This window comes from Hypanus sabinus, chromosome 3 (genome assembly GCF_030144855.1).
Source record: "Hypanus sabinus isolate sHypSab1 chromosome 3, sHypSab1.hap1, whole genome shotgun sequence".
In the NCBI taxonomy this organism is placed as follows: Eukaryota; Metazoa; Chordata; class Chondrichthyes; order Myliobatiformes; family Dasyatidae; genus Hypanus; species Hypanus sabinus.
This window is the reverse complement of record NC_082708.1, coordinates 91,735,934-91,880,112: the sequence shown is the minus strand read 5'-3', so window position 1 is coordinate 91,880,112 and position 144,179 is coordinate 91,735,934. Positions and strand designations below refer to the sequence as shown.

At 41.4% G+C, this 144,179-nt stretch overlaps 3 protein-coding genes across 8 annotated transcripts; 2 read left to right on the top strand and 1 right to left on the bottom strand.

Annotated features, from left to right (window-relative positions):
* Nucleotides 1–42,391: 42,391 nt before the first annotated feature.
* On the bottom strand, nt 42,392–113,298 carry LOC132391501 (palmitoyl-protein thioesterase ABHD10, mitochondrial-like). 2 transcript variants are annotated; one of them, XM_059964777.1, is made up of 5 exons: nt 113,076–113,287; nt 89,890–90,070; nt 78,764–78,875; nt 46,118–46,255; nt 42,392–43,916 (listed from the first exon to the last, which is right to left on the bottom strand). In XM_059964777.1, the coding sequence occupies exons 1-5, from the start codon at nt 113,197–113,199 to the stop codon at nt 43,575–43,577; spliced, it is 897 nt and encodes a 298-aa protein (XP_059820760.1). In that variant the 5' UTR covers nt 113,200–113,287; the 3' UTR covers nt 42,392–43,574. The 2 variants fall into 2 exon arrangements, with proteins under 2 accessions (XP_059820760.1, XP_059820761.1); XM_059964778.1 differs by lacking the exons at nt 42,392–43,916; nt 46,118–46,255 and adding an exon at nt 70,513–71,850 and having other exon boundaries at nt 113,076–113,298.
* On the top strand, nt 99,921–105,171 carry LOC132390792 (uncharacterized). The gene is made up of 2 exons (XM_059963338.1): nt 99,921–100,100; nt 100,186–105,171. The coding sequence occupies exon 2, from the start codon at nt 101,397–101,399 to the stop codon at nt 102,411–102,413; it is 1,017 nt and encodes a 338-aa protein (XP_059819321.1). The 5' UTR covers nt 99,921–100,100; nt 100,186–101,396; the 3' UTR covers nt 102,414–105,171.
* Nucleotides 113,299–113,305: 7 nt separating the features above from the next.
* LOC132391500 (uncharacterized) lies at nt 113,306–130,232 on the top strand. Of its 5 annotated transcripts, XM_059964772.1 has the most exons (4): nt 113,313–113,543; nt 114,921–115,119; nt 123,921–124,180; nt 127,379–130,232. In XM_059964772.1, exon 4 carries the CDS (start codon nt 128,323–128,325, stop codon nt 129,571–129,573), a length of 1,251 nt encoding a protein of 416 aa, XP_059820755.1. In that variant the 5' UTR covers nt 113,313–113,543; nt 114,921–115,119; nt 123,921–124,180; nt 127,379–128,322; the 3' UTR covers nt 129,574–130,232. The 5 variants fall into 5 exon arrangements, with proteins under 5 accessions (XP_059820758.1, XP_059820757.1, XP_059820755.1 ...); XM_059964775.1 differs by lacking the exon at nt 114,921–115,119 and having other exon boundaries at nt 113,306–113,543; XM_059964773.1 differs by lacking the exon at nt 114,921–115,119.
* The last annotated feature ends 13,947 nt before the right edge of the window (nt 130,233–144,179 follow it).

Below are 144,179 nucleotides of genomic sequence, written 5' to 3'. Positions count from 1 at the left end.
TGGTGATAGGCAGGTGAGGAGTATGGAGGTGGGAATAGAAGAAGAGGAAAAGAGAAGGGGGAAAAATTACTGGAAGTTAGAGAAATTGTTGTTCATGGCATCAGGTTGGAGGCTACCCAGACAGAATATGAAATGCTGCTCCTCTAACCCAAGAGTGGCCTCATCATGGCAGTAGGGAAGCCCATGGACTGATATGTCAGAATGAGAATGGGGATTGGGATTCAAATGATTTGCCACCAGGAAATCCTACTTTCTTGCCCTTGGAGTGAAAACGCTCAACAAAATGGTCTCCCAATATACACTGGGTCTCAACAATGCAGAGAAGGCTATAGCTGCTTGTAGCATTGTTTGGCGAGCAACTTCTAATCCCTTTCAGTATGATTTCAGTGTCTTTAGTGATGAATCATTTGGTCAGGGTCAGCAAATACAGTAGTTTGGGACAAAGCTGAATGTGAATAAATACAACAGAATGGAAAATAAATTTTTAAATGCAGTGAAATAAAATGGTTGAATCTTTGAATCCAGAACAACCTTGAACTATTTTTTCCTGATTTGTTTTCTGCTAGTGTAGAAGACAAATTACTGGACCATGAGAAAGGAAGTCACTTTAAACTTATCCTTATTGCCTGGCCAAGGTTTCAGCTCAATGCTTAAAGCTTCAGAGCTAACAAGGTACTTACTGGCAAAGCAAGCAACTGACAATTTGCACTTTATAACCTCCAGTTGAAACAGACACAAGGATTAGTTTTATTATCTTTGTTTTATATATGGAGAATTTGTTTGTTTTGTGGCAGTAATACAATGCAATGATATAAAATTACAGTAAACTCTGAAATAAATAAATGGTGCCCTGAATAAGAACAAAAGGCAGCATTCATCATCAGGGATCTCCACCACCCAGGACATATTCTCTTCTTGCAGCCACCATCTGGAAGAAGGCATAGGAGCCTTAGGATACACACACCAGGCTCAGGACAGGTTAGCACCCCTCAACCACCAGGCTCTTGAACCAAAGGGGATAATTTCACATAAATTCAATTGCTCCATCACTGAATACTATAAGATCATAAGACATGGGAGCAGAATTAGGCCATTCACCCATTGAGTCTGCTCTGCCATTCCATCATGGCTGATCCTGAATGACATTCAACTCCATACCCCTGTCGTCTCACCATATCTTCTGACGACCTGATCAATCAGGAAGTGATCAACTTCCACTGTAAGTATACGCATGGACTTGGCCTCCACTGCAGACCGTGGCAGAACATTCATTGATTCACCACTCTCTGGCTTAAAATATTCCTCCTTACCTCTGTTCTAAAAAGCTACCTCTCAATTTTGAGGCTGTGTCTTCTAGTTCTGGATAGCCTCACCACCATACCTAGTCCTTAAACATACGGCAGGTTCCAAAAAGATCCCATGCATTCTTCTAAATTCTAGTGAGTACAGGCCCAAAGCTGCAAACCACTCCTCAAATGTTAACCCCTTCATTCTGGGAATTATCCCCGTGAAACTCCTTTGGAGTCTCTCCAATGACAACACATCCTTTCTCAGATATGAGGCCCAAAACTGTTGACAATTCTCCAAGTGTGTCTGAATATATCTTATAAAGTCTCAGCATTATCTCCTTGCCTTTATATTCTATTCCCCTTGAAATAAATGCCAACATTTTATTTGTTTTCTTTACCACAGACTCGTCCTCTAAACTAACCTTCTGGGAGTCTTGCACAAGGACCTCAGTCCCTCTGCACCTTTGATATTTGAACCTTTTCCCCATTTAGATATGAGTCCACACTATTGTTCCTTTTACCAAAACACATTATCATATATTTCCCAACACTATATTCCATCTGCCACTTTTTTGCCCATTCTTCCAATTTGTCTAAGTCTTGCTACAATCACATTGCTTCCTCAGCACTACCTACCCCTCCACCTATCTTTGTATCAACCAGAAACTTTGCCACAAAGCCATCAATTCCATTATCTAACTCACTGACAAATAATGTGGAAAAAGTAGCTGTCCCAATACTGACCCCAAAGAAACACCACTAGTCACTGGCAGCCAAACAGAAAAGGACCCCCTTTATTCCCACTCACTACCTCCTGCCTATCAGCCATTCCCCTATCCATGCTAGTATCTTTCCTGTAATGCCATAGGATTTTATCTTGTTAAGCAACCTCATGTGTGGCACCTTATCAAATGCCTTCTGAAAATTCAAGTAAATGACATCCACTGCCTCTCCTTTGTCCACCCTGCTTGTTAATTTCTCAAAGAACTCAAGCAGATTTGTCAGGAAAGATGTCCTTTCACAGAAACTATGCTGTCTTTGACTTACAGTGCCTATAAGAAGTATTCACCTCACCTTGGAAGTTTTCATGTTTTCTTGTTTTACAACATTGAATCACAGCAGATTTAATTTGGCTTTGACACTGATCAACAGAAAAACTCTTCTTGTCAAAGTGATAATAGTTCTCTACAACGTGATCTAAACTATTTATAACCATATAACCATATAATAATCACAGCACGGAAACAGGCCATCTCGGCCCTCCTAGTCCGTGCCGAACTCTTAATCTCGCCTAGTCCCTAGTCCCACCTACCCGCACTCAGCCATAACCCATAACCCTCCACTCCTTTCCTGTCCTATCCAATTTTACCTTAAATGACACAACTGAACTGGCCTCTACTACTTCTATAGGAAGCTCATTCCACACAGCTATCACTCTCTGAGTAAAGAAATACCCCCTCCTGTTTCCCTTAAACTTCTGCCCCCTAACTCTTAAATCATGTCCTCTCTTTTGAATCTCCCCTACTCTCAATGGAAACAGTCTATTCCTCGCTCCCATTCATTCTTTATTTTCTCAGATATACCTGAAGGGATTTTCATGATCAAATCATAGATAGTTGCTATTACTCTCTTTTGTAAGGGATTTAAACTTGAAAATTTTTTCCGTAGTTTCCGCTTGATATGACATCAGAAAGGTAGGCAAAATAACATTCAAAAAATTTCTAATCTGCAGTTATCTAAAAAAGTGCGATCTAGGCAAATTGTATTTATTAGATAACTGTTCAAAAGACATAAAACAGTTATCGGTAAATAAATCATGAAAACAGTTTATTCCTTTCATTTTCCAAGGAAGAAAGGCTTAATCAGTTCTGGATGGTTGAAAAGAAATTAAATAAAGTAGGGCTGGAAAGGGTAAATTTATTCAAATCAAAAAAGATTATGAAATTAGAACCATATTTGTATTGTATATTTAATTATTGGGTTAGTAATTTGTTTATTCAATTTAGTAAATGCAAAGGGGAGCGAAGCCCCCTAAAATAGACGCCAATGAAAATCCTTGCACAGACTCACGTCAAGATTCAACCACCTTGGACTCTGGGTTTTATCTAACTCTTGGGTCCAAAAGGTTAAATTTTGGATATTAATTGCCCAATAGTAAAATCTAAAGTTCAGCATTGCCAAACCACCATCCTTTTTGATTTCTGTAAATATTTCTTACTCAACCTTTGATTTTCACCCTGCAATATATATGAAGAAACTTTGGAATCAATAATATCAAAAAAGGATTTAGGAATAAAAATTGGTACTACCTGAAGTAAGTAAAGAAACTTAGGTAAAACTATCATCTTAATAGCATTGATTCGGCTAACTGATGATAAGGACATAGGAGACCATTTAGTTACTAATTGTTTAATAGGATCAATTAAAGATAAGAAATTAGCCTTAAATAGGTCCTGATGTTTCTTTGTAATTTTAACCCCTAAGCACATAAAGTAATCTGTAGCCAATCTAAACGGAAAGCTTCTGTAAATTAAGGTTTGCGTATTTAATGGGAATTATTCACTCTCATCAAAATTTAATTTATAACCTGAAAAGCTATTAAATTGAGCAAGTAATGATATTACTGAAGGAAGGGATCTCTCTGGATTATAAATATATAATAACAAGTCATCTGCATATAATGATACCTTATGTGTTTCATTGCTCCGAATAATGCCAAATATATTTGGTGAATCTCGAAAAGCAATTGCCAGGGGTTCTAAAGCAATGTCAAATAGTAAAGGACTTAAAGGACAGCCCTGCCTAGTACCACAAAAAAGCCTAAAAAAGGGAGATCTTGTAGCGATCTGCTACACACAGCGCTGAAATAATGACACGCAGTCGGTAAGTCATTTTGAGACTAGTTTATTCAAACTTTGCGGCGCTGGCATTTAAATCCCTAGTGCCCACCCTCTCCAGGCGGAAATGATGTCAGAGGTGCATTACCAAAGTCTCCTCCGCGCACTGGCTATTTGTGAGCCGGTTCGCCTGCGCAGAAAGTGGGTCACCACATAACCCCTGCCCCCCCAGAACCGGCGATACACCCCCCAATGTCCACAGTCTGGATCAGCCTCTGTTTGGGAGGTCTGCCTCTGTGCCACGGTGCCTGAACCTCGACCGGCTGCGCCGTCCACATGGGCTCATTTGAGTCAGTCCACCGTGAAAACATCCTCTTTCCCCCCAATGTCCAGAACGTACATGGACCCGTTGTTGTTGATCACCTTGAATGGCTCCTCGTACGGCCGCTGTAGCGGTGCCCGGTGTCCGCTCCTTCGTACAAACACAAACTTACAGTTCCGCAGTTTTATGGGTACATGGGTCGGGGTCCGTCCATGCTGTGAAGTTGGTAAGGGGGCCAGGTTGCCGAGCCTTTCGCATAGCCTGTCCAGGACTGCTGCGGGTTCTTCCTCTTGCCCCCTTGGGGCTGGTATGAACTCTTCCGGGATGGCCAGGGACGTGCCGTACACCAACTTGGCCGACGAGGCGTGCAGATCCTCTTTGGGCGCTGTGCCAATTCAAAGCAGGACCCAGGGAAGCTCGTCCACCCAGGTAGGTCCTCTCAGGCGGGCCATGAGAGCCGACTTCAAGTGACGGTGGAAGTGTTCCACCAGTCCGTTCAACTGTGGGTGGTAGGCAGTTGTGTGGTGCAACTGCGTTCCCAACAGGCTGGCCACAGCCGTCCACAGGCTGGAGGTGAACTGGGCGCCTCTGTCGGAGGTAATGTGGGCCAGTACCCCGAAGCGTGCTACCCAGGTTGCGATCAGTGCTTGGGCGCAGGAATCGGCAGATGTATCGGTGAACGGGACTGCCTCTGGCCACCTCGTGAACCAGTCTACCATAGGTAGGAGGTACCACGCTCCTCAGGACACTGGTAGGGGGCCCAGGATATCCACATGAATGTGCGCGAACTTCTGGTGGGTGGGTTCGAACTGCAGCCGTGGGGCTTTAGTGTGCCACTGCACCATGGCTGTTTGGCACTGCGCACACGTTCTGGCCCATTCACTGATCTGCTTGTGAAGTCCGTGCCACACGAACTTGCTGGAGACCAGCCAGACGGTTGTCCTGATAGATGGGTGCACCAAACTGTGCATGGAGTCAAAAACTCACCGCCTCCAGGCTGTCAGGACGATGGGGCGAGGTTGGCCAGTTGCCACGTCGCACAGGGGGGTCCTCTTACCTGGGCCTACGAGAAAATCCTGTAGCTGCAAAACCGAGACTGCGGTCCTGTAGCTGGGCATCTCGTCGTCTGCCTGCTGCGCCTTCACCAGTGCTGCATAGTCCACCCCCAGGGACAGGGCCTGGACAGCTGGTCTGGAGAGTGCGTCCGCCATGACGTTGTCCCTTCCCGAGACATGCTGGATGTCCGTCGTGTACTCGGAGATGTAGGACAGATGTCGCTGCTGGCGAGCCGACCAGGGATTGGACACTTTCGTGAACGCGAAGGTCAATGGTTTGTGGTCCGTGAATGCGGTGAATGTTCTGCCTTCTAAGAAGTACCTGAAATGCCGGACTGCCAGATACGGTGCCAACAGCTCCCGGTTGAAAGCACTGTACTTGAGTTCGGGTGGTCGGAGGTGCTTGCTGAAGAATGCCAGGGGTTGCCAGCGCTCCTCGATGAGTTGCTCCAGTACCCCACCGACTGCTATGTTGGATGCGTCCACCTTGAGTGCGGTTGGAACATCAGTTCTGGGGTGCACCAGCATCGTGGCATCTGCCAAGGCCTCCTTGGCTTTAACGAAAGTGGCCGCGGCCTCCTCGTCCCAAGTAATGTCCTTGCCTTTACCCGACATCAGGGTGTACAAAGAGTGCATGATACGGGCTGCTGAGGGGAGGAAACGGTGGTAGAAGTTCACCATACCAACAAACTCCTGTTGGCCTTTGACTGTGTTGGGCTGGGCAAAGTGGCGGATCGCGTCTACCTTGGCGGGCAGAGGTGTTGCCCCATCTTTGGTAATCCTGTGGCCCAGGATTATTGATGGTATGGAGACTGAACTGGCATTTGGCCGGGTTGATTGTGAGGCCGAAATCACTCAGGCGGGAGTAGAGCTGGCGGAGGTGGGACAGATGCTCCTGACGACAACTGCTGGCTATAAGGATGTCGTCCAAATAGATGAACGCAAAGTCCAGGTCACGTCCCACTGTGTCCATTAGCCGCTAGAACGTCTGTGCGGCATTCTTCAGGCTGAACGGCATTCGGAGGAACTCGAACAGGCCGAACGGGGTGATGAGTGCTGTTTTGGGGATGTCTTCAGGGTGCACTGGGATTTGATGGTATCCCCGAACGAGGTCTACTTTGGAAAATATTCTTGCCTCATGCAGGTTTGCTGCAAAGTCCTGTATGTGCGGCATGGGGTAGCGGTCTGGAGTTGTAGCCACATTCAGTCTGTGGTAGTCGCCGACCCCCAGCTGCTTTGGGCACCATGTGCAGGGGGGAGGCCCATGTGCTGTCAGACCTCCGTACGATCCCCAATTCCTCCATCCTCTTGAACTCCTCCTTCGCCGGGCAGAGCTTTTCCAGGGGGAGCCTTCATGCGCAGGCATGGAGGGGTGGTCCCTGGGTCAGAATGTGGTGCTGTACCCCATGTCTGGGCATGGCTGCTGTGAACTGTGGTGCCAGAATCGATGGAAAGTCCACCAGGATTCTGGTGAATTCGTTGTCCGACAGTGTGATGGAGTCCAGGTGTGGGGCCGGCAAATTGGCTTCACCCAGGGAGAATGTCTGGAAAGTCTCGGCATGTACTAGTCTTTTCCCTTGTAAGTCGATCAGCAGGCTGTGAGCTCACAAGAAGTCCACCCCCAGGAGTGGTTGGGCCACCGCGGCCAGTGTGAAGTCCCACGTGAACCGGCTGGCACCGAACTGCATCTGCACTGTGCGGGTGCCGTAGGTCCGTATCGTGCTGCCGTTTGCGGCCCTCAGGGTGGGTCCTGGTTTCCTGTTGTGGGTGTCGTACCCCGTCGGGGGCAAGATGCTGATCTCCGCTCTGGTGTTGATCAAGAAGCGGCATCCCGACTGTTTGTCCCAGACGTACAAGAAATCTCCATATAAGAAAAAAATATGTATGGGGATGGGAAGTACCCGCTCCTCAATGTTTTTCCATTGAGTGTCATATGGTGGGTTGCACCAACATATCACAGCTCTCAACTGTGCTGCAAAATAATAATCTCTAAGAGAAGGTAGGCCCCATCCTCCCTTTTCCTTTGCTAACTGCAAAGTTTTGAGATAAACTCTAAGCCTTTTATCCAGCCAAATATACCTTGATAACATGTTGTTTTTGATGTTGATTAATCTCTGTTGGTAGGGTCTGAAAGCGATATAACAGTCTGGGCAGTATATTCATTTTAATAGACTCAATCCTTGAACTGAGACTGAAAAAATGAATCAGGTTCCATCATGCCATATCTTCCTTAATTTTTTTATATGAAGGCTGATAATTACAATCTGATAATTTTGCCAAATCTTTTGGCATAATGATGCCCAAATATTTGAAAGATTCTGTGTAACATGCCCAGGGATATCTACCTTCAATTTCTCTTGGTGGGCTATAGTAATATGAAAGTAATTGGGTTTTATCTATGTTGATCTTGTATCCAGATAATTGACCATATTGTTCAAAGGATTGTATCAATATAGGTAAAGAGTACGTTGGTTGCCCTAGATAGATCAAAATGTCATCCACATAACAAGCCAATTTATGTTCTGTCCCTTTAATAGTAATTCCCCTGATATCTTCATTTTGTCTGATGTATTGAGCTAATGGTTCCAAATATAACGCAAAGAGTAGCGGTGACCATGCACAACCCTGTCTCGTGCCCCTTTCTAGGGTAAGTCTATTTGATAAATACCCATTGATTTTAATCCTAGCAGTAGGATTGTCATATAATGTCTATATAGTTTTAATAATTGTGCCTTGGAAACCAAATCTATGTAAAACTCTGTAAAAAAAAATTCCAGTTAACTGAATCAAATGCCTTTTCAGCATCCACACTTATCACTATTGCTTTGATTTTATTTTTTTGCATATGATCAATAATGTGAAGTGTCCTTCGTATATTGTCTTGTGTCTGGCATTGTCGTATAAAACCTGTCTGATCGTTACGTATCAGTATGGATAAAAACTCTTCTAATCATTTGGCCATGATGGAGGTAAATAATCTATAATCTACATTAAGAACGGATATTGGTCTAAATGACCCGCATTCCATTTTATCCTTACCTTCTTTCAGTATAGCTGAGATTATTGCTTCCTTCCAACTGGGTGGCATTTGTGCCTTTTTTAGAGACCAGTTCAGTGTGGGGAGTAAAACAGGAATTTACTCATTTTTAAACTCTTTGTACCACTTTGCCATATACCCATCTGATCCTAGTGACTTGCTTAATTTAAGCCTACTAATTGCAGCTTTTAATTCAACTTCAGTTACGTCAACGGTCATCATTATATTTTGCTTTTCACTTAAAGTGGGTAACTCCAGAGAATTCAAGAAGGTGTTATGCTTAAATTATTCAATTTGGGTTATGCTTCTTTCTGGAACTTTGGAATATAGAGATTTGTAAAACACTTCAAAAGTTTCTTGAATTTCACTTAGCTTATTTTTTTTATCATTTTCGTTCTTGGGTCCCTAATTCTATGAATTGTATTTTCTGCTATCTTTTTTTTTCAGATTCCACACCAGTATTTTCATAGATTTTGATCCACTTTCATAATGTCTCAGTTTCAGAAACATTAAATTTTTCCTGATTTCTTGCGTAGCCAGACTATTAATTTCATTCCCATTTCTTATAATTTCCCCAATGTATCCTGTGCCAAATTCAATTTGTGTTTTTTTCTCTAGTTCCTTCAGCCTATTTTGTAATTCCTCTAATGTTTTATTCCTTTTTTTTTCTTATAAGAAAATATCACTATAATTTTCCCTCTTAAGACTGCCTTCAGAGTATCCCATATAATGGGAGATGAAACCTCTCCATTATCATTAAATTCTAAGTAGAGACAAATTTCTTTTTTAATTTGTTCCTTAAAGTACGGATCATTGAGTAGACTTGAATTTAATTTCCAAAATAGTATTCTTTGGTTGTAGGTCAAAATCAACAGATAAATATATAGGTGTATGGTCATTTACATCTATTGTCCCAATTCCACAGGTGTTTATTTTGTCTTTGTCTTTGGCTGATAACAACCTGCAAAGGTACATAAATACTATTGATAACCCATGGGTGAAATTGACTCTTAAAATATGGAAAACTACTATAAAAGAATATAATCTAGAGGGAGATACTGCAAATCTTAAATGGTGTGGATATGACTGGGATTTTACACCGAATAAACTGGATGCTAGATTTAAGGACTGGACAGCTAAAGGAATAACAGTTCTTTGCAACATAATGAAAGAAGGAACACTGTTCAGTTTTGAAATGCTTGAAGAGAAACACTTATTAGAAAAACAAGATTTTTATAGGTATTTACAGATGCGACAATATGTTAATAAGACACTTAAAAATGTAACCAAGGCAAGTACATGCTTGATAGAGCTATTTAGAAAAGCATATAATTCAGATAATGGTAGTAGAACCATTTCAAGCATGTGTAAAGGGTTGTCAAATCTTAAAACACATTCGACTTCATACATTAAAACAAAATGGGAGAAGGAAGGAGGGATAATTATATCTGAGGAAGAATGGACAACAATATGGATGTATCAATGGAAGTGTACCAGTTCACAGAAATGGAGGGAGTTTGGATGGAAAAACTTGATAAGATATTTTATTATACCCTCTCAGAAATCCCATTATCAAGTCAAGTCAAGTCAACTTTTATTGTCATTTTGACCATAACTGCTGATACAGTGCATAGTAAAAATGAGACAATGTTTTTCAGGTCCATCGTTTACATGACACGGTACAAAAAACTAGACTGAACTGCGTAATTAAAAAAACACAGAGAAAGCTACACTAGACTACAGACCTACACTGGACTGCATAAAGTGCACAAAAATAGTACCGGCATTACAATAAATAGTAAACAGGACAGTAGGGCAAGGTGTCAGTCCAGGCTTCAGGTATTGAGGAGTCTGATAGCTTGGGGAAAGAAACTGTTATATAGTCTGGTCGTAAGAGCCCGAATGCTTCGGAGCCTTTTCCCAGACAGCAGGAGGGAGAAGAGATTGTATGAGGGGTACGTGGGGTCCTTCATAATGCTGTTTCCTTTGCAGATGCAGAGTGTAGTATAAATATCCATGATGGCGGGAAGAGAGACCCTGATGATCTTCTTGGCTGACCTCACTATCCGCTGCAGGGTCTTGCGATCCGAGATGGTGCAATTTCCAAGTCAGGCAGTTATGCATTTGCTCAGGAAGCTCTCAATACAATGTGATGAGGATGGGGGGTGGGAGATGGACTTTCCTCAGCCTTCGCAAAAAGTAGAGATGCTGCTGGGCTTTCTTTGCTATGGAGCTGGTGTTGAAGGACCAGGTGAGATTCTCCATCAGGTGAACACCAAGAAATTTGGTGCTCTTTACGATCTCTACTGAGGAACCGTCGATGTTCAGCAGGGAGTGGTCACTCCGTGCCCTCCTGAAGTCAACAACCATCTCTTTTGTTTTGTTCACATTAAGAGACAGGTTGTTGGCTGTGCACCGGTCCATTAGCCACTGCACCTCCTCTCTGTAAGCTGACTCGTCGTTCTTGCTCATGAGACCCACCACAGTCGTGTCATCGGCAAACTTGATGATATGGTTCGAGCTGTGTGTTGCAGCACAGTCGTGGATCAGCAGAGTGAACAGCAGTGGACTGAGCATGCAACCCTGGGGAGACCCTGTGCTCAGTGTGATGGTGTTGGAGATGCTGCTCCCGATCTGGACTGACTGAGATTTCCCAGTCAGGAAGTCTAGGATCCAGTTGCAAAGGGAGGTGTTCAGGCCCAATAGGCTCAGCTTTCCAATCAGTTTCTGAGGGATGATTATAATAGTAACCTCCCTGTTTGCTGGAGAAATTGTGGAAATCAAACTGCAAATCATTACTATATTTTTTGTGACTGCCTTGTTATCAAAAATTATCAAAAACTATTGGAGGGGAATACACAATGCCATACAAAACATCTTTAAATGTGAAATACCCTTAGAGAGTAAGACCATATATTTTGGATATATACCTCAAGGATGGTTGAAAACAGATAAATATTTAATGAATATACTGTTGGTGGCTGGTAAAAAGACTCTTACTAGGAAATGGTTATCACAAGAGAGCCCAACTTTAAATACATGGATGGAAATTACAATGGACATTTACAAAATGGAGAAGATAACAGTATCTGTTAATCATAAGCTGGAACAATTTGATTCATACTGGGAAAAATGGTTTAACTACATAACACCTCATAGGCCTGATTTTATTCTCACAAATCAATGAATATGTTGTTAAAAAAAAGATCACTCCCTACTTGTACATAGATTTTTCTTTCCACTCTTTTCTATAAGTGTATTGCTCAGATAAATACTTTGTGGAGATTTGTGATATATATGATATATATGTACAATGTCTGAAATACATCTTATGGAAATGTTTGTTTGATGATGAACTTCAATAAAGAACTACAAAACAAAATAAACATGAGGAAATCTGCAGATGCTGGAAATTCAAACAACACACACAAAATGCTGGTGGAACACAGCAGGCCAGGCATCAAATATAAGGAGAAGCACTGTTGATGTTTTGGGCCGAGACCCTTCGTCAGGACTAACTGAAAGGAAAGATAGTAAGAGATTTGAAAGTATTGGGGGGAGGGGAAAATGTAAAATGATAGGAGAAGACGGAGGGGGTGGGATGAAGCTAAGAGCTGGAAAGGTGATTGGCAAAAGTGATACAGAGCTGGAGAAAGGAAAGGATCATGGGACAGGAGGCCTTGGGAGAAAGAAAGGGGGGGTGAAGCACCAGAGGGAGATGGAGAACAGGCAAGCAACAAAATATGTCAGGGATGGGGTAAGAAGGGGAGGAGGGGCATTAACGGAAGTTAGAGAAGTCAATATTCATGCCATCAGGTTGGAGGCTACCCATCCGATATATAAGGTGTTGTTCCTCCAACCTGAGTGTGGCTTCATCTTGACAGTAGAGGAGGCCATGGATAGACATATCAGAATGGGAATGGGACGTGGAATTAAAATGTGTGGCCAGTGGGAGATCCTGCTTTCTCTGGCGGGCTGAGCGTAGGTGTTCAGTGAAACAGTCTCCCAGTCTGTGTTGGGTCTCACCGATATATAAAAGGCCGCAACCGGACGCAGTATACCATACCAGCCGACTCACAGGTGAAGTGTCGCCTCACCTGGAAGGACTGTCTGGGGTCCTGAATGGTGGTGAGGGAGGAAGCGTAAGGGCAGGTGTAGTGCTTGTTCCACTTACAAGGTTAAGTGCCACGAGGGAGATCGGTGGGAAGGGATGGGGGAGACAAGTGGACAAGGGAGTTGTGTAGGGAGCGATCCCTGCAGAAAGCAGAAAGAAGGGGGAGGTAAAGATGTGCTTGGTAGTGGGTTCCCATTGGAAATAGTAAAATAACACAAAAAAAATCCTGTCTGATCTTCTGAAACAATTTCGGGCAATAAATTGTCCAATTTAATTGCCATTATTTTAGAAAGAATTTGAAAATCAACATTCAACAACGATATTGGTTTGTATGAAGCACATGTAGTAGAGTCTTTATCTTTTTTAAGAATTAAGGAAATAGATGCTTCATAAAAGGATTGTGGTAGTTTACCTATCAATAAGGCATCTTTAAAAGTTCTACTTAAGCAAGGAGAGAGTAACTCAGAAAACCATTTAAAAAATTCTACTGTCAATCCATCGGTACCAGGGGCTTTACTGGTGTTTATTAAAGAAATTGCTTTCTGTATTTCTTCCTCCATATCTAATAGTAAACATTCATCAGATGATAGTTTGGGGATATTCAATTTCCCTAAGAATTCATACATTGTAGTAGTATCGTCAGGGAATTCTGATTGATATAAAAAGGTGTAGAACTCTTGAAAGGATTTACTAATCTCATCATGGTCAACCGTAAAATTGCCTTCCCATTTACAAAATTTAATAATCTGATGTTTAACTGAAACAGTTTTCAATTGATTGGCCAATAATTTCTCCGATTTATCACCATGTATGTCAAAATTGAGATGTAGTTTTAAGTAGCTGGTTTTCAATGGGAGATGTTAATAACAAACTATGTTGCATCTGAAGTTCAACTCTCTTTTTATAAAGCTCAAAATTGGGAGTAACTGAATATTTTATCAATTTCTTTAATCTTATTAACCCATATACACATTTCATTATTGGTTCACATTTTTAATCCAGCGGTGTATGAAATAATTTGTCCATGAATATATGCTTTAAAAGTTTCCCATAATATCCCGATGGAAATTCCTTCAGTAGTGTTAGTTGAAAAGAGAAATGCGATTTGTTCTTTAATGAAACTAATGAAATTTAAGTCTTGAAGTAAGGATGAGTAAAGGTCAAGTTGCTTCAGATAATTTAATTGATAATTCCAGAGGTGCATGATCAGAAATAGCAATTGCATCATAATCACAAGCAATGACAGATGGTACTAATCAGGAGTCAATAAAAAAGTAATCAATTCTAGAATAATTATGATATACATTAGAGAAAAAAGTAAACTCTATATCATTAGGGTGTAAAAGCCACCAAATGTCTGATATTCCAGAGTCCACTGAAAAAGAATTAATAAAAAATGCAGATTTATTTGGTAGGATTTATTTAACTGAAGACCTATCCATCAAAGGAGTCAAACAACAAACTCTCTCGGTGGCAACTGCTGGAGTGAGTTGAGTTGAAACTTGCTCCTAAACTTTTCAATCTTTTACCACTCTTCTATTACTTATTTATACTAAAGCATATAACATTATTATATGCTTGAAATTTGATCCTTATTTAGTGAAAATGAGTACCAGAGGACCAAAGAAACTAATTGAAAGCAGTGGAGAGGGGGAGCTTACCTTGGATGCAGTATCGAAATTACTGGATGAAAAAATAGACCAAAAAAATTTGAAACTGGAAATGAAAATTTCAAAATTATCGAATGAGAAAATCAAGCAGAGAGATTCGAAATTGGAAGAGAAAATTGACGCCGTGGATTTGACATTAAGGATTATTAATAATGCAATGGAAACATTTAAACTGGAGACTAAGGAGCTACAAGGATGTGTTTTTGAACTTGAGGAAGCCGACAAGAAGATAGAAGGTAGAGTCGAGATACTGGAAAGGAAACTGTATTCAGCTATTCAAATATTGGAGCAACAGAAAATTAAGATGATTATTCTGGAAGGCCGAAGTCACAGACAAAATATTAGAATAATTGGCCTGCCTGAAGATCTTGAAAAAGGAGAAGATCCCACTGATATTTTTTCTCAATTTTTAAGGAAGGTGTTTGGCTCAGAAATGTTCTCAAAGTCACTGATTCTGGACCATGCGCATAGAATGACATTGACGTTGGATCCTAAAGCTTGGCATATTATATTATGATTTCATTATGCACATATTAAGGAACAGTTCATTCATCTTGTCCGTCAGAAAAGAATTATGGTATATAGTCCCAAAATAATGTGTCAGTGTTTAAATCGATGATGAGTGATTTGTATCGTGCTAAGTTCAGACCTGCGTTATTATTTCCTGCTCACCTCAGAATAATCTTATCTGATAGATCCCTCAAATGGTTCACTTCAGTCGAAAAGGCTCAAAAGATTTTCAAGGATCTAAATGCAAATTCGATAGTTTTGATATAGTCTAACGGTTATGTGGATTAAAAATTGTCTTTGACAGCTTGAATCAAAATGACAGTATTCCATAGCTTAATGATAGATTTTATTTGCCTGGTGAATAAAGTCGACAGTTTGTTACAGTCTAACAGTTTTGATGATTAAAAACTATCTTTGATAGTTTAAACTAAAATGATAATTTGTTACAGTCTACAGCTTAATGGTAGATCTTATATGTTTTATTTACTTATGATCCGGTAAAGTGGGTATCCTGGATTGAATTATAAGTATTTGCCATATTTTTGAGATAATTATTTTTTATCTTTTAAAATGGCTTTCTGAAATGTTTTTTAGAAGTTTATAATGGCTGATCATCTATTTTAATGTGTTCTACGCACTTGTTTTTATTTTGTTTAGACTACTTGAGACTGGTGTAAATTTAAAACATGGCAGTCCCCTACAGCTTAAAGATTATCTTTGTTAATTATTATGTATTAACATTGTTATGAAGGTACCACAGCTCTGAGGGGCCGAAGGAGCGGGAGCAGCCCCCTCCTTCCGGAGAATCGCAAGATCGTTATTAATTCGGGTCTCGGGAGAGACAATGCAACAGTTCTGACCATTGTTCTTAGAGGCACCTGTGTGTCCCTACTACGTGACAGCAAGCATGGACATGAACACCCTTGGGCAAAGTGGGGGAGGGAGATTGCATCCCCCTACTTTGATGGACAGCTACAACTCTGCAAGTAAAGATAAAAGCGGACTGCAGGAGGCAGTATCCTAGCGATGCACCAGAGGAATTTGTTCGTTCAATGCTCCTGGGAGAGCTGGAAGCCACTCAACGCCACGTGTGCTCCTAACTCCTTTGCCTGGGGAGCGGGTGGCTGATACTACCGAGAAGGACTTCGAACTAAAAATGGGAAAAACCAACGCTCCCCTGATTTTAACGGAGTGATCATAAAGATATGGGCGAGTCTTTTTCGTTCTCACCGATCCCTCTAAAACACGTGAAACCCAGCCAGAGGGCAAAAGTCTGCAGACTTCTGAGTGACTTTTATATTTCCAACGGACAATATATTATCCCCTAGACAACAGTCGAGATTATTTCATAATGATGATTATTCCTATACCCGCGTTTTAGATTGAGTTTTACTAACATATACGATCTGAATGTTTGTATTACCCTGCTTTTTGTGCTCCCCTTTTGAATAAAACGTTTGAAAATAGTGCCATCAGACTCCAACGGACCTCTCTATCTTTGCTGGTGAGTTATCCAGTTACGGGATACGTAACAACTTGGGGGCTCGTCCGGGATTTGACACCATATTGGGAGGCCAGTGAATCGGGCTTGTAGTCCAAAACTTAAATCTGGTTACGCGGGTAGCCAGACGGGAAACCAGCAAAGATGGACGTGGGTGAATTTATGGAAAACCCGAAGGCTAGAAGCGGCCACCAAATCAGACTTGTTAAATTTAGTGAAGGGGTTGAACCTCACAGAAGTGAGGTTGTCCATGAAAAAGCGGGAGGTACGAAGGGCCATAATCCAGTATTTCATTGGGAAGAAGGTGTTTGAAGCTGAGGTATTGGGAGATATCCCTGAAAAGGTACCATCAAGTGGGACGGTTCAGTTAGAAGTGGAGAAATTGAAGTTGGAACGTGAAATTAAGTTAAAAGAGCTGGAAGTGGCTGAGAGAAAGAGAGAGAGTTGAGAGAGAGAGGGAAAAGCAAGAGAGAGAGAGGGAAAGGCAAAGATAGCATGAAATTCACCTAAAGAAGATAGAAGCAGAAGAGAAAGAGAGGGAACAGGCCGAAAAAGAGAAGGAACGGGCCGAGAAAGAGAAACAGAGGCAACATGGCCGGTAAATTGAGAAGATGAAGAACGAGCGAAGAGATCAAGGGTTAGACCAAGCAGAGCGGTTTAATGTTAGTAGGGAGTTGAGATTGGTGCCCCCGTTCAAGGAGACAGATGTTGATAGTTATTTCTTGCTTTTTGAAAAGGTGACAGTAAATCAGAAGTGGCCAAAAGAGCAGTGGGTGGCGTTGTTACAAAGTGTGTTAAAGGGGAAGGCCCAACGAGCATATGCGGCCTTGTCCCTGGAGGAGGGAAGAGCGGAGAATTATGATGAGGTAAAAAAGGTCATTCTCCGGACTTACGAATTGGTACCTGAGGCCTATAGACAAAAGTTTAGAAATTTAAGGAAAGGGTGGAATCAAACGTATACCGAGCTAGCCCATGAGAAGGGGGTGCTCTTGGACCATTGGTGCACCGCAGAAAGAGTGGGCGAGGATTTTGGGTGTATCAGAGAGTTATTTTTGATTGAGGAATTTAAAAGTTGTGTTCCGGAGGAGATCCGGGTGTATTTGAATGAGAAGCCGGATAAGTCCATTTCAGAATTTGCCAGGTTGGCGGACGAATATGTCCTAACCCACAAGACAAAGACTCCCTCGAATAAAGGTCCCCAGAGAGACCGTGGGAACGATCGAGAAAGTCCGACGAGTGAGGCAGAGGTCCCACCGGGAGCTAGCGGTAAGGTTGAGGGGGAAAGGCAAGACGGCCAGAGGGTTCCGGGTTTGACCTGTTTTAATTGTGGAATGGAGGGGCACATTGCATCTCGATGCTTTGCTCCGAGAAAGGAGATAGGAAGAGGGAAAGCTGCAGTCCCTATCGGGTGTGCCATGGTAATCAGCAAATCGACCAGGGAGCCGAGGATAGACAGAGTACGAGAGGGCTCTGGGAGTTGTCTGTCACACGGAACCGTGTCTGTGATGGAAGGAGACACACCAGCTCCCGTACGAATCTGGAGGGATACGGGCGCTGAACTATCCCTGGTTAGCCGTAAGGTATTAGAATTTGGTCAGGAAACGAGCATGGTAAAGGTGGAAGGAATAAATAAAAGGATAGAAATGGTGCCCTTATATAAGGTCATTCTGGATTGTGAGCTGGTGTATGGATCAGTTGAAATAGGGGTGCCCTCAGAGTTCCCGAGAGCTGACGTGGACATCCTGCTGGGAAACGACTTAGCAGGGGGTAAGGTTTGGTCAGCCATGCTGCCGACCTGGCGACCGGCGAGTATGGTGGCCCCGTCCCTAGCGCCCAAGGACCATCTCGCCGGCGCGGTCGCTCGCAGCATGTCGAGAGAGAGAGCTGTGAACGAGAGCAGTTTGAATCTGGCCAGTTTTGATTTGGCCGAGACGTCTTTGCTGACCCTGTGCCATGAGGGTTTCGAGGGTGGTAAGACGAAGAGTAGTAAAGTGAAAGGGCGTAAGGGAAAGGAGATAGATTTGCCTTTAGCGAAGAGAAAGGTCCTAAAGGTAGGAAATAAAGATGAGAAACAGATAAAGCTGTTAAAAGGTCCGGAGTTGGACATGGATGATCTGTCTGGTTTGGCAGAATTGTTTGAAGAACTTGAGAGTTCTAAAGGTGTTCCCGATAATGAGAGGAGGGCAGTCCTAGATGGAAAGGATACCCTTGCCTCGAAGGGGTCTGCTGAAAGGGCCGAGGAGGTTGTTTCAGCTCGCAGGGTTGCGCCTTCCCTGGGTGGGAGCTGCCCAGAGAGTAACTGGGAGGAACGGGGGAAGTTAGAATTTGAAAAAGGTACGAGTATTGAAAGCCTGGAAGAGGCCAATGTCCCGTTTGAGTGTGTCCGAGATGGGGATGTACGAGGTGCTGAACCTGGTAACGGAGCTCAGAAGTATCTGAGGTATCTGATTCAGTGGCCATCCTTGTGGGTCAGATGGACTCGGTTCAGTGGGAAAAGGGTTAACCTTGGTAACCGGGGGAAGTGTGAGTTCCCCGGTGTTTGTACTCGAAGGTGGGTTCAAAGTTAACGCCAAATTTAAGAATGGGGGGGGTGAGGATTGTTAGCGAAGGAAACGAAAAGTCTGTAGTTTCCAAATCGAAGGAAGAAATCTTAAACCTGGCAGATCGCTCACAGAGTGAGCCGAGGAATAGCGGGGCCCCCCACTCTATTGTTATGCCAGGATGGGGTGTGAAAAGGCTGCCTTCGACATGCTACTTGAGCGAAGGGTACGAATCAAACTCCAATAGCCTGAAGGGGTCTGATAAAAGGGCCAGCCACCTGGGTAAAATCGAAGAATTGGGTGGAAAGGGTCTAAGTTTGGGGCATGGTGTTGCAAAAATAACCCCGATGAACGAGGCTGGCAGGAGTTCACCAGAAAAAATTACTCAAGTTCCCCACGGGGGAGGCTCGCCGAAAAAGAGGCGACGGTTAATGGAGATGACATTGTTAAACAGCCAAGCAGGGTGAACGGGTTCGCGCCAAAGCCTGTGAATAATAAAGACAACCCCTTTTGGAGACCTGCTGGTTACGTAAAACGACTGAAATGATCAGTGTTTGCATAAACTTTTGTAAATGCACCTAAGCTAATGCTCCTTAGTTTTGTTGTGAAAAAAAATAATAAATAGATGATTATTGAATTGAAGTCTGATGCTACAAGTCTTTAGTACGGTATGCGATTTTAAGATATTAAAGAAAGGGGCACTGTAATCGTTAACTATTTAGATACTGACTTGGATGTATAACGGTAGTATTCTGTGAAGACAAAAAGCTTGGGTATTGTGTTAGAGTAAAAATCCTGTAAGACACTGTACAACTCCGTTTTTAACCGCTGGTAAAAAACGGGGTTTTAGAGGGGAGGTGTTATGAAGGTACCACAGCTCTGAGGGGCTGAAGGAGCGGGAGCAGCCCCCTCCTTCCGGAGAATAGCAAGATCGCTATTAATTCGGGTCTCGGAAGTGAGAGACAATGCAATGGTTCTGACCATTGTTCTTAGAGGCACCTGTGTGTCCCTACTACGTGACAGCAAGCATGGACATGAACATCCTTGGGCAAAGTGGGGGAGGGAGATTGCATCCCTCTACTTTGATGGACAGCTACAACTCTGCAAGTAAAGATAAAAGCGGACTGCAGGAGGCAGTACCCTAGTGATGCACCAGAGGAACTTGCTCGCTCAATGCTTCTGGGAGAGCTGGAAGCCACTCAATGCCACGTGTGCTCCTAACCCCTTTGCCTGGGGAGCGGGTGGCTGATACTACCGAGAAGGACTTCGAACTAACAACGGGAAAAACCAACGCTCCCCTGATTTTAACGGAGTGATCATAAAGACACAGCCAAGTCTTCTTTTTCGTTCTCACCGATCCCTCTAAAACACGTGAAACCCAGCCGGAGGGCAAATGTCTGCAGACTTCTGAGTGACTTTTATATTTCCAACGGACAATATATTATCCCCTAGACACCAGTCGAGATTATTTCATAATGATGATTATTGCTATACCCGCGTTTTAGATTGAGTTTTACTAACATATAAGATCTGAATGTTTGTATTACCCCTGCTTTTTGTTCTCCCCTTTTGAATAAAACATTTGAAAATAGTGCCATCAGACTCCAACGGACCTCTCTATCTTTGCTGGTGAGTTATCCAGTTACGGGATACGTAACAACTTGGGGGCTCGTCCGGGATTTGACACCATATTGGGAGGCCAGTGAATCGGGCTTGTAGTCCAAAACTTGAATCTGGTTATGCAGGTAGCCAGACGGGAAACCAGCAAAGATGGACGTGGGTGAATTTATGGAAAACCCGATGGTTTTTTTAGAGGCGGCCACCAAATCAGACTTGTTAAATTTAGTGAAGGGGTTGAACCTCACAGAAGTGAGGTCGTCCATGAAAAAGCGGGACATAACCCAGTATTTCATTGGGAAGAAGGTGCTTGAAGCTGAGGTATTGGGAGATATCCCTGTTACATATACTCGGTTTAAGTTTTAAAAAAATTATAAAGTGGACTTTCGTCATTTGAAATTTTTTTCTCCTAGCTTTAGTAAAAGGTATATTCAGTTTTGAATTAAGTGTATTCATTATATGTATATGATAAAGCCATTCTTTATTGATTTTTTTCCTTTGTGACTATTTAAAATAACTATGTTTGATTTGAGATCTAATGGACTGTTTGCCCTTTTATGAATTTGTGAATCTATTAACATTTTTTCTTTTTTTTCTGAAATTGGCTTTTTGTGATTCTTTAGTAAAATGATGGATGCTCAAAATGTGAGTGGTATGAATCCCTTTTTTTTAAATTTTGTAACTTCGTCACTAGTTTGATGGGGTTAGAATCTGGGGTAGTTTGTTTTCTAGCTGTCTATTGGCTAGTTTCCGTGCTTTATGGGGTGGGGGGGGACTGTTTTCTTTTTTCTTTCTGTTTTCTCTGGGCTGACCTGAAACTACACATATGTCTGACTGTCATGACTTCTGGTTCCTCTTGAATTGTTTTCCTTTTGTTTGGGAACATGATTTCCCTGCAATAGGATTAATCCTTTACACATTATATGGTTTACCTATTGAAAATGGATAAGACTATTAATTTTATTTCAGGGAATACTAATGGTTTGAACCATCCGATTGAATGGAATTTTTTAAAAAATATTTAATAGACTGAAAGCTCATATTATTTTTGCACAAGAGACTCATGTGAGGAAGGAGGATAATCAACATTTTTTTAGATTTTGGAGGGACATGCAGTCTCATTCTAATTCATCTGCAAAGGTGAAAGATGTTTCTATATTTATTGATTCTTTGATTTCATTTGTTCATTATGAGACAATTTCAGACCCAGCTGGTAGATTTTTGTTAATCACTGGTTTACTTTAATCAAAAAGTTGTTATGGTTAATATTTATGCTCCAAATCTCAATTATCCTGAATTTTTAACGAAATTATTTGCATTATTTCCTAACTTAAATGAATATAAGTTGATAATGGGTGGAGACTTTAATTGCTGCTTGAACCCTTTGTTTTGCTTCACTTCTATAGACTCTGTATCCATCTCCTGAGTAAATACAGATGCAAAGAAAGCATTTAAGATCTCCCCCATCTGCTTTGGCTCCACACAATTTTGTTGCTTACAAACATTTTGGTCTTAGCATTCCTGTAGAATCCCTTACGATTTTCTTTCACCTTGTCTGCTAGAGCAATTTCATGCCATTTTTTACACTTCCTGATTTCTTTCTTACATTTCTTGTACTCCTTACACCTCATTTGTTCCTGCTTGCCTACACCTACTATGCACTTCCTTTTTTCTCTTAGCCAGGGCCTCCATAGCTCTTGAAAACCAAGGTTCCCTACATTTGTTATCTTTACCTTTGATCCTGACGGGCACACAAAAGCTTTATACTCCCTAAACACAAACAAGAGAAAATATGCAGATGCTGGAAATCCAAGAAACACACACAAATTACTGGAGGAACTCAGCAGGCCAGGCAGTATCTATGGAAAAAAGTAAACAGTTAATGTTTCAGCCCAAGACCTTCAGCGGGACTGGAGAAAAAAAGATGGAGTCAAAGTTAAAAGGTGGGTGGAGGGGAGAGTGAAACACTAGGTGAAGGAGTGAAGTAAAAAGCTGAGAAGTTGATTGGTGAAAGAGGGCTGGAGAAGGGAGAATCTAATAGGATGCCTTGGAAGAAAGAAATGCTGGAGGAGATGGGCAGGGAAGGAGATAAAGTGAGAGAGGGAAAGTGGGATGGGGAATAGTGAAGTGGGGGACATTACCAGAAGTTCGAGAGATCAATGTTCATGCCATCATGTTAGAGTCTAACCCACGCATGGGCAAACTACGGCCCGCGGGCCATATGCGGCCCATTAAGCTTTTTAATCCGTCCCGCAGAACTTGATGAAATTATATTAATAAACCTTGTTAACGTTTTTCCCCCGCAATTCTGGCGTTTTCCCAATAGATGACGCACTCTATATACATTTGTGGCGACTCATTTCTTGGCACATCCGAACCAGCTCACAATTAGCCAGCATTCCGGCTAAGGGAGATAGCCTGCGGGGATTTGCGAGCACAGAGCTTTGGAGCCTCTGCGCCACGGGGGGCAGGTTGAGGGAGGCTTAAAAGTGAGGCTGGGGATTTCGAATAAAGTTTTTTTCTTCGACTGCAGTCACAGACTCCGTGTCGTAATTTTAGCGCTGCATGTAGCACACTGCTACGCATTGACCTTTATTGAGGTGCAGCGTATTACTCCACATTTGCGCTTTACTCTTTGTTCGGCTCGACCTATTTGTGCGAACAGGCGTTCAGCATCATGAACATCAACAAAGCCAGCCACAGATCCAATTTAACTGACCAACACCTCAGATCCACCCTGAAAATCGCCACAACAAAACTAAATCCAGTCTTTGATGTGCTGGCTAAAAAGGGACAACACTGTTCCCACTGAAATTAAAAATAAGTTTCTTCGTTGTGTTATGTAAAAAATGTATTTGAAAATATTTTTTTCAATAAGCCTTACATGTTACATGTCATTTCTATTAAGTGATTGGCATGAGTAGTGCGCAGTTGCACGTACGTTCTCAAAATAAAAAATGCGCTCCAGGTCAAATAACGGGCTCCGCATACTGGCGCGCTGCACTGTTCTGTCTTTGTGCTGGTCGTTGTTGAGTTTTGGCACAGGGGACAATTGAATAAGAAGGAGCAGGACAAGTAGACCTGCATCTCCTACCGTTTTTGAAATAAAGACAGTCAGGAGGAGAGTGATGATGATAATATCTTGAAGGATAACAGAATTTTCAGTGCTTTAAAATAATAACTGTTACTATTAAAAAAAGCTGTATTTTATTCATTTAATTTACAGTGTTTTAAAAGTCATTTCAATAAATAGCTAAATACCATGGGACTTCAAAGACAGATATTTTGTTGTAATGCATTTGTTCATTTTCAATTGAAATTAAAGCACATGTTTTCTACATATCCCATGATATTTTATTTTCTCTTATGAGGTGTATTACCAAAACACTCCGTCCATCTGCTCCTGGTCCGGCCCCCCTGTCAAATTTTAGAACCCTTTGAGGCGCACAAGTCAAAAAGTTTGCCCACCCCTGGTCTAACCAGACAGAGTATAAGGTGTGGGTTCCTTCAACCTGAGTGTGGCCTCATTGTGACAGTGGAGGTGGCCATGAATTGACATATCAGAATGGGAATGGGAAGTGGAATTAAAATGGATGACCCCTGAGAGATCCCGCTTGTTCTGGTGGACAGACCATAGATACTCGGTGAAGCGGTCCCCCAATCTACATTGGGTCTCACCGATATACAGGAGGCCACACCAGGAGCACCAAACACTGTATATGACTCAAAAGACTCACAACTGAAGTGTCACCTCACCTGGAAGGACTGTTTAGGGCCCAGAATGGTAGTGAGGGAGATGGTGTAGGGGCAGGTGTAGCACTTGTTCTGCCAGCTAGGACATGTGCCAGGAGGGAGATCAGTGGGGAGGGACAAATAGACAAGGAAGACACAAAGGGAACGATCTTTGCAGAATGCAGAAAGTGGAGGGAGGGGAGGGAAAGATGAGCTTGGTGGTGGGATCCCACTGAAGATGCTGGAAGTTGCAGAAAATTGTGTGAAGGTTGATAGGGTGGTAGGTGAGGACAAGAGCAACCCTATCCCTGGTAGTGTGGCAGGAGGATGGGGTGACAGCAGATGTGCGTGAAATGGAAGAGATGCAGTTGAGGTCAACCTTGATGGTGGAGGAAGGAAGCCTGTTTCGATGAAAAAGGAGGACATCTTCTTCATTCTGGAATGAAAATCTTCATCCCAAGAGCAGATGCAGCAGAGATGGAGGAATTGAGAGGAGAGGATGGCGTTTTTACAAGTAACAGGGTGGGACAAGGTATAGACCAGGTAGCTGTGAGAGTCCATGGGTTTACAATACACATCAATAGATAAGCTGTCTCCAGAGAGAGAGACAAAGAAATTGAGAAAGAGGAAGCAAGTGTCAGAAATGGACCAGGTAAATTTGCAAGCAGGGTGGTGGAAGGTGGCCTCTATTGTCACGATGAGGCCACACTCGCGTTGGAGGAACAACACCTTATATTCAGTCTGGGTAGCCTCCAACCTGATGGCATGAATATTGATATCTCGATCTTCCAGTAATGGCCCTCCCCCCACCACTCCCCATCCCCTTTTCCCTCTGTCACCTTATCTCCCTGCCTGCCCATTGCCTCCTTTTGGTGCTCTTCCCCCCCCCACCCTCCTTTCTTCCATGGCCTTCTGTCTTCTAATAGATTCCCCCTTCTCCAGCCCTGTATCTCTTTCACCTATCAACTTTCCAGCTCTTTATTTCACCCCTCCCCCATCCCAGTTTCACTTTTCACCTTGTATTTCACTCTCCCCTCCCCCTACCTTTTACCTCCAACTCTTCAACCTTTCTTTCTCCAGCCCTGCCAAAGGGTTTCGGCCCGAAACGTCGACTGTATTCTTTTCCATCAATGCTGCCTGGCCTGCTGAGTTCCTCCAGCATTTTTTGTGTGTTGCTTGTACTCTCAAAATTTCATATTTGAAGGCCTCCCACTTTCCAAGTACACCTTTGCCAGAAAACAACCAATCCACACTCGTCAAGATTATTTCTGATACTTTGAAAATTGGCCTTTCTCCAATTTAGAATCTCAACCCACAGACCAGATCTATCTCTCTGCATGTTTACTTTGAAACTAATGGCATTATGGTCACTGGATGCAAAGTGTTCCCCTATACAAATGTCTGTCACTTGCCCTGTCTCATTCCCTATAAGCAGATCCAGTATCACACATACTCTCATTGTGACTTCTACGTACCGATGAAGGAAACTTTCCTGAACACATCTGACAAATTCTATTCCACCTAGTCCTTTTACAGCATGGCATTCCCAGTCAATATGTGGAAATTACCTTCTTCTTGCAAAATCTGCGATCTCTCTACAAATTTGTTCCTCTAAATCCCTGGGAATGTTGGTGGTTTGTAATATAGCCCCATTTTCGTGATTATACCTTTCTTAGTTCTCAGTTCCACCCATAATGCATCACTGGATGAGTTCTTCAGTTTGTCCTGACAGAGCAGTGTTGTGACATTACGGAAAAGATGTAGAGACTATGGGAATGGTACAGAGGTTTACCAGCACAGCACCTGGATTAGAAGATAAAAGTTTTAAGACTTCATTGAACAAACTTGGGTTCTCTTGACAGCTTCAGATGCTGAGTGGAGACCTAATAGAGGTGTTTTAAATTATGAGAGGCATACGTAGATAGTCAACTGTCCAAATCTATCCCCCAGGGTAGAAATGTCAAACACCCTTTAAAGTTAGAGAGGAAAGTTTAAAGGTGACGCAAGAGGCAAGTGTTTTATGGTGGGTTATCAGGGGTAGTAGTGGAAGCAGGCCATTTGATGGAATTAAAGAGGCTTTTAGATAGACCGATGAATATGAAGTGAATGGAGAGATATGGATTATAAATACACAAGAGGACATTTAGAATGACCGGCATCAAGATCAGCATAGCATCATGGCTGAATCTCTTTTAATCCAGAAAGCTATCCCTTAGCTCAATGTGTGGTTAGTCACTCCATCTAGTGGCACAGTATAAAAAGATGTGCTTCCATAATCATTTTCATATTTAGTAAAACAGCCTCAGAGTGACTGACGTATGACACAGAAAAAACGCCATTCAACTCACAACATCCCCGCAAGCGGTAAAAGTGCGACACCTGTCCATTCACCTCCTCCTTCATCTTCATTCAAGGCCCAACACAGTCCTTCCAGGTGAGGCAACACCTCACCTGCAAGCTTCTTGGAGTAGTCTACTGCATCTGCTGCTCCCAATACAGAGACTGAGTGAGGCCCTATGTAGGTTAGGAGACCATTTAGTGGCGCACCTTCACTCCATCCTCGGCAAGCAGGATTTCCCAGTGGCCAACCATTTTAAATCCAATCAAAGCATCGCTTCTTCCACTTTCTTAGGTCCTGCAAGGATCAGAAGATCGCCCGTCCACAGACTACAGGACCTGCCGTCTTCATCGCCAGCAGGCACAGACGTCTCCAGACTGCAACCTCTGCAGCCAACCTCAACGGCTGTAACAATCCAAACAGATTCCAAACCAGCCTCCGTTGCCATCAATGGGGGTTCTAACAACCTCAGACATCGCCAAAGTGCCAATTGCACAAACCTCCAACTCTGACTCTGGCCCTGACCCTCTGTATCTCCGCTGGAACCACCGCCTCCCCTTTCACCACCACCATTCTGCAATCCCATGTCCCTCAGGTCCCACCATCAGCTCGTGGGTCATCAGAGACTCCATCTTCTTCTCACCCCCGAACATCCCAAACCTCCCTTCTCTTCAGATACTACCAACCCCCTTCCACCCTCTGATCCTCGCTCCCATCCCATCCATACTGAGTCTTTACCATGCCCTCTCTGAGACAAAACGTTCTGTCCTCAGTCTGGGCCTCACCTTTGTCAACCATTCCCTCCAACCTTCCCCTCTCAGAGGCAGAAGGGCCTCAGTACGGGTCTCACTTTTGTCCCCCTGTGCCTATACCTCAGTGAGTTCCGTGCCTGGCATTACATCGAGCTCTTATTCTGCCGCCTCCGTCTCCGAGCCTATTTCTTTGGCAAAGATTTTCCACACACACCCATGACCCCCATCTCTTGTCTTCAACTCTCCTTCTCTTCCTGCATAATCCACCCTGGTCTTCTGCCTGCTCTGGACCTTTTCATTGCCTATGGGGCATTAACCGTCTAGACTTTAACACTCCTCTCTCCTATTCCAACCTCACTCCTTCCGAACGCTCGGCTCTCCACTCCCTCTGCACTAATCCTAACCTCACCATCAAACCTGCAGATAAGGGAGGAGCTGTAGAAATCTGGCAAACTGACCTCTACCTTGCTGAAACCCAGTGACAACTCTCAGACACCTCCTCTTACTTACCCCTTGAAGAAGACCCCACTAAGAAATACCAGGCCACTGTCTCCGCACTATCACCGACCTTATTAGCTCTGGGGATTTTCCATCTACTGCCACCAACATCATAGCTCCCTCACAATGCACCTCACATTTCTACCTCCTACCCAAGATCAATTAAACTGTCTGTCCAGGTAGACCCATTGTTTCAGCTTGTTCCTGCCCCACTAAACTCATATCTACATACCTTGACACAGTTTTATCCCCCCTGGTTCAGTCCCTCCCTACTTAAATCCATGACACTTCACACACTCTTGATGTTTTCAAGGATTTCAAGTTCCCTGGCCCTGACCTTTTAACAATGCATGTCTGTCCCTATACACCAGGAAGGTCTCAAAGCTCTCCATTTCTTTCTGGACAATAAACCCAACCAGTTCCCCTCCACCACCACTCTCCTCCTTCTAGTAGTAGAGATAAATGTGCAGACTATTGTCTAAATGGGGAGAAAATCCAAAAATCTGAGATGCAAAGGGACTTGGGAGTCCTTGTGCAGAACACCCTAAAAGTTAACTTGCAGGTCAAGTCGGTGGTGAGGAAGGCAAATGCCATGTCAGCATTCATTTCAAGAGGTCTAGAACACAAGAGCAGAGATGCAATGCTGAAGCTTTATAAAGCACTGGTGCGGCCTCACCTTGAGTATTGTGAACAGTTTAGGGCTCTTCACCTTAGAAAAGATGTGCTGGCATTGGAGAGGATCCAGAGGAGGTTTACAAGGATGATTCCAGGAATGAAAGGGTTATTATACAAAGAACATTTGATGTCTCTGGGTCTGTCCATGCTGGAATTCAGAAGGATGAGGGAGGATCTCATTGAAACCTTTTGAATATTGAAAGGCCTAGATGGAGAAGATGTGGAAAGGATGTTTCCCATGGTGGGAAAGTCTAGGACAATAGGGCACAGCCTCAGGATAGAAGGTGCCCTTTCAAAACAGATGCGGAGAAATTTCTTAAGGGTTGTGAATATGTGGAACTTGTTGCTATGTGCAGCTCTGGAGGCCAGGCCGTTGGGTGTCTTTAAGGCAGAGCTTGACCGGTTCTTGATTGGACATGGCATCAAAGGTTATGGGGAGAAGGCCGGGAACTGGGGTTGAGGAGCAGAAGAAAAAGGGATCAGCCATGATTGAAAGGCAGAGCAGACTCGATGGGCCAGATGGCCTAATTCTGCTCCTGTGCCTTATGGTCTTATAGCAGAACTTGTTTCAACAATTTCTCCTTCAGCTCCTCCCACTTCCTTCAAACAAAAGGTGTAGCTATGAGCACTCGCATGGGTCCCAACTATGCCTGCCTATTTGTCGGCTACATGGAACAGTCTATGTTCCAAGCCTACACTAGTGACTGTCCCGCACTTTTCCTATGCGACATTGACGACTGCATTGGTGCTGCTTCCTGCACCCGTGTGGATCTCATTGACCTCATCAAATTTGTCTCCAAATTCCACCCCCCCCCCTCAAATTTACCTGGTCCATTTCCAACACCTCCTTTCCCTTTCTCAATCTCTTAGTCTCTGTCTCTGGAGACAGCTTATCTACTGATGTCTATTATAAACCCACTGACTCTCACAGCTACATGGACTATATCTCTTCCCAACTTGTAAAAACACCATCACTTTCTCTCAGTTCCTCCATTTCTGCTGCATCTTCTCTCAGGATGAGGCTTTTCATTCTAGAACAAAGGAGATGTCCTCCTTCTTCAAAGAAAGGGGCTTCCTTCCTCCAACGTCAATGTTGCCCTCAACCATATCTCTTCCGTTTCACGAACAGCTGCCCTCATCCTATCAACCTGCCACTCCACCAGGGATAGGGTTACTCTTGTCCTCACCTACCACCTCACCAGCCGCTGCATCCAGCACATAATTCTCTGAAACTTCTGCCTCCCCCAATGGTGGGATCCCACCACCAAACACATCTTTTCCTCCCCCCCCCCCACTTTCTGCTTTCTGCAGGGATTGCTCCCTATGCGACACTCTTGCCAATTCATCACTCCCCATTGATCTCTCTCCTGGCACTTAGCCTTGCACGTGGAACAAGTACAACACCTACCCCTACACTACCATTCAGAGCTCCAAACAGTCCTTCCAGGTGAGGCAACACTTCACCTGTGAGTCTGTGGAGGTCATTTACTGTGTCTGGTGCTCCTGATGAGGCATGTTGTAGATTGGGTCGAAGGAATATAAGGTGTTGCTCCTCCAATCTGAGTGTGGCCTCATCGTTATAGTAGAGGAGACCATGGACTGACATGTTGGAATGGGGATTGGGAGTGGATTTAAAATGTGTGGCCGTTGGGTAATCCCGCTTCTTCTGGACGAAAACCTTATAATCCATCTGGGTAGCCTCCAATCTGATGGCAAGATCATTGATTTGTCAAACTTCTGGTAATACCCCCCACCTCTCCTTCATCACTCCTCATTTCCATTTCCCTCTCTCACCTTATCTCCTTGCTTGCCCATCACCTCTCCCTTTTCTTTCTTCCATGGCCTTCTGACTTCTCCTATCAGATTCCCCCTTCTTCAACCCTGGATCTCTTTCACCAATCAGCACTCCTCCCCTCCTCCTGGTTTTGCCTATCACCTGTGTTTCTTCCTCCCTCCACCTTCCTACTCTGACTCCTCATCTTCTTTCTCCAGTCCTGCTGAAGGGTCTCAGTCCGAATTTTTAATCTACTCTTTTCCATAGATGCTGCCTGGCCTGTTGAGTTCCTCCAGCATTTTGTGTGCATTGCTTGAATTTCCAGCAGCTACAGATTTTCTCCTGTTTGTGATAAAAACAGGAGAAAATATGAATGATTTGCATGAAGGCAGAGTTATGACTTTGGATGAAATAGAACAATGTGATTGTGAAGTGGACTTTGTAGGAATGTATACTGCAGATAGATCTGGATGGTTTGCACCCTCTGCAACTTTGGCAATAAACACTTTCATAATACACATTTTCAAGTTTAATATTGTGATCTTTTGGTATAATATCTTGATCTTGAAAATTTCGCATGTTGCCTAATGATAGGGTTCAACGCATCTGGGAAGTAGAACTTCAACATTCACTTTCAGACAATCATTGGAGTAAAATTTATTATTTAGTCAATAATTCATCTATCTGCACATGCCATATCTTAATTCAGGTCAAGATAGTACACAGGGCCCATATGTCCAAAGATAAATTGGTGCACATTTTTCCTAATATAAGCCCTATTTGTGACAGATGTAACGCGGAAGTGGCTACTCTAACTCATATGTTTTGGTCATATGTAAGTTTAAACAATTTTTGGAGGTACATGTTTGGAATATTATCTGAAGTTATAGATGGGATGTTCAACCTAATTCACTTACAGCAATTTTTGGGATTATTCCAGAGGAAGCAAACAAGGAGTCTGCTTCTGCTCAACATGTGATAGCTTTTTCAACTTTACTGGCTGGGAGAGCTATTTTGCTACATTGGAAAGAATCTAATCTACCTACTGTTTTTTATTGGCTCTCCTCCATTATATCGTGTCTAAGCTTGGAGAAAATTAGAAGCCGGACATTTGATACATCCTTTAATTTTGAACAAGTCTGGCGACCCTTTATTCAATATCTTCACATGATTTAAAGATACCTCAAAGAGTCTAACAGGAGGGGGGGGATTATCCCTTCCCCAGCTATAGGTTGATTCATTATAGATCCTAATGGCCGAGGGTAAGAATGACCACATACAGTGCTCTTTGGAGCAGCTCAGTTGTATTAGTCTATTACTAAAAGTGCTCTTCTGTTCAGCCAAGTTTCCATGCAGAGAGTGAGAAACATTGCCCAGAACTGCCAGGATTTTATGTAGGGTCCTTTCTTCTATCACAGCCTCCTGGCTGTCCAGTTTGACTCTAATAACAAATCCAGCCTTTCTAATGATTTACAAGGATGTTGCCTGGATTGGAGAACATGCCTTATGAGAATAGGTTGAGTGAACTCAGCCTTTTCTCTTTGGAGTGACGGAGGATGAGAGGTGACCTGATAGAGGTGTTCAAGATAATGAGAGGCATTGATTGTGTGGATAGTCAGAGGCTTTTCCCCAAGGCTGAAATGGCTAGCACAAGAGGGCACAGTTTTAAGGTGCTTGGAAGCAGGTACACAGGAGATGTCAGAGGTAAATTTTTTATGATAGTGTGGAATGGACTGCCAGTGGTGGTGTTGGAGGCAGAAACGATAGGGTCTTTTAAGAGACTGCTGGATGGCTACATGGAGCTTAGAAAAATAGAGGGCTATGGCTAAAGCCTATGTAGTTCTAAGGTAGGGACATGTTCGGCACAGCTTTGTGGGCCAAATAATCTGTATTGTGCTGTAGGTTTACTATGTTTCTATGTTTCTAATCAGTTTATTGAGCCTGTTGGCATCATCTGTGTTGATGCCATTGCCCCAGCACACAACCGCATAGAAGATTGTACTGGTAACAACAGACTGGTAGAACATATGAAGGAGAGGGCTTCATACCCCAAAAGACCTCGGTCTCCTCAGGAAGTAGGGGTGACTCTTTCCCTTCTTGTACACAGCCTCTGTGTTGGTGTTCCACTCAAGTCTGTCATCCATGTGCACCCCAGGTACTTGTAGGTCCTTACCACATCCTCATTGTCACCATTAATTGAGGAGATTGAGAGGGGATCTGATTGAAACATTTAAGATAATTAAAAGATTTGATAGGATTGAGGCAGGAAATATGTTCCAGATGTTGGGAGAGTCCAGTACCAGAGGGCATGGATTGAGAATAAGAGGTCAGTTATTTAAAACAGAGTTGAGGAAGAGCTTCTTCTCCCAGAGAGTTGTGGAGGTGTGGAATGCACTGCCTCGGAAGACGGTGGAGGCCAATTCTCTGGATGCTTTCAAGAAGGAGCTAGATAGATATCTGATGGATAGGGGAATCAAGGGATATGGGGACAAGGCAGGGACTGGGTATTGATAGTGAATGATCAGCCATGATCTCAGAATGGCGGTGCAGACTCGAGGGGCCAAATGGTCTACTTCTGCACCTATTGTCTATTGTCTATTAATAATAACAGGAAGCAGTGCCGGCTTAGTCTTCCTAAAGTCCATCACCATTTCCTTTGTCTTACTGATGTTAAGCTGCAGAAGATTCAGCTTGCACCATTTGACAAAGCTCCACAAGGTCCCTGTGTTCATCCTCCTTTTATACATCCAACTATTGCTGAGTCATTAGAGAATTTCTGCAGATAACATGACTCAGTGTTGTATCTAAAGTTTGAGGTATACAGGGTAAACAAGAAGGGAGTCAATATAGTCCCCTGTCGGGCCCCAGTGCTGCTTATAGCCATGTCTGAAACACAGCTGTGAAGCTGCACAAGTTGTAGTCTGCTAAAGAAATTTTTCCTCGTCTCCATTCTAAAATGATGACCCTCTATTCTGAGACTGTGTCCTCTGAGACTCTCCCACCATAGTAAACATCCTCTCCATATCCACTTTATCATGATGTCCTTTCACTGTTCGATAGGTTTCAATGAGGTCACCCCTCATTCTTCAGAATTCTAGTGAATTGAGGCTCAGAACCATCAAATTGTGTACAACAAGCCATTCAATCCTGGAATCATTTTCATGAACCTCCATTGAACCCTCTCCAGTTTCAGTATATCCTTCCATAGTTAAGGGGCCCAAAACTGCTCACAATATTCCAAGTGAAGCCTCATCAGTGCTTTATAAAGTCTTAACATTACATCCTTGCTTTTATATTCTAATCTTCTTGAAATGAATGTTAACATCACATTTTCCTTCCTCACCACAGACTCAACCTGCAAATAAACCTTTAGAAAACACTGCACAAGGAATCCCAAGTTCCTTTGTGCCTCATTGTTCTTCACACGTCGACAACGGTGAGACACAGCATCTGGTCATTTGTAGGAGGGGTGGACTTCCTCGCCACCATGTCACTTTCCACCTCAACCGGGCGTAGAAGTTATTCAGCGCATCTGGGAGGGAGGCATCACCTGCACAGTCAAACAAAGTTGTCCTGTAATTGGTGATGTCCTGGATGCCCTTCCACATGCGCCACGTGTCGCCGTTGTCCTGGATGTGGCTGTGGATTAGTTGGGCGTGTACACGCTTTGCCCCTCTGATGGCTCGGGACAGTTTGGCCCTTGCTGATGTTACAGCTGCTTTGTCGCCTGCTCTGAAGGTGGAGTCGCGGGACCTCAGCAGCGCATGCACCTCTGCGGTCATCCATGGCAGCTAGCAAGAGGGAAAGGAAAACCAATAAAATGCAAGCATATGGCACCGAACACCTACCTGCCCACCACTCTTGTCCTCATCAACTTCAGCCTTGCTCGATAACTCAATCAGAGAAAAGCAATGGAGTTGATCTTGAGATTGTGCCCTGTCTCCAGGCTTCCAGTCTGTCCACTCTGCTCCAAACCTCATTGATCTCCATCAGAGTTGTACTGTGTCATGTAACACCATGGTCCTGAAAAACGTTGTCTCATTTTTACTATGTACTGTACATAGCAGTTATGGTCGAAATGACAATAAAAATGACTTGACTTGAATGCTGAACTGTAGTTCAAGAACAGCAGTCCCACATAAGCATCCCACTTCTCCAGCTATGTAAGGATGGTGTGTAGAATTGTGGCTATTGCGTCATCGGTTGATCAGTTGTGTCAGTAGGCAAATTGTAGGGGTCCAGTGTGGGTGGCAGCATGATGTAGCTATCATCCTTCACCAGCCTCTCAAAGCATTTGCTTATTGTTGAGGTGAAGTGCGATAGGACGCCAGTCAATCAGACATGCTGCCTTGGTCTTTTTAGGTACAGGGACAATAGTGGCTGTTTGAAGCAGGAGGGAACTCTACACTGGGAGAGGGAGAGATTAAAAATGTAAACACACCTGCTGTGCACATCCTAAGTACCCGCCCTGGGATGCCGTCCGGTCCCACAGCCCTGTGACTATCCACTCATTGGAAGCACCTGTGTACTGCAGCCTCAGAGATGACCAAGCTGCAGGTCACTTTGGCGGCTCTCCTCGGGGACTCAGCGTTGGCAACATTGAACTGAGCTTAAAAAGGATTTAGCTCATCTGGGAGAGAGGCAGTGATGTTGCAAACTCCATTGCATTTAGCTTAGAAGTCTGCGATGGTGTGCAGACCTTGTGTATTGTTGGTGGAGAGTTGTGTCTGGATCTTGTCCCTGTACTGTTGTTTCACTGCCTTGATAACTTCACGCAGATTGCAGCTGCATTTCTTAAGCTCCAACTGATCATCGGCAATGTCAACTCTGTGTCACGTGATAAGTGCTGTTCGCACAGATCCAGAGTTTCTGGTTTGGATAGACCCTGTCTAATTTCTGGAGAACAACATCCTCGATGCACTTCTGGTTGAAACTCGTGACCCCTTTTGTGAATTCCGAGACATCCTCATCATGAAAGACATTCCAGTTGATGTTATCAAAGCAGTCCTGTAGCATAGAAACCAATTGGTCAGACCAACATAGACGGTTTTAACTATAGCCGCCTCTTGGTTCAGCTTCTGCTTGTACATCAGCAGAAACAAGATGGAGGAATAATCTGACTTCCCAAACGGCAGTTGGAGGAACGCTTTGTAAGCATGACAGAAGGGAGAGTAGCAGTGGTTAGGAATGCTATCTCCCCGTGTGCTCACCTTGATGTGTTGACAAAACTTTGGAGAAACTTTAGACAGTGACACTCTATTAGAAAGTCTCTGGCGATGATGAAGGCAGCCTCTGGGTGTACAGTCTCCAGGGTGCATGTAGTGTGCACAACTGTGATAATAACAGCTGTGAACTCCCTAGGTGGCCAGGTGTTTTTGGAAGTGGATGTTGGAGTAACTGAGACTATTGATACAAGAGTGTTGGTCTGCGCAGATCCAGTTGATAAAAGTGAATCTTCATTTCTTGTGGGAATAAACACTCCCATATTGAGAAGGCTCATGGGAGCATGCAAAAAGAGAAATGGAGAATATTTTTTGAAACCCTTGTCCATTCATCTGGTTTTCAGAGCTGCGTTTGAGAAGGGGCAAGATCCTCCTAAGCAAAATGATGAGCAGAAACTAGGAAATGTGTGGTACGCCCTGTCATGTTACATCCTAGAGGAGTGGATTGAGTGACAGAGGATGCCTTTTTCTGAGAGAGGTCTCACCAGTGGCTGAAGTTATTCGGCAGCCTCTGCTTTAACTGAGTTCAGTCAGGGGGCAGGGGGAGCTGAGTCATCAGAAGGTACAAGTGATAGTTGGGGGAGGCATCCCCAGTAAACAGGAGCTGTCACAAGAAGTGCTGAGGCTAAAGAAGCTGAAGATGAGATAAGAAGGCCTCAGAGAGTCAGGAAACCCCCAGACATATGGTACTTCCACTTACAAATGGAACGGGAGTTCTGAAATCACAAAATCCATTTGAGTACTGTTACTAATGGTAGTTTATTAAGTTCCAAAGGTTTACAAAGTCATGATGACATGACCGTTTTTGTTTGGCATAGAATGTAATGTCCTGGTTAAGATTTCCGTTACTATGCTGTGAGGCATTTTTATTTTAGCAGCTTTCTGCAAACAATGAGAGTCCTGTTATTAAGCTTTATAGACTATCAATATAGTCTATGAAGCTTATACAGTATAAGGCATAACCACCCATGCCTTATAATGCCTCAACATTACATCCTTGCTTTTATATTCTAGTCGTCTCAAAATGAACACTAACATCACATTTACCTTCCACACCACCAAATCAACCTGCAAATTAACCTTTAGGGAATTCTGCAAAAGGACTCCAAAGTCCTTTGCATCTCAGATTTCTGAATTTCCAAACCATTTAGAAAATAGTCCATGCTTTTATTTCTTCTACTGAAGTACATGACCTTACATTTCCAAACACAGTAATCCATTTGTCACTTCTTTGCCCAATCTCCTAATCTGTCTATGTCCTTCTGTAGCCTCTCTGCTTCCTCAACAGTATCTGCCCCTCCAATAACATTGGCCACAATGCTATTAATTCCAACACCCAAATCATTCTCATATAATGTAAAAAGAAGCAGTCCCAACATAGACCCCTGTGGAACATCACTAGTTACCAGCACCTATCCATAAATAGCTCCCTTTATTCCCATTCTTTGCTTCCTGCCAATCAGATAATGCTTTATCCATGCTAGTAGTTTTCCTGTGATGCCACAGGCTCTTAACTTAGGTAGCCTCAAGTGTGGCACCTTGTCAAAGGCCTTCTGAAAATCTAAGTACACAACATCCATTCTCCTTTGTCTATACTGCCTGTTATTTCTTCAAAGAATTCCAACAGATTTGTCAGGCAAGGTTTTCCCTAAAGGAAACCATAGTGATTTTGGCTCATTTTATCATGTGCCCCAGGTATCCCAAAACCACATCCTTAACAATTGACTCCAACATCTTCCCAACCACTGAGGTCAGACTAACTGGCCTATAATTTCCTTTCTTCTGTCTCTCTCCCTTCTTGAAGAGTGGAGTGACATTTGCAATTTTCCAGCTTTTCAGAACCATGCCAGGATCCATTGATTCTCTAAAGATAATTTTCTAATGCCTCCACAATCTCTTGAGCCACCTTTCAGAACTCTGAAGCCCTGCATGACTGATGCAGTTTTTAAACAATGGAATAAACTGGGTAAAAAATGTTTCCAGGATCTGTTTGTTGGAGGAGGTCTTCCTTTGTTTGAACAACTGTCAACTAATTAGTTTACCAAAAACCCACATTTTTGATATTTACAAATTAGAGACTTTTTGTGATCTCAATTATATACACTTCCTAAAAGCACTGATAAAGAATTTATTAGATGAAATTTTTAATTTGAAACCTTTTTATAATGGCTAAATATCCAATATTTATGATATGTTGATTGGAATGAGAAATGATTCTTTAGACAACATCAAAAATCTTTGGGATCAAGATTTACAGACTTTAATTCCTGAAGAAACTTGGAATGAAATTTTTGAATTGGTTGAATTGAATCATTCTCTCCTACAATTTAAAGTGGTCCATGGGGCTTATATGACCAAGGATAAGCTATCTCATTTTTATATGGATCTATCTCCCTACTGTGATAGTTGTAACAATGGAGAAGCTTCATTCATTTGTATGTTTTGGACATGCCCAAGTCTTGAAAAATATTGAAAGAAAGTATTACAAACTTTTTCTGCACTTTTTAAAGTAAATTTTAAGCCTAACCCTTTGACTGCCTTATTTGGTATTGTTGGAGGGGAAGATATAATTTTGAAGGCATCTGACTAGCACATTCTGGCTTTTATCTCTCTTATGGCTAGGAGGGCACTCTTGCTTAAGTGGAAAGATGCTGCTCCGCCTAATCACGCTCAGTGGTTACGGGATGTTATGGTATGTTTAAATTTAGAAAAGATTTGTTGTTCAATTTCTGAATCTAACCAAGATTTTCAAAATTTGTGGGGACCATTTTAACATAGAACATAGAATTGTACAGCACATTACAGGCCATTCGACCCACAATGTTGTGCCAACCCTCAAAACCTGCCTCCCATATAACCCCCCCACCTGAAATTCCTCCATATATCTGTCTAGTAGTCTCTTAAACTTCACTAGTGTATCTGCCTCCACCACTGACTCAGGCAGTGCATTCCACTCTCTGAATGAAAATCCTTCCTCTAATATCCCCCTTGAACTTCCCTCCCCTTACCTTAAAGCCATGACCTCTTGTACTGAGCAGTGGTGCCATGGGGAAGAGGCGCTGGCTGTCCACTCTGTCTATTCCTCTTAATATCTTGTACACCTCTATCATGTCTCCTCTCATCCTCCTTCTCTCCAAAGAGTAAAACCCTAGCTCCCTTAATCTCTGATCATAATCCATACTCTCTAAACCAGGCAATTATCTTCAAAACCTTTGATTTCCCGTTGAAGTACAGATGCTGGTTAATAGCATATTTCACTATCTGATAAGGTTTTTTTTTCTTTTTCTCTTTACCAAACAGCTTTGGCTTTGGTAGTAGGTATAGATTTAGTAGGTAGTAGTAGGTATAGATTTATATATATATAAATTATTCATATCTCAACTTACAAATTAATCTAATCTACATGAATGTAGAGTAGGGGTTTGTCAATGTGATTCAAATATAATGCATTTGGTATTATTATATTTTTCTTTTGTTTTATATGTATTTTCTTGAACTCTGTATTCTTCTATGTAGAAATTAATAAAAATATTGAAAAAGAAAATAAAGAACTCTGGGGTGTACACCAGCTGTTTCAGATGCCTGATCTACCTTCAGACCTTTCAGTTTCCCAAGCATCTTCTCCCTAGTATTTCTGCCTGCCCCTGACACTCTTGGATTTTCAGTGTACTGCTAGTGTCTTCCACCATTTCCTTGTCCTCCATTACTACCTCCCCAGCATCATTTTCCAGCAGTCCGATGTCTCTCACCTCTCTTATACACTTTATGATTCTGAAGAAACTGGTATGCTTTTTAATATTATTGGCTAGCTTACCTTTGAATTCCATCTCTTCCTTTTCTGTGGCATTTTTAGTTGCGTTATGTTGGCTTTTAAAAGCTTCCCAATCCTCTAACTTACCTCTAATTTTTGTTGTAATATATATCCTCTTTGGCTTTAATGTTGGCTTTGACTTCTCTTATTATCCACAATTATGTCATCTCGATTCTTCCTTGGGATGTATCTATCCTTGCCAAATTGCTCCCAGTAACACCAACTCCAACTACTGCTGCTCTGCCGTTATTCCTGCTAGTGTTTCCTTCCAATCAATTTTGGCCTGCTCCTCTCGTGTCTCTGTAATTCATTTTACTCCACTACAATACTGATACAACTGACTTTAGTGCTTCCTTTTGAAACTGCAGGGTGAATTCTATATTATGGTCACGAAGGTTTCTTTTACCTTAAGTTTGCAAATCAATTCTTGTCCATTACACAACACCTAATCCGGAGTAGTTGATCCCCTGGTTGGCTCTACCATGACCTGCTCTAAAAAGCTACCTCAGGCATTTGACGAATTCCTCCCTTGGAATGCAGCACCAACCTGATTTTCCCAATCTGCATATTGAATTCCCCCATGACTTTTGTAATGTTGCTCTTTTGACATTAATTTTCTGAAAATATAGAAAGAGTACTAATCTTCAAAGTCATTGATATTTCATCAGAACCTCAAATAAAATTTGGGTTCTAATTCTGATGCTAAGTCAGCAATGTGGAGCATTGGGCTTTTTGTGTCTTGAGTAGTTGCCCCACACTTGTATTTACTTTTCATGGCCATCAGGTTTTAGCATACTCCACATGTCCTTGCTGTGGCCTTTCTGTGAAGCAAGGCAATCCTTGTGCAAATAAGACAAAGTCAGCATGGTTTCCTTAAAGGAAAATCTAATGGAATCTTTGAGGAGATTACAAGTAGGTTAGATAAAGGGGGCACAGTGGATGTTGTATATTTGGACTTTCAGAAGGACTGTGACAAGGTGCTGCACATGAAGCTGCTTACCAAGTTAAGAGCTGATGGTATTACAGCAAAGTTACTGGCAAGGGAGATCCAGTGGATGGAGGTACCTCGATTTTCAGAAGACATTTGATAAAGTCCCTCATAGGAGATTGGTGGGTAAAATCAAAGCTCAGGGCATCGGGGGGAAGACATTGACATGGATAGAAAACTGGTTGGCAGATAGAAAGCAAAGGGTAGCGGTGAATGGATGTTTCTCGGAATGGCAGGTGGTGACTAGTGGGGTACCACAGGGTTTGGTATTGGGACCACAGCTGTTTACAATTTAGATGAAGGCATTGAGAATAACAACAGCAAATTTGCTGATGATTTTAAGCTGGGTGCCACTGTGACATGTGATGAGGATGTTAGGAGAATTCAAGGTGACTTGGATAGGCTGGGTGAGTGGGCAGATACTTGGCAGATGACGTTTAATGTGAATAAGGTTATCCACTTTGGGAGTAAGAACAGGAAGGCAGATTATTATCTGAACGGTGTAGAGTTAGGTAAGGGAGAAATACAAAGAGATCTAGGAGTCCTTGTTCATCAGTCACTGAAGGTGAATGAGCAAGTGCAGCAGGCAGTGAAGAAGGCTAATGGAATGTTGGCCTTTATTACAAAGGGAATTGAGTACAAGAGCAAGGAAATCCTCTTGCATTTGTACAGAGCCTTGGTGAGACAACGCCTGGAGTATTGTGTACAGTTTTGGTCTCCAGGGTTAAGGAATGACATCCTGGCTGTAGAGGAAGTGCAGCGTAGATTCACGAGGTTAATTCCTGGGATGTCTGGACTGTCTTACGCAGAGAGGTTAGAGAGACTGGGCTTGTATACGCTGGAATTAAGGAGATTGAGAGGGGATCTGATTGAAACATATAAGATTATTAAGGGATTGGACAAGATAGAGGCAGGAAATATGTTCCAGATGCTGGGAGAGTCCAGTACCAGAGGGCATGGTTTGAGAATAAGGAGTAGGTCATTTAGGACAGAGTTAAGGAAAAACCTTCTCCCAGAGAGTTGTGGGGGTCTGGAATGCACTGCCTCGGAAGGTAGTGGAGGCCAATTCTCTGGATGCTTTCAAGAAGGAGCTAGATAGGTATCTTATGGATAGGGGAATCAAGGGATATGGGGACAAGGCAGGAACTGGGTATTAATAGTAGATGATCAGCCATGATCTCAAAATGGCGGTGCAGGCTCGAAGGGCCAAATGGTCTACTTCTGCACCTATTGTTGTTAGAGCATTGACTGATTGGTAGGAGGAGTGAGTGGGAATAAAAGGATCCTTGTCTGGCTTGCAGCCAGTGACTAGTGTTGTTCCACAGGGGTTGGTGTTGGGACCACTTCTTTTTATGCTCTTTTTTTTAAAAACATGTCACACCAGTCAGCCAGCCATTCTTGTCTGGTGCCTGGTGTCAGGATTGGGTCTCCTTTCGGATTAACCGGAACATGATACAAACGTTCCTGACTTGACCCTTGTATTTTTTAATGAGGCCAAGGAACGGGGTTGAGGAAGGGAAAAATGGATCACCCATGAATCAATGGTGGAGCAGACTCAATGGGCCAAATGTCCTAATTCTGCTTCTATGTATTATTGTCTTATGGATTACTCAGTTACAGGCAAAAGAAACCACTATCTGGACGATCTTGATAATATTTGATTGTCATTCTTTCAAAGACCTTTGCAGTTTCAAATGACTCTGGTGATCAGAGATATACAGAAACAGCTGAAAGCAAAAACTAAAAAAAAAAGCAGCTTATTGATAACAATTAAAAATAATTAAAGTATAAAAGTGCATGAAATTGAAAAGTTAATTGAAAATAAAAATAACCCTTAGTGGCTGCACTAAATTCTGCTAGCATATCTCGTGTAATGCTGAGAGGTCAGATATACTTAGTGTTTGTAAACGCACACACAAGGATTGCTATACAGTAATTAATTTTTCTCTGCACTTCATCTAAACCCTTACTTGCACAAAAGCATTTCAAATATACTTTTCTGCATGTTTGACCTTGCAGAAATGTATTTCATTCATGAATCAATAAATCAGCATTCTGTAACATAAATTGAATGTAGATGGAAATAAAAGCATCAGAGTGATTTTTATATTCTCTTCTTCAGTTTAATTATTTGGAGAGTAACAAAAAATCACAGCCAAGACTGGAGTTGTAATAAATATTAAATCTAAACTATCAGTATGTGAACAAAATAATAATTTTGACAATGTATTTACAATTACATTGATTATTGTATATTCTTCAAAAAAACACAGAAAATTACTTTCATCATTAACTGCCCCAATGTGCAAGGAGGGCATTATATTCTCCTAGTTATTCAAACTGATACAGCTCTGAACAGAAACAATAGTTAACAACTTAACTTCTATTGTTATTTGACTTGTGCAGCAGCAAAACACTGAATCTTAGCCCTTAGCATCTGAAGAGAGTGGATTTTATACTGTGGCATTTAATGTTTCATATAATATCAAACTGACTTATGAAATACATACTGTATTGCAAATTTTTAATATAAATCACTTACTCTCAATTTAGTAGCTTTTGAATGTAACAGACTTCTCAGGAACCAAGTTTGAAGGTTGTGTGAAAGTAGAGATATATCCCTATGAGAAATTTATTAAATAATATTTGTCCTCTTACTTATAAAAGCAGACTTATAAAGAAATTTGTTGTACCATTTCACTTTTTCCAAGGGTGACCTTATGTATGTCATATTTGGAAACAAATTTGATAAACAATGTAACATTGAGATCTATAACTGATACTCCAGAAATATATACTGTATCTCCAAATTAAAGTATGTACACAGAAAAATTGATATAATACTGAAAAGAGAGTGAAAATACATCTGGCAACAGTGCAGAATTATTTTTCATTGAAACTGCTAGTATTCTTCTAAAATACAGCATTAGAACAATATAGTTCATTCTATTCCTGCAACCAAGCAATGCTAAACTATCAAAGATGCATTAACATTGCTGTGTAAGGACACACTTATTAACACCAATAATCTTATATAGCTTGTATTTTCAACTGTGCTGCATTAATAATCATCCATCAACAGTTAAAAAATCTCTTTTTTTGTTTCCAACTGCTGACTTTTTAATCAAAGTGATATATTCTTTAATAAGCACATTTTAAGTGCAGTTCAAAATAATTCTGCACAGTATATTCACATCACAGAATTGATGACGAAAACTACCTCTATAAATTCAATGTACCTTTAATTATATACATACTTATATACATACTTGACATTAATTTCTAATCCTAATTATGGCAGTGTTGAAAGTTTGTCTATGAGATCATCAATTGTGTAAACTATTAATTTTAAATCATCTTTCTCAGCCATCTTATGCTGACCCTGTTTGCGAAGGATAAGGTCCACATCAGAACCAACAACACTTTCAGCTACTTTCAGTGAAATCTGCCAGGGAATATACCCATCCTCCATCCCATGAATAAGCCTCACAGGACAAGTGATTGGAATGGTGCTGTGCAACACACAGTGATTTTCAGCATCTTTAATAAATGAATAGGGAATCTTGTAAAATCCTGCTTCCTTTTGCTTGCTTGGCAAATACCATTCACCTTGTTCTTCTATTTCTTTCTTTGTCTACGGAAACATAAGCAATTTAGAGAGTGTTTTAAATATATTATCACAATAGATGTTAAAGATAATGATAATCTTATCAGATAAAAGCTTATCACTTATCCAGCATGTATAAGTACATAACAATCTTCAGGAAAGGAAATTTTGAGTTTCTAATCTGAGCTGGAAACATTAAGCATCAATATGAAACATTGTCATATTCATAAAAATTTTGCCATGTCTATACATTTTGGAGCTACAACACTGTTACACCTGAACAGGGGCATATAATAGATTTCCAAGTCATGCTGTCCTGATGAAATTCAAATCCAGCATCTGGTTTAAGATGGTCCGGTGATGCTCTGCGACAACTTGCTGGTGGCAAATAAAATAAAAAAAAACTCAATACTTTAGTCATCACACTTTTCTGGTAAACAATCACTGCAAACAGACTGTAACTGCACTGTTGGAACTGAGCTTTTGAACCACCTGTATGACCTGGCATTTTTGCAGAGTGAACTGAAGTCTCGAAGGTGCAGCATGGCTTTTACAGTCTGAATCGAGGCGGTGCAGTCCGGGCCAGAGAGAGGGGATTAAGCCAATGTATGGCCATCGCTTGAGTGACTGATTTAAATGCCGAGGTACGGGCCAAATGGAGGCGATGGGGCCGAGAGTCCAGGTCCAAGAGCAAGGCACGACCCTAGGTTTGGACGATTTACGCGCCAAGCCAGATTGAAAAGGTCAGGGTGTTGGGATTGGAAGCAAGTTGAACTTGCTGCTCCACAAGGCTTATGAAACCTGAACTGAGACTGTGGCCTGCGACTAATGAGTCAGCTACAGTGATGCCTGACTGTGGACTCAATTTTGTGAACTTCAGTAATGAATGATATTTGCTAATTTTTATTATTTGCATGATGTTTATTTTCTCCACACATTGGGTGTTCGATGGTGTTTTTGTTTTAATGACTTCTTGAATTTCTTTGTTTTGTGGCTATCTATAAGGAGATGAATCTCAAGGGTGTATAAAGTATTCACACCTTGATATTCACAAGCTCACAAGACAAAGGAGCAGAAGCAGGCCATTCAGCCCATCGAGTCCGCTCCACCACTCCACCATGAGCTAAACTATTCTCCCGTATAGTTCCAATATCCGGCTTTTTTCCCATATCCCTTGATACCCTGACTAATTAGATACCTGTCAATCTCTTCCTTAAACACCCTCAATGATTGGGCCTCCACATCTGTATGTGGCAAGGAATTCCATAAATCCACAACCCTCTGGCTTAAAAAATTTCTCCTCATCTCTGTGTAATAGTCTAATTCTAAGACTGTGACCTCTTGTCCTGGACTCACCCAACAAGGGAAACAGTCTTTCCACATCTACTCTGTCCAACCCTTTCAACATTTGAAATGTTTCTATGAGACCCCTCTCATTCTCCTATACTCTAATGAATATAATCCAAGAGCTGACAAACGCTCCTCATATGTTAGTCCCTGCATTCCAGGAATCATCTTCGTGAACCTTCTCTGAACTCTCTCCAACATCAGCACATCCTTTCTAAGACAGGGGGCCTAAAACTGCACACAGTATTCCAAATGAGGTCTCACCAGTGCCCCGTAGAGCCTCATCAACACCTCCTTACTCTTATACACTATTCCTCTTGAAATGAATGCCAACATAGCATTCTCTTTCCTTACTGCCGATCCAACCTGGTGGTTAACCTTTAGGGTATCCTGCACTAGGACCCCAAGTCCCTTTGCACTTCCGATTTTTTAATTTTCTCCCCATCTAAAGAGTAAGCCTGATTGTTTCTTCTTCCAAAATGTACCACCGTACATTTCTCAACATTGTATCTCATCTGCCATTTCTTTGCCCACTCTCCTAAACTGACCAAATTTCTCTGCAACCTTTCCGTTTCTTCAACACTTCCTGCTCCTCCACCTATCTTGGTGTCATCTGCAAACTTATATCAAATGAACTTTGAACCTTTGATATATTCTCAATGCTTCTGTGGTCCATTGAAAGTGGGGTTCTGTTTTGGACATGGCAAACAGGTCAGAGATAATAAACTTGATTTTGATCCTGATCCAGTTCAGTGAAATATTTTGTTTTAACATGTACAATGGATCATATTGACAACAAACTAAATTCTTTGGAGGCCTATCCTTCTTTCCAAACATGATTTGATGGAATTATATGACAATTAAGAACACAGGCTACTTACCTCCAAAGGAAGCTGTCTGAAAGCAGTCACTAAATAGTCCGCCCCAGTAGCTATGCCAACAAGTGCAACTACTCTCTCTGGCCGTGCTATTGCAGCAAGGAGCATGAGCCATCCTCCCATACTAGAACCTACCAGAATCTAAGAAAAAGTGAAATATTCAAAGTTAATTGGTTTACCACTTGAAAGGAACAAAAATTTGTTTTGCAGAAAGGAAAATACTGCACATACTAGAAAATTGGAAAACAAAGAGAAAAGACCATAAGACCATGAGACATAGGAGCAGAATTAGGCCATTCTGCCTATCAAGTCTTCTCTGCCATTCCATCATGGCTGATCTCGGATCCCACTCAACCCCATACAGCTTCCTTCGCTCCATATCCTTTGATGCCCTGGCCGATCAGGAAACGATCAACCTCCGTCTTAAATATATCCATGGATTAAATATACTCCATCACTGTCTGTGGCAGAGCATTCCACTACTACTCACTGGTAAAAAAAAATTCCTCCTTACTTCCATTCTAAAGGGTTGCCCATCAATTCTGAAGCTGTGCCCTCCAGTTTTGGATACCAACAGCAGAGGAAATATCCTCTTCAGATATACTCTATCTACTAGTCATTTCAACATTTGAATGAGATCCCCACGCATTATTCTAAATTCCAGTGAGTACATAAGAACGAGAAACAGGAGCAGGAATAGGCCATCCGGCCTGTCGAGACTGCTCTGCCCTTTAATAAGATCATGGTTGATCTGGCCACGGACTCATCTCCACCGACCTGCTCTTTCCCCATAACCCTTAATTCATTTACTATGCAAAAATCTATCCAACCTTATCTTAAAAATATTTACCAAGGCAACCTTCTCTGTTTCATTGGGGAGAGAATTCCACAGATTCACCTCTCTCTAGGAAAAGCAGTTCCTCCTCATCTCTGTCCTAAACCTACTCCCCCGAGTCTTGAGACTAAGTCCCTTACTTCTAGCAACACACACAGGAAGCATCTATAGGGAGAAGCGCTTTTGACGTTTCGGGCCGAGACCCTTCGTCAGGACTAAATGAAAGTAAAGATAGTAAAAGATTTTAAAGTAGGAGGGGGAGGGGAAAAATGCGAAATGATAGAAGACCGGAGGGGGTGGGGTGAAGCTGAGAGCCAGAAAGGTGATTGGCAAAAGGGATACAGAGCTAGAGAAGGGAAAGGATCATGGGACGGGAGGCCTAGGGAGAAAGAAAGGGGGAGGGGAGCACCAGAGGGAGATGGAGAACAGGCAGTGATGGGCAGAGAGAAGAAAAAGGGAGGGGGAAAAAAAACTAAATATATCAAGGATGGGGTAAGAAGGGGAGGAGGGACATTAACAGAAGTTAGAGAATCAATGTTCATGCCATCAGGTTGGAGGCTACCCAGCCGGTATATAAGGTGTTGTTCCTCCAACCTGAGTGTGGCTTCATCTTGACAGTAGAGGAGGCCATGGATGGACATATCAGAATGGGAATGTGACGTGGAATTAAAATGCATGGCCACTGGGAGATCCTGCTTTCTTTGGCGGACAGAGCATAGGTGTTCAGCGAAATGGTCTTCCAGTCTGCGTCTGGTCTCACCAATATATAAAAGGCCACACTGGGAGCACTGGACGTAGTATACCACACCAGCCGACTCACAGGTAAAGTGTCACCTCACCTGGAAGGACTGTCTGGGGCCCTGAATGGTGGTGAGAGAGGAAGTGTAAGGGCAGGTGTAGCACTTGTTCTGTTTGCAAGGATAAGTGCCAGGAGGGAGATCAGTGGGAAGTGATGGGGGGGGGGGGGGTGGGGGGACGATGAGTGAACAAGGGAGTTGCGTAGGGAGCGATCCCTGCAGAATGCAGAAGGGGGGGAGGGAAAGATGTGCTTGGTAGTGGGTTCCCGTTGGAACTGGTGTAAGTTACGAAGAATTATACATTGGACCTGGAGGCTGGTGGGGTGGTAGGTGAGGACAAGGGGTGAGGACTATCCTGAGTGGGGTGGCAGACGGATGGGGTGAGGGCAGATGTGCGGGAAATGGGAGAGATGCATTTGAGAGCAGAGTTGATGGTGGTAGGAGGGAAGCCCCTTTGTTTAAAAAAGGAAGACATCTCCTTCGTCCTGGAATGAAAAGCCTCATCCTGAGAGCAGATGCGGCGGAGACAGAGGAATTGTGAGAAGGGGATAGCATTTTTGCAAGAGACAAGGTGGGAAGAGGAATAGTCCAGGTAGCTGTGAGAGTCTGTAGGCTTATAGTAGATATCAGTAGATAGGCCGTCTCCAGAGATGTAGACAGAAAGATCAAGAAAGGGGAGGGAGGTGTCAGAAATAGACCAGGTAAATTTGAGGGCAGGGTGAAAGTTGGAGGCAAAGTTAATTAAGTCAACGAGCTCAGCATGCGTGCAGGAGGCAGTGCCAATGCAGTTGTTGATGTAGCGAAATAAAAGAGGGGGACGGATACCCATATAGACTTGGAACATGGACTGTTCCACAAAGCCAGCAAAAAGGCAGGCATAACTGGGACCCATGCTGGTGCCAGTGGTTACAGCTTTGGTTTGAAGGAAGTGGGAGGGGCCAAAGGAGAAATTATTGACAGTAAGAACTAATTCCGCTAGACGGAAGAGAGTGGTGGTAGAGGGGATTTGGTTAGGTATGGAATCCAAATTCAAATTGAATTTCCAGCATCTGTAGATTTCCTCGTGTTCCCCTACTTCCAGTCTCACGTACCAGAGGAAACAACTTTCCTGCCTCTATCTTATCTATCCCTTTCATGATTTTATCTCCTCTCATTCTTCTGAATTCCAGTGAGTACAGTCCCAGGGGAATCACTCTCTCCTCATAGTCTAACCCTCTCATCTCTAGAGTGCAGGCCCAAATCTGCCAAATGCTCCTCATGTTAACCACTTCATTCATAAAATCATCCTCCTGAACCTCCGATGGACTCTTTCCCAATGACCATTCTTTCTGAGATATGGGGCCTAAAACTGTTGACAATACTCTAAGTGTGGCCTAACTAGCGTCTTATGAAAACTCAGCCTTTGCCTTCCTCACTTCAGACTCAACTTGTAAAATAACCTTCTGGGAGTCTTGCATGAGAACTCCTAAGTCCCTCTGATGTTTGAACTTTCTTCACATTTAGATAACAGTCCGCACTACTGTTCATTTTACCAAAATGCATTATCATACATTCCCCAAAACTGTAGTTCATCTGCCATCTTTTTGCCCATTCTTCCAATTTGTCTGTCCTGCTGCAGTCACATCGCTTCCTCAGCACTACCTACCTCTCCAGCTGTCTTCATAAAATCTGCAAACTTTGCCGCAAAGCCATCAATTCCACTATCTAAATCATTGACAAACAATGTGAAAAGCAGGTGTCCCTGAGGAACACTACTAGTCTCTGGCAGCTAACCAGAAAAGGCTCCCCTTTATTCCCACTCACTGCCTCCTGCCTGTCAGCCATTCCGCTATCCATGCCCGTATCTTTCCTATAATGTGTTACCTGTCCCGTGAGTTTCTTGTGACCATGATGTAATTGTCTTGTGATGGGGTGATCTGATGTCATGTGATAACATGTTCCAGCTGGTATAAAAGGGGAGACCGTAGTTTGTTGAGTAGTTGTTTTGTTGGGAGTCAGAGTTGGTGGTTACACAATCACAGAAGGAGAGAAAGAGTGAAGAACTACCAGCTTCGTACGAACCCAAAGAACTGGGTAGAAATCAATGGCGTTCTATGTCTCGAAGTGATTGATGTGAATTGTGGCACACACTTTTAGTTAACCTCTGCATGGACTTGAGTGCTATGTGGTGACCACCTCTGGCGAAAAGTCAGTTACTTTGAGAAAAGTAAAAGTAAAGATTCTTCGGGATCTCTTCGAAAAAGTCATTTCTCAGCTGGGATCTGTGTCAACAGTTCCGTCTTTCCTTCAAGAATTATCATCGTTGTTTCGGGAAGTCTCCCCTGTCACTTACTTTATGAATCATATGGACTTATTAAACTACCACTTTAAGACTGTCCTTGAGTAAGATCAGTTAAGAATTGTCTCTAAGTTCAACTGTTTGATAAATATAGACGCATAACACTATAAACTTCTGTTTAAGTAAGTCATTCTCTTCAATGTCAAACTCTTCAATGTTTTTGAGTGGAGGTTAATAAATTTCATTGTTTATTTATAAAAACTCGACTCAATTTCATATCTATTGCTGCTAGTGCTTAACAAATGCCATAAGATTTTATCTTGTTAAGCAGCCTCATGTGTAGCACCTTATCAGATGTCTTCTGAAAATCCAAGTAAATGACATCCACTGCCTCTCCTTTGTCCACCCTGCTTCCTTGAAGAACTTTTAACAGATATAACCATATAACAGTTACAGCATGGAAACAGGCCGTCTCGGCATTTCTAGTCCGTGCCGAACGCTTACTCTCACCTAGTCCCACTGACCCGCACACAACCCATAACCCTCCATTCCTTTCCTGTCTATATACCTATCCAATTTTACTTTAAATGAAAATAACGAACCTGCCTCTACCACTTCTACTGGAAGCTCATACCACACAGCTACCACTCTCTGAGTAAAGAAATTCCCCCTCGTGTTACCCTTAAACTTTTGCCCCCTAACTCGCAACTCATTTCAATAAGTTAATATTTTGAACCATTTTAAATACAAATCATTTAATTAAAAGATCTGGCCATAAGTTATTAAAACTAGAAAGCAAATCAAAAGGTAAGGTAGTCAAACAGGTAATCATATAGTCAACCCAACACAGCTCCCAGAAAGAAATAGATCCTAATCCCTTCCCCACCCAAAGCCAGAAGGCTGACCAATAGATAATCAGTGAGCTAACAACTAAGTTCCCTCCCCAAAAAATCCTGTTGACAGAAACTCCGGTCCTTCAAGGTCAATTATGTCCCTACCAAAACACAACATAAAAAGAGAAATAATTCAGTATTGAAAAATATAAAAGGGTCAATTAAAACCAATTCAAAGAAAACTACATTAAAATAAAGCCTCAAAAAGGGATATAATAAAAAGTATCAAAAATATATAACAAAAGACAGTATATGAACAGCCAAAACATAAGCTTATTGAAACCTTACTTCAAATTCATATTAACAGAAGAAAAAATTGATCAAATATGAAATATAAGTTTTAGACTTCAGCTTTCAGAAACCCTTTTGTGTCTTCAACCGACTTTATTCTTCTTTGCAATCCATTCTTCAATACTCAGATGGGCGGGAAACAGAAGGGATGGTTTAAATCCTTTATTGTAAAGTTCTGACATAACTTCTTTATATTTCATACGATCGGCCATAACTTCAGGCGAATAGCCTTCCACAAATCTGACCTTGTAACCATGGAAATCGATCATTCCTAGTCGACACGAATGGCAAATTAAAAGGTCCTTAATATGAAATTCATGAAAACTTAGAATGACCGACCTGGGTCTCGCTACCAATGACAATGGCTTCGAAGTCAGCAAGCAATATGCTCGATTGAGCTTCGGCTCAGAAGTGAATAAAACAGGGAATAACTTTCAGTAAGTTTTCAAAGAACTTTGTAGGGTCAGCGCTTTCAATTGATTCTTCAAGACCCAAAATTTCTCCTGTTTCTCCTGATATTTCTCCTGTTTCTATTTTCTAGACTGATAATCCTTTTCATCATTTTTTCATTGGAGAAGGATAACTCTTTGTAGATTTTAATTGCATCTTCAATATCCTCTTCAAGTGTCACCAACTCTGCAGTATTTTCCTGAATTCAGTTCTCATAGTTAAAGTTTGTTGGATTGTATCCAATTTGCCATTAAGTCATTGAAACTCCTCAGAAAATTCCGATTTTTGCCGTTTAAGGAAGTCACTGATAAAATCCAAAGTGACTGGGGATTCATCTTCTGTTTCTCTTTCTTTTGCAAAAGCTTTTGTTCTTTTCCCAGCCATAGTAGAACAGTAGTATAGTATTATAATAAGGTTTCAAAAAAAAAACTGTTAGGAGACAATAAAGTAAGTAGTTTAGGAGCAATCTAAAATGATGTTACTCCATCGGCTGCCAACAGGGCTCTGACCTTTGAGTTTGCCTAGCACTTTTCCCTTTGTAATATCAATGGCACTCACTCCTACTCCCTGACACTCATGGACCTCTGGCACACTGCTAGTGTCTTCCACAGTGAAGACTGATATAAAGGACTCATTAAGTTCATCTGCCATTTCTTTGTCTCCCATTACTACCTCACCAGCATCATTTTCCAGTGGTCCAATATCAACTCTTACCTCCCTTTTACTCTTTATATAACCGAAAAATCTTTTAGCATCCTGCTTTATATTATTGGCTTGTCTGCCCTCATACTTCATCTTGTCCCTTCCTATAGCTTTTTTAATTGCCTTTTGTTGGATTTAAAAGCTTCCCAATCATTCATCTTCCCACTCATTTTTGCTACTTTATATGCCCTTTCCTTGGCTTTTATGCGGTCCTTAACTTCCTCCGTTAGCTACAGTTGCCTACCTCTGCCATTTGAGAACTTCTTCCTCTGGGAATATATCTTATCCTGTGCCTTAAGAACTCTTCCCAGAAACTTCAAGCTTCTCTGCTCTGCCAGAATCTTCCTCCAATCCATCTGGGAAATCTCCTCTCTCAAGCCTCTGTAATTCCTTTATTCCATTGTGATACTGATACACGTGACTAATGGTTCTCCCTCTCAAATTGCAGTATAAATTCAATTATATTATGATCACTACCTCCTAAGGCCTCCTTTACATTAAGCTCCCTAATAAGATCTGGGTTAGTATACAACACACAATCTAAGATAGCCTCTCCCCCAATAGGCTTAAGCACAAGATGCTCTATAAAGCCATCTCATAGGTACTCAACTAATTCCTCCTCTTGCAATCCAACACCAACCTGATTTTCCCAATCCCCTTGCATATTGCAGTCCTCTATTACAATTGTGTCATTACCCTTATTACATGCCTTTTATAGCTTTCTTTGCAATCTCAACCCCACATCTTGTCTACAATTTGGAGGCCTATATATGATATCCATAATGGGTTTTTTTAAACCCTGGAGTTTCTTAACTCCACTCACAAAGATTCAACATTCTCTGACCCCATGTCACCTCTTTCTAAAGAAGTAATTCTGTCTCTTACCAACAAAACCACACCACTGATTAGCCTTCCTGCTTGTCCTTTCAATACAAAGCATATCCTTTGCTGTTAAGCACCTACCTAAGGCCTTCTTTCAGTCATGACTCAGTGGTGCCCATAGCGTCATACCAACCAATCTCTAATTGCAAATGAGTTCATCCATCTTATTCCGAATGCTACACGCATTTAAATACAGCACCTTTAATCCTGCATCCTTCGCCCTTTTGAATTTTGCCTCTGGTACAAATTAACTCTTTGTTCTGTCTGCATTTATACCCAATCATTGGCTTGTCCTTCTTTACATTCATGTTACACCTATCATCTACTTGTAAACCGAGTGACTTGTCCTCTGTCTATCATACTGGTTCCCATCCACCTGCCATGTTAGTTTAAACCATATTAGTTACAGGCAAAATTCAAAAGGGCAAAGGGGATTGGTAAGGATTGCAAGGGGATTGGAACATCACTGGAACATTGGACTTTACCCTTGGTGTACTAGGCCAAATACACTATCTTTTGTAGGATTTTCTCCTCAAAGGCATTGGTGCTTCCGTAACAGGCTATAATGCAGCCAGTCAGTACAGTTTCCTCCACACATCTGTAGAAGTTTGTCAAGATTTTTGATTACATGCCAAATCTCTGCAGACTCCTGAGTAAGTAGAAGCGCTGTTGTGCTTTCTTTGCAATTACATTTATATGATGGGCCCAGAACAGAAATTCTTAGATAGTGACACCCAGGAATTTAAAGTTTCTAACCCTCTCCACCTTTGATCCTCCGATGAGTACTGGCTGATAGACCTCTGGTTTCCCTCTCCTGAAGTCCACAATTAGGTCCTTGGTCTTGCTGACATTGAGTGAGAGTTTGTTGTTATGGCACCACTCAGCCAAATTTTCAGTCTCCCTCCCATATGCTGATTTGTCACCACCTTTGATTTGGTGCACAACAGTGGTGTCATCAGCAAACTTGAATATGGTGTTGGAGCTGTACTTAGCCACACAGTTGTAGGTGTAAAGCAAGTAGAACTGGGGATACAGCCCTGTGGAGCACCTGTGCTGATGGAGATTATGGAGGTTTAAAGGGTGACAGGTGGCTAGTCAGGGAAAATGTCATGACAGAATTCAGTCAGGGCAGACTGCCGAACTCTACTACTGAGGCTTTATGGGGCACACTGAGGAATAAGAAAGATATGACCACATTAATAGGGCTATATTATAGACCACACAGCAGTCTGCAAGATTTAGAGAAACAAATCTGTGGAGTTAGGGTAGCCCCTAACCTGATGGCATGAATATCAATTTCTCAAACTTTCAGGAATACCCCCTTCACCATTTCCCATCCCCTTTTCCCTCTCTTACTGTATCTTCTTGCCCGCTATAGAGACTACAGAGGAGATGTGTTTGCTGTCTTGAGCAAAATCAGGGTGGTATTCCCTCAGATCCTGTAGAAGTCAAGAGCAGAAATTGCAGGGGCACAAGCAGAGACATTTAAATCATCCTAAGTAACAGGCGAGCTACTGGAAGATTGGAAGATATCAAATGTTGTTCCACCCTTTAAGAAAGGCTCTAAAAAAACCAGGAAATTATAGGCTGATAATTTTGACATCAATCTTGGCAAAGGTTTTGGAAGGTATTCTAAGGGATGAGATATATGAGTATTTGGATGGACAGGGATTGATTAGGGGTAGTCAACGTGGCTTTTAGTGGATGTAGTAGACATTGAGAAAGACAATCAAAGCTGCAATGGGATCTGGACCAACTGGGAAAATGGGCTGAAATACAGAAGACAATGTAGACAAGTGTGAATTATTGCACTTTGTGAGGACCAACCAGGGTAGGTCATGCCGAGTGAGCGGTATGGTACCGAGGAGTGTGGTACAACAAAGGAATCTGGGAAAACAAGTCAAGTCTATAATATAATATAATTAATTATAATTAAGAAATAATATTAAATCATTAGAAAGAGATGACATAGGATTGGAAGGTGTAGAGTTTCTATGGGTTAAGTTAAGAAATGGCAAGGGTAAAAGGACCCTAATGACAGTTGTATACAGGCCTCCAAACAGCAGCCAGGATGTGGATTACAAATTACAGCAGGAAATAGAAAAGGCTTGTCAGAAAGGCAATGTCATGATAATCATTGAGGATTTTAACATGAAGGTGGATTTGGAAAACCAGGTCAGTAATGGACCTCAAGAGAGAGAATTTGTAGAATGTCTAAGGAATGGCTTTTTAGAACAGCTTGTTGAGTCCACGAGGGGATCGGCTGGATTGGGTGTTGTGCAATGACCTGGTGATAAGAGAGCTTAAGGAACCCTTAGGGAACAGTGATCACAATATGATCGAGTTCATATTGAAATTTGAGAGGGAAAAAATAAAATCCAATGTGTCAGTATTTCAGTGGAATAAAGGAAATTACAATGGTATGAGAGTTGACTGGAAAGAGACATTTACAAGAAGAATAGCAGAGCAGCAATGGCTGGAGTTTCTGCAAAAAATGAAGGAAGTGCAAGACAGATATATTCCAAATAAGAAAAAAAATTTCAAAGGGAAGAGAAACAATACTGTGGCTGATAAGTGAAATTAGAGCCAAAGTAAAAGCAAAAGAGAGGGCATACAAGGAAGCCAGAGCTAGTGGGAAGACAGAGGATTGGGAAGCTTTTAAAAACTTGCAGAAGGAAACTAAAAAGGTTATTAGGAAGGAAAAGATAAATTATGAGAGGAAGCTGGTGGCTAAAATCAAAGAAGATACTAAAAGCTTTTTTAATTATATAAAGGGTAAAAGAGAGTCAAGGGTAGATATAAGACCAATACAAAATGATACTGGAGATATTGTAATGAGAAATGCAGGGATGGCAGAGGAACTGAACGTGTATTTTGCATCAATCTTCACAGTGGAAGACATCTGCAGTATATCGGACTTTCAAGAGTGTCAGTGAAGTTTGTGCAGTGAAAATTATGACTGAGAAGGTGTTCAGGAAGCTTAATGGTCTGAGGGTTTTTTAAATCTCCTGGACCTGATGGAATGCACCCTCGGGTCCTGAAGGAAGTAGCTGGAGAGGTTGCAGAGGCATTAATGATGATCTTTCAAGAATCGATAGATTCTGGTATTGTACCGGATGATTGGAAAATTGCAGGTGTTACTCTGCTATTTAAGAAGGGTGGGAGGCAGCAGAAAGGAAACTACAGACCTGCTAGCCTGACATCAGTTGTTGGAATCAGTTGTTAGGGATGAGATTACAGAGTACCTGGAGCCACAAGACAAGAAGAGGCCAAAGCCAGTATGGTTTCCTGGAAGGAAAATCCTGTTTGACAAACCTATTGCAATTCTTTGAGGAAATTACAAGCAGGGTAAACAAAGAAAATGCAGTAGATATGGTGTACTTGGATTTTCAGAAGGCTTTTGAAAAGGTGCTGCACATGAGGCTGCTTAGCAAGATAAGAGCCCGTGGAATTACAAGGAAGTTACAAGCATAGGTAGACCATTGGCTGGTCAGCAGAAAACAGAGTGGGAATAAAGGGATCCTATTCTGGCTGGCTACCAGTTACCAGTGGAGTTCCACAGGGGTTGGTGTTGGAACCGTTGCTTTTTATGCTGTATGTCAATGATTTGGACTATGGTATTAATGGATTTGTGGCTAAATTCGCCGATGATATAAAGATAGGTGGAGGAGCGGGTAGTGTTGAGGAAACAGAGAGCCTGCAGAGAGACTTAGATAGTTTAGGGGAATGGGCAAAGAAGTGGCATATGAAATACAATGTTGGAAAGTGTACAGTCATGTATTTTGGTGGAAGAAATAAATGGGCAAACTATTATTTAGACGGGGAGAGAAATCAAAATGCAGAAATGCAAAGGGACTTGGGAGTCCTTGTACAAGATACCCTAAAGGTTAACCTCCAAGTTGAGTAGGTGGAAAAGGTGGCAATTGCAATGTTGGCATTCATTTCTAGAGGTATAGAATATAAGAGCAGGGATGTGATGTTGAGGCCCCATAAGGCACTCGTGAGACCACACTTGGAGCACTGTGTGCAGTTTTGGGCTCCTTATTTATTTTATAGAAACATAGACTTTTATAAAGTATATACTGACATTGGAGAGGGTTCAGAGAAGATACACCAGAATGATTCCAGGAATAAAAGGGATACTGCATGATGAACATCTGGCAGCTCTTGGGCTGTATTCCCTGGAGTACAGGAGAATGAGGGGGGATCTCAGAGAAACACTCCGAATGTTAAAAGACCTGAACAGATTAGATATGGCAAAGTTATTTCTCATGGTAGGGGATTCTAGGACAAGAGGGCAAAACTTCAGGATTAAAGGACGTCCATTTAGAAGAGAGATGTGGAGAAATAAGAGATCTAGATGATCATAAGGCTCACAGGAAGGAGCTTAAGAAGTAGATTAGGAGAGCCAGAAGGGGCCAAGAGAAGGCTTTGGTGGGCAGGATTAAGGAAAACCCCAAGGCATTTTATAAGTATGTGAAGAGCAGGAGAATAAGACGTGAAAGAATAGATCCTACCAAATGTGACAGTGGGAAAGTGTGTATGGAACAAGAGGAAATAGCAGAGGTAGTTAATGAATACTTTACTTCCGAATTCACTATGGAAAAGGCTAATAGTGATGACTTGCAGCAGATTGAAAAGCTTCAGCATGCAGATATTAAGAAAGAGGATGTGCTGGAGCTTTTGGAAAGCATCAAGTTGAATAAGTCGCCAGGCCTGGATGAGATGTACTCCAGGCTACTGTGGGAGGTGAGGGAGGAGATTGCTGAGTCTCTGGCGATGATCTCTGCATCATCAATAGGGACAGGAGAGGTCCCAGAGGATTGGAGGGTTACGAATTTTGTTCCTTTATTCAAGAAAGGGAGTAGAGATAGACCAGGAAATTATAGACCTGAGAATCTTACCTCAGTGGTTGGTAAGATGATGGAGAAGACCCTGAGAGGCAGGATTTATGAACACTTGGAGAGGTATAATATGATTAGGAATAGTCAGCACAGCTTTATCAAGGGCAGGTCATGCCGTACGAGCCTGATCAAATTTTTTGAGGATGTGACTAAATATATTGATGAAGGAAGAGCAGTAGATGTAGTGTATATGGATTTCAGCAAAGCATTTGATGAGGTATCCCATACAAGGCTTATTGAGAAATTAAGGAGGCATGGGATCCAAGGAGATATTGCTTTGTGGATCGAGAACTGGCTTGCCCACAGAAGGCAAAGAGTGGTTGTAGTCAGGTCATATTCTGCATGGAGGTCAGTCACCAGTGAAGTGCCTCAAGAATCTGTTCCAGGACCCTTACTCTTAGTGATTTTTATAAATGACCTGGATGTGGAAATGGAGGGATGGGTTAGTAAGTTTGCTGATGACACTAAGGTTGGAGGCGTTGTGGATAGTGTGGAGGGCTGTCAGAGGTTACAGTGGGACATTGACAGAATGCCAAACTGGGCTGAGAAGCGGCAGATGGAGTTCAACCCAGCTAAGTGTGAAGTGGTTCATTTTGGTAGGTCAAATATGATGGCAGAATATACTATTAATGGGATGCTCAAAGCAGCTGCGTAGGTTGACTCAGTGGTTATGAAGGCGTACGTTGGTTAAGAAGGCCAATCATGGAATTGAATTTAGGAGCCGAGGGGTAATGTTGCAGCTACATAGGACCCTAGTCAGACCCCACTTGGAGTACTGTGCTCTGTTTTGGTCGCTTCACTACAGGAAGGATGTGGAAGCCATAGAAAGGGTGCACAGGAGATTTACAAGGATATTCCCTGGATTGGCTTATGAGGATAAGTTGAGTGAACTCGGCCTTTTCTCCTTGGACCGACGGAGGATGAGAGGTGACCTGATAGAGGTGTATAAGCTATTGAGAGGCGTTGATCATGTGGATAGTCAGAGGCTTTTTCCCAGGGCTGAAATGGTTGCCACAAGAGGACATAGGTTTAAGGTGCTGGGGAGTAGGTACAGAGGAGATATCAGGGGTAAGTATTTTACTCGATGGTGAGTGCATGGAATGGGCTGCCGGCAAAGGTGGTGGAGGCAGATACGATAGGGTCTTTTAAGAGACGTTTGGATAGGTACATAGAGCTTAGAAAAATAGAGGGCTATAGGTAAGCCTAGTAATTTCTAGGGTAGGGGCTTTTTTGGCACAACCTTGTGGGTCAAAGGGCCTGGACTGTGCTGTAGGTTTTCTATGCTCTACGTTCTAAATTCAGTCAGAGGGTGGTAAATCTGTGGAATTTGTTGCCACGAATGGCTGTGGAGGCCAAGTCATTGGGTATATTTAAGGCAAAGATTGGTAGGTTCTTGATTAGCCAGGGCATCAAAGGGTATGGGGAGAAGGCAGAGAAGTGGGGATGACTGGAAGGATTGGATCAGCCCATGATTAAATGGCAGAGCAGACCTGATGCGCCAAATGGTTTACTTCTGCTCCTATATCTTATGGTCTTATGGTCTAATATAGGAGATTGAGGGGAGATTCGATCGAGGTATACAAAATTGCGAGGGGTATAGATAGGGTAAATGCAAACAGGTTTGTTCCACTGAGATTGGGTGATACTACAACAAGAGGTCAGGGGTTAAGGGTGAGACGTGGAATGTTTAAGGGGAACATGTCTGGGGGTGTGTTAGGACATATGGAGAGGTAGTTACACCAAGGTGCAGGACACAGGAAACTAGGTAACGGTCAGGAAGATGTTGGTCAGATCTCAGACAAAATCAGGAATCAAAAGGTTGAGCATGGTGATACTGGGGTCTTGAGCTGCGCATATGTTAATACAAGAAGTATCTTAGAAAAGGCAGATGAGCTCAGGGTATGGATCAACAGCTGGAATTATGATTTTGTAGCCATTAGTGAGACTTGTTGCAGCAGGGGCAGGAGTAGCAGCTCAATATTCCAGGGTTCTATTGTTTTAGACATGCCAGAGCGGAAAAATAGGAGGGGTGATGTTACTAGTCAGAGAAAATGTCACAGCAGTACTCCATCAGGACAGCCTGGACAACTCGTCGAGTGAGGCATTATAGGTGGAACTGTTGTAAGAAGAATAAGGTTGTCATAATAGGTGATTTTAACTTTCCACACATTAACTGGGTCTCCCTTACTTTCAAACGACTAGATGTAATAGAGTATGTCATACATGTTCAGGAAAGTTTCCTCCATCAGTACGCAGAAATCCCAATGAGACAGCGTGTGATAATGGGTCTACGATTAGGGAATAAGATAGGGCAGGTGACAGAAGTTTGTGGTCTGCGGGTTGATATACTGAATTGGAGAAAGGCCGATTTTGATGGTATCAGAAATGACCTGGTAAGTGTGATTCAGAGAGTTTGTTTTCTGGCAAAGGTGTACTTGGTAAGTAGGAGACCTTCAAAAGCAAAATTTTGAGAGTACAAAGCTTATATGTGCCTGTCAGAATAAAAGGTTGTTACGTATTCAGGCAACAATAAATATATGAGTTAGGCAAGGGTTTATATAACAAACAACACGTTTACTAAACACTGAAAACAAACCCCCCCAAAAGTAAACAAACACTAACGCAACCGGAAATCAGCTGCTGTGCGGCAGCTTAAACAGTTCTTAGAGCGATGTTGCAAAAACAGTTCTTTAAAGTAGTATTGCCAAAAGTTCGAAATGCTCAGTCCATTTAAGGGAGAAACTTTTTAAGACGATTTAAATTCTTTTTCACGTCGCTTTGCTTCAGTCCCCGAAGTTGAACTTTTCCCACGAAGAATTTACGAAATGAAATGAAACGGCTTAAAGGCACTGACCTTTCCTTTATCACACTGTCCTCAATCTTTTCTGCTATCCCGCAGAGATTAACAAGAGAACAGTCAACGAATTCCTTCCGAATAAGGATCAAACAAGGTCGAACCCGTTTTACCGTCGAAATAGTCTCCTCGATCTTTAACTCCCGAACTCCGATCTTCACTCTCCACTGATTCTCAACTAGCAGTATTGTAAAGAAACTGCTGGCAATGACCTTTTAAACTTTAGGCATTAGATAAAACTTCATCTTTCAACTAACCTGCATCATCATATTAAATCACGCAGTGGCACGAAGTCAACATGGCAAATCCAGCCACGAACTGCCCCTCCTCACAGGGAGGGGTCCTCCTTTTATACCATGTAAAAAAAACCTGTCACATGATGTCTACTGGCGGGAAAATGACGTCACTTCACCATCACAAGACCATTACCTCAAGTCCAGTATAGCTTCAACCCCAGTCACGTGTCATAAGTACGTAACAAGGTAAAGTTAAAAAGTGTAGGGAACCTTGGTTTTCAAGAGAAATTGAGGCAGAGGTTAAGTGAAAAAAGGTGTATAGCAAGTATTGGCAGGTGAGCACAAATGAGGTGCTTATGGAGTATAAGAAATGCAAGAGAATACTTAAGAAATAAATCAGGAGGGCTAAAAGAAGGCATGAAGTTGCTCTAGCAGACAAGGTGAAGGAGAATCAAGTGCAAAGGATTGAGCAAAAGGATTGCAAGGTACAAAATTGTTCCTCTGGAAGATCAGAGTTGTAATCTATGTATGGAGCCAAAACAGATGGGGCAGATAGTAAGTATTTTTTTCACATCTGTATTTACTCAGAAGATGGGCACAGAGTCTATAGAAGTGAGGCAAAGTGGCATTAACTTCATAGGTGCTATACAGATGTACTGTGTATGTTAATCAAAATGGCTTCTTTGTTAAAAGTAAAACTGCTTTGTTATGCTAACTGGAGAGAGAGTGTTGTCTGGCAGAGCATTCACGAAGCTTCTTGCACTCTGTTTAGATTTAGGATTGCTGATAATGAGGATTGTATTCACTTGTTAACCATTGGGGTTGGATGTAATTTTTTTCTTGTGGGTCTGGGAGCTGGGATTTTGCGGTCTTTTCGGGAGTGGGGAAGAAGACGCCGAAGAAGGTGGACGTGTGCCACACTGCTCGGTCGACCACTTCGGGTGGTCCCAGGTGCAGGGTCGTGGAGGAAGGCTGAAGCGAGGGGTGGTCGAAAGGTTCAATGGTTGAGTTCAAACGATGTGCACTAGATTGACTGAACTCTGCTAAGTTTTGGCGCCTTTTACATTATTTTCTTTTCCTTCATATACACTGTATTGTTACTAATCATTTAGTTCTAGTAAAATCTTTAAAGTATATTCTATAACTGTATCCGGTGTGAGGTTATTATGGTGTGTGCAACGCTGCATTAACTTGTTTTCCACAGCACCTGCGTATATGGGAGGCGGGGTTGGAGAGTGGCTGGAATTTTTCCCCTAGACCTATACCAGCCTGTTGCGTGTTACAGAGATTACAGAGGAGGAGGTGTTTGCTATCCTGTGGCAAATCAGGGTGAATAAATCTTCAGGACTTGACAAGGTGTTCGCTCGGACCCTATGGGAGGCAAGTGCAGAAAGTGCCGGGTTCTAGTAGAAATATTTAAATCACTTAGCGACAGGAGAGGTACCAGAGGATCAGAGGATAGCCAATGTTGTTCCGCTGCTTAAGAAAGGCTATAAACACAAACCAGGAAATTATAGGCCAGTGTGTGTGACATCAGTAGTGAGAAAGTTATTGGAAGGTAATCTAAGGGACCAAATTATAGAAGTATTTGGATAGTCATGGACTGATTCAGGATAGTTAGCATAGCTTTTTAGGTCATGTCTAATCAATCTTACCGAGTTTTTTGAGCAAGTTACCAGGAAAGTGGATGAAAGCAATGCAGCAGATGGTGTCAATATTGACTTTAACAAGACATTTGACAACATCCCGCATGGAAGGTTGGTTAAAAATGTACAGTTACTTGGCATATAAGATGAGGTAGTAAATTAGATTAGACATTGGCTTTGTGGGAGAAGCCAGAGTGTGGTGGTAGATGGTTGCCTATCTGACTGGAGGCCCATGACTAGAGGTGTGCTGCAGGGATTAGTGCTGGGTCCTTCATTGTTTGTCTTCTGTATCAGTGATCTGGATGATAATGTGGTTAACTGGATCAGCAAATTTGTGCATAACATCAAGATTCGGGGTGCAGTGGAAGATTTCAGAGAGATCTGCATCAGCTGAAAAAATGGGCTGAAAAATGGCAGATGGAAGCTAATGCAGACAAGGGCAAGGTGTTGCACTTCCACAGGACCAACCAGGGTAGGTCTTACAGAGTGAGCGGTAGGCTCTGAGGAGTGTGCTAGAACAAAGGGATCTGCGAATACAGGTCTGTAATTCATTGGAAGTGGCATCACTGGTAGATAGGGCTGTAAAGAAAGCTTTTGGCACATTGGCTTTCATAAATCAATGTACTGAGTAAAGATGGAATGTTATGTTGAAGACTTTGATGAGCCTTAATTTGGAGTATTGTGTGTAGCTTTGCTAACCTACATACAGGAAAGATGTAAATAAGATTGAAATTGTGCAGGGAAAATTTACAAGGATGTTGCCAGGTCTGAGTTATAAGGAAAGATTGGAAAGATTAGGACTGCAGAAGATGTAGAAGACTGAGAGAGGATTTGATACAGTTAGAGAAAATTATAAGGGGTGTAGATAGGGTAAGCAGGCTTTTTCCACTACGGTTGGGTGGGACTCAACCAGAGGCCAAATATTGAGGATGAAAGTGAAAAGTTTAAGGGGGAGATATGGGGAAAACCTCTATCATTCAGAGGGTTGTGAGAGTGTGGAATGAGCTGCCAGCACCTTTTCAATTGAAGCAAGAGGCTGAGAGTGGAAGACTGAAGCATCGTGGAGGGAAGGTCGTTTTTCTTTTCTTTAACTGATTGGGGAAAAGAGGCTCTACTGCGCAGGCGTGTGACGTAGTGTGCCAAGGTTTAAAAGGGAGACCACCATATACAGTGGCCATCGTTGGAGTGGACTGAGTCTGAGTGGGACGGCTTTGGCTCAATCAGGCTTCGGCGAGAAACAGGCAGAGGCGAGGGTAGGTTACTTCCAGTAAATTTCTGTTTTACTTCTTTTCTTTTTGCTCAGACTAGAGAATATGCCAGGCAGGATGTTGGAATGCTCCTCTTGCAGAATGTGGGAAGTCAGGGAGACCTCCGGTGTCCCTGACAAAAATACCTGCAAGAAGTGCATCTAGCCGCAGCTCCTAATAAACCGCATTAGGGAACTAGAGCTGGAGCTGGATGACCTCCGGAACACTCGGGAGACTGAGCAGTTTATAGATAGTAGCTTCCAGGAGGTAGTTACACCTAAGGTACAGGGCACAGGTAAGTTAGTTACCGTCAGGCGAGGGAAGGGGAAAGGGCAGATAGTGCAGGGTTCCCCTGTGGCCATTCCCCTCCAGAACATGTATACCAATTTGGATATTGTTGGGGGGGGATGGCTTACCTGGGACAAGCTGCAGCAGCCGGATCTCTGGCACCGAGTCTGGTTCTGCAGTGCAGAAATGAGGGAGGAAGAAGAGGAGAGCAGTAGTGATAGGGGACTCCATAGTCAGGGGTACAGACAAGAGATTCTGTGGTCGTGACAGAGACTCCCGGATGGTTTGTTGCCTCCCAGGTGCCAGGGTCAAAGATGTCTCTGATCGCATGCACAGCATTCTGAAGTGGGAAGGTGATCAGCCAGATGTTGTGGTACCAATTGGTACCATCGGTACCAATGACATAGGTAGAAAGAGTCAGGTGGTCTTGAAGAGTGAGTACAGAAAGCTTGATAGGAAGTTGAAAAACAGGACCTCGAGGGTAGTAATCTCTGGATTGCTGCCTGTGCCACGTGCCAGTGAGGGTAAGAGTAGGATGCTCTGGCAGATGAACACATGGCTAAGAAACTGGTGGAGGAGGCAGGGTTTCAGATTTCTAGATCATTGAGACCTCTTCTGGGGCAGGTGGGACCTATACAAGAGAGACGGGTTACACCTGAACTACAAAAGGACCAATATACTTGCAGGGACGTTTGCTAGTGTTATTGGGGAGGGTTTAAACTAGATTTGCAGGGGGGTGGGAACCAGAGTGCCCGAGTAGATAGTGGAACGGGGATAAAAATAAATTATGTTAGTAGTTCATGCAAAGTCATAAATAGTAAGATAGTGTGTGGTGGTAACAATCTTCCGAGGTGTGTATCTTTCAATGCGAGGAGTATTGTGGGAAAGGCAAATGAGCTGAGGGCCTGGATTGACACGTGGAATTATGACATCATAGCCATAACTGAAACTTGGCTGCAGGAGGGGCAGGACTGGCAGCTCAATGTTCCAGGGTTCTGATGTTTCAGATGTGATAGAGGCAGAGGGATGAAGGGTGGGGGGGGGGGGGGTAGCTTTGCTAGTCAGGGAAAATATTACAGTGTGCTTGGGCAGGAAAGATTAGAGGGCTTATCTACTGAGGCCATATGGGTGGAGCTGAGAAACAGGCAAGGTATGACCACATTAATAGGGTTGTATTATAGACCACCCAATAATCAGCGAGAATTGGAGGAGCAAATCTGCAGAGAGATAACAGACAACTGCAGGAGACAGAAAGCTGTGATTGTAGGGGATATTAATTTTCCACACATTGACTGGGACTCCCATACTGTTAAAGGTCTACATGGGTTAGAGTTTGTGAAATGTGTTCAGGAAAGTTTTCTAAATCAATATATAGATGTACCAACTAGGGAGGATGCAATGTTAGATCTCTTATTAGGAAATGAGTTAGGGCAGGTGACGGAAGTGTGTGTAGGGGAACACTTTGGTTCCAGTGATCATAACACCATTAGTTTCAACTTGATCATGGATAAAGATAGATCTAGTACTCGAGTTGAGGTTCTAAACTGGAAAAGGGCCAAATTTGAAGAAATGAGAAAGAATCTAAAAAGCGTAGATTGGGACAGGTTGTTCTCTGGCAAGGATGTGATTAGTAAGTGGAAGGCCTTCAAAGGACAAACTTTAAGAGTGCAGAGTTTGTATGTTCCTGTCAGGGTTAAAGGCAAAACGAATAAGAATAAGGAACCTTGATTCTCGAGGGATATTGGAACTCTGATAAAGGAGATGTGTAACATGTATAGGCAACAGGGAGGAAATAAGATGCTTGAGGAGTATAAAAAGAGTAAGAAAATACTTAAGAAAGAAATCAGGAGGGCTAAAAGAAGACATGAGGTCGCTTTGGCAGTCAGGGTGAAAGATAATCCTAAGAGCTTCTACATATATGTTAAGAGCAAAAGAATAGTAAGGGATAAAATTGGTCCTCTTGAAGATCAAAGTGGTCGGCTATGTATGAAACCAAAAGAAATGGGAGAGATATTAAATGGGTTTTTTGCATTTGTATTTACAAAGGAAACTGGAATGGAGTCTATGGAAACAAGGCAAACAAGTAGAGAGGTCATGGAACTTATACAGATTAAAGAGGAGAAGGTGCTTGCTGTCTTGAGGCAAATCAGAGTAGATAAGTCCCCAGGACCTGACAGGGTATTCTCTCGGACCTTGAGGGAGACTAGTGTTGAAATTGCAGGGGCCCTGGCAGAAATATTTAAAATGTTGATATCCATGGGTCAGGTGCCAGAGGATTGGAGGATAGCTCATGTAGTTCCGTTGTTCAAAAAAGGCTCAAAAAGTAAGCCGGGAAATTATAGGCCGTTAAGTTTGACATCGGTAGTAGGTGAACTATTGGAAGGAATACTAAGAGATAGGATCAACAAGTATTTGGGTAGACAGGGACTTATTAGAAACAGTCAGCATGGCTTTGTGCATGGTAGGTCATGTTTAATCAATCTATTAGAGTTTTTCAAGGAAGTTACCAGGAAACCGCATGAAGGGAAGGCAGTGGATGTTGTATACATGGACTTCAGGAAGGCCTTTGATAAGGTACCGCATGGGAGGTTAGTTAGGAAGATTCAGTCGCTAGGTATACGTGGAGAGGTAGTAAATTGGATTAGACATTGGTTCAATGGAAGAAGCTAGAGTGGTGGTGGAGGATTGCTACTCTGAGTGGAGGCCTGTGACTAGTGGTGTGCCACAGGGATCAGTGCTGGGTCCACTGTTATTTGTCATCTATATCAATGATCTGGATGATAATGTGGCAAATTTGCTGATGATACAAAGATTGGAGGTGTACTGGACTGCGAGGGAAGGTTTTCAAAGCTTGCAGACGGATATGGACGAGTTAGAGGAATGGGCAGAAAAATGGCAGATGGAGTTTAATGCGGACAAGTGTGAGGTATTGCACTTTGGAAGGTCAAACCAAGGTAGAACATACAAGGTAAATGGTTGGACACTGAGGAGTGCAGTAGAACAGAGGGATCTGGGAGTACAGATACATAATTCCCTAAAACTGGCGTCACAGGTGGATAGGATCGTAAAGAGAGCTTTTGGTACATTGGTCTTTATAAATCGAAGAATTGAGTATAAGAGTTGGAATGTTATGGTGAGGTTGTATAAGACATTGGTGAGACCGAATTTGGTGTGCAGTTTTGGTCACCTAATTACAGGAAGGATATTAATAAGGTTGAAAGAGTGCAGAAAAGGTTTACAAGGATGTTGCTGGGACTTGAGAAACTGAGTTACAGAGAAAGGTTGAATAGGTTAGGACTTTATTCCCTGGAGTGTAGGAGAATGAGGGGTGATTTGATAGAGGTATATAAAATTATGATGGGTATAGATAGAGTGAATGCAAGCAGGCTTTTTCCACTGAAGCCAGGGAAGATAAAAAAAAACCAGAGGTCATGGGTTAAGGGTGAAGGGGGAAAAGTTTAAAGGGAACATTGGGGGGGCTTCTTCATGCAGAGAGCGGTGGGAGTGTGGAATGAGCTGCCAGATGAACTGGCGAATGTGGGCTCACTTTTGACATTTAAGAAAATCTTAGACAGGTATATGGATGAGAGGGGTTTGGAGGGATATGGCCCAGGTGCAGGTCAGTGGAACTAGGCAGAAAAATGGTTTGGCACAGCCAAGAAGGGCCGAAAGGCCTGTTTCTGTGCTGTAATATTCTATGGTTCTATGGTGCATGCGAGCTCGATTTCAAAATTTAAGTGAAGTTTGGATAGGTACGTGGATAGTAGGGATATAGTGAGCTATTTTCCCATTGCAGGTTGATGAGAGTAGTTAGTTTAAATGCTTTCAGCATGGACTAGAGGGGCTGAAGGGACTGTTTCTGTGCTGAACTTCTCTATGACTCTAACTCTATGAGGGGAAATTTCATCACTCTGTGGGTAGAAAGAGCTGCCAACAGAAATGGCAGATATGATTTTGTTTTAAACATTTAAGAGAAGTCTAGATAGCTACACTGATTGGGGGGGGGGGAATGGAAGATAACAATTGTACTAGGTTGTTTAAATGGCTTGGCATGGACTAGATGGGCAGAAGGGCCTGTTTCCGAGCTGTAGTTTTCTGTCACTCTGTTGCTGGGATGTGGCATGCAAATAGTGGATGGATCTCCAATCAAGTTGAAGCCACTCACACCCCACAATGCTGACCCTCCTGTTATTAAGAATATCATTCCTATAGGATATTGGATAGGTATATGGATAGGAAAGGAATGGAGAGTTATGGGCTGAGTGCGGGTCAGTGGGATTAGGTGAGAGTAAGCGTTCGGCATGGACAAGGGCCTAGATGGCCTGTTTCCATGCTGTAATTGTTATGTGGTTATATAATATCCACCAATTCTCCTTTGTCTATCCTGTTTGTTATTTCTTCAAAGAATTCCTATAGATATGTCAGGTAAGATTTTCCCTTGAGAAAACCATGCTGATTTTAGCCTATTTTGTCATGTACCTCCAAGTACGCCAAAACCATATCCCTATCAATCGCCTCTAACCTCTTCCAAACCACTGTGGTCAGGCTGACTGGCCTATAATTTCCTTTCTTCTGCCTCTCTGCTGTCATCCCTGCTAGTGTTTCCTTCCAATCAACTCTGACGAACTCCTCTCTAATTCCCTTTACTCCAGTGTAATACTGATACATCTGACTTTAGCTTTTCTCTCTCAAATTGCAGGGTGAATTCTATTATATTATGATCACTGTCTCATCAGAGATCCTTTACCTTAAGCTCCCTAATCATATCTGGTTCACTGCACAACACCCAATCCAGATTTGCTGTTCCCCCTAGTGCACTCAAACACAAGCTGCTCCAAAAAGCCATCTCAGAGGCATTGCACAAATTCTTTCTCCTGGGGTGCAGCATCAACTTGATTTTCCCAATCTGTCTGCATATTGAACCCTACTATGACTAACATAACATTACCTTTTTAATATGCTTTTTCTCAATGTCTCCCATGTAATTTGTATACTACACCCTGGCTATTGCCTGTAAATAACTCCCATCAGGGCCTTCTTACTCTGCAGTTTCTTAACTCTACCCACAAGGATCCTACATCTTCTGATCCTATGTCATCTCTTTCTAAAGATTGATTTAATTTTTTACCTGCAGGGCCACTTCTCCTCCTTTCCCTACTTGCCTGTCATTTTGAAAGATTTTGTATCCTTAGATATTAAGCTCCCAACTAAAATCGTCTTTCAGCTATGATTCTGTGATACCCACAATGTCATAACTGTCAATCTCTAAATGCACTACAAAATCATCTACATTATTTCATATATTTTGTGCATTCAAATATAACAGTTTCGGTCCTGTGTTTGTTACCCTTTTCAACTTAGTTCCCCTTTTACACTGTAACTCATACCACTAACTGCAATGTTGCCCTATCATTTGCCTGGCCTTCCTGACAAGTCTCACTAGAGACTACCTCTGCTTGTAAACCAACATCCCTATCGTCAGCCTTATCACTCTTGTTCCCACCCCTCTGCCAAATTTAGTTTAAATGCTCCCTAACAGCACTGGCAAACCTACCTGCAAGGATATTGGTACGTTTCGGGTTCAGGTGTAGCCTGTCCTTTTGTATAGGTCCTATCTTCGCCAGAAGAGATCCCAATGATCCATATATCTGACACCCTGCCCTCTGCACCAGTTCCATAGCCATACATTCACCGGCCAAAGCATCCTATTTTTGCCCTCACTAGTGCGTAGCAGAAGCAGCAATCCAGAGACTGTTACTCTGAAGGCCCTGTTTTTCACCCTTCTACCCAGCTCTTTAAATTTTCTCTTTAGGATCTCCCTTCTTTTCCTTCCTATGTCTATCGTTCCAATGTAGCTAGCCATTTGTGCTATTTTAAAAATTTATGACCCAGTGGCCACTGTTCACGAACCTGTGAATTTCATCCATTTCCTGCCTTTGTTTTAAACTTGAACGTCTTCTCCTTTTGCATTTAACTTGAACGTTTTGCTGCACTTTTTTAAAAACTCGGGTTCATTTTAAAATTTATTTGTTACCACTGTTACGTTTTGTCAGAATCAGAATTAATATCACCAGCGTATGTTGAGCAATTTGTTAACTTTATGGCAGCAGTACAATGAAATACATGATACATATAAAGAAAAAAAACTGTGTTACCTTAAGAATATGTCTATTAAATAGTAAGTTAAAATAAAACAATAAAACAGAAATAAAAAAGTTATAAGGAAGAGTTCATGGGTTCAATGTCTATTTAGAAATCAGATGGCAGAGGGGAGGAAGCTGTTCCTGAATCACTGAATGTGTGCCTTCAGGCTTCTGTACCTCCTTCCCAATTGTACCAGTGTGAAGAGAACATGTCCTGGGTTGTGGAGATCCTTGATGATGGACACCACCTTCCTAAGGCACCACTCCTTGAAGATGTATTGGATACTATGGAGACTAGTACCCATGATGGTACTAACTAATTTTAAAAGTTTCTGCAACTTACTTCGATCTTGTGCAGTAGCCCTACCCCCATACCAGATAGTAATGTGTACATTCGTAGAAGTTTTCAAATGTTTTAGTTGACAAACCAAATCTCCTCAAACTCCTAATGAAATATAGCTGCTATCTTGCCTTCTTTATAGAAGCATCAATATGTTCTGTCCAGGTTAGATCTCGGAGATATTGACACCCAGGAACTTGAGATTGCTCACTCTCTCCACTTCTGATCCCTCTATGAGGATTGGTTTGTGTTCCCTCATCCTACCCTTTCTGAAATCCACAATCAGTTCTTTGGCCTTGCTCACATTGAGTGCAGGTTGTTACTGCGACACCAGTCAGCTAACTGGTATAACTTGATCCTCTACACCTTTTTGTCACCATTTGAAATTCTGCCAACAACAGATGTATCATCAACAAATTTATATTTGAGCTGTGCCTAGCCACACAGTCAAGAATGGAGAGAGTGTAGAACAGTGAGGTAAGCACACATCCCTGGGGAGCATCAGTGTTGACTGTCAGAGCAACAAGGAGATGTTATTTACAATCCACATACAATCTTCTGGTTAGGAAGTCGAGGATCCAGTTGCAGAGGGAGTACTGAAGGAATAATGGTGTTTAATGCTGAGCTATAGTAAATGAACAGTATCCTGACGTAGGTATTTGCACTATCCAGGCCAAGGCTGTGTGAAGAGCCATTGAGATCACACCTGCTTTAGACCTATTATGATGATAGGCAAATTGTAGTAGGTCCAGATCCTTCCTGAGACTGGTGTTGATCCTACCCATGCCCAATCTCTCAAAGCATTTCATCACCGGAGGTGTGAGTGCTACTGGATGATAGTCATTGAGGCATATCACACTGCTCTTCTTGGGTACTGGTAGAATTGTTGCCCTTTTGAAGCAGGTGGGAACTTCTGATTGTAACAGAGATTGCAGTTCCAAAACATTAAACTAATTGGAAGAAAAACAAGGGAGAATATGTCTTAGTTTTGTTTTTCACTTTAACTGAGGCATGCACGTATGACACGGTGGCATGATGATGTATGCCATTTATGTACATTTACATATAATCTGTAATGCATTATCAAAACAACAAAGAATGCTTAATCAAACAATATATTTACAATATTACTCCAATACTACTGAAGTATTAAATATGTAACACCCTTGAATAGAAAACCCTACAAAAAGTAATGGATATAGTCCAGTCCATCACAGTAAAAGCCCTCCCTGTCATTAAGCACATCTACAAGGAGGGCTGTCACCAGAAATCAGCATCCATCATCAAGGACTTGCATTATCCAGGCCTTGCTCTCTTCTCCCTGCTGTCATCAGGAAGGAGGTACAGGAGTGTCAGTACTCACACTGTATCTTAACCTTCTGGATATGCCCACCAAGCAATACCTTGTCAAATGCCTTAATGAAGTCTATATAGACAACATCTACCACTCTAATCATTTTCTTAGTAACTTTCTTCTCAAAAATCTCAAAATAGCAAGACCAGAGTTACCCTACACAAAGCAATGCTAATTGTCTCTAATCACTCTTTGCTTTTCCAAATGATTATCAGTTCTGTCCTTCAGTAGGTAGTTACTCCTGTAATGCCATGGTTCATATTTCTTTACTATTATGCTGTTCTGTATTTGATTTTGTGCTGTACTCTGCAAGCTGCTTATTTGGGTTACTGTTGAAGATAAGAGATAGGAGAATTGTGTGCTACCTGGCTTTGGAGGCAGTGTGGAGGAGATGAGGGAATTAGACTATGAGGACAGACTGCCTGGGACTATACTCACTCGAATTCAGAGGATGAGAATCCCTTCTAGTTCATGCCGAATGCTTTCTCTCACCTAGTCCCAATGACCTATCCAATTTTACTTTAAATGACAATACCGAAACTGCCACTACCACTTCAACGGGAAGCTCATTCCACACAGCTACCACTCACTGAGTAAAGAAATTCCCCCTCGTGTTACCCTTAAACTTTTGCCCCCTAGCTCTCAACTTATGTCTTCTTGTTTGAATGTCCCCACTCTCAATGGAAAAAGCCTATCCACGTCAACTCTATCTATCACCCTCATAATTTTAAATACCTCTATCAAGTCCCCCCTCAACCAAAGCTCCAAAGAATAAAACTCCACATTTGTTTAACCTTTCCCTGTAACTTAGCTGCTGAAGCCCTGGTAACATTCCAGTAAACCTTCTCTGTCCTCTCTCTATTTTGTTGACATCTTTCCTATAGTTTGGTGACCAGAACTGTACACACCACTCCAAATTTGGCCTTACAATGCCTTGTACAATTTTAACATTACATCCCAACTCCTATACTCAATGCTCTGATTTATAAAGGCCAGCATACCAAAAGCTTTCTTTACCACCCTATCCACATAAGATTCCACCTTCAGGGAACTATGCACCATTATTCCTAGATCACTCTGTTCTACTGCATTCTTCAAAGCCCTACCATTTACCATGTATGTTCTATTTGGATTATTCCCACCAAAATGTAACACCACACTTATCAGCATTAAACTCCATCTGCCATCATTCAGCCCACTCTTCTAACTGGCCTAAATCTCTCTGCAAACTTTGAAAACCTACTTCATTATCCACAACATCACCTACCTTAGTATCATCTGCATACTTACTAATCCAATTTACCACCCCATCATCCAGATCATTAATGTATATGACAAACAACATTGGACCCAGTAGATCTCCGAGTCACTGGCCTCCAACCTGACAAACAGTTATCCACCACTACTCTCTGTCATCTCCCATCCAACCACTGTTGAATCCATTTTACTACTTCAAAATTAATACCTAATGATTGAACCTTCCTAACTAACCTTCCGTGCGGAACCTTGTCAAAGGCCTTACTGAAGTCCATATAGACAACAACCACTGCTTTACCCTCGTCAACTTTCCTAGCAACCTCTTCAAAAAATTCAGTAAGATTTGTCAAACATGACCTTCCACGCACAAATCCATGTTAGCTGTTCCTAATCAGACCCTGTCTATCCAGATAATTATATATACCATCTCCAAGAATAATTTCCATTAATTTACCCCCCACTGACGTCAAACTCGCAGGCCTATAATTGATAGCTTTACTCTTAGAACCCATTTTAAACAATGGAACAACATGAGCAATACGCCAATCCTCTGGCACCATCCCCGTTTCTAATGACATTTGAAATATTTCAGTCAGAGCCCCTGCTATTTCTACACTAACTTCCCTCAAGGTCCTAAGGAATATCCTGTCAGGACCCAAAGACCTATCCACTTTTACATTCCTTAAAAGCGTTAGTACTTCCACTTCTTTAATTGTTATAGTTTCCATAACTTCCCTACTTGTTTCCCTTACCTTACACAATTCAATATCCTTCCCCTTAGTGAATACTGAAGAAAAGAAATTGTTCAAAATCTCCCCCATCTTTTTTGGCTCTAGACATTACTGACCACTCTGATTCTCTAAGGGACCAATTTTATCTCTCACTATCCTTTTGCTATTAATATAACTGTAGAATCCCTTTGGATTTATCTGCACCTTACTTGCCAAAGCAACCTTGTATTTTCTTTTAACTTTTCTAATTTCTTTAAGATTCATTTTACATTCTTTATATTCTTCCAGCACCTCATTTACTCCATGCTGCTTATATTTATTGTAGATCTCTCTTTTTCCAAACCAAGTTTCCAATATCCCTTGAAAACCATGGCCGTCTCAAACTTTTAACCTTTCCTTTCAACCTAACAGGAACATAAAGATTCTGTACCCTCACCTTTAAATTTCCCCTTTAAAAGACCTCAATTTCTCTACTACATCCTTCCCATAAAACAAACTGCCCCAATCCACTCCTTCTCAATCCATTCGCATCTCCTCAAAGTTAGCCTTTCTCCAATCAAAAATCTCAAGCCTGGGTCCAGTCCCATCCTTCTCCATAATTATACTGAAACTAATGGCATTGTGGTCACTGGGTGCGAAGTGCTCCCCAAAACATACCTCTGTCACCTGACCCTATCTCATCCTCTAACAGGGGATCCAACACTGCCCCTTCTCTAGTTGGTACCTCTATGTTTTGCTGCAAAAAAACTATCCTGCACACATTTTACAAACTCCAAACCATCCAGCCCTTTTACAGTAGGGCTTTCTAGTCTATGTGTGATTGTCCCACAATCACAACCCTGTGCTTACTACAAATATCTGTTATCTCCTTAAATATTTGCTCCTCCAATTCTTGCTCCCCATTAGGTGGTCTATAATCACCCCTATAAGTGTTACTACACTTTTCCAATTCCTCAATTCCACCCAAATAGCCTCTCTCTAATCTATCCTGCCAGAGCACCGCTGTAATATTTTCTCTGACAAGCAATGCAACCCTTCCCCCACTTGCCCCTCCGATTCTATCATACCTGAAGCAACAAATATTTAGTTGCCAATCACACCCCTCCTGCAACCATGTTTCACTAATAGCTACATCATCATATTTCCAGGTATCAATCCATGCTCTATCCACCTTTCTTACAATGCTCCTAACATCAAAACAAACGCATTTAAGAAATTCTCCACCTCTTACTCTCTGTTCATCTCTAATGGTGCAAACAACTTTACTATCTTCTTTTTCTTCCTTCTCCCATACATCTGTTCCTGCACTCTGGCTCCCCCCCCCCCCCCCCCCCCCCGTATCTAGTTTAAATCCACTGCAGCCTCTCTAGCAAACCTATCTGCAAGATTATTTGTCCCCTCCAGTTCAGATGTAAACCGTCCTGCTGGAACAGGTCCCACCTTCCCTGGAAAACTGCCCAATTATCTAGGACAGAGATGAGGAGGAACTCTTTTTCCCAAAGAGTGGTGAATCTATGGAATTCTCTGCCGTGGCGGTAGCAGTGGCAGCTACCTCAGTAAATATATTTAAGATAAGGTTGTATAGATTTTTGCATAGTAGGGGAATAATGGAGAAAAGGCAGGTAGGTGGAGGTGAGTCCATGGTCAGACCAGCCATGATCTTATTGAATGGCGGAGCAGGCTCAATAAGCTAGATGGCCTACTCCTGCTCCTTTTTCTTCTGTTCTTATAGAAGTAGGAATAATTTATGTAATAGAAGATGTTATTTTCATTGACCTAACATTGACTAGGACTATCATAGTGCTAAGGATTTGGATGGGGCAGAATTAGTGAAGTTTGTCCAGGAAGGCTTTCTCAAGCAATATGTAGACAGCTGAAATAGAGAGGGGCCAATAGTCTTTCTTGCAGGAAATAAAGATAAGCAAGTGGTTGGTGTCAGTCAAGAATTACTTTGGGACCAGTGACCATAATCCCATCAGTTTTAAAATAGCTGTGGAAAGAGATAAATCTGGTCTACATGTTAAAGTCCATAATCTGGACATGGTTAATTTTGATGGCATGGGGCCAGAATACGCAAAAGTTAATTGGGAGAATTCATTACTTCACACTCACTGTAGTGTGGAATACAGCACGATCTTTGTAAAATAGTGTTTAATAGTTTTAATAATATGGCTTATAACAGTGATATTATTATTAACATATTCTACTTAGACTATGACTCTCTGAATACACATGCAAATAACATTCCAAAATTCACAGGTGTAGTACTAAGTAAACAGCTTGGAAAAGATTAGTAACTATAGTGATCAGTCACATGATCAAGAGTTATCTGTCAATGCACATAAAACGTGGTAATTTTCCACTGCAAGTCAGATGTCATTTTGTAACGTCATGAATAGTATCAATGGAAGACTGTCATGCATTCACTGTTGCTTTAGGAAGTTCTTATTTTCTCTTGAGAAATATTTATTTTCTCCAGCTTCCCATTTGATTCAATGGACATTATCTCTGAATTGGGTTCGTGAGTGATGTGAACAGATTTGAAGGTAAGATATCTATCAGTACTCTGCATAAGAGAAGAGATGGAGAATAGTGTGTCCTTCTCCATGTATGAGTAGTTTTAGTTTTAGTTTTCCTGAACACAGTTATTTCTTTCTTATTGATCTTTTGTATGTATTGTTGCATTTAATAAAATGATTTCTGACCTGGTTGAATATGAACCATATTTTATGAACCATCCATATAATTACAATATCTTCATATGTTTTCAATGTTATATTGCACTTTCCACGTACTTGACCATGTCCGTAATCCCAATAAGCCTCCCAACTCACAATCCCATGTAGTTTTGTATCATTGGCAAACTTGGAAACGTGGCATTTGGCCCTCTCAGCTAATTTGTTGATATGCAGTAAAGGTCTGATGATCTGACATGCTTTATACCTTGTGTGTTAAACTGGCAGATTGTCCAGATGTACTACCCAAAGTAGCAGAACATTCAAATTATTCCTTGTAAATACAGATTTAACTGTTGTCTTGGCTAAACACGGAATAGTAGCTGAGGTGGGAATGGAAAACAATGCAACTGGGTAAACTCAGTTCCTATATTGACTATATCAGTTCCTGGAAGAGCAATATCTTCAGTTCCATTCCCCTATGCTTTCATTACAACCCCTGCAAATTATTTCCACACAGATGCATATCCAAATTCCCTTTTTAAGGTCATGATTAATTCAGTTTCCGCTGCTCCTACTTGCTGCAAATTCTACATAAGTCATTACTCCTATCCAAACAGAGAAAGCATACTGTGCCAAAAAGAACTGTGCTTCTGATCCTTTAACTGTCTTGTAATTAGAATCCTTCAGAACCAGTCATTATCTCGTACATCTCTGTATCTCTGTGAAATCTCCCCTCTACTTTTAATGCTTCAAGATGAGCAACTTCAGCTAAGTTTATGGCTGAATTTGTCATGACTCTTTCAAATCATTCTAGCTATTATTTTCTCCTATATTATTAAGCAGTGAATGGCAGTTATAAAGATCCTCCATTTAGAAATTGTGAAGATAGCAAATGTATGAAGATTCTTCTGGAGGTGAAAGAGGACATAGAGTAAAGGAGCTGAAGTGAAAATAATTACCAGCAGTCTCCAGGTTACAACAGTTTCATTTTCTGAGAACTGTTCATAACCCGAAGGATGGAAACGAACAACAGTGTATGGAAAGGATGACTGAAACAGCTGTGATGGAAGACTATGCAGGTGCAGAAAGAACAGGTGACTAAGAAATAAGAACTATCAAATTTGCAATAATTCAATAAAGGAATACGCTTTTGACAGAAATGTGTACCTCCTATATGAGAGAGGCTAGCTATTTCAGTAGCAAGAGTGTAGAATGAGGATTTGTGGCCATATTGAATACCAATGTTCTTCGGAAGTCAAGAATGAGGAAGAAAACATGTTGTTTATGGCTGTTTTATTAAATATTACAACAGCAAAGGCAGGAAGAGGAAGCACTGAGAGAGATAAAGGGGAGAGATAGAGACTAAAGCGTATTCATTGTCTTCCCATACCAGACTAGAACTAAACAAAAATTCTGTTGATAAAAGCTAGCCAAATTCAAGTAGTATAACACCGCCACTGAGACCAAGTTTTCAGAAAAGTACAGGGACAACTGTACCCCAATTACTGGAAAAAAATCACTAAACAATTGCATGTATAAGCAATTGTATAAAAATACAAGAAAGCATAGGGAAGTCAAACTACAAGAAAACAAAACAAATTTACAGCCGAGATATATTAATTCAATTTTTCACCCTTCTCAAAAAAAAATTAGTCATGCCTCCTTTTTAAGATTCGTAAGTTATATTCCAAAAGTACAAGTGGAATTCAAAACTATTTTTGTTTTCCTATTTTGATTACATTTGCATTTTACAGTTAGGGTAAATTATACTTGACCGTAAGTACCTCTGAAGTTACTAAAATGAAAATCTGAACTCTATAATAATAACCCTATAAAATCTTACTTGTGGTCCTTCAGTGAGCTCATCGATTACAGACAAAACATCCTTCTTCCATTGTCCTATCGTACACTCACTGAACTTTCCACCAGATGCACCACATCCCGTATAATCAAACCTTATAGAAGCAAAACAAAATCATGTAAAAAAATTCTGAGAAAGCCAACTTTATTTCATAACAAATTATAGAAAGTAACATTGAAAATATGCATGGCAATGGCAAGAAAACAATTTCTATTCTGTCAATAGTTTGTTTCATGAGTTACTGTTCAAATTTCATCTTCCATTCTCAGATCCCAAACCTAAAACGTTAACTGTTTCTCCTTCCATTAGAATAGAATAGTTTATTAATTAAAATCATAGATACTTTTTCGATTTTAAAAAGCATGGTTTTGCTTAAGGAACTCATTAATACCTTTGTATGAATCTACATATCTAAAGTAGTATACAGGTGTCTCCCCCCACCCTTTATAAAGGTAGAGCGTTCCTATGAAACCTTTCTTAAGCCGAAATAGCGTAAAGCGAAGAACCATTAATTTATATGGGAAGATTTTTCATTAAAGCGAAAATCCTCTTTGTAATGTGAAAACATGTCACCAATGTAGGTCTATTGTATAAGCGAAGTGGGCAAAGTGAACATTCATAAAGCGAGGGACACCTGTATTAGCTAATCTGCCCATTGCAATACCATATAACCATATAACAATTACAGCACGGAAACAAGCCATCTCGGCCGTTCTAGTCCATGCCGAACGCTTATTCTCACCTAATCCCACTGGCCCACACTCAGCCCATAACCCTCCATTCTTTTCCTGTCCATACACCTATCCAATTTTACTTTAAATGACAATATCGAACCTGCCTCTATCACTTCTACTGGAAGCTCGTTCCACACAGCTACCACTCACTGAGTAAAGAAATTCTCCCTCGTGTTACCCTTAAACTTTTGTCCCCTCTCAACTCATGTCCTCTTGTTTGAATCTCCCCTACTAAAAGCCTATCTACGTCAACTCTATCTAGCCCCCTCATAATTTTAAATATCTCTATCAAATCCCAACTCAACCCTCTACGTTCCAAAGAATAAAGACCTAACTTGTTCAACCTTTCCCTGTAACTTAGGTACTGAAACCCAGGTAACATTCTAGTAAATCTTCACTGTACTCTATTTTGTTGATATCTTTCCTATAATTCGGTGACCAGAACTGTACACAATCCTCCAAATTCGGCTTCACCAATGCCTTGTACAATTTTAACATTACATCCCAACTCCTATACTCAATGCTCTGATTTATAAAGGCCAGCATACCAAAAGCTTTCTTCACCTCCCTATCCACATGAGACTACACCTTCAGGGAACTATGCACCATTATTCCTAGATCACTCTGTTCTACTGCATTCTTCAATGCCCTACCATTTACCATGTATGTCCTATTTGGATTATTCCGACCAAAATGTAGCACCTCATGCTTATCAGCATTGAACTCCATCTGCCATCTTTCAGCCCACTCTTCTAACTGGCCTAAATCTCTCTGCAAGCTTTGAAAACCTACTTCATTATCCACAATGCCACCTACCTCAGTATCATCTGCATACTTACTAATCCAATTTACCACCCCATCATCCAGATCATTAATGTAAATGATAAACAACACTGGACCCAGTACAGATCCCTGAGGCACACCACTAGTCACCGGCCTCCAAGCAGTTATCCAGCACTACTCTCTGGCATCTCCCATCCAGCCACTGCTGAATCCATTTTACTACTTCAATATTAATGCCGAACGATTGAACCTTCCTAACTAACCTTCCGTGCTGAACCTTGTCAAAGGCCTTACTGAAGTCCATATAGACAACAACCACTGCTTTACCCTCGTCAACTTTCCTAGTAACCTCATCAAAAAATTCAATAAGATTTGTCAAACATGACCTTCCACACACAAATCCATGCTGACTGTTCCTAATCAGACCCTGTCTATCCAGATAATTATATATACCATCTCTAAGAAAACTTTCCATTAATTTACCCACCACTGACGTCAAACTGACAGGCCTATAATTGCTAGGTTTACTCTTAGAACCCATTTTAAACAATGGAACCACATGAGTAATACGCCAATCATCCAGAACCATCCCCGTTTCTAATGACATTTGAAATATTTCTGTCAGAGCCCCTGCTATTTCTACACTAACTTCCCTCAAAGTCCTAGGGAATATCTTGTTAGGACCTGGAGATTTATCCACTTTTATATTCCTTAATCATCTTCTTGAATCATCAAAGTTTCCATAACTTCCCTACTTGTTTCCCTTACCTTACACAATTCAATATCCTTCTCCTTCGTGAATACCAAAGAAAAGAAATTGTTCAAAATCTCCCCCATCTTTCCACTCTGATTCTTTAAGGGACCAATTTTATCCCACACTATCCTTTTCCTATTAATATAACAGAAGATCCAACACTGTCCCTTCTCTAGTCGGTACCTCTATGTATTGCTGCAAAAAACTATCTTGCAGACATTTTACAAACTCCAAACCATCCATCCCTTTTACAGTATGGGCTTCCCAGTCTATGTGTGGAGAATTAAAACCTCCCACAATCACAAACCTGTGCTTACTACAAATATCTGCTATCTCCTTGCAAATTTGCTCCTCCAATTCTCGCTCCCCATTAGGTGGTTTATAATACACCCCTGTAAGTGTTACTACACCTTTCTCATCCCTCAATTCCACCCAAATAGCCTCCCTGGACGAGTCCTCTAATCTATCCTGTGCCTGCAGAGCACCGCTGTAATATTTTCTCTGACAAGCAACGCAAAACCTCCCCCTCTTGGCTCTCCGATTCTATCACACCTGAAACAACAAAATCCAGGAATATTCAGTTGCCAATCACACCCCTCCTGCAACCATGTTTCACTAATAGCTGCAACTTCATATTTCCAGGTATCAATCCATGCTCTAAGCTCATCCACCTTTCTTACAATGGTCTTAGCATCAAAATAAATGCATTTAAGAAATTCTCCACCTCCTACTCTCTGTTTATCTCTAACAGTAGAAAGAACTGTACTGTCTTCTTTTTCTTCTTTCTCCCATACATCTGTTCCTACACTCTGGTTCCCCTCCCCCCTCGTATCAAGTTTAAATCCACTGGAGCCTCTCTAGGAAACCTACCAGCAAGAATATTTGTCCCTCTCCAGTTCAGATGTAAACCGTCCCACTGGAACAGGTCCCATCTTCCCTGGAAAACTGCCCAATTATCTATAAATCTGAAGCTCTCCCTCCTGCACCACGTCTTCAGCCACATGTTGGTCTGCACTATCTTACTATTTCTAAACCCACATGCACGTGGCACTGGTAGCAACCCTGAGATTGCTATCCTGGAGGTCCTGTCCTTTAACTTGGCACCTAGCTCCCTAAACTCACCTTTCAGGACCTCCTCACTCTTCCTACCCACATCATTGGTCCCTACATGGACCACAACATCCGGCTGCTCATCCTCCCTCTTGAGAATACTGAGAACTCGATCCGAGATATCATGGACCGTGGCACCAGGGAGGCAACAGACCATCCGGGATTCTTGATCTCTTCCACAAAACCTCCTATCTGTCCCCCTAACTATCGAATCGCTTTTTAAATTCCCCCACCGATCTCAGAGGCCAACCTTCATGCGCTTGCGCAGTCGTGCCCCGTTCAACCTCGCCTCTGCCTGTTCTCGCCGAAGCCTGATTGAGCCAAAGCCGTCCCACTCTATCTAGTTCACTCCGACGATGGCCGCTGTATATGGCGGTCTTTCTTTTAAACCTTCGGCATGTTACATCACGCGCCTGCACAGTCTAGCTTCTTTGCCCCGATTATTTTTTTTAAAAACAGCTTCTCTCCGAGCTTCTTTTACCTCTTCCCTCTCTGCCTCTTGCTTTGATTTAAATACCTATTTAAATTATTTCTTTCTGTGTTATATTATGAAGCAGACATGCAGAGAACAATAGATCACGTAACAACATTCTGAGTCAGGTCATAGCTCATAGATGTAAATAAAATAGAAAATGAAATATAATTCGTAATAAGCAATGGGTATGGTTGTTTCCTCAACATCTATCAGATACCCACTCATCTAGCAGAGAAAGTACTTATTGAGGTGAATAAAATCACGAACCTCTTGAGGAAATAACATAAAGACTAGATTGGGTTAATGCAGTAGAGCTAGTGCATTTTTATTTTCAAAGAGCTAGAATATGTAAAATCAGGGGACACTCATTTTTGATTCCAGCACAGCATGCTAGAATCAAAATAGAAAAGTGAGCAGAAGTTATACCGATTAGCAGACTGGGAAGTGCAGCTCCACATTACACAAAAGATATGCAGATTTTGAAAAGTGGTACAAAAATTCTCTGTTTCATGCAGAGGTACACAATTGTATAAAACACCGGTTAGTGCACAATTGAATAATGTATCGCTCTAGTCACCACAAAAAAGAACATGATTGCACTTGAGCACATACAGAGGATCTTGCCTAGGACTCAGGACTTCAATTATGAGGAGAAACTGGATAAATGGGGATTGGTTTCCTTGGAGTTCAGGAAAGGGGAATAAGATACCTGACAGGGCTGTACAGAGCTATGAAGGGGTGTACATGGGAGAGACAACAGGAAACCTTTTTTCATGGTGAGGTGTCTAAAATGGGAGGGCATAGGTTTAAGGTAATGAGTAGGAGGTGTTTTGCAGATCTGGGGAAAGACCCTTTTCACCCAGATAATGGTTGGAATCTGAAATGCACTGTTTGAATGAATAGTGGAGTTACATATTCCCACTAATTTTAAGAAATTTTGAGGCAATCACTTGAATCACCATGGCATAGAAGGTAACAGATCAAGAGCTGATAAAGTGGATTAGTGTATAAGGGTATTTGATAGTTTGTATGGATACGATTGGCCTATTTCTGAGCTATGGCACATTTCCACAAGGTAATACAAAGTTAGGTGTCACAACAGTTAGCAGCAAATCCATTAATGAATTTAAGAGAAATTTTTGATACGGAGAATGAAATACGGGAACTAGAACCATTTGGAAAGATCTCATGGAGTAATTGAGATGAACTGCATAGCTCAGAGCATATTTCAGCTTTATTCACCCTACTAATAGGGTGGTTTAGATGGTCTTATCACTCCCAAGGTATAAAGCATTATGCATTGTGGAATAGGACTTCTGTAATCTCCGATTGTAGAAAGAAAACATAAGAGTAAATAAGTTATGGACAGAATCACATTGGAGTGTGGATCAGAAACAAGATGGCCAGGCACAGGGGCAAAAGAAACAGGTGGTTAGAGGCAGAGATAGATGGTAAATGGCAAAGAATGGACAACTTGTCTGGGTGGAATCTGGCAGATAAGGGATTAGGAATGCAGGGTTCAGATCGGAGTCAAAAATGGGGTAGGATGAGAATGGGAAAAATGCAGGGGAATTGTTTGGACTTTTTGAGATTGAAAAGAACAAGAATATCACTGTTTCTTAATTCACATGTAACAATTAATATTTTAAACAGATATTTACCAATTTACTAAAAGAGTTAAAGCTAGGCATTCACAACAGGTTTATGAACACAACTTACTAAGCAAAGAAAGTAAAATCCCAGGTTACAAGTATTCCAAACAAGGCTGAAAGCAGATTAAAAAAAGCAGGGAAAAAAGCAGTTAACCCATCCATCCAATTCTTCTTAATTGATCATGACTCTTTAGCTTTAATCCACAACATTCTTGGCTCAGTGAAAGAAAATTAGCTGTCTCTTCAACAATCTATATTAATACAAATTTCAGCTTGAGACCTCTTCCTATTATAACATAGTACATCATAATTTGAGTCCTCCAAAATTTGAGCTCTTTGTCACACATTGTAATCATCAAAGAACATCTATGTTAAAAAAAAGACAGACTCAAGGTAAAACTGGACCCATTCTGCTTGTCTGGATCATTAGGGCCCAACCAATGTTGGGACCAGGGACATAATTGTTTTTGGAAATACAAGGGTCTCAGACCCAGGGTCCATGTTGGACATGTACAGATCTCTGGGTTCTGAGTCCAGGGTACTTTTGAGACCTAGGTGTACTATATTAATGAGTGGGGGGGGGGTTGCCTTATAAAACAGATATAGTACTGGTGGGAACAGATTTCCTACTTGTAACTTTGGGGTACCATACTATATGCATCAATTTGTATCTACATAACAACACAATTATTTTAACTTGAGCCATAAATTAATTTCTCCAGTTAAGAATACTATTGGTTCATTCTATAGGTGGACATCAACCTGTCACTACATAGTGGGCTCAGATCTGGCAAGGTGGAAAGTCCAGCAAGAGAAGGGCCAATGCTAGGTCTGGTGTTGGGTAATGAACCTGGCTGATCTGACCTTTCAGCAGGAGAACAGTTAGGGAACACTGATATTAAATCCTAAGTTTTAAGATCGCTATAGAAAAGGATATGTATGGATCTTATTGGAAAATACAAAATTGGAACAGGAAGAATTTATTTACTTTTTTTTGAGATACAACATGGAATCTGCCCAAACACAAGGAAATCTGCAGATGCTGGAAATTCAAGCAACACACCCAAAATGCTAGTGGAACGCAGCAGGCCAGGCAGCATCTATAGGAAGAGGTACAGTCGACGTTTTGGGCCGAGACCCCTTGTCAGGACTAACTGAAAGAAGAGATAGTAAGAGATTTGAAAGTGGGAGGGGGATATCCGATATGATAGGAGAAGACAGGAAGGGGAGGGATGAAGCTAAGAGCTGCTGTAATAGCGGGTCTGGGTGAGCGTGTGGTCAAAAAGTTGAAGGGTCGAAGAAATTATAGATGGGGAGCAGTGAGAGAGGGTTTCACTAAACTCCCATCGAAGTGAAGATTTAAACTTTGTCAGTGTAGGCATCACTGGAAGAGGCTTTGCAGTAGTGAATTTAAAAACGCAAACACGAAGAAATCTGGAGATGCTGGAAATTCAAATAGGAAGAAGCACAGTCGACAACCCTCTCTCACTGCTCCCCATCTATAACTTCTTCGGCCCTTCAACTTTTCAACCGTACCCTCACCCAGACCCGCTATTACAGCAACTCTTTGCTCCATCCCTCCCCCTCCTGTCTTCTCCTATCATTTCAGATATCCCCCTCCCACTTTCAAATCTCTTACTATCTCTTCTTTCAGTTAGTCCTGACGAAGGGTCTCAGTCCGAAATGTCAACTGTACTTCTTCCTATCAATGCTACCTGGCCTGCTGCGTTCCACCAGCATTTTGTGTGTGTTGATGGAATCTGCCCTTTGAGCTGTGCCACCCAGCAACCTCCAATTTAACCCTGGCCTAATCACAGGACAATTTACAACGATCAATTAACCTACTAACCGGTATATCTTTGGACTGTGAGAGGAAATTGGAGCACCTGGAGGAAACCCACGTATTCCAAGGGGGAGGAGGTAAAGACTCCTTACAGAAGACATTGAAATTGAACTCTGAAGTCCAATGCCTGAGTTGTGTAGCATTGCACTAACTGCTATGCTTACCATGGCAGCGTGGAATTGCAGAGCAGCCTCGACAGGCCAAATGGTCTACTTCTGCTCCTATATCTTATGGTCTCATGGAATTACAAGATTATTAAGCAGGGACTAGGGAGAGTTCATGGAAAGCTGCTGTTTTTGGGCAAGTCCACATCTGAAATGAGGGTTTTCAAAGGCCAACTGTACACAGGACAGGTATGTTCCAGTATGAGGGAAGGGCATGGATGGGCAAGGTTGGGAAAACTTTGATGTCAAAAGAGATGTGAACTTAGTCAGGAAGTGAAAGAAATGTATAAAAAGGTTTAGGGGACCAAGAACAGAGCCCTTGAGGATTATAAAGCCAGAAAAGAAACCAGGGTAGGAGTTAGAAATTAAGAAAGCCAGGAAGGGTTATGAAAAGTTCTTGGTAAGTAGAATTAACAAAATTCCCAAGGTATTCTGTAAACAGCTCAAGAGCAGGAGGATAACTGGGGGTGTGTAGGACCACTGTGAAGGATAAAGATGGGAACATCTGCTCAGAGGCAGAGGATGTGGATGAGTTTCTAAATGAGTACTTTGCATCAGCATTCACAAAGGAGAAGGATATGACAGATAAGAAGTTTAATGTGGAGTGTGCTAATTTGCTAGGAAATTTTGAGATAAAAAGAGGAGGTAATCTTGAAGAACATTACAATAGATGTCCCCAGGGCCTAATGGGGTATAACCCAAGTTATTGAGAGAGGCAAGAGATGAGATTGCTTAAATAATAAACTATGACTTCATGTCCTCTCTAGCCACAGGTGAAGTTCTGGAGGACTAGTGAATAACTAATTTTGTTTCATTATTCAAGAGGGGAACTAGACTCATGAGTCTTGTATCAGTGGTAGGGAAATTACAGGAGAGGATTCTTAAGAAGGCATTTGACAAGGTCCCTCATAGGAGACTCCATCATAATTTTAAGATGCATGGGATCCACAGTGACTTGACTGTTTAGATTCATAATTGAAAACAGAGTTAATAAGATTTATTCTGGCTGGAGATCCATGATTAGTGGTGTTTTGCAGGGACCTGTACTGGATGAAAACTTAGATCAGTAAATTTATAGATGATATTAAGATAGGTGGTGGTGCTGTTGATAGTGTAGAAGACTTAAAAGTACAGTGGCATGCAGATTAGTTGCAAATACAAGTGGAGAAATGACAAATGGAGTTTAACCTGGCTAAATATGAAGTGTTTCTGCACTGTTCTATGAATACCAGAAATGTGGTAAATAGACCAATGGTGGAGCAATAATTATGACCTTAAACATGACTCAAAATGCTGGTAATTGGTTATATATGGTCAAAGTAAAACTATATAATCCATGCAAGTGCGAGGTGTTGCATTCTGGGAAACTAAATGCAAAGGGAAAGCAGGCAGTTAATGAGAGGACTCTTAGCAGTACAGATGCACAGATGGATCTTGCGGTCCAAATGCATGAGGCCCATCAGTCAGGGTCGATCATGGTTGCTACATCCTTGCTGTCTAGATACACAAGCCTGGGCAGTACAATGAGAGCAAGCTGTTGCCCATATAACAAGCTCCCCCTCTCCATGCATTTGATGAACGGCAGAGACTGATACAATTTGGCACCAGGAGCATCACAGGAATTGCTAGTCAGTGTGGAAGTCAACATAGGGACATGGGGACACTAGCTCTGGATTTTTCCTTCGGGGCTTACTCTTGAAGCCTTCCCCACGAGTGAGTATAGCTGCATGGTAGTGGAGGTTTAAGATCAGAGTTTTCCTTCCACTAGATGAGCTGCCAACCACAGCTGACAAATCCCATCTGCCTGAGGCAACCGGTTTTAAGGTGCCAGTAACCCACCTTTGCCCCTTCTCCTGTCAGTAGAAACAGTTGCACTGGGCTTAGTAGCTAAGCCACACGTAAAGGCCAGGAGCTGGACTTGGTTGTTAGAAGCAACTTGAGGTGCACAACATTTAGAGCCTTTAATAGACAATGGGTGCTTATCTCCACTACCAGCCCTGGCTATAACAACCTTAAGGTCCAAGTGCAAAACTCCCTAAAACTGACTGCCAAGTTGATAAGGTGGCAAGGACAGTGTACGGCACACTTGCCTTTATTAGCACTTCCAGAAAGCTTTTGGTAAAGTCCCACATAGGAGATTAGTGGGCAAAATTAGGGCACATGGTATTGGGGGCAGAGTACTGACATGGATTGAAAATTGGCTGGCTGACAGGAAACAAAGTAGTGATTAATGGGTCCCTTTCAGAATGACAGGCTGTGACCAGTGGGGTACTGCAAGGTTCGGTGCTGGGACCGCAGCTGTTTACAATATACATTAATGATTTAGATGAAGGGATTAAAAGTAACATTAGCAAATCTGCTGATGACACAAAGCTGAGTGGCAGTGTGAAATGTCAGGAGGATGTTATGAGAATGCAGGGTGACTTAGACAGGTTGGGTGAGTGGGCAAATGTATGGCAGATGCAGTTTAATGTGGATAAATGAGGTTATCCACTTTGGTGGCAAGAACAGGAAGGCAGATTACTATCTAAATGGAGTCAAGTTAGGAAAAGGGGAAGTACAACGAGATCTAGGTGTTCTTGTACATCAGTCAATGAAAGCAAGCATGCAGGTACAACAGGCAGTGAAGAAAGCTAATGGCATGCTGGCCTTTATAACAAGAGGAATTGAGTATAGGAGTAAAGAGGTCCTTCTGCAGCTGTACAGGGCCCTGGTGAGACCCCACCTGGAGTATTGTGTGCAGTTCTGGTCTCCAAATTTGAGGAAGGACATTCTTGCTATTGAGGGAGTACAGCGTAGGTTCACAAGGTTAATTCCCGGAATGGCGGGACTGTCATATGTTGAAAGATTGGAGCGACTGGGCTTGTATACTCTGGAATTTAGAAGGATGAGAGGGGATCCGATTGAAACATAAGATTATTAAGGGATTGGACACACTGGAGGCAGGAAGCATGTTCCCGCTGATGGGTGAGTCCAGAACTAGAGGCCACAGTTTAAGAATAAGGGGGAGGCCATTTAGAACAGAGATGCCAAAAAACTTTTTCACCCAGAGAGTGGTGGATATGTGGAATGCTCTGCCCCAGAAAGCAGTGGAGGCCAAGTCTCTGGATGCATTCAAGAGAAAGTTAGATAGAGCTCTTATAGATAGCGGGGTCAAGGGATATGGGGAGAGGGCAAGAACAGGGTACTGATTGTGTATGATCAGCCATGATCACATTGAATGGTGGTGCTGGCTAGAAGGGCCGAATGGCCTACTCCTGCACCTACTGTCTATTGATATGTGCGATGCACAGGCAGAGGAGATTAGGTATCATTAGCTCAGTTCGTTTGACACAACATAATGGACCAAAGAACCTGTTCCTGCACTATATGGTTCTACGATCTATCTGTTACAGAATTTGTTCTCCCTGAAAAGAAGGCTGTGCGCCACTTGAATACAAGGGAAAATATAATTACGATGGGAAAATCTGTTTTGGCCAGGAAGTAAATTGTCATTAGCTTAACTATCATTCAGACAATACATTAGCAACCATTATATTTATAAGTGCATACATTTTTACAGAAGATATATTGTAAAACTAGCCATGCAGTACCTTACAAACGAATGCCCAAGTGATTTACAAAAGTCCTCAAGTGCCAATGCTTTATCTGTCTTCATATTGGATGCAAAATCCGGCAAGAAAAGAACTCCTGGATTTCTACCTTTTGATCTCTCGTATGCTAATTTAGGTAGATTGGGACGATTTAAGAATTGAGTTGATTTCTTTCGGCACCCTGGAATGGCAAATCATAAATCAACATTAATAGCATTAAATTAGAGACCAAATTAGTCAAATCTATTGGCAAATGACCTACATTAATATCGGATCAATTTAAAACAGTTTTTTGTATATTTGGTGCTCTGGAACCATCCATGACATCATTACTAAAAAAAATGGGGGTAAATTGCATGATATAGTTATTTATTTCTTTAGAGATATGGCGAGGAACAGGCCCTTCTAGCCCAACAAGTTGTACCACCCAACAACCTATCTATTTAACCTTAGTCTAATCACAGAACAATTTACAATGGAGCCATGATAGCATAGTGCTTAGTGCGACACTATTACAGCTTGGGATGTCAAGAGTTTGGGGTTCAATTCCAGTGACACATGTAAAAAGTTTGTATGTTCTTACCATGACCGTGCAGGTTTCCTCCACGTTCCAGAGGCATTCCAGTTAGTATGGTCATTGTAAACTGTCCTGTGATTAGGCTTGTGATAAATGGGTGAGTAACAGGCAGCATGGCTCATTGGGCCAAAAGGGCCTGTTTCATGTGCATCTCTAAGCAAAGTACCAATTAACCTACTAACTATTTCAAGACATTTTGGAACATGGGAGGAAGTTACTAGGTCTAACTCCTTTCTGATTTCCCTGCCACACATCTACCCATACATACTTGAATGTGGAAGGAAACTGGATCAGCTTGGGAAATCTCTGTAATCATTGTAAAAATGTGCAAACTCCACTCCGGCAACTGAAATCAGGACTGAACTCAGGCCACTGAAGCAACACTAACTGGTGCGCCTCTATGACATTTGTTACAAAAATATTGACTTCAAAATTTTCTGTGGATAGGTAAAAACATATATAAATTCTGAAAATATATTGGGGAATAATGAAGTGGCAAATAAATTTAATTCTTTTTTAAAATTTTTTTTAACTTTTTTTAATTGCATTTTTAAATGATTACAAAGTATGGAAAAACAATGTATATAACCCTTACCCCCTCCCCTTAACCCCTCCCCCCTAACTGCCCTGTAGAAAAAAAAGAAAAGAAAAAAAAAAGAAAGAAAAAATGCCTGGTTGTTGGAAGATCTCCACATGCTCCATGGAATTCGTAATAACTTTAATATGTATATTTATTTCTTTCCCCTAATAACCAATTGTTTCATCTTCAAAGCATCTATATATTTAATCCTGTCTTTTGTAAATAAGGGCTCCAAATTTTCAGAAATGTTTCATATTTATCTCTTAAATTATAAGTAATTTTTTCTAATGGAATACAACCATAGATTTCTTTCTTCCAAGAGTCTATACTTAAATGTGTATCCGATTTCCAAGTAACTGCAATAGCTTTTTTGGCTACTGCCAGTGCAATTTTTATAAATTCTTTCTGATACTTATTTAGTTTAAGTTTTGGTTTTATCCCTTCAATATCACCTAGTAAAAATAATATTGGATTATGAGGAAATTGTGTTCCTGTAATTTGTTCCAGTAAAAGTCTTAAATTTGTCCAAAAAGGTTGAATTTTAGAGCAAGACCATGTCAAATGTAAAAAAGTACCAGTTTCCTGGTTACATCGAAAACACTGATCTGATAAATTTGGATTTAATTTTTTTATTTTTTGTGGTGTAATATATAATTGATGTAGAAAATTATACTGCACTAATCTTAGCTGAACATTTATTGTATTTGTCATACTATCAAGACATAGTCTTGACCAATTTGTTTCTTCAATTTTAATATTCAAATCACTTTCCCATTTTTGTCTTGACTTATGGACTCCTTGTTTAATTACCTGTCTTTGAATCAAATTATACATACAAGATATAAATTTTTTAATATTTCCTTTTTGAATTAAAATTTCTATTTCATTAGATTTCGGCAATAACATTGTTTGACCTAATTTTTCTCTTAAATAAGCCCTTAATTGAAAGTAACAAAATAAAGTGTTATTTGATATTTTATATTTATTCTTTAATTGATCAAATGACATTAATATACCTCCTTCAAAACAATTCCCTACATATCTAATCCCATTTTGAATCCAATTATATAAAAGTTGATTGTCCATTGTGAAAGGAATGTCTATTTTGAATTAAAGATCTCTTTGCTAATAAAGATTTTTTTGTCTCATCATCAACATTTATCTTATTCCATAAATCAATCAAATGTTTTAATATAGGAGATTCTTTCTTTTCCCATATCCATTTAGATTCCCATTTGTATATAAAATCTCCTGATACGTTTTCTCCTATTTTATCTAATTCTATTCTAATCCATGCCGGTTTATCTTTCTCGAAAAAAGATGCAATAAATCTAAGTTGATTTGCTTTATAATAATTCTTAAAATTTGGAAGTTGTAATCCTCCTAGATCAAATTTCCATGTCAATTTTTCCAACGATATTCTTGACATCTTACCTTTCCAGAGGAATTTCCTCACATATTTGTTTAACTCTTGAAAAAACTTCTGGGGTAATTGTATTGGTAATGATTGAAATAAATATTGTAATCTAGGGAATATATTCATTTTTATAGTATTTACTCTTCCTACTAATGTTATTGGTAATGCCATCCATTTTTCAAGATCTTCCTGAATTTTTTTCAAAAGTGGTAAATAATTTAATTTGTATAAGTTTTTTATATCATTATCAACTCTTATAGCTAAATATTTTATACCATTTGCTGGCCATCTAAATTGAGTTATTACTCGACATTGATTATAATCTCCTTTAGTAAGAGGTAAAATTTCACTTTTATCCCAATTTATTTTATAACCCGATATTTTGCCATATTCTTCTAGTCTATAAGATAATTTGCGTAGTGAATGTAATGGATCTGTTAAATAAAGTAGAACATCATCAGCAAATAAGTTAATCTTGTATTCTTCCTGATTAACTCTAAAACCTGGGTCCATTCTAATTAATTCAGCTAGTGGTTCTATTGCCAACACAAACAAAGCAGGTGATAGTGGGCAACCTTGCCTAGTTGATCTTGTTAACTGAAATGGTGTTGAAATTTGACCATTTGTCACTACTTTAGCTTTGGGATTAGTATTCAAGGTTTTAATCCATTTTATAAATGATGTTCCTAGTCCATATTTTTCCAATACCTTAAATAAAAAATCCCATTCCAATCTATCAAATGCTTTTTCTGCATCTAAAGCAACTACCACACTCATTTCCTCCCTCTTTTGTGCTAAATGGATTATACTAAATAACCGAGTTACATTATCTGCCGATTGTCTATTTTTGATAAATCCTGTTTGATCCATATGCACTAATTTTGGTAAGCATTTAGATAATCTATTAGATAAGATTTTTGCTATTATTTTATAATCGGTGTTTAATAAAGAAATAGGTCTATATGATGTTGGTTTTAAAAGGTCTCTATCTTTTTTTGGCAATACTATTAAAATAGCTGTTGAAAAAGATTCTGGAAGTTTATGCATTCTTTCCGCTTGATATATTAACTCCATAAAAGGAGGAATTAATAAATCTTTAAACTTTTTATAAAATTCAGGTGGAAAACCATCTTCTCCTGGAGATTTATTACTTTGAAGTGATCCCAAAGCTTCTTCAACTTCTTTCAATGTAAAAGGCATACCTAATCCCTTCTGTTCTTCTGTATTTAATTTTGGAAGAGTTATTTGTGATAAAAATTCTTCTATCTTAACGTCATCATTCTTTGATTCTGATTTATACAACTCAGAATAAAAATTCTTAAAAGCCTCATTAATTTCTAGAGGTTTATAAGTAATTTCATTCACTTTTGTTCGAATTGCATTTATTGTTTTAGAAATCTGATCAGTTTTTAACTGCCATGCAAGAATTTTATGTGATCTTTCACCTAATTCATAATATCTCTGTTTAGTTCTCATAATTGCTTTTTCTGTTTGATATGTCTGGAGTGTATTATATTTTAATTTCTTATTAATAAGTTGTCTTCGTTTTTCTTCTGTCATATTTCTTTGAGATTCTTTTTCTAATTTTATAATCTCTTTTTCCAATTGATCTATTTCTATCATATATTCCTTCTTAATTTTAGAAGTATAACTTATTATCTGGCCTCCCAAATATGCTTTCATTGCTTCCCACAATATGAATTTATCATCAACTGACTGAATTTGTATCTAAAAAGAACTGAATCTGCTTTTTCATAAAATCACAAAAATCTTGACGTTTTAGTAACATTGAATTAAATCTCCATCTATAAATTGATTCCTCTTTATCTGTCATTATCATTGTCATTAGCAAAGGAGAATGATCTGACAATATTCTTGCTTTATATTCCACATTTTTCACTCTATCTTGAATATTTGTTGATAATAGGAAAAAATCTATCCTTGAATATGTTTTATGTCTATTTGAATAAAATGAGTAATCTCTTTCTTTTGGATTAATTCTTCTCCATATATCAATCAAATTTAAATCTTTCATCAATGATAGAGTTAATTTTGCTACTTTTGATTTTGTAATAGCCTTTGTTGATCTATCTAAAATTGGATCTAAACAAAAATTAAAATCTCCACCTATTAATATTTTATCATGTGCATTAGCCAAATTCAAAAAAACCTCCTGTATAAATTTTACATCATTTTCATTTGGTGCATAAATATTCATAAGAGTCCATAGTTCTGAAAAAATTTGACAATGTATAATTAAATATCTTCCTGCCGAATCAATTAATACATTTTGTATTTTAATTGGTAAATTTTTATTAACCAAAATTGCAACTCCTCTTGCCTTTGAGTTAAACGAAGCTGCAATAACATTTCCAACCCAGTTTCTTTTTAATTTCTGATGTTCTATATCCGTTAAATGAGTTTCTTGTAAGAAAGCTATATCTATTTTCATTTTTTTAATATATGTTAAAATTCTTTTTCTTTTTATTGGTCCATTAAGCCCATTAACATTAAAACTTAAAAAATTCAATAAATTAGTCATTATTTTTATTTATGTTACTCCAATCTATAATAATACCTAATCTTTCAACTTTCATTGTATCCTGGGAAATCTTTTTACAAGTCTCCATGTTGCTATGTGTGTCCCCACCAATCATCCAGGCAAAAGAATAGAAGAAAAATAGAAAATAGAGAAAAAAAACACAACATTATCCCCCTCTATTGTACGGGTCATGGCAATCGCCATGATTACACACGTGAATCCCGTAGTAACCGATTCAAAGCTCCCCAGCCCCCCCGCAACATAAAAAGTATATATATATAAAAAAAAACATACTATTCTCAATTAATATTTCTAAAATTTTACTTTTCTCCCTTATATCGTCCTTAACTGTCCATCAGTTCCATTTGCTTTCTCTGTCTTCGTCTTTAACCATTACATTTAGAAATCTCTACGTTTAATTAACGAAGAGATGGAAGTTTTTGTGCGAACACCTCCGCATCTTGATAATCAGAAAAAAATCTTTTTCCTTCCTCCAAAAAAATTATCAGTGTTGCTGGGTGACGCATTAAAAACTTATAACCTTTTTCCCATAAAACATTTTTAGCTGGATTAAATTCTTTCTTTCTCTTCAAAAGGTTATAACTTATATCAGGATAAAAAAGAACTGGTTTCTCTGCTATCATCAACGGACCTTTTCTTCTTTTAGCACCCTGGGCAGCTGCCCTCAAAATCTTTTCTTTATCCTGGTATCTTAAACATCTTATCAAAATTGATCGCGGATTTTGATCATCTTGAGATCTTGGTCTTAAGGCTCTGTGCACCCTTTCAATCTCAAATAAAGTTTCTTCTCCCATTTCCAATTTTTCAGGAATCCATTTTTGAAAAAAATTTATTGGGTCTTCTCCTTCGATACCTTCTTTAAGTCCAACAATTTTAATATTGTTGCATCTACTAAAATTTTCAAGCTTATCAATTTTTTCCACAAGTTGTTTTCTTTCTGATGTCCAGGCATCATTATCATCTTCCATCTTCTTCATTCTTCCATCCATTTCTTCCATTTTGACGTCCAAATCTGTAATTTTCTTTTCCATTTTTTCCTGTTTCTTTGTCATTTTATCAAACATAGCCTCCATATTTGTTATTTTTTCTTTAATTACTTTTTGGTTACTTTTAATTACTTTTAATGCATTTAATTTATGCATTATTTGCCTCAAAGTCTTTTTTGTACTTTCAGAGGAACTTTCATCTTCTCCATCTTCGTCTGATTTTTCCAGAGAGCCCGGCTCTCTCTCAGACTCACTTTCACTGTCGGTTTCAGTCGTTGCTGGGATTTGTAGTTCTGGTTGCTCTCTTTTGCGCATGCTCGTTCCTTTACGCTTGCGCAGTTCTCGTTGATCTTTTCCTTTAGAAATGGCCGATGCTGCCGCGGTCTCCTTTTCTGTTTCACCGGTGGTGTGTTGTACCTGAGTCCGCGGTTCTTCAGTAGAAGTAGGCCTTGATTCTGTTCCAACTTGAGCGGTCTTCGCGGTAGCAGTTTTCTTCGTCCTCTGTTTATGAGGCATAGCTTAAAACAATCCGGAGTAGTTTATAAGTAACCTTAAAAAAGTATTAATTAGCTTTTCTTCACTTAAACATTAATTTATTAACTTTTTTACGGGAGGGCTGGGTTCCAACGTCTCGATCCTACGTCATCACGTGACGTCCCCCCATAAATTTAATTCTTATGCCTGCCTTCATGACAAAGTCATGTAAATTCTTCTGGAAATAAGCAAATATAGTGGGTACGGAGACATAAATGAAAGTGGCATTTGTAGAAAAATAACGTATTGTTGAAATTAATGGAACTGAAATCCTGCAACCTTCAAAACCTGATAACTTGTATCTCAATACTTTGAAAGGGGTGGCTAGAACATAAGTTGTAGAGTCCTTGAAAGTGAGTCAATACTTTGCAGAATTAGTTGAGAGTTAAGGTTATTCACACTGTTTCATGAGTCTGATGATTGAAGGGCAATAACTGTTCCTGAACCTGGGGATGTGGGACCTACGGCTCCTGTACCTCCTTCACGATGACAGAAGCAAGAAGAGTATGGCATAAATGGTGGGTTCCGTGATGATGGATGCTGTTTTTTTGTGGCAGCACTCCTTGCAGGTATGTTCATTGGTGGGAGGGCTTCACTTGTGATTGACTGGCCTGGATCCACCAGTTTCTGTAGACCTGTCCATTCTCAAGCATGATGCAACCAATCTGAATGCCCTCCATTAAGCAACTACAGAAGTTTATCAAAGATGACATGTTGAATTTGCAGAAACATCTAAGGAAGTAGAGGTGCTATAGTGCTGTAGTGAGGACTGCCATTCATTAAGATCATGACTGATCTTTCAACCAATTTTCCTTCAGTATTCCCACAACCCTTGATTCTGTTAATGTTCAGAAATCTCTTGAAGTGCACTTCTAATGAATACCATGACTAGGCCTCCACAGCACTTAAAGAATTACAAAGCTTCATGCCCCTCTAAATTAAGAATTTACTCCTTACATATCCCAGCTAGCCCCATATTCTGAAACTATGTAGCCTGACCTAACCACCTTAGCAAGTGAAACATCTTCCCTGAATTTGGCCTTGAAATGCAATCCCCTCGCATTCTTCTAAATTGTAAAGAAAAATGTCTAATCTGAATCTTTCCTCATGCTTCAAAGCCCACCATCCATGGAAATAATCCAGCTGAACTTCACTATTCTTCTTCTATGGCAAATGCATCCATTCTTGGAGAGCAAAATTCTATATAGTACTCCAGGTGCAGATCTATACAACTACAATAACATCTTATTTGTTTAATCTTCTAAAAGTAAAGGCTAACATAATATTTACCCTCTTAGTTGTTGCTGTGCCTGCATGTTGGGCTTCAATAACTTGTACGCAAGCATTCTTGGGTTCCTTTGAATTGTCCAGTTTCTCATCATTTAACAAACACTTTTCTGTTTCATAGACCAAAGAGGATAACTTCACAATTTACAATATACAGTAGTTTAAGATGGTGCTGATTAATCTCAGTAATTTCTAGGTGGTGGCTGATGAAACAAGGAAAACAACTAAATTCTTTGTTAACCTGACAATCATTGCAGGCAATAGCAGGCAATTTCCCTTTGGATTTAGAGGTATTTCGATGTGGCAGAACTGAGGGGATGTGAGGCGTCACCGAGAGCAAGGAAGACACCAGGTTCAATCGATAAGTGCCAGACCAAATCGGAAAGGTTGGGTACAAGCAGAATTGAGGCGGTGGGATCCAGGCCCCGGAGCGTACCAAAGCAACTGAACCCAATGTTAGGACAATGATTCAGCTTGCTGCTTCACTCTGCTCTGAACTATGGGTCCATGGACAGACTCTCTTTGGGGACTTCAGTCCAGAATGTTATTTTCATCCATTTATTGTTGGATGATTTGATTTCTTTTCTCTCTTCACATTGGGTGTTTGACGGCCTTTTTTTTAATGGGTTCTTTTGGGATTCTTTGGTTCGTGACTGCCTGTTAGATGAATCTCAAGATTGTTTAATGTATACATACTTTGATAATAAATGTACTTTGAACTTTGGATTCTGGTTAATTCAGACAATTCTGAGGAAATTGCTGGGATTCCTTCATTTAATTGGGATACTACGCTGCTTAATTGGGACAGGAGACTGTTGCCAAGCAGTTTCTAACTCACGTGATTATGTGTGTAATTAGACACACCAGTAAGAGGCAGGGCGGACAAAGAAGCAGCACTGGATGTCATTTACTTGGATTTTCAGAAGGCATTTGATAAGGTGCCACTTGAGGCTGCTTAACAAGATAAAATCCTATGGCATTACAGGAAAGCTACTGGAATGGATAGAGCGGGGGTCGGCAACCTGCGGCTCCCGAGCCATTTGTGGCTCTTTCACCTCTGTGCTGCGGCTCCCTGTGGCTTTGGGAAATAATTGGTCAGTATTTAATTAAAATGTATTTTATGTTAGTTTGTTAGCTTTTGAAATGTAATTCTAAATTTGAAGATTATGGTGATCTTGTACAATCTAAGTGTGGCGACATCCGAAACGGCTCACAATTAGCCAGCATTCCGGCTAAGGGAGATAGCCAACGGGGGTTTGTGAGTACACGTCTTTTGCAGCATCTGCGTCCATGGGGGCTGGGTTGAGAGAGGCTTAAAAGCAAGGCTGTTTAGTTCGAATAAAGCTATCTTTGACTGCAGTTTACTGACACCGCTACAACGTGTTTTTATCGCTGGCTGTCCAGATGGAAGGTGCTGAAATGCTTTGTCGCGTGTCTGGAAGAAGTGAAAACTTTCCTGGGCAGCAAAGGGCTCACCTTTCCTGAGCTGGAACAGCCAGAGTGGCTGGAAAAGCTACACTTCATGGTAGACATGACAGCGCACCTGAACACGCTGAACACAGCTCTTCAGGGGTAAGGACGTACAGCCCTGCACATGTTGGAGGATGTTTTGGCATTCGAGCGCAAGTTGACAGTGCTTGCCAGAGATTTACAGAAAGGCACTTTGTCTCACTTCCCCAATTTGAGAGAGTTCAAACAAGGTCACGACATGATAATTTCGGAGTATTTACATTCTGCAATCATCGCAATGCAAACATCGTTTGGGAAACGCTTCTGTGAGTTCAGAGAGGAAAAAAACACATTATCCTTCCCGGTCACTCCCTTAAGCATCGATCCTTCCCTACTGAATACGACTGCATTGGCAGGTGTGAGTCAACCTGATCTTGAGATGGAACTGGCCGACATAGCCGACAAAGACATATGGGTGTCCAAGTTTAGACGCTTGACAGCAGACCTTGAAGATGTTGCCCGTTCTTGCTCAGAAACACAAATGGAGTGATATTGAAAACCTTCCAAAACCGGACAAACTTGTGTTCGAAACATTTATGTAAACATTAAAAAGTATGCGCTTTGAGTCCTGTCGATCTTTGGATCCACATATGTAAGTGAGCAGGTGTTCTCCAACATGAACTTTATTAAAAACAAACATCGCGCATGCCTCACAGATGACAGCTTGCGATCCTGTGTAAAGATGAAGGTGACGTCATACAGCCCTGATGTGCAGACGCTGTGCGCTGAGGTCCAGGAGCAGAAATCCCATTAACCAAGTATGATAAATATTTTAATTGCCTATTATTTTATGTGTATTCATATTTTTTCATTGTTCAGTGAAATAGTCCTTTTATTTTTCAGGCTGACAGCTGGCTGATGTTATTTTTGGTTTGCTGCTGGCGGAAAATTTAAGTTCGGCGTTTTTCATAAATACAAGAAGGACTCAAATAGACATTGAGTATTTTACTTTAAAGTAACTTTCAACCCAACGTCTTTTTTTCGGAGTTCAAAATGTTTTTGTTGCATGCAGAAATGTAATTTCGTTTTCTCTGCAGGAGTTCATCAATTTCATAAATGCAACACATTATAGTTTGTTTATACATAGCATAAAGGCAAAAAAAACGTTGTATGCAGTGTTATTTCATTTTAAATGTCAAACGGGTTTTGCGGCTCCCAGTGTTTTCTTTTCTGTGGGAAACGGGTCCAAGTGGCTCTTTCAGTGGTAAAGGTTGCTGACCCCTGGGATAGAGGAATGGCTGACAGGCAGGAGGCAGTATGTGGGACTAAAAGGGACCTTTTCTGGTTGGCTGCCAGTGGCTAATGGTATTCCTCAGGGGTCAATACTGGGACCACTACTTACCATATTGTTTATCAATGATTTGGATAATGGAATTGTGTCAAAGTTTGCAGATGATACAAAGTGGAGGGATAGGCAATGTTGAGGAAGCAATGCAATTGCCACAGGATGTAAACAAATTGGAAAAATAGGCAAAAATGTGGCAGATGGAATACAGTGTTGGACAATGTATGATAATGCATTTTGGTAAAGGGAATAATAGTGCGGACTAATATCTAAAGCAGGACCTCCAGGGTAACAATCTCAGGATTGCTACCTGTGCCACGTGCGAGAGAGGCAAGGAACAGAAAGATTTTAAAGATTAATACGTGGCTGAGAGGATGGTGCAGGAGGGAGGGCTTCAGGTTTGTAGATAATTGGGCTTTGTTCCAGGGAAGGTGAGATCTGTTCTGAAGGGACGGTTTACACCTAAACTGGAGCAGTACTAACATTCTTGCAGGAAGTTTGCTAGTGCTTCTTGGGGGGGGGGTTTAAACTAAATTTGCAGGGGGCGGGAATCCAGAATGTGAAAGAGGATAGCGAGAGGAAGAATAAAGGACAGGTGGGGACTACACAGTTCCGGAATATTAAGTGTGTAGTACAGAAAGGTGAGGCGGAACAAGTGACAAGGAGGACACATGTACAGAGGGATGGTCTGACGGAACATGGAGTTAAATGTGTTGAAAGAATAAGTAAATTTAAGAAGGACAACAAAATTCTAGAGGTGTATAGCCTGATGGGAGTTCGGGGAGCTGGGTTAAGCACAATAGGCAACGATTCAAACAGAGAGAGGACAAATGGGCTAAAAACTCTGTATCTGAATGCACGAAGTGTCAGAAATAAGGCGGATGAGTTTGAAGCCCAGGTGCGAATGGGTAACTATGATGTTGCTGGGATAACGGAGACAAGGCTGAAGGGAGATCAGACCTGGGAAATGAATGTACAAGAGTACACGTGCTATCGTAGGGACAGAAATGTGGGCAGAGGGGGTGGGGTGGCCCTTTTGGTGAGGAATGAGATTCAGTCCTTTGCAAGGGGGGACATAGGGTCAGGAGAAGTAGAGTCTGTGTGGATAGAACTGAGGAACAGTAAGGACAAAAGGACCCAAATGGGTGTTGTCTACAGGCCACCAAACAGTAGCATGGATATTGGGTGCAAGTTGAATAGGGAGTTAACATTGGCATGTGGCAAAGGTAATGTCGCAGTAGTTTTGGGGGATTTCAACATGCAGGTGAACTGGGAGAATCAGGTTGGTGCTGGACCACAGGATAGGGAGTTTGTAGAGTGCCTACAGGATGCATTCTTGGAACAGCTTGTACGAGAGCCGACCAGGGACAAGACTATTCTGGATTTAGTGTTATGTAATGAACAGGATTTGATAAGCGATCTTGCAGTAAAGGAGCCATTAGGAGGTAGTGATCATAATATGATAAGTTTTTATCTGCAATTTGAGAAGGATAAGGGCAGCTCGGAGGTGTCAGTGTTGCAGTTGGACAGGGGAAACTATGGAGCCATGGGGGAGGAGCTGGCCAAAGTTGACTGGATGGATAGCCTAGCACGGGGGTCGGCAACCCGCGGCTCCGGAGCCACATGTGGCTCTTTTACGTCTGTGCTGCGGCTCCCTGTTGCTTTGAGAAATAATTGGTTGTGGCGACCCTTTTCCTGGCACATCCGAACCGACTCACAATTAGATAGCCTACGGGGGTTTGCGAGCACAGAGCTTTGGAGCCTCTGCGCCATGGGGGCAGGTTGAGGGAGGCTTAAAAGTGAGGCTGAAGATTTCGAATAAAGTTTTTTCCTTCGACTGCAGTTACCGACTCCGTGTCGTAATTTTAGCGCTGCGTGTAGCACACCGCTACATGGTCAGTATTTAATTAAAATGTATTTTATGTTGGTTTGTTAGTTTTTGAAATGTAAATCTAAATTTGAAGATTATGGTGATCTTGTACAATCTAAATAAGACGTTGTGGCGACCCATTTCCTGACACATCCGAACCGGCTCACAATTAGCCAGCGTTCAGGCTAAGGGAGATAGCCTACGGGGGTTTGTGAGTACATGTCTTTTGCAGCATCCGCGCCCATGGGGGGCGGGTTGAGGGAGGCTTAAAAGCAAGGCTGTTTAGTTCGAATAAAGCTATCTTTGACTGCAGTTTACTGACTGCCTGTAGCACACCGCTACAACGTGTTTTTATCGCTGGCTGTCCAGAGGGGAGGTGCTGAAACGCTTTGTCGCGTGTCTGGAAGAAGTGAAAACTTTCCTGGGCAGCAAAGGGCTCACCTTTCCTGAGCTGGAACAGCCAGAGTGGCTGGAAAAGCTACACTTCATGGTAGACATGACAGCGCACCTGAACACGCTGAACACAGCTCTTCAGGGGTAAGGACGTACAGCCCTGCACATGTTGGAGGATGTTTTGGCATTCGAGCGCAAGTTGACGTTGCTTGCCAGAGATTTACAGAAAGGCACATTGTCTCACTTCCCCAATTTGAGAGAGTTCAAACAAGGTCACGACTTGATAAATTCGGAGTATTTACATTCTGCAATCATCGCAATGCAAACATCGTTTGGGAAACGCTTCTGTGAGTTCAGAGAGGAAAAAAACACATTATCCTTCCCGGTCACTCCCCTAAGCATCGATCCATCCCTACTGAATACGACTGCATTGTCAGGTGTGAGTCAACCTGAACAAGGATGATAAATATTTTAATTGCCTATTATTTTGCGTATATTCATATGTTTTCATTGTTCAGTGAAATAGTCCTTTTATTTTTCAGGTTGACAGCTGGCTGACGTTATTTTTGGTTTGCTGCTGGCGGCAAATTTAAGTTTGGCGTTTTTCATAAATACAAGAAGGACTCAAATAGACATTGAGTATTTTACTTAAAAGTAACCTTCAACCCAACGTCTTTTTTTCGGAGGTCAAAATGTTTTTGTTGCATGCAGAAATGTAATTTCGTTTTCTCTGCTGGAGTTCATCAATTTCATAAATGCAACACATTATAGTTTGTTTATACATAGCATAAAGGCAAAACAAAACGTTGTATGCAGTGTTATTTCATTTTAAATGTCAAACGGGTTTTGCGGCTCCCAGTGTTTTCTTTTCTGTGGGAAACGGGTCCAAGTGGCTCTTTCAGTGGTAAAGGTTGCTGACCCCTGGCCTAGCAGAAAAGACAGTGGAACAGCAATGGCAGGTATTCTTGGGAATAATACACAAGGTTCAAAATCAGTTCATCCCCCAGAGAAGGAAGGATTCAAAGGGGGGAAAGGGGCCACAGTGGTTAACAAAGGAAGTCAGAGATTGCATAGCATTAAAAAAAAAGGAAGCATGACAGAGCTAAGGTGAGTGGGAGGACAGATGAATGGGAAGTTTTTAAGGAACAACAGAACTTAACTAAAAAGACAATACGGGGAGAAAAAATGAGGTACGAACACAAGCTAGCCAGGAATATAAAGGAAGATAGCAAAAGCTTTTTTAGGTATGTGAAGAGAAAGAAGATAGTTAAGATCAATGTTGGGCCTTTGAAGAATGAATTGGGTGAAATTGTTATGGGAAACAGAGAAATGGCAGAAGAATTTAATGAGTACTTTATATCTGTTTTCACTAAGGAAAACACAAGCAATCTCCCAGATGTATGGATGAGCCAAAGACATGGGGTAACAGAGGAAATGAAAAAGATAGACATTAGGAAGGAAACGGTGATAAGTAGACTGATGGGACTGAAGGCTGACAAATCCCCAGGTCCGGATGGTCTGCATCCTAGGGTACTAAAGGAGGTGGCCCTGGAAATTGCGGATGCATTGGAATCATTTTCCAATGTTCCTTAGATTCAGGATCAGTTCCTGAGGATTGGAGAATGGCTAATGTTATCCCACTTTTTAGGAAAGGAGGGAGGGAGAAAACAGAGAACTATTGACCTGTCAGCCTGACATCGGTGGTGGGGAAGATGCTAGAGTCCATTATTAAGGATGAAATAGTGGCATATCTAGATAGCAGTGATAGGATTGGGCCGAGCCAGCATGGATTTACCAAGGGTAAATCATGCTTGACTAATCTGTTGGGAGTTTTTCAAGGATGTAACCAGGAAGCTAGACGGGGGAGATCCAGTGGATGTAGTGCACCTCGATTTTCAGAAGGCATTTGATAAGGTCCCACATTGGAGATTGATCGGTAAAATCAAAGCTCAGGGCATCAGGGGGAAGACATTGACATGGATAGAAAACTGGTTGGCAAATAGAAAGCAAAGGGTAGCGGTGAATGGGTGTTTCTCGGAATGGCAGGTGGTGACTAGTGGGGTGCCACAGGGCTCGGTATTGGGACCACAGCTGTTTACAATTTACGTCAATGATTTGGATGAAGGCATTGAAAATAACATCAGCAAATTTGCTGATGATACTAAGCTGGGTGGCAGTGTGACATGTGATGAGGATGTTAGGAGAATTCAGGGTGACTTGGATAGGCTGGGTGAGTGGGCAGATACTTGGCAGATGATGTTCAATGTGAATAAGTGTGAGGTTATCCACTTTGGGAGTAAGGACAGGAAGGCAGATTATTATTTGAACGGTGTAGAGTTAGGTAAGGGAGAAATACAAAGAGATCTAGGAGTCCTTGTTCATCAGTCACTGACGGTGAATGAGCAAGTGCAGCAGGCAGTGAAGAAGGCTAATGGAACGTTGGCCTTTATTACAAAGGGAATTGAGTACAAGAGCAAGGAAATCCTTTTGCATTTGTACAGGGCCCTGGTGAGACCACACCTGGAGTTTTGTGTACAGTTTTGGTCTCCAGGGTTAAGGAGGGACATCCTGGCTGTCGAGGAAGTGCAGCGTAGATTCACAAGGTTAATTCCTGGGATGTCCGGACTGTCTTACACAGAGAGGTTAGAGAGACTGGGCTTGTACACACTGGAATTAAGGAGATTGAGAGGGGATCTGATTGAAACATATAAGATTATTAAGGGATTGGACAAGATAGAGGCAGGAAATATGTTCCAGATGCTGGGAGTCCAGTACCAGAGGGCATGGTTTGAGAATAAGGGGTAGGTCATTTCGGACAGAGTTAAGGAAAAACTTCTTCTCCCAGAGAGTTGTGGGGGTCTGTCTGGAAAGCACTGCCTTGAAAGGTCGTGGAGGCCAATTCTCTGGATGCTTTCAAGAAGGAGCGAGATAGGTATCTTAAGGATAGGGGAATCAAGGGATATGGGGACAAGGCAGGAACCGGGTGTTGATAGTAGTTGATCAGCCATTATCTCAAAATGGCGGTGCAGGCTCGAAGAGCCGAATGGTCTACTTCTGCATCTATTGTCTATTGCCTAAATGGGGAGAAAATTAGTTTACAGGTTGAGCCTGTGGTAAAGGTGGCAAATGCAATGTTGGCATTTATTTCAAGGGGATTAGAATATAAAAACAAGGAGATCACGCTGAGACTTTATAAGACAATAGTCAGGCCACATTTGGAGTACTGTCAACAGTTTCAGGCTCCATATCTCAGAAAAGATGTGTTATCATTGGAGAGAGTCCAGAGGAGGTTCACGATTCTGGGAATGAAGGGGTTAACATGTGAGGAGCATTTGGCAGCTTTGGGCCTGTACTCACTGGAACTTAGAAGAATGTTTGGGGTTCTCATTGAAACCTACCAAATGTTGAAAGGACAAGATGGGTCCTATGGTAGGCATATCCACAACTAGAGAGAACAGCCTCAAAATTGAGGGGCAACCTTTTAGAACAGACGTAAGGAGGAATTTTTATAGCCAGTGGTAAATCTATGGAATCCTCTACCTCAGTCTGCAATGGGGGCCTAGTTTATGCATACATTTAAGGTGAAAGTTGATCATTTCCTGATCAGTCAGGGCTTCAAAGGATAAGGTGAGAAGGCAGTTGTATGGTGTTGAGTTGGATCCAGGATCAGCCATGATGGAATGGTGGAGCAGACCTGATGGGCTAATTGGCTTAATTCGGCTTCTATGTCTTACAGTCTTTTAGACACTCTACCGTGCTTAGAGTAAACACCTTTTAAATAGTGTCAGTTTCTCGTGTTTGTGTTTAAAAAGCAGTGATTTTTGTTACTGATAGTTGAAGAGAGACAAGCAGTAAGACACTTCAGAACTATTTTGCTGGCTATGGTGTTAAACATTCAGACTTGAAGATGTCATAATGTACTGGTTCCGATGTGTCCCAATTAACCTGAATCTACTGTATTCTAGCTGCCATGTTCACTCTGTATCATTTAGCTGGTCCACGTTCTCTCAAAGCCTTCCATACTGAAAATGTTGTCACACTGCAAAAGGCACATTCAGGTGGCACTATACAGATCGAGGGACCCAAATTAGTGTCAGACAAGGTAATATAAAATAGATTTTGCAGCTACTAACATACACCAAGGTCTTTTCTGTTAGTTCTGCCAAAATCAGTACCAATAATTGTGTTAAAATATATGAAATGGAAGGTAAGAGGCTAACACAGAAACTGATAAATGGTTCTCTAGCATGCAAAAGCACTTGGACAAAGAAAAGTTTTTAGCAGGAAGTTAGAAATGTGTCTTAACTAAATATTTACTTGATGTACACAGAAGAAACTGAATGTACTGTAGGATCAATAAAGTCTGTCTGTCTGCAAGATGGTCAGGACCAGAAACTAAATATACTGGGTTACTGGGCTGCAAGTTTACAGGAAAAAAAAACGTGAAAATAGAGGAGAATGAACAGCCTTGATACTAACATATCTATACCTTTTTAGTGCGTGCAAAACTAGGTGAAGAAAGGAATCTTTAATTTTCTTATTCAGAGATGATTTACTGAGAGGTAGGCAAGCAGTGTGCATTATTAAGCAGCAAAGATTTGGTGCCACAGTAGCATAGTAGATAATATGACACTATTACTGCTCAGGGCATTCCAGACTTCAGAGTTCAATTCCAGCATCATTCTATACATCCTCCATGTGGGATTTCTCCTGCATCCTCCCAGTTCAAAGGTGTAATGGGTAGTTCATTGACCTGTGACTAGGTTAGGGTTAATCGGGGTTTTTGGAGTGCCGTGACTCAAAGAGTGGCTGAAGAGCCTATTCCATGCTGTTTTGCGAAATAATAATGAATAACTACATTTAAGACTTGATTGGGAGTTCCGTAAAGTCTCCAAATGCTGAAGTAGTAGAATTATAAATGCAGAAATTAGACAACCGAAGTATCAAAGGCAAGATTATTTTAATGAAAGGGATGCATGACATGTTCATTTCTGAGAGCCACTGAATTTCAGACTTTTATTCAAGATAGTATTCCCCAATAAGAGAGCAGTCAATAATGTTTCAGATTGTCTGGGTTCCTTACATCTCTCTGCATCTCTTCAACATTGGTTCTGCTGGCTGTACACATGTCCTAAGATTGCAGCCACCTGTTGTACCTGATGCAAAGACGGTATCTCAATTGATTTTAGTGGAAAGGAAGAATACAGACTTTATTTTCAATGACCCCTTTTGATCTAAACATTTAAAATGCAATTAAGATTTTTATTAGAAGTTCAACAAAAGCTATAGTGCATCCATCTTTAGTTGAATAGCAGTTGCTTACTACACAAAAGTACCTACATTACTGTACTGTTAAGTGTAATTTTACCACTGCATCCTGCTAATATAACAATTACAGCACGGAAACAGGCCATCTCAGCCCTTCTAGTCCGTGCCAAACGCTTACTCTCACCTAGTCCCACCTACCGGCACTCAGCCCATAACCCTCCATTCCTTTCCTGTCCATATACCTATCCAATTTTTTTTTAATGAGAAAATTGAACCTGCCTCTACCACTTCTACTGGAAGCTCATACTACACAGCTACCACTCTTAGTAAAGAAGTTCCCCCTCGTGTTACCCCTAAATTTTTGCCTCTTAACTCTCAACTCATGTCCTCTTGGCTGAATCTCCTCTGCTCTCAATGGAAAAAGCCTATCCATGTCAACTCTATCTATCCCCCTCATAATTTTAAATACCTTTATCAAGTCCCCCCTCAACCTTCTACGCTCCAAAGAATAAAGACCTAACTTGTTCAACCTTTCCCTGTAACTTAAGTGCTGAAACCCAGGTAACCTTCTAGTAAATCTCCTCTGTACTCTCTCTATTTTGTTGACATCTTTCCTATAATTCTATGACCAAAACTGTACACAATATTCCAAATTTGGCCTCACCAATGCCTTGTACAATTTTAACATTACATTCCAACTCCTATACTCAATGCTCTGATTTATAAATGCCAGCTTTCTTCATGAGATTCCACCTTCAGGGAACTATGCACCACTATTGCGAGATCACTCCGTTTTACTGCATTCCTCAATGCCCTACTATTTACCATGTATGTCCTATTTTGATTAGTCCTACCAAAATGTAGCACCTCACACTTATCAGCATTAAACTCCATCTGCCATCTTTCAGCCTACTATTCAAACTGGCCTAAATCTCTCTGCAAGCTTTGAAAACCTACTTCATCATCCACAACGCCACCTACCTTAGTATTATCTGCATACTTACTAATCCAATTTACCACCCCATCATCCAGATCATTAATGTAAATGACAAACAACACTGGACCCAGTACAGATCTCTGAGGCACATCACTAATCACTGGCCTCCAACCTGACAAACAGTTATCCACCACTACTCTCTGGCATCTCCCATCCAGCCACTGTTGAATCCATTTTACCGCTTCAATATTAATACCTAACTATTGAACCTTCCTAACTAACCTTCTGTGTGGAACCTTGTCCAAGGCCTTACTGAAGTCCATATAGACAACATCCACTGCTTTACTCTCGACAACTTTCCTCATGACCTCTTCAAAAAATTCAGTAAGATCAGTCCACGCACAAATCCATGCTGACTGCTCCTAATCAGACCCTGTCTATCCAGGTAATTATATATACCATCTCTAAGAATACTTTCCTTTAATTTACCCACCACTGATGTCAAACTGACAGGCCTATAATTGCTAGGTTTATTCTTAGAATCCTTTTTAAACAATGGAACCACATGAGTAATACGCCAATCATCCAGAACCATCCCCGTTTCTAATGACATTTGAAATATTTCTGTCAGAGCCCCTGCTATTTCTACGCTAACTTCTCTCAAGGTCCTAGGGAATATCCCGTCAGGACCTGGAAATTTATCCACTTTTATATTCTTTAAAAGCGCCAATACGTCCTCTTCTTTAATCATCATATTTTACATAACTACCCTACTTGTTTCCCTTACCTTACACATTTCAATATCCTTCTTAATGAATACCAAAGAAAAGAAATTGTTCAAAATCTCCTCCATCTCTTTTGGCTCCGCACATAGAGGTCCACTCTGATTCTCTAAGGGACCAATTTTATCCCTTACTATCTTTTTGCTATTACTATAACTGCAGAAACCCTTCAGATTTATTTTCACCTTACTTGCCAAAGCAACCTCGTATCTTAGCTTTTCTAACTTCTTTCTTAAGATTCTTTTTACATTTTTTATATTCCTCGAGCACCTCATTTACTCCACGCTGCCTATATTTAATGTAGATCTCTCTCTTTTTCCGAACCAAGTTTCCAATATCCCTTGAAAACCATGGCTCTTTCAAACTTTTAACCTTTCCTTTCAACCTTACAGGGACATAAAGATTCTGTACCCTCAAAATTTCACCTTCAAATGACCTCCATTTCTCTATTACATCCTTCCCATAAAACAAATTGTCCCAATTCACTTCTTCTAAATCCTTTTGCATCTCCTCAAAGTTAGCCTTCCTCCAATCAAAAATCTCAACCCTGGGTCCAGTCCTATCCTTCTCCACAATTTTATTGAAACTAATGGCATTGTGATCACTGGACCCGAAGTGCTCCCTAACAGGAGATCCAACACTGCCCCTTCTCTAGTTGGTACCTCTATGTATTGCTGCAAAAAACTACCTTGCACACATTTTACAAACTCCAAACTATCCAGCCCTTTTAAAGAATGGGCTTCCCAGTCTATGTGTGGAAAATTAAAATCTCCCACAATCACAACCTTGTGCTTACTACAAATATCTGCTATCTCCTTGCAAATTTGCTTCTCCAATTCTTGCTCCCCATTAGGTGGTATATAATACACCCCTATTAGTGTTACTACACCTTTCTCATCCCTCAATTCCACCCAAATAGGCTCCCTGGACGAGCCCTCTAATCTATCCTGCCAAAGCACCGCTGTAATATTTTCTCTGACAAGCAATGCAACATCTCCCCCTCTTGCCCCTCCAATTCTATCACACTTGAAGCAACGAAAACCAGGAATATTTAGTTGCAAATCATACCCCTCCTTCAACCATGTTTCACTAATAGCTCCAACATCATATTTCCAGGTATCAATGCATGCTCTGAGCTCATCCACCTTTCTTACAATGCTCCTAGCATTAAAATAAATGCATTTAAGAAATTTGCCACCTCTTACACTCTGTTTATCTCTAACAACTTTATTATCTTTTTCTTCCTTCTCCCCTACATCTTCAGTCTCATGCTCCGTTTCTCTGTCACCTGCCTATCTTCCCTCACACATTATCTACTAGCTTTCCCTATTTCTGAACTAACCTCCTCTCTCCTAGTCTCTTCAATTTGATTCCCACCCCCCAATCATTCCAGTTTAAAGTCTCCCCAGTAGCCTTCGCAAATCTCCCTGCCAAGTCCCCCTAGGATTCAAGTGCAGCCCGTCCTTTTTGTACAGATCACACCTGCCCCAAAAGAGGTCCCAATGATCCAGAAACCTGAATCCCTGCCCCCTGCTCCAATCCCTCAGCCACGCATTTATCCTCCACCTCATTCCATTCCTACTCTCACTGTCGCGTGGCACAGACAGTAAGTCCTTCTTCTCAACTCCCTATATTCTCCTTTCAGGACCTCTTCCCTTTTCCTACCTATGACATTGGTACCTATATGTACCACAACCTCTGGCTCCTCACCCTCCCACTTCAGGATATCTTGGACGTGATCAGAAACATCCCGAACCCTGGCACCAGGGAGGCAAACTACCATCTAGGTCTCCTGACTGCGTCCACAGAATCGCCTATCTGACCCCGTAACTATCGAGTTCCCTATTACTACTGCCTTCCTCTTCCTTGCCCTACCCTTCTGAGCTACAGGGCCAGACTCTGTGCCGGAAGCACGGCCACTGTTGCTTCCCCCAGGTAGGCTGTTCCCCCCCCCCCCCAACAGTACTCAAACAGGACTACTTATTGTCAAGGGGTACAGTCACTGGGGTACTCTCTAGTACCTGACTCTTCCCCTTCCCCCTCCTAACCATGATCCACTTGTCTGCCTCCCGTGGCCACCTGCCTGTAACTCCTCTCTATTAACTCCTCACTCTCCCTAACCAGACGAAGGTAATCGAAGGTAAGCTATTAGATAAAATGATTAAAGGCTGTTATTTTTTATGCCCTGCCACAATTGCCACTTCCCGCGTAGCTTTCCACAATCAGTTACAAGAGGATATCAATTTTATACAGCAGAATCTCATGATCCCAATTCCACTATTATTATTCAGTGTGGTGTGGCCAAGTTGAATGAAATCCTGGGAAATTTCTGTATCTCCAGATCAGACACACTTCTTTTAAATATGCCTTCATAAGCAAATAATATTGAGAAGAGAATCAAGTTAGTAATCTTGTTCATCAGAGCCCTGTCCAAAATCACAATCCCACAGTAGTGAAAAACTAATGGCTCCACATTTGACTCTTTAAAATCATTTCTAGTGTTCCAATCATCAATCAGTCTCACTATGTGTCGCCTTTTAAAATTCAGCCATTTATACCATTCTTGCTTTTTTTCTGCCAAAATAACTTTAGACTTCTCAATTAAATTTGACCTGCCAACCTATTAGATCAACAAAGAAAGTGGTAAGTGGTTTGTTTTGGACTGCTGATGCAATGCAGTAATCAAGAATAAGTATCTGTCAATGTTCTGATGGTCACAAATTTGCTGCATGAATGCACAAATATCAAGATCTCAAAATAAGATTTAACAGAAAGCAAAATTTGAGCTGTTACCCTGTACGAGTTACCCCCTAACTCATCAGTGATGAAACCAGGAGTCTCAGACACTCTCGCCCAGGCAACCCCAGTCAGGGTTGATGAAACCCCGGCTTCAGTTCGGGCAGCACTGGCCAGGCCCACGGGTCACACTTCCTGATCCAGAGTCACCTGGAGGGTTGCTTCGGGAGCCTCTATGACAATCCTGGTGGCTCTTCCCTTTGCAGCCCCTGTCCTGTAAAGTGTTTCCTCAATTATTGGTGTGTGATCAACAGCGGATTTGATAAACTGGCCCGCAAATACCATCTCTGTTCGCCAAACTTCCTAACTTCCGCTCCCTGGGGAAAACGGACTTAAACAAACGCGCCACTTTGTTTGACCCTCTTCTCCATCGAATTCCCACAGGAGTCCTTTGCCACTTACCCACATGGATAGAGCAGGGAGCACGCCAGCGTAAGGCGGCGCTTCTCACTTCATCCAGGCCCAGCAACCGACACAGCACCGCGGTCGCCATCACGCACCAGGGCAGCAAACACTGAATATTCATGAGCCTGACCCCGACGCTGAATTATTAATTAACTCGCATGGTCGGGTGATGTATATTAATAAGGGGGGCTGGAAACTGCACGGACTTTAACGCCTCACATCCGGGTTTGTAACGTTGAACTCTGACGGTCACTGTGACGTCACATTCCAACAGGGCGACTCCTGCTAGCCAGTTGATGGAGTAATCGTGGACGGGTGAAAACAGGGAACGTCTTCAAGAACACAAGAAGTGTTAAAAAGTTAGGGGGTGGCGCTTGAGAAAGAAAGGAGGACAAATGAATATTCTAAAATGTTTCATGCTGCCGCAGGATGGGATGGGCCAAGTCGGTTGGCATGGGATCGAAGGTGAACATGGTTCAAAATTGAATTCGTTTTTCTGACTGGAAATGTCCTTTAAAAGCTGAGGCATTTGAGTATCAGAGTTGGGATAGAACCATAGATCACTACAGCACAGTACAGGCCCTTCAGCCCTCCCATGTTGTGCCGTGTGCAGCTGTATAAAGTTTCGCTTGGTATACCGTTACGGTTGCCATAATCGCAGTGGCATTCAGAATGCAGAACTGCTATACCAGGATGTTGCCTGGACTGGGGGAAGTGAGGGGCTTACTTAAAAGGAGAAAATTCAAAAGTCTGAGGTGCAAAGGGACTTGTGAATCCTTGTGCAGGATCCCCTAAAGGGTAACTTGTAGGTTGAGTCTGGAGAGGAAGGCAAATGGGATGTTAGCATTCATTTCAAGAGGACTAGGACATTAAAGTAAGGATGTAATGTTGTGGTGTTATGAGGCCTCACTTGGAGTATTGTGAGCAGTTTATGTAAGAAAGGATGTCCTGACACAGGAGGAGGTTCACGAAAATGATTCCAGGATTGAAAGGCTTATTTGAGAAGGTTCATTAGAATTCAGAAGAATGAGGTGTCATTGAAACTTATTGACCACCATACTGATACCTTTTAACAAATAAGCAAAACATCTTGAAAAGAGGGAAATTTAAAAACAAGTTCCATAAACATGTAAAAATGTAGTAACATACCAGTCTCTGAAAGATTGTATTTCAACTTTATATTTTGGTTGCCAGGTGTCAATATTTAACATTTTTATACACTTAATATTTACAAGAAAAAATTATTTCGTATTTACTCATAAAAGCAGAGATTTATTTATATTGCTGCTTTTTCAGAGAAATAAATTCTTTCTGGCACCCATGCAAAGGGCTGAAAAACTGAAGACTTCCAAGTCAATTAAAAATGAATGCTATTCAGTAAATCATTACAACTGCTGTATTTGCTTTTAGATTTATATGAAGGGGTTCACATTATGATTAAAGAATCACAAATTTATGGGAGAGCAGGAAGTCAACTGGCCCAGTAAGTTTTTGCCATCCCTCTATAGAGCAATCCAATCAGTATCATTCCTCTGGAAAGTTACAGCATTTTTAAAGGCCCATAGTGTCCATAAAGCCCATATCTGCTCCTGGAATATTGTATATGCTCCATTCACCCAAAGAAAGATATAGTTATGACAGAGGATGTAGAGAAGGTTTCCTAGATTCATTCCAGGATTTGTTTTTTTCTCTCTGTGAGGACAGTTCGGGCAGACTAGGCCTGCAATCACAGCACTGAAAATCATATTGTCAAGATTGGCTGGGAAATCCAGAATCAGGGGTTACTGTTGCCAAATAATCTCAGGATTGCAATTTCTTAACTACTTTCCCCTTCTATGGAAGATTTTGCAGGTCTGATATGGACATCAATAACCTCAGAACCCACAAAACTGGACTTGTCACTAATTAAAAGAACTGTGTATAGAAAGCTGGCCGTCATGGAACAGTTGTGAATGTACACTCTGTGGCCGTGCCATTTTGGTAGAGGTGGCATTTCGTGGATCTCTGTGGTCTACTTCTGCTGTCAACCGTCCACTTCAAGGTTTGGCATGTGCATTCAAAAATGCTCTTCTGCACATCTCTGTTAATAATGCATGGTTGTTTGAGTTACTGTTGCCTTCCTGTCAGCTTGAACCAGTCTGGCCATTCTCCTCCGACCTCTAACAAGGCATTTTTGCCCACAGAACTGGCAGTCACTGGATATTTTTTCCACACCATTCTCTAAAGTCTAGAGAAAAACCCAGGATGTCCTCAGTTTTTGAGATATTCAAACCACCCTGTCTGGCACAACAATCATTCCACAGTCAAAGTTACTTAGGTGTATTTGTTTTTAGTTATTTAAAGATACAGAATTGTAACAGGCCCTTCCAGCCCAATGTGCCCACACTCCCCAATTACACTCAATTAACCTAATAACCGGTACATCTTTGGAACACAGGAGGGAAGAGGAGCACCTAGAGGAAACCCGTGTGGTCACAGGGATAATATACAAACTCTACAGATGGTGCTGGGAATTGAACCAAGTTGTAGGTGCTGTAATAGCATCGTGCTAATCACTACACAACCATGCCACCCCTTCTTCATTCTGATGTTTAGTCTGAACAAGAAATGAACCTCTTGACTATGTCTGCATGCCTTTTTGCATTGAGTTCTTCTTCTTCTTGTGTTGTTTTATGGCGGTTGGCAAACCAGCTTTAAGGTGCATTACCGCCACCTACCAGATTGGAGTGTGATCATTTTATAAACAGGAGAAATGAAAAGAATTGCATTCCCTAAATTCAATATGATAAACTAGAGTCTTTCAGATACTTCGTGAACTCCCACTTAAAATGTCTTCTATACCCACAGCAGTTTTTTGTTTATCTTAAGCACTCCTATCATCTTCACTCTTTCTCTTTCATACTTCTTGCATTTTACCAATACTTGTTCAACTGTTTCTGGTTGATTACAGTATTCACACAACCCAGTTGGATGTTTCCCTATTTTGTATAATGTGTAATTAAGACTTGTGTGACCAATTCTTAAACGTCTGATAATCACTTCTATCTTTCTATGCCCACCTGATATTCTTTGGTATCTGACTTGCCTTTGTATTTTGTACGGTTGTCTCCCTGTTGCACTCTCATCCCAGTGCTTCTGCCATGTCTCCTTAATACGTGTTTTCATAATGCTTTTGACTTCCACTTTGCTTAGAGGGATCTATTATAGACGATTTGAGTGATTGTTTAGCTATAATGTCCACTTTTTCATTACCCTCCACACCACAATGAGCAGGAACCCAAAGGAAGCTTACTTCTACCCCATTTTTGGTCAGTGTATACAACTTGCATAGAACCTCCAATAAAGTATCCTGCCTACTTTCAGGTTTTCTTGATTTGATAGAGGTTAATGCAGACAAACTGTCTGAACAAATTACAGCCTTTTTGACATTATTTTCTTCTATCCAAGATAATGCGCTCAATATTATAACCATATAACAATTACAGCACAGAAACAGGCCATCTCGGCCCTTCTAGTCCATGCCGAACTCTTACTCCCACCTAATCCCACTGGCCCACTCAGCCCATAACCCCCACATTCCTTTCCTGTCCATATACCTATCCAATTTTACTTTAAATGACAATACCGAACCTGCCTCTACCACTTCTACTGGAAGCTCGTTCCACACAGCTACCACTCTCTGAGTAAAGAAATAACTCCTCATGTTACCCTTAAACTTTTGCCCCCTAACTCTCAACTCATGTCCTCTTGTTTGAATCTGCCCTACTCTCAATGGAAAAAGCCTATCCACGTCAACTCTATCTATCCCCCTCATAATTTTAAATACCTCCATCAAGTTCCCCCTTAACCAATGCTCCAAAGAATGAAGCGCCACATTTGTTCAATCTTTCCCTGTAACTTAGGTGCTGAAACCCAGGTAACATTTTAGTAAATTTTCTCTGTACTCTCTCTATTTTGTTGGCATCTTTCCTATAATTCGGTGACCAGAACTGTACACAATACTCCAAATTTGGCCTTACCAATGCCTTGTACAATTTTAACATTACATCCCAACTCCTATACTTGATGCTCTGATTTATAAAGGCCAGCATACCAAAAGCTTTCTTCACCACCCTATCCACATGAGATTACACCTTCAGAGAACTATGCACTATGTTCTACTGCATTCTTCAATGCCCTACCATTTACCATGTATGTCCTATTTGGATTATTCCTACCAAAATGTAGCACCTCACACTTATCAGCATTAAACTCCATCTGCCATCTTTCAGCCCACTCTTCTAACTGGCCTAAATCTCTGGAAAATTTGAAAACCTACTTCATTATCCACAATGCCACCTACCTTAGTATCATCTGTATACTTACTAATCCAATTTACCACCCCATCATCCAGGTCAATATTGCCATTAGTACTACATTCTTGATAAATGGTTTGATGTTCTTTTCCTAACGCTAGTTTTGCACTGAGGAATGTAGACTGCAATACCTGTGTGGCTAGAGCTAGGGTCTTTTGATCCATTCGTAGATATCACTAATTTGTTTCCAAAATGCAGGTCTATATATTCTTCTACTATCAGTTTGATTCCACAGTTAGACTTCCTTTTTAAAAGTTCCCAGCAGTCTTTTAATATAGCTTTAGCTGGATGTGAATAGTTATACCCCATGATGTTAACCCAGTAATGTAGCATTAGCTTTATTCTCCTAAGTCTTAATGGCATTTCCCCCATTTCGACTTGAAGGGCTGATACAGGTGATGTTTTGAGGCACCACTACATATCCTGAGGGCCTGAGCTTGTTCAACATCCAGCATTTTTAAATTACTTTCTGCAGCTGACATGTATGCTACACATCCATAATCCAATGTAGCCCTCATTAGAGCTTGCTAAACACTTAATAGCGATAACCTGCTCGCAAGATCCTATCCAGCAAGACACCTCGATAAGTTGTTTTTTTTTACATTTATTTTTAACTTTCTCAATTTGCTTTTTCCATGTTAGTTTCTCATCAAGTAACAAACCAAGGAACCAAATTACTTTTACCTGCTCTAATTTTTGTTCATATAATTTCACGGAAACTGGTTTGTGATTTCTTGAGAATTCACTTGTGACTTACTTATAGACAATTTGAAACCCCATTTATTTACCCACTCCTCCATTTTATTAATTGCATCTTGCATTTTCCTTTGTATATAAATTAGATTTCTTCCCCTCACTCATAAAACCCCATCATCTGCAAATAAGGATTTCCCCACACTATGTTCAACTTGGGCAAATATGTCATTTATCATTATGGTAAATAGTTTTTGCATTGAGTTGCTGCCACTAGATTGGCTGATTAGATATTTACATTAATGAGCATTAATACATTAATATTTACATACATGAATTTACATTAAGAGTACAAGTACTCTTAATCAAGTAGCCACTGAGTGTTCTTGGGCACAATATACTTTCTGGTGCCCCCATAGTGTTAGAATATGTCTATAAGACCATGAGACATAGGAGCAAAATTAGAGGATTTGGGTGATTGAGACTGCTTCGCCATTCAATCATGGCTGATTCTTTTTCCCCTCCTCAGCCTTCTCCCCATAACCTTTGATGTTGTATACAATCAAGAACCTATCAATCTCTGCCTTAAATACACCTGGCCTCCACAGCTGCCTGTGGTAACAAATTCCACAAATTCGTCACCCTCTGGCTAAAGAAATTTCTCCACAGCTCTTTTAAATGGATGCCCCTCTATCCTGAGGCAGTGCTGTCTTGTTCTAGTCTCCCCCACCGTGGGAAATATCCTTTCCACATTTACTCTGTCCATGCATTTCAGCATTCAAAAGGTTTCAATGAGGTTCCTCCCCAATCCTTCTAAATACAAGCGAGTACAGGCCTAGAGTCATCAAACATTGTGTGAGATTTTCCACATTTTGCTATCATTTTGGAAAAGTTATAAGAAGCAATGAGACACTATCAATGTCATTTTTAGCTTTCTTGGCAAATGACTCGAGTGTGCAATGCTTTTCAAATGCTTCTTTCATCTTCTGGAACTGAGTAATACCATAAATAACTTTCTCAGGGTGCCTTTTATGGAAGTATTCCTGCAATCTTGATACTTTTGTTGCTTTGTTAGACAGTATTACAAATAAGACATATGGGGCATTGCTGATCTGACAGAAATGGAATAAAACCACACTTCAGGTATTTTACATTGTATTGCTGCACTTTCTGTAGTTTCTGTTTCTTTGCAGGATTAGAATTCAAGGCTTCACCACCTTCAGACTCAGAGAGATTGTGCTATATTATCAATCCTGTCAACAAAGAAAATAGTTTGTTCCAATACAACATTAACACACTTGTAAGTTTTCTCACCCAAACCAGCAAAGCATCTTAGGATTTAATTACATTACATTTTTGTAGGTTACAAGTTCATAAAGAATTCAGGGTTACAGATATATTTCCAACATTGGATGATGAAATTGATAGCTTTGTTGCAAAGTTTGCAGACGATATCAAGATAGATGGAGGGGCATATAGTTTTGAACAAGTAGAGAGGCTACAGAAGGACTTTGATAGATTAGGAGAATAGGTAAAGAAATGGTAAATGGAATACAGTCAGGGAGTGTTTAGTCATGCACTTTGATAGAAGAAATGAAACAGTTGACTAGTTTATAAATGGGGAGAAAATACAAAAAAACTGAAGCGCAAATGGACTTGGGAATCCTCATGCAGGGTTCCTTAAAGGTTAATTTGCAGGTTGAGTCTGTGATGAGGAAGGTAAATGCTAAGTTAGCATTCATTTCAAGAGGACTAGAATATAAAAGCAAGTTTCTAATGTTGAGACTTTATAAAACACTGGTGAGGCCACACTTGGAGTATTGTGGGCAGTTCTGGGCTTCTTATGAACCATTATACCTAAGAGCAGATTTAGGCCATTTGGCCTGTCAAGTACTCCACCTTTCAATCATGACTGATCTATCTTTCCACTTCTTAGCCCCACTCCCCAGCCTTCTCCCCATAAACTTTGATGCCATGTCTAATCAAGAACCTATCAATCTCTGTCTTAAATACACCTAATGACCTGGCCTCTATAACTGCCTGTGGTAACCTTCTGAAAGTCCAAATATACAATATTCACTACATCCCCTTTACCTATCCTCCTTGTATTCTCCTCAAAGAATTCCAACAGGTTCGTCAGTCAAGATTTTCCCTGAAGGAACTGGTGTTGACTTTGTCCTATCTTGTCTTGTGACATCAGGTACTCCATCACCTCATCCTTAACAATCAACTCTAACATCTTCCCAACCACCAAGTTCAGCCTAACTGGCCTATAATTTCCTTTCTGCTGCCTCCCTCCTTTCTTAAAGAGTGGAATGACATTTGCAGTTTTCCAGTCCTCTAACACGATGCCAGAGTCCAATAATTTTTGAAAGATCATTTCTAATGTGTCCACAATTCCTACTGCTACCTCTTTCAGAACCCTAGCGTGCAGTTCATCTGGTCTGAGTGATTTTGTACCTTTAGTTCTTTCAGCTTTTTAAGCACCTTCTTCCTTGTAATGGTAACTGCGCTCACTTCTCTTCCCTCACATCTGTCAACATTTGGCACACTCTCATCTCTCCTTTATTTTTAACATACTTGAAAAAGCATTTACTATCCACTTTGATATTGCTAATTTGCTTTCATATTTCATCCTTTCCCTCCTAATGATATTTTAGTTGCTTTAAGTAGCTAAAAGCTTCCCAATCCTCTATCCTCCTGCCAATTTTTACTTTGTTGTATGCTCTCTCTTTTATTTTTATGTTAGCTTTGACCTCCCTTGTATTATTTTGCCATTTGAGTATTTCTTCATTTTTGGAATGCACCTATCCTGCACCTTCCTTATTGTTCACAGAAACTCAAGCATTGCTGCTCTGCTGTCATCCCTGCCAGCATCTTCCTCTAATTTACTTTGGCCACTCCTCTCTCATACCACTGTAACTTCCTTTACTCCACTGAAATACTGCTACATCAGACTTTACTTTCTCCCTATCAAATTTCAAGTGGAACTCAATCATATTGTGATCACTAGCTCCTAAGGGTTCTTTAACCTTAAGCTCCCTAATCACCTCTGGTTCATTACATAATATCCAATCCAGTATAGCTGATCCTCTCACAGGCTCAATGACAAACAGCTCTAAAAAAACATCTCATAGGCATTTAACAAACTCATTCTCTTGAGATCCATTGCTAACCACGGGACTGGGACTGGGACTGGGGACTGGGACTGGCTCGCACGCACACGCACGCACGCACGCACGCACGCACGCACGCACGCACACACACACACACACACACACACACACAATCCTGAGAGAGAGAAGACAACCCCCCTCCCCAACTACACTCAATCCCAGAGCCACTTATATTCTGAGCCAACAAGATGAGCATCAGGTGCAAATGCTTGATTCCAACCGAAATGGGACAGTCGGAGGGTCTAGAGTCCGTGGACCGGAACGTGAACCGGAATGCAGACTTCGGACCGGACCATGACAAGGACGTAGTGTAGGTTTTCAAAATAAAATGGCGTAATGTGTTTTATGTTTCAGAAAACACATAAAAACTCATTTATTGTACTCCAACAAACACTGAAAACAAAGTGCGGTAAAAAGAGACAGACTAATTGAAGGGGCAATGAAGTAGCTGATGGAATATAGTTTAGGTGAGTGAAAAGCCATGCACTTTGGTAGAAGGAATAAAAACATTGACTATTTTTTAAATGAGGAGAGAATTTAGAAATCAGAGGACTTGGGAGATCTTGTGCAGGATTCCTTAAAGATTAACTTGTAGGTTGAGTCGATAGTAAAGAAGGAATTTATTTTGAGAGGACAAGACTATAAAAACAAGGATGTGATGCTAAGGCTTTATAAGGCAGTGGTCAGATCACATTTGAAATATTGAGAGCACCTTTGAGCCTTTTATCTAAGAAAAGATGAGCAGGTATTGGAGCTTGCCCTTAGGAGTTTCTGGGAATGAAGGGGTTAACATATGTGGAGCAGTTGGTGGCTCTGGGCCTGTACTCACTGGACTTAAGAATGAGAGGAAGTTTCTATGAAACCTACCAAATACTGAAAGGTCTGGATAGAGTGGACATGGAGAGGATGTTTCCTATAGTGGGGGAGCATAGGACCAGATGGCACAAGTTCAGAATATCCCTTTAGAACAGATGAGAAACAATTTCTTTAGCCAGAGCGTTGTGAATCTGTGGAATTTATTGTCACAGATGCAGTGGAAGCCAAGTCATTGGGTATAGTTAAAGCAGGGGTCAGTAAGTTCTTTATCAGTAAGGTTACAGGAGACCAGGATTGAGAGGGATAATAAATTTGCCATGATGGAATGGTGGTGCAGACCCGATGGACTAATTCTGTACCTATGTCCTATGGTCTTATGGTCTAATAATTGAAGGGCTTCCTCACCCAACCCACCCCTTCTCTGACCAGTAACAAAAGAACCCTACACTGTGGTCCTCTCCTACTAAGCCTTTGAGGTGACTGCACCAAACTTCACTGTGTCTCTTAGCACGTACTCCTGCAGCCTGGAATGTTCCTGTCAGAGCATTCCGACAGCCTTCTTGATGGGCTGGTTTCAGGCAGACCAACAGCGACTTTCATCCAGTTGATGATCTTCCAGCGGCGCCTGAGGTCCATCTCTGTATGAGCCCCTGAGGACAGCCCATTGATCAGAGAATCCTCTGTCAAACACAACTGCCCATGATACAGGCCCTTGCATCTTTTTCCACATCCTCTTTGCAAATGAGGACCCCTCCCCCCCACTCAACGTCAGCCAAGCAAGATCTTGGTGCCTGTCAGTAAGACATGGCAATGAGGCATTCTGCAAGATGGGTCTGGAAAGTCTGCTGAGGGGGCAAACTCACAGCACTCTTCCCTTGTAAAGTCTGCAAGACCTCCAGTTGGATTTGTGGTCAAAGGTGTTGATCTGGAAGATCCAGCTAACTGGGACATTGCTCATTAACAGGAGTTACACATATTGAAATGGTAAGGTCAGTTAATGTAGTTTGACACTTGTCAAGTATGGTGAGTCGTCGTCCGCCGGGAACAGAAGAACATGTGAGATGAGGGAGCTTGGCAGTGAGAATGAGAATTAAAGACACGTTCAGAGCATTAAGTGTTGGACATGCTATACGCAAATCTAATTCAGCACTAAGATAAGCTGCAGATACACAAAACCATCCTTCACTATAGCGGGGACTGATGGAACTTGGCATGTGGTGGTACTTGATGCCTACCTACACACACAGCCTGATGAAGCCACACATGGAGGTGATCTACAGTTTTGCTCCATTTGCAGCTTCAACTGTTAAAGGTTTATAGGCCTCCTGTTACCCGCATCAAGTGTCACCCGGCACCCCTCTTTACTACGTGTCACTTTAATGGGACCACTGTGTTTAAGTAAGTTATTTGCTCGTGTGTGTTTTTTTGAAAATAAGTAAAACTCCACAACGACGAAGTACCAAGTAAATACGCGTCTATTTAGACAGAAGCCCGCTCCTGTTTTCACCACTATTTTGGAAATTGCAATGAAAATGTACTGTACTCTGTTGCCTGTACCTGCCTTGCCCCCTCGCCACTCCTCCTCAAACACCCGGGGTGGCGGGTCTGCCAGGTGCTTGTGCCGCTACAATGGGCTGGTGAGGGCGGGAGGCCGGCGCCGCCGCCCCGTGCTTAGTTTTGCTAGAGATTTGCGCGGCTGAGGTTGTTTTCCGCCGGCTGGATCTGTGAGCGCCAGTGTCTGGAGAAATTCAGTGCGGGCGCGGCTTGAACCGCCATGTTTGTCAGCCTGCTTACTGTTTTAGGGCTACGACCAGAGGAGCCCCTGCCTGCCACATGGTGGACCCTCTTTCCGAGGCCCAAACCGCGCTCGGAAGATGGTATTTGCCAAGTCATCTCGCTGTTCCGGTGTTACAACCCGAGCATCGCATACCCGGTGATCGTCGGCTGCTTCTTCGCCATCTTCTTCATTTGTCTGACCTGGTTCATTCACGGGAAGAGAATGTGGTCGTCGGCACCTCTGAGTGCAGACCGATCCAAGAGGCCTCACTTCCAGTGTGGCAAGGTACCTCTTCTCGGTGTTAACAAACATGGGTTAAAATTACTAAAATAAAGCCGGAGACTCTCATTGGTCACAGGGGGTGCTTGTGGTAGGAGAAACAGTTAACGATCCAGGTTGATAATCTTCAACCAGAACTGGAATGAAAAGAACGTAGATTTTAAGTTATGTGTGCCCGATAGAATGCCAAGACTTAGATTGTTTTGTTGGTGCGCTGCGTTAGTGATGAATGAGTGACAGTCATAACTAATCTGTCTGGAGGAGCACAGATAAGGGGAGATAAGCAAAAGTTGTAGAAAACAAACAATGTTGGAACATGATAGTGAGAAGGGGAAAGGCTGGTGAAGATGAAAGAGTGAGATGAAGTGACAGAGAGAGAACTGAAAAGTGAAACTGATTTGATGTTTCAGCTTCAATACGCTTTGTAAAGTGAAGGGTCTCAGACTTGAACTGTTAACCTTTTCTCTTTCCACTGCTGGCTGAACTGCTCAGAGTCTCCAGCTGGTTTTTATTTTGGCTTTTATTTTAGATTTCCAATGTTTTTAAATTTTCATGTTTGAGAGCCCTGGCAACAATGGTAGAGTGGGAGCAAAGTTACTGAAAACCTTACAGTAAAGAATAAGCTAATTAAAATGATTCTATCATTGATTAGCTGAGATTTAGAACATGTCCAGCAATGTTATGTTAGAACTACTCATTACACATACATACAGCTGAGGACTAGGTGAACGGAATTGCACAATGTTACAGCAAAGGATGCTGCCCAGAGGAAACATTTACCAGGATATTGTCTGGAAAATTGTAACTATGAGGAAAGATGGATAAGTTGGGATTTTAACCTGTGAGAGAACACTGAAAATGGTTTGCTTACCACTTTAGTGAATTTGCAAGTAAAGGTGTGTTGTTGGCTTTCTAGTGCTTTGAGATGTCTTGTGTGGGTAATGCAATTCTCTGAAGCATTTAGTAAATCAGAAGCCTGTGGAAATAAAGGGCCATTGACCTTATTGATATGAAACTAGCTGATGAAAGAAACAATATAACAATGGTGCCATTTTCCAAAGAAAGTCTACAGCAAATACAACTGGGCGTTAAAGTCTGGCTCACCTGCGCCTGGTTACGTAGGCATAGCTTCAAAGTTCTGTCACTCAGAGGACAGAATGAGAGATGCAGAGGACAATTACAGATCTCTAGAGGGCATAGTTTCTAGACTGGCCCTAATGGATTACAAAGGAATAAATGCAATTATCATTGGCTCAAGTTAGGTGGGGGTTCCCATTATGTTTGCAGTATTGTGATTCATTGGAGTCCAAATAAAGGCTAACTAGTTTAGCATGGGTTGTAAGGAATACACTGAACCTTTATTGACAGAAGCCTATGCTTTCCTACCTGGTGAAGGAGAATCTGGATATTGATGTGCCAGGATTGAAGAGGATGAAGCACATAAAGTGGCAGCAATCAAGGAGGAAGGGTGAAGGTGAAATATTTGGATAGTTTCCAAATAATCATCTTTGAACCATTGACTTTCATATAACTTCAATCATATATTAAACACAGTCTGTTAGAAATTGATATTCTAATGCTTCAGAATTTGAAGCACCTTAATGTGGTTACTCTTTATTTGCTCCTATACTGTCAAAATTGTTTGCTAATATGGATTCTCCATTTGGAGAGGTACCTGTATCTCATGATTGTCAAAAAACCTGTCGCCTATTGCCTGCACAATTATTCTTATTTTTATCTTGTGGACACTGGAAAAGTCCCTGAATTTGCAACCCAGAATGGTTTTGTCATCACTAGTTCATATGAGGCAGCTCACTGTTGAAATTGAAACCAGGTCCTTGAATTGGCTTGAGGTTCCAAAAGATTCAACTGGATTGTTGTTCAAAGTCATACTCTGCCATCCATGCTTGTTTCTTTGGAAACTATTTTGTGTCCACGTAATGGGTAAAGGAGAAAGTATTTGTAAATTTAAAAGGACATTCAAGCTTTTTTTTGACATACCTGCCATCAATGGCATTGCAAATTTGGAAATGGTGATATTTAAATTAGAGAATGGGGAAATGATAGGACCTGAAAAGGGGAGGAGAATGAGTTTAAGAGAGAAATATTAGGAGAAAGAAAAAGGTTATAGAAGCAAAGACAGTGATGGTCTTGGAATGGAGCAGGTGAAAAGGATTATTTAAGAGTTCTCCTCTTCTCCTCTCAAAAACATTGATTGTTATTTCCATTGAGGGTTTGTGCTTTCATTTCAATGTAGTTTCCATTTTTAAGTTCCTGGATGCCAGAATTAGTAGTGAAGGTTTCTTAGTTAATTTTACTCTTCAAAATACAGTTCACAAGCAGGGGGAAGCTTGTTACCATTCATATGTGGAATGGAAAATCTGATGTAGCAATGCAGATTAGATCTTGTTGTCAAGAAATCAAGTCCTTAAATTCAGGTGCATGTATCAGATATGACATTTGGCTGCCATAATGAAAGCATATAAGCTTATTTCTTTCAGGAAGGGCATGGAAACTTCTCGACCATTGCATGTACCTTCCACCTGATCTGAAGTTTCATAATCTTCTTTGCATCACTAAGAGAAAATTCTGGTATATTATTAAATGGCTGCTTTGGGTAAATTATAGCAGAATAATTGATAAGACTACAACAGCTAATTTCTCTGTTAATGTCAAATGACCTTTTTTGACAATATTGCTCACCTTCAGAGGTTTATGATGTTACAGATGGACATTGACATTTTTAGTGAAAAAATTAGAAACCGTCTTGAATGACCATTCATGCAGACATATAGCATGGAAACATGCCCTTTGGTCCATGCCCACCAAGATTCCCACTAGGCTAGTCTCATTTGTCCATGTTTGGCCCTTGTCCTTTATCACATAAAGAAAGCAGCACAGCCAGGATTGATCCTTTACATTTTGAGAGACCAACAGAGGTTCTCATTTCACCTTCACCCAACCGGATTTCATCACAGGTAATTCTTACTGCTGTTATACCCACCAAATTACCATTCATAACTGTAGTGCATAAAGTTATTGAAGGAAAAGTGAAGAGGAAAATGACAGGTAATTAACTAGATGTTAAGTAGTTTTTAGATGATATTGTTCATGTACCAGGGCATTTAGAGAACACAGATTAAAAATAACACATTTTTGAAGAACACTAACACACCACATCTTTCTAAAATCATTCCTTATCAGGAAGAAGATCTGGGAAGAAGTGGGAAAAAAATCTCTATTTCGTGATGGTGGTATTAGGAATGAAGAAATAAAGAAATTTAAAGAATTATCTGTTATGACATTCAAGCCAAAAGAGAAGATTGAATTAATTACAGGCTTAACAAAGCAATATATGGAAATTGAAAAAGATTGTTTCCCAGATGTGGTTATGGGATCATATGAAAAATGCCATTGTGATGTACCAAAGAAACATTTATCCAAGTTGATCAGAGTTAGGAATGAATATAAAATGTCGAAACCATTGTATACACCTCTTATGGAAAGTGATGCTGTTGATCGTTCAGAGACTAACTTAAGGCAAAAACTTGTTCTAAGTTTGTGGGGATCTCCAAATTTGTTTGAAAAGTCATTGAAAACAATGATACCGGCAGTGCCACCTGCACCTCCACTTATCAAAGGAAGAGAAACTACAATGGTTTGGAAACAGATTTCATTGAAGAAAAAGTCAGAAACAAAGAAAAAATGAAGTCAATGAGCTCAGCATGCCTGCACGAGGCAGCGCCAATGCAATCCTACCCAAGATCCACAAACCTGCCTGTCCCAGTAGACCCATTGCCTCAGCTTGCTCCTGCCCCACCGAACTCATTTCTGCATATGTTGACACTGTTTTATCCCCCCTTGTTCAATCTCTTCCCACCTATGTTCGTGACTCTTCTCACACTTTAAATTTTTTCAATGATTTTAATTTCCCTGGCCCCCACCGCCTTATTTTCACCATGGACGTTCAGTCCCTATATACCTCCATCCCCCACCAGTAAGGTCTAAAAGCTCTTCGCTTCTTTTTGGATAACAGACCTAACCAATTCCCCTCTACCACCACTCTCCTCTGTCTAGTGGAATTAGTACTTACTCTGAATAATTTCTCCTTTGGCTCCTCCCACTTCCTCCAAACCAACGGTGTAGCCATGGGCACCCGCATGGGTCCCAGTTGTGCCTGCCTTTTTGCTGGCTTTGTGGAACAGTCCATGTTCCAAGTCTGTATGGGTATCCGTCCCCCTCTTTGCTACATTGACGACTGCATTGGTGCTGCCTTCTGCACGCTTGCTGAGCTCGTTGACTTCATTAACTTTGCCTCCAACTTTCACCCTGCCCTCAAATTTACCTGGTCCATTTCCGACACCTCCCTCCCCTTTCTTGATCTTTCTGTCTCCACCTCTGGAGATGGCTTATCTACTGATATCTACTATAAGCCTACAGACTCTCACAGCTACCTGGACTATTCCTCTTCCCACCCTGTCTCTTGCAAAAATGCTATCCCCTCCTCACAATTCCTCTGTCTCCACCGCATCTGCTCTCAGGATGAGGCTTTTCATTCCAGGACGAAGGAGATGTCTTCCTTTTTTAAACAAAGGGGCTTCCCTTCTTCCACCATCAATTCTGCTCTCAAACACATCTCTCCCATTTCCTGCACATCTACCCTCACCCCATCCACCCGCCACCCCACTTGGGATAGGGTTCCCCTTGTCCTCACCTACCACCCCACCAGCCTCCAAGTCCAATGTATAATTCTCTGTAACTTCCACCACCTCCAATGGGATCCCACTACCAAGCACATCTTTCCCTCCCACACTCTTTCTGCTTTCCGCAGGGATTGCTCCCTACGCGACTCCCTTGTCCACTTGTCCTCCCTATCCCTTCCCACCGACCTCCCTCCTGGCACTTATCCTTGTAAATGGAACAAGTGCTACACCTGCCCTTACACTTCCTCCCTCACCACCATTCAGGGCCCCAGACAGTCCTTCCAGGTGAGGCGACACTTCACCTGTGAGTCGGCTGGTGTGGTATACTGCGTCCGGTGCTCCTGGTGTGGCCTTTTATATATTGGTGAGACCCGACGCAGACTGGGACACCGTTTTAATTCCACATCCCATTCCCATTCTGATATATCTATCCACGGCCTCCTCTACTGTCAAGATGAAGCCACACTCAGGTTGGAGGAACAACACCTTATATACCGGCTGGATAGCCTCCAACCTGATGGCATGACCATTGATTCTCTAACTTCTGTTAATGCCCCTCCTCCCCTTCTTATCCCATCCCTGACATATTTAGTTGTTTGTTTTTTTCTCTCTCTCTGCCCATCACTCTGCCTGTTCTCCATCTCCGTCTGGTGCTCCCCTCCCCCTTTCTTTCTCCCTAGGCCTCCCGTCCCATGATCCTTTCCCTTCCCCAGCTCTGTATCACTTTTGCCAGTCACCTTTCCAGCTCTCAGCTCCACCCCACCCCCTCTGGTCTTCTCCTATCATTTCGCATTTCTCCCTCCCCCACTACTTTCAAATCTCTTAGTATCATTCCTTTCAGTTAGTCCTGATGAAGGGTCTCGGCCTGAAGCATCGACAACGCTTCTCCCTATAGATGCTGCCTGGCCTGCTGTGTTCCACCAGCATTTTGTGTGTGTTGTTTAATTATCATTAAGACATTTTATGGGTTCTGCACCACCTGTGAATATCATAAAGTCATCAGAAGCTATGATAAGTATGAAGAACAATAACATTGAAATCAGAGTGACTTGTAAAACTAAAAATCTGCAGAAAATGTTTGTGCAACTAAATAGAATGAAGTTTACCTCAGCACAAAATATAAAAGAGAACAATAAAACAGATACAAAATCAGGAAGAGAATTTATTTCCGCTTGCCTTAAAGAAGAAGCTAAAGGTAAACTAGATATTTCCTTGATAAAACAGCATGTAGAAGTTCACCAAGTCACTTTGCCAGAAAAGGTGATGAAGTCCTATGAAATCACATCAAAAAGATCATTTCCATAGCCTGTTCTAGCTAGAAATAGATTCAAAAAACCAAGACCATTGTATCTATCATTTATTGAACAATATATTGTAGATCGATTGGGGTTTAATTTAAAACACAAACAGATTAATCATCTCTGGGGAGCTGCAACTCCATATGATACATCTTTAGGAATTCTGATTTGTTCAGGACCACCTCGACTTCCAGCAGTCAAAGTGAGTGGAGCTCAAGTAGAGCCTATACGTAGAGAAATTAATTTTTTCTGATGAAATTTGTAGAGACTTAAACATTCATATTACATGGAAGAAACTTCAACAAAACCGAGGTTTGCAATTGCATATTCAAAATACTGAAAATGCATTTATTCCACCAGCTCCAAAACTAGTGTGTACCAAGTTATGTCCCCAGACTAATTTTGAGATTAAATTTTCTCAGTCTGAGCTGACATTCCTTCATGAAGAACATAAAAGACCAGAGTTCAAGGTAAAGAAAATGATTGTAAATCATCATCGGGGACTTCCTAAGGATGTTCTATCTTCATATTGTAATTTTATGGCTCCGCTGCCATCATTAAGGATCTCATTAAGGAGTGTGGAATAATACTTCTATTCAGAAGAGAACCAACAAAGATCTATTGTAACTACATAATTAAAGAAAAATGTTTGTTGCCCCAGAATGAAAGACAGTAACAAAGGAAAAGCATCAAACAAAATTGTGAACTTTCCTAGTTTCAAACCAGAGCATGAGCATAAATTAGATGTATGTGCAACAAAGCCAAGTCTGGAAGTTAAAATGCACTCTTTGCCCAAGCTGTGACAAAACTCATAAAAATAACTATGATATACCGTCAAAAGATGGTTTTTCAAAACTAACTGCTTCAAATGAAGAATTTAAGAAGCCAAGATGAATGCATCCATCTTCCATTGAGCAGCATGTTGTGGATCATTTAGAGTTGAACTTAAAACACAAACAAAAGATCCATCTTTGAGTATCTGAAACACTATTTGAAATGTCAGAGAAAATGCTAATCCCCAAAGCACTTGATGTATACCCAGTGATTAGGCTAGAACAAGTTCAAATGGTATAGAAACAGCTTTCACTGAAGTAGAGACACAAAACATATTAGAACGGCATATAACACAGAAAAATCTCGAGAATAACTGGGATTTTCCATTCCACATTCAGCAATCAATCGATATGTTCACTACCTCTGCACCACCAAGAATTCTGTATCAGTTAAAACAGCATTGTTTTTGCACTTCAACTGTTACATCAGCAGAGTCATTTATTATTAGTAATGAACATAGAAAAACATTAGAACAGAAAATAAAGAAAAAGATCATAAATCAGAACTGGGGCTCCCAAATCTTATTCAGTTATCCCTGAAAGATTTTATGGCTCCAACTTTAAAAGGAATTGAAACGTTTCCTGATGGCAACATAGAATCTAATTCTAAGATGATTATGAGACTTAAGAAAGGGAAGTTACTTCATGAGGAGGTTTCTAAGAAGGCAAACATTGGAAAGATTGATGCATTTCCACATTATGCCACACTAGAGAAAGAATATAAGAATAAACTAAATATATGCTTGTTTATTGTAATGCCTGCGCTGTTCTGTGCACTTTATGCAGTCCTGGGTAGGTCTGTAGTCTAAGAATTATAAGTAATGAATGGAATTGCTCAAAGCTGCTCATCATTTTTTTGAATAATTTTATGGCTTTGTTTTCTCTGCAATCAGGAATAATGGAAGGGAACGAGCGATCTTTCAATAGTACTCAAGTGAAATATTGAGTACTATTTCTAAGCCACCACTTGACCCTCCAGCAATTAATGCAAGTGGAGCTCAAATAGAATACGTGGGTATGGAAACATATCGGTGACTATATTTCATTCAGAATTTTAGTAGATATGGCATGTCTTCAAAGAGCGCATTCTACCTCATTGCATCAGTGAGGGCAGGATCAGAAAAAAGCTCAGCCAGCTCCATCGTGGGCATTAATCTTCCCACCTTGATGACATCTTCAAAGGGCGATGCTTGAATAGATTACATCCATCGTTAAAGATCCCGATCACCCAAGACATGCCCTCTTCTCACTATACCATCAGAGAGGAAGTACAAGAACTTGAAAACCCACAATCAACATTATAAGAAGTTTCTTTCCCTCCACCGTCATATTACTGAACGATAAACCCATGGACACTGCTCACTAATTGTTCTCTCATTTTTCATTTCTTATTTATCTTTTAACATATCTATTTCTTATTATAATTTATAGTATATTTTATGTTTGCTTTGTATTGATGCCGTAATGAATCTGATTCTGATAGTACTAAAGCTGTATATGAAGAAACTGATCGCAAATCACATATGACGTTTCCCTGAGCCATTTCAGTTATTTGTTGTGATTTTATTCTGGCTGCCTGTCAAATGTGTCACAATACAGCAGAAAAGCAACACAATGCCTATTATGGTTGAACTGTGAACAAAGTCACCAGATATACGCAGCTGGTAGAAAGAAAAATCATAGAAGTCTTCATTTGGGACACATACAAGCTGGTAGTCTTTGGAGGAAGGAGAAGGAGATGCTCTTTTTTTCTTACTGCCTATGGGTGGAGTGTATGTGTTTTTTTCCCTCAGTCTCTGGCCCTCTACCATAGGCCTGCGAGCTTGAGAGTTCGGTGCAGTATCCTTGCTATTCCTAGTAGTGCACTCTTCTGCACCAAGAACTCAGATGTTGTTGCTGGGATTTGTTGGAGCAAGTCTCCCAGTCCAGGTATCACAGCTCCAAGTGCACCTATCACCACTGGGATTACACTGGCTTTAATTTTCCATATCCTTTTTATCTGCTGTTTCAAGCCCTAGTATTTCTCCAGCTTCTCATATTCTTTCTTTCTGATGTTACCATCATTTAGGATTGCCGTATCTTTACTATTGCTTTCTTCTGTTCCTTGTCTGGTGTTGGTTAGCTAGTACCTGCTTATCAGTCTGTATTTGGAAGTCCCACAGGACTTAGCTCTGTCATTCTCCACTACCTTTTTGGCTGTTTACCAATGGAACTTGGGAGTTCCAATCCATACTCAATACAGATGCTCCTGTATATAATTCCTGCAACTTGGTTGTGCCGTTCAGTGTATGCTGTCCTTGCCTTTAGTTTGCATCCTGCTACTAAGTGCTAGCTGGTTTCAGTGGATTTCTTGCTTAGTGTGCATCTTGGGTCTTCTCTGGTGTAATAGACCCACTTCTATTGGTCTTATCTTCGTGCCTGTTCTTGTGCAGCCATGAGCAGCACCTCTATGCTACCCCTCAGCCTTCCCTTGTTCACCCATTACTCTGACTTTTCTATGTCAGCCACCTCTGATATGTGACGATGGTACAGCCCGTACAGTGACTTATACTGCCATGACCTCTGGTCCTCTGGATCTGCTTCATGCACTTCCATTTCCATATCCCCTGCCCGCTGTCTGAGGTATTCTAGCAGACCATCCTTGGGGAGGGGCATCTTCCTGACATACTCATGGATGTTTCATATTTCTTCCAATTCTGTGGCCTTGACAACTTCCAAGACCTGTCCTCCTTTATTCTGGTGGGTGTACAGTCACTGGATGTTGGACTTTGAGTGAAATCCTCCATGTATTGTTAGTAGTTTCTGGGCCTTGACGTCTGTGGCTTCCAGTTCGTTCCTTGGCTAGCACACTGTTATAGCTGAGTATCTAATCAAGAGCTAATGTGTTGATGGGCTTGATCTTGTTCTTCTCATGCAGCTACCTTTTTAGGATTAATTCTTGTGTCCTTATTCTGGCTTCCTCATATTTGTAGCTGTCCTGTACATATGGTATGTGGCCTTCTGGTAATGTGAATCTTTCAGTCTTGATATGTTTGCCTCTTTTCACTAGCATCCAGCTGCACTTTTCCAGTCCAATTGACATCCTGATGTCTCTGCTGTACATCCTTGTCAGGTGGATAGTGAGTCAATGTCTCTTTCATTTCTGGCATACAGCTTGATATCATCCATGTACAGGAGGTGGCTGATGGTCACTCCACTTTTGAACCTGTATGCATATCTACATTTTGAGATAATCTGGCTGAGAGGGGTCAAGTCTATGCAGAACAGCAGTGGGGATAGTGCATCACCCTGGCAGATTGCATATTTGATGGACACTTGTGCTATTGGCTTTGAGTTAACTTCTAGCATTGTCCTCCAACAGCCACTGAGTTCTCGATAAAGGTCCTTAGTGTCTTGCCGGCCTTGTACAGAGACAGGCATATGTATGGGGCATTGAGCCTTAGATTTATTTGTCTAGTTTTTGGAGTCTCACATGACTGCTTTGTCTGCCAGTAGTTGGTGCTTGGAGCCTCAGGTTCCTTAACAATCCCCCTCTGAGCAGAGCGCAAGAATTTACACACATGTTCCTTCAGCTTGGTGGTTGTGATGCCTTTATAGGAGCTTTCATGTTGTTGACAGGTAGGATAGCAGCTGGTAGTTTGATTATGTTGCTCCTTTGTGAGGACTCTTCATTATGAGTACTGTCCTTCTTTGAGTTAACTAGTCAGGGTGGGAGCCTGCTTTAAGCAGCTGGTTCGTGTGAGCTGCCAGCAGTGTATGTAATGCTGTTAGTTTCTTCAGCCAGTAGGCATGAATCATATCAGACCCTGGTGATGTCCATTTCTACATACTTGCTCCCCGCTGCTGGACATCTACTGCTGTGATGTTGGCTGGTTCTTCTTCTGGGTGATTGCAGAGGATTGCTTGCAGGTCTTTCAGCCATTGGGCATTTCTTTCTCCCATAAATTCTTCCAGTACTCCTTAGTTGCTGTTTTGGTTAACTCAGGTACTGGCATGTTGTTATTCTGGAACTGCGTGCATATTTTTCCTGGTTCTTTGGAGAAGAGTGCATTTATTCACTTGGCCTCTGCATCCTTAGTGTACCTCTGTAATCTGGTAGCCAGAGCTGTTGACCATTGCTTGGCTTTGGACATTCCTCTGTACTTCCATAATAGCTGAGATGAGTCTTTGATCTTCACGCGTCTTGATCTTCAGGTCTTTCTTTAGCTCAGTTAGTCTGCTGACCTCTGCCCTTGTGGTTCTTATCTTGTCTTCCAATTGTTGTCTTCAGGGCTGGAGTAATGGCTGGTATTTCATTTTTATGAACCAGCATTTTTAGAATTGCTGCTGTTGATGAATATATCAAGTGATTGGTCTCAGTTATGTTGGAGGCTACAACTGTGAGTAATGTTTCATTGCTGCTTCTAGTATGCTATAACCATATAACAATTACAGCAAGGAAACAGGCCATCTCGGCTCTTCTAATCCATGCCGAATGTTTACTCTCACCTAGTCCCACCGAAGTGCACTCAGCCCATAACCCTCCATTCCTTTCCTGTTCATATACCTATCCAATTTTACTTTAAATGACAATATCAAAACTGCCTCTATGACTTCTACTGGAAGCTTGTTCTACACAGCTACCACTCTCTGAGTAAAGAAGTTCCCCCTTGTGTTACCCCTAAATTTTTGCCCCCTAACTCTCAACTCATGTCCTCTTGTTTGAATCTCCCCTATGCTCAATGGAAAAAGCCTATCCACATCAACTCAATCTATCCCCCTCATAATTTTAAATACCTCTATCAAGTCCACCCTCAACCTTCTACGCTCCAAAGAATAAAGACCTAACTTGTTCAACCTTTCTCTGTAACTTAGGTGCTGAAACCCAGGTAACATTCCAGTAAATCACTTCTGTACTCTCTCTATTTTGTTGACATCTTTCCTATAGTTTGGTGACCAGAACTATACACAATACTCCAAATTTGGCCTCACCAATGCCTTGTCCAATTTTAACATTACATCCCAATACTCAATACTCTGATTTATAAAGGCCAACATACCAAAAGCTTTCTTCACCACCCTATCCACATGAGATTCCACCTTCAGGGAACTATGCACCATTATTCCTAGATCGCTCTGTTCTACTGCATTCTTCAAAGCCTACCATTTAACTTGTATGTCTTATTTTGATTAGTCCTACCAAAATGTAGCACCTCATACTTATCAGCATTAAACTCCATCTGCCATCTTTCAGCTCACTCTTCTAACTGGCCTAAATCTCTCTGCAAGCTTTGAAAACCTACTTCATTATCCACAACACCACCTATCTTAGTATCATCTGCATACTTACTAATCCAATTTACCACCTCACCATCCAGGTCATTAATGTATATGACAAACAACATTGGACCCAGTACAGATCCCTGAGGCACACCACTAGTCACCGGCCTCCAACCTGACAATCAGTTATCCATCACTACTCTCTGGCATCTCCCATCCAGCCTCTGTTGAATCCATTTTACTACTTCAATATTAATACCTAACTTCCTAACTAATCTTCCATATGAAACCTTGTCAAAGGCCTTATTGAAGTCCATATAGACAACATCCACTGCTTTATCCTCGTCAGCTTTCCTAGTAATCTCTTCAAAAAATTCAATATGTTTTGTCAAACGTGACCTTCCACACACAAGTCCATGTTTGACTGTTCCTAGTCAGACCCTGTATATCCAGATAATTATATATACCATCTCTAAGAATACTTTCCATTAACTTACCCACCACTGACGTCAAACTGACAGGCCTATAATTGCTAGATTTACTCCCAGAACCCTTTTTAAACAATGGAACCACATGAGCAATATGCCAGTCCTCCAGCACCATCCCCATTTCTAATGACATTTGAAATATTTCTGTCAGAGCCCCTGCTATTTTTACACTAACTTCTTTCAAAGTCCTAGTGAATATCCTGTCAAGACCCAGATACTTGTCCACTTTTATATTCCTTAAAAGCACCAGTACTTCCTCCTCTTTAATCATCATAGTTTCCATAACTTCTCTACTTGTTTCCCTTACCTTATACAATTCAATATCCTCCTTAGTGAATACCGAAGAAAAGAAATTGTTCAAAATCTCCCCCATCTCTTTTGGCTCCACACATAGCTGTCCACTCTGATTCTCTAAGGGACCAATTTTATCCCTCACTATCCTTTTGCTGTTAATATAACTGTAGAAACCCTTTGGATTTATTTTCACCTTACTTGCCAAAGCAATCTCATATCTTCTTTTAGCTTTTCTAATTTCTTTCTTAAGATTCTTTTTACATTTTTTATATTCCTCGAGCACCTCATTTATTCCATGCTGTCTATATTTATTGCAGATCTCTCTCTTTTTCCGAACCAAGTTTCCAATATCCCTTGAAAACCATGGCTCTCTCAAACTTTTAACCTTTCCTTTCAACCCAACAGGAACATAAAGATACAGTACCCTCAAAATTTAACCTTTAAATGACCTCCATTTCTCTATTATATCCTTCCCAGAAAAAAAATTGTCCCAATCCACTCCTTCTAAATCCTTTCACCAATCAAAAATCTCAACCCTGGGTCCAGTCTGATCCTTCTCTATAATTATATTTAAACTAATGGCATTGTGATCACTGGACCTGAAGAGCTCCCCAACACATACCTCTGTCACCTGACCTATCTCATTCCCTAACAGGAGATCCAACACTGCCCCTTCCCTAGTTGGTACCTCTATGTATTGCTGCAAAAAACTACCCTGCACACATTCTATAAGCTCCAAACTATCCATCCCTTAAAATCTCCCACAATCACAAACCTGTGCTTACTGCAAATATCTGCTATCTCCTTACAAATTTGATCCTCCAATTCTCGCTCCCCATTAGGTGGTCTGTAATACACCCCTATAAATGTTACTACACCTTTCCTATTCCTCAATTCCACCCAATTTAATCTGCTCGCTTTTTAAATTCTCCCGCTGCCTCACGGGTCGACTTCCATGCGCTTGCGCAGTCATGCCACGTTCAAACTGCCAAAGAAATAACTATGCTCTCTGATGGAATTTTATCACTAAGTCTAGAGAGTCTATTTCATTGAATTACTGTCACCAGTTTCATCACAATCTTCTTTCTGATTGCAGCAGCCAGTATTGATATGCCCCAATGTGAGGTTTGAACTTGCACTTCCTATATACAAGGCAATGCTTTTACCTTTGCACCATCTGTGAGTTGTGGAAGTGGGGTTTGAATTTGTTTCCTGATCGGCTGGATTGTGTGGTGATGTTGCCGTGGTGTGTCGTGATTGTATGTCTTCCAATTCAAGATCGGGTAGCAATTATCAGTTGACAATGTTGGATCACTGGTAACCAGTTGTTTTTCCGTGAATATGGGCAGCAATTTTCAATGTTTTTCATTCCAGAAAGCCCACACTCTTTCATATGGGTTGCTGTTGAAGTAGCATTCCATGAATTCTGTGTTGTCCAGACTTGTCCATTTTTGGTTTGTTCTGGTTTTCGTTTGGGATACAGAATTGGCAGCCTTTAGAGGACGGAGAAGGAGGAAGGGATAGACAGTAGCATACAAAAGTCTGGGCACCCTGGTCAAAATATCTGTTACTGTGAATAGTTAAGTAAAAGAAGACCTGATTTCCAAAAGGTATAAAGTTAAAGATGACACATTACTTTAATATTTTAAGCAAGATCACTTTTTTATTTCCATCTTTTACAGTTTCAGAATAACAAAAAAGGAAAAGGGCCTGAAGCAAAAGTTTGGGCACACTGCATGTTCAGTACTTAATAACACCCCCTTTGGCAAGTATCACAGCTTGTAAATGCTTTCTGTAGCCAGCTAAGAGTCTTTCAATTCTTGTTTGTGGGATTTTCGCCCATTCTTCCTTGCAAAAGTCTTCTCGTTCTGTGAGATTCTCGGGCCATTTTGCATGCACTGCTCTTTTGAGGTCTATCCACAGATTTTCAATGATGTTTAGCTCTGGGGACTGTGAAGGCCATGGCAAAACCTTCAGCTTGCGCCCCCTGATGTATTCCATTGTGGATTTTGAGGTGTGTTTAGGATCATTGTCCTGTTGTACAAGCCATCCTCTTTTCATCTTCAGCATTTTTATAGATGGTGTGATGTTTGCTTCCAGAATTTGCTGGTATTTAATTGAATTCATTCTTCCCTCTACCAGTGAAATGTTCCCCGTGCCACTGGCTACAATACAAGCCCAAAGCATGATCGATCCACCCTCATGCTTAACATTTGGAGAGGTGTTCTTTTCATGAAATTCTGCACCCTTTTTTCTCCAAACATACCTTTGATCATTGTGGCCAAAATTCAGCGTCAGAAGTTTGCAAAAGAACACTTAAGCAAGCCTGAAGCATTTTGGAAACAAGTCCTGTGGATTGATGAAGTTAAAATAGAACATTTTGGCCTCTTCAACACCCAGTTCAAAGCCTTGACATCCTTCCTATAATGGAGTGACCAGAACTGTATATAATACTTAAGATACAACCTAACTTAAGTTTTACTAAGCTGCAACATAACTTCCTAAATTTTGAACTCAATGCCTCAACTAATAAAGGCAAGCATGCCATATGCCTTCTTAGAAACATAGAAACATAGAAAATAGGTGCAGGAGTAGGCCATTCAGCCCTTCGAGCCTGCACCGCCATTCAGTATGATCATGGCTGATCATCCAACTCAGAACCCTGTACCTGCTTTCTCTCCATACCCCCTGATCCCATTAGCCACAAGGGCCATATCTAACTTCCTCTTAAATATAGGCAATGAACTGGCCTCAACTGTTTCCTGTGGCAGAGAATTCCACAGATTCACCACTCTGTGTGAAGAAGTTTTTCCTCATCTCGGTCCTAAAAGGCTTCCCCATTATCCTTAAACTGTCACCCCTCGTTCTGGACTTCCCCAACATCGGAAACAATCTTCCTGCATCTAGCCTGTCCAATCCCTTTAGAATTTTATACATTTCAATAAGATCCCCCCTCAATCTTCTAAATTCCAGTGAGTATAAGCCTAGTCGATCCAGTCTTTCTTCATATGAAAGTCCTGCCATCCCAGGAATCAATCTGGTGAACCTTCTCTGTACTCCCTCTATGGCAAGAATGTTTTTCCTCAGATTAGGGGACCAAAACTGCACACAATATTCTAGGTGTGGTCTCACCAAGGCCTTGTACAACTGCAGTAGAACCTCCCTGCTCCTGTACTCAAATCCTTTTGCTATGAATGCCAACACACCATTTGCCTTTTTCACTGTCTGCTGTACCTGCATGCCCACCTTCAATGACTGGTGTACAATGACACCCAGGTCTCGTTGCATCTCCCCTTTACCTAGTCAGCCACCGTTCAGATAATAATCTGTTTTCCTGTTCTTGCAACCAAAGTGGATAACCTCACATTTATCCACATTAAGTTACATCTGCCATGAATTTGCCCACTCACTTAACCTATCCGAGTCACCCTGAATCCTCCTCACAGCTAACACCACCACCCAGCTTTGTGTCATCCGCAAACTTGGAGATGCTGCATTTAATTCCCTCATCTAAATCATTAATATATATTGTAAACAACTGGGGTCCCAGCATTGAGCCTTGCGGTACCCCACTAGTCACTGCCTGCTATTCTGAAAAGGTCCTGTTTACTCCCACTCTTTGCTTCCTGTCTGCCAACCAATTCTCTATCCACATCAATACCATACCCCCAATACCGTGTGCTTTAAGTTTGCACACTAATCTCCTGTGTGGGACCTTGTCAAAAGCCTTTTGAAAATCTAAATATACCACATCCACTGGCTCTCCCCTATCCACTCTACTAGTTACATCTTCAAAAAATTCTGTAAGATTCGTCAGACATGATTTTCCTTTCACAAATCCATGCTGACTTTGTCCGATGATTTCACCTCTTTCCAAATGTGCTGTTATCACATCTTAACCGATTCTAGCATTTTCCCCACCACCGATGTCAGACTAACCGGTCTATAATTCCCCGGTTTCTCTCTCCCTTCTTTTTTAAAAAGTGGGGTTACATTAGCCACCCTCCAATCCTCAGGAACTAATCCAGAATCTAAAGAGTTTAGAAAAATTATCACTAATGCATCCACTATTTCTTGGGCTACTTCCTTAAGCCCTCTGGGATGCAGACCATCTGGCCCTGGGGATTTATCTGCCTTCAATTTACCTAACACCACTTCCCTACTCACATCAGTTCCTCCATCTCCCTTGGTCCCTTACTATTTCTGGAAGATTATTTATGTCCTCCTTAGTGAGGACAGAACCAAAGTAGTTATTCAATTGGTCTGCCATGTCTTTTTCCCTATGATCAATTCACCTGTTTCTGACTGTAAAGGACCTACATTTGTCTTGACCAATCTTTTTCTTTTCATGTATCTATAAAAGCTTTTACAGTCAGTTTTTATGTTCCCTGCCAGCTTTCTCTCATAATCTTTTTTCCCTTTCCTAATTAAGCCTTTTGTCCTCCTCTGCTGGTCTCTGAATTTCTCCCAGTCCTCAGGTATGCCGCTTTTTTTTTTGCTAATTTATATGTTTCTTCTTTGGACTTGATACTGTCCCTAATTTCCCTTGTCAGCCACGGGTGCACAACCTTCCCTGGTTTATTCTTTTGCCAAACTGGGATGAACAATTGTTGTAGTTCATCCATGCGATCTTTAAATGCTTGCCATTGCATATCCACCGTCAACCCTTTAAGTATCATTTGCCAGTCTATCTTAGCTAATTCATGTCTCATACCTTCAAAGTTACCCTTCTTTTTCAGAACCCTTGTTTCTGAATTAACTATGTCACTCTCCATCTTAATGAAGAATTCCACCATATCATGGTCACTCTTACCCAAGGGGCCTCACACAACAAGATTGCTAACTAACCCTTCCTCATTGCTCAACACCCAATCTAGAATGGCCTGCTCTCCAGTTGGTTCCTCGACATGTTGGTTCAGAAAACCATCCCGCATACATTCCAAGAAATCCTCTTCCTCAGCACCCTTACCAATTTGGTTCACCCAATCTATATGTAGATTGAAGTCACCCATTATAACTACTGTTCCTTTATTGCACGCATTTCTAATTTCCTGTTTAATGCCATCCCCAACCTCACTACTACTGTTAGGTAGCCTGTACACAACTCCCACCAGCATTTTCTGCCCCTTAGTGTTATGCAGCTCTACCCATATCGATTCCACATCCTCCAGGCTAATGTCCTTCCTTTCTATTGCGTTAATCTCCTCTCTAACCAGCGATGCTACCCCACCTCCTTTTGTTTCCTGTCTATCCCTCCTGAATATTGAATATCACTGGATGTTGAGCTCCCATCCTTGGTTACCCTGGAGCCATGTCTCTGTGATCCCAACTATATCATATTCATTAATAACTATCTGCACATTCAATTCATCCACCTTGTTACGAATGCTCCTCGCATTGACACACAAAGCCTTCAGGCTTGTTTTTACAACACTCTTAGCCCTTATACAATTATGTTGAAAAGTGGGTCTTTTTGCTTTTTGCCGTGGATCTGTCTGCCTGCCACTTTTACTTTTCACCTTACTACTTTTAGCTTCTACCCTCATTTTACACCCCTCTGTCTCACTGCACTTGTTCCCATCCCCCTGCCACATTAGTTTAAGGCCTCCTGAACAGCAGTAGCAAATGCTTCCCCAAGGACATTGGTACCAGTCCAGCCCGGGTGCAGACCGTCCTGTTTATACCGGTCCCACCTCCCCCAGAACTGGTTCCAATGCCCCAAAAATTTGAATCCCTCCCCCTTGCACCATTTTTCAAGCCACGTATTCATCTGAAATATCCTCCTATTTCTACTCTGACTAGCACGTGGCACTGGTAGTAATCCAGAGATTATTACCTTTGTGGTCCTACTTTCCTAAATTCACCTTGTAGGACCTCATCCCATTTTTTACCTATATCGTTGGTACCTATTTGCACCACGACCACTGGCTGTTCACCCTCCCATTCCAGAATGTCCTGCAGCCGCTCTGAGACATCCTTGACCCTTGCACCAGGGAGGCAACATACCATCCTGGAGTCTCGTTTGCGGCCGCAGAAACGCCTATCTATTCCCCTTATAATCGAATCCCCTATCACTATAGCTCTCCTACTCCTTTTCCTTCCCTCCTGTGCCGCAGAGCCACCCATGGTGCAATGAACTCGGCTGCTGCTGCCTTCCCCTGATGAGACATCTCCCCCAACAGTATCCAAAACAGTATATCTGTTTAGGAGGGAGATGACCTCAGGGGACTCCTGCACTACCTGCCTATTGCTACGCTGTCTAGTGGCCACCCCATCCCTTTCTGCCTGTGTAGCCTTTACCTGCGGTGTGGCCAACTCATTGAACATGCTATTCACGACTTTCTCAGCATCGCGGATGCTCCAGTATGAATCCAATCGCAGCTCCAGATGCTCAATGCGGTCTGCCAGAAGCTGCAGCTGGACACACTTCCTGCACACATAGTAGTCAGGGACACTGGAAGTATCCCTGATTTCCCACATGCTGCAGGATGAACAAACCATGGGGCCGATCTCAGCTGCCATGATCTACCCAATACTTGCCTCAACTTTTGAAACTTTCTCCTTTGAAAGGAACTTACCCGGCCTTACCTCACTTCGAGTAAAGCTCATCCTCAGCCTCTTCTCGTCGAAGCCCCTCGAGTCAAAGCCTCAAATTTCTATTCCTTCACTGGCCCACTCACTCACTGGCCGCTTTCCACAGGCATATCAACCTGTGTAGCCACTTTCAGGGAGCAATGAATTTGGATCCCCAAAATCCCTCTGCTCATCTGCACTGTTTATGATCTTGTCCTTAACAGTGTACTGTCTCTTTGCATTTGACCCACTGATCCATATCCCGTTATATTCTTTGCCAGTATTCTATGCTATCCACAACACCACCAATCTTTGTATTATCTGCAATCTTGCTAACCCACCCATCTACATTATCATCCATGTCATTTACGTACATCAGTGGAGTGTCTCAAGGATCTGTTCTGGGACCCTTACTCTTCGTGATTTTTATAAATGACCTGGATGTGGAAATAGAGGGATGGGTTAGTAAGTTTGCTGATGACACTAAGGTTGGAGGTGTTGTGAGTAGTGTGAAGGGCTGTCAGACATTACAGCGGGACATTGATAGGATATAAGAC

What these genes read in the sequence shown, in the direction of transcription:
- LOC132391500 (XM_059964771.1), top strand. Translation starts at nt 128,323, where the DNA reads ATGGGCACCCGCATGGGTCCCAGTTGTGCCTGCCTTTTTGCTGGCTTT.
- LOC132391501 (XM_059964777.1), bottom strand. Translation starts at nt 113,199, where the DNA reads ATGAATATTCAGTGTTTGCTGCCCTGGTGCGTGATGGCGACCGCGGTG. An exon ending in TCCCTGCTCTATCCATGTGG is followed by an intron (nt 90,071 to 113,075) that starts GTAAGTGGCAAA and finishes TTGCCATTCCAG; the next exon opens with GGTGCCGAAAGAAATCAACT. An exon ending in TCAGACAGCTTCCTTTGGAG is followed by an intron (nt 43,917 to 46,117) that starts GTAAGTAGCCTG and finishes ATGTTTCCGTAG; the next exon opens with ACAAAGAAAGAAATAGAAGA.
- LOC132390792 (XM_059963338.1), top strand. Translation starts at nt 101,397, where the DNA reads ATGGGAGTTCGGGGAGCTGGGTTAAGCACAATAGGCAACGATTCAAAC.